The sequence below is a fragment of the Brugia malayi genome, assembly GCF_000002995.4.
Source record: "Brugia malayi strain FR3 genome assembly, contig: Bm_v4_ChrX_scaffold_001, whole genome shotgun sequence".
Lineage (NCBI taxonomy): Eukaryota > Metazoa > Nematoda > Chromadorea > Rhabditida > Onchocercidae > Brugia > Brugia malayi.
The window spans coordinates 17,258,384-17,376,260 of NW_025062479.1; the positions used below are offsets into that span (position 1 = coordinate 17,258,384).

At 32.1% G+C, this 117,877-nt stretch overlaps 16 protein-coding genes across 25 annotated transcripts; 6 read left to right on the plus strand and 10 right to left on the minus strand.

Annotated features, from left to right (window-relative positions):
• Window positions 1-9,518: 9,518 nt before the first annotated feature.
• Window positions 9,519-22,615, plus strand: Bma-mig-15 (Uncharacterized protein; the record flags this gene model as incomplete). Of its 3 annotated transcripts, none has more annotated exons than XM_043075166.1 (25): window positions 9,519-9,563; window positions 11,902-11,967; window positions 12,123-12,179; window positions 12,400-12,444; window positions 12,751-12,948; window positions 13,039-13,202; window positions 13,651-13,845; window positions 14,591-14,766; window positions 14,880-14,960; window positions 15,273-15,497; window positions 15,608-15,750; window positions 15,880-16,182; window positions 16,303-16,473; window positions 16,597-16,713; window positions 16,850-16,942; window positions 17,147-17,398; window positions 19,083-19,229; window positions 19,454-19,558; window positions 19,709-19,796; window positions 20,075-20,235; window positions 20,581-20,745; window positions 21,096-21,245; window positions 21,661-21,820; window positions 22,117-22,256; window positions 22,532-22,615. In XM_043075166.1, 25 exons carry the CDS (start codon window positions 9,519-9,521, stop codon window positions 22,613-22,615), a joined length of 3,531 nt encoding a protein of 1,176 aa, XP_042931100.1. The 3 variants fall into 3 exon arrangements, with proteins under 3 accessions (XP_042931100.1, XP_042931099.1, XP_042931101.1); XM_043075165.1 differs by having other exon boundaries at window positions 15,886-16,182; XM_043075167.1 differs by lacking the exons at window positions 9,519-9,563; window positions 11,902-11,967; window positions 12,123-12,179; ... (14 more) ...; window positions 19,454-19,558; window positions 19,709-19,796 and having other exon boundaries at window positions 20,110-20,235.
• A 1,364-nt stretch (window positions 22,616-23,979) lies between these two features.
• On the plus strand, window positions 23,980-24,858 carry Bm388 (Uncharacterized protein; the record flags this gene model as incomplete). 4 transcript variants are annotated; one of them, XM_043075168.1, is made up of 3 exons in its annotated part: window positions 23,980-24,039; window positions 24,410-24,541; window positions 24,853-24,858. In XM_043075168.1, 3 exons carry the CDS (start codon window positions 23,980-23,982, stop codon window positions 24,856-24,858), a joined length of 198 nt encoding a protein of 65 aa, XP_042931102.1. The 4 variants fall into 4 exon arrangements, with proteins under 4 accessions (XP_042931102.1, XP_042931103.1, XP_042931104.1 ...); XM_043075169.1 differs by lacking the exon at window positions 24,853-24,858 and adding an exon at window positions 24,814-24,819; XM_043075170.1 differs by lacking the exon at window positions 23,980-24,039 and having other exon boundaries at window positions 24,425-24,541.
• Window positions 24,859-26,470: 1,612 nt separating this feature from the next.
• Bm9530 (Uncharacterized protein) lies at window positions 26,471-32,164 on the plus strand (the record flags this gene model as incomplete). 2 transcript variants are annotated; one of them, XM_001897919.2, is made up of 14 exons in its annotated part: window positions 26,471-26,488; window positions 27,242-27,372; window positions 27,606-27,718; window positions 28,098-28,238; window positions 28,450-28,655; window positions 28,954-29,131; window positions 29,444-29,555; window positions 29,893-29,972; window positions 30,112-30,270; window positions 30,529-30,604; window positions 30,846-30,987; window positions 31,429-31,540; window positions 31,625-31,777; window positions 31,986-32,164. In XM_001897919.2, the coding sequence occupies 14 exons, from the start codon at window positions 26,471-26,473 to the stop codon at window positions 32,162-32,164; spliced, it is 1,800 nt and encodes a 599-aa protein (XP_001897954.2). The 2 variants fall into 2 exon arrangements, with proteins under 2 accessions (XP_001897954.2, XP_042931106.1); XM_043075172.1 differs by lacking the exons at window positions 26,471-26,488; window positions 27,242-27,372 and having other exon boundaries at window positions 27,610-27,718.
• An 815-nt stretch (window positions 32,165-32,979) lies between these two features.
• Window positions 32,980-34,452, minus strand: Bma-memb-1 (Uncharacterized protein; the record flags this gene model as incomplete). 2 transcript variants are annotated; one of them, XM_001897920.2, is made up of 4 exons in its annotated part: window positions 32,980-33,108; window positions 33,425-33,614; window positions 33,780-33,977; window positions 34,325-34,452. In XM_001897920.2, the coding sequence occupies 4 exons, from the start codon at window positions 34,450-34,452 to the stop codon at window positions 32,980-32,982; spliced, it is 645 nt and encodes a 214-aa protein (XP_001897955.2). The 2 variants fall into 2 exon arrangements, with proteins under 2 accessions (XP_001897955.2, XP_042931107.1); XM_043075173.1 differs by lacking the exon at window positions 34,325-34,452 and having other exon boundaries at window positions 33,780-33,844.
• A 2,659-nt stretch (window positions 34,453-37,111) lies between these two features.
• Window positions 37,112-40,055, plus strand: Bma-ddi-1 (Uncharacterized protein; the record flags this gene model as incomplete). 3 transcript variants are annotated; one of them, XM_001897921.2, is made up of 8 exons in its annotated part: window positions 37,112-37,315; window positions 37,708-37,881; window positions 38,168-38,270; window positions 38,620-38,859; window positions 39,084-39,215; window positions 39,319-39,454; window positions 39,709-39,806; window positions 39,916-40,055. In XM_001897921.2, the coding sequence occupies 8 exons, from the start codon at window positions 37,112-37,114 to the stop codon at window positions 40,053-40,055; spliced, it is 1,227 nt and encodes a 408-aa protein (XP_001897956.1). The 3 variants fall into 3 exon arrangements, with proteins under 3 accessions (XP_001897956.1, XP_042931108.1, XP_042931109.1); XM_043075174.1 differs by having other exon boundaries at window positions 37,241-37,315; XM_043075175.1 differs by lacking the exon at window positions 37,112-37,315 and having other exon boundaries at window positions 37,753-37,881.
• A 1,517-nt stretch (window positions 40,056-41,572) lies between these two features.
• On the minus strand, window positions 41,573-43,096 carry Bm6558 (Uncharacterized protein; the record flags this gene model as incomplete). Its single annotated transcript, XM_001897922.2, has 4 exons — window positions 41,573-41,869; window positions 42,100-42,329; window positions 42,456-42,678; window positions 42,953-43,096. The coding sequence occupies 4 exons, from the start codon at window positions 43,094-43,096 to the stop codon at window positions 41,573-41,575; spliced, it is 894 nt and encodes a 297-aa protein (XP_001897957.2).
• A 1,404-nt stretch (window positions 43,097-44,500) lies between these two features.
• On the plus strand, window positions 44,501-50,307 carry Bma-let-355 (Uncharacterized protein; the record flags this gene model as incomplete). The annotated part of the gene is made up of 14 exons (XM_043075176.1): window positions 44,501-44,560; window positions 45,014-45,142; window positions 45,552-45,674; window positions 46,051-46,200; window positions 46,394-46,492; window positions 46,849-46,943; window positions 47,101-47,266; window positions 47,741-47,838; window positions 48,163-48,352; window positions 48,648-48,853; window positions 48,955-49,168; window positions 49,488-49,621; window positions 49,829-50,011; window positions 50,199-50,307. The coding sequence occupies 14 exons, from the start codon at window positions 44,501-44,503 to the stop codon at window positions 50,305-50,307; spliced, it is 1,956 nt and encodes a 651-aa protein (XP_042931110.1).
• A 1,099-nt stretch (window positions 50,308-51,406) lies between these two features.
• Window positions 51,407-55,311, plus strand: Bm9531 (Uncharacterized protein; the record flags this gene model as incomplete). Its single annotated transcript, XM_001897925.2, has 9 exons — window positions 51,407-51,490; window positions 51,568-51,855; window positions 52,174-52,365; window positions 52,827-53,039; window positions 53,166-53,266; window positions 53,404-53,494; window positions 54,017-54,095; window positions 54,444-54,706; window positions 55,186-55,311. The coding sequence occupies 9 exons, from the start codon at window positions 51,407-51,409 to the stop codon at window positions 55,309-55,311; spliced, it is 1,437 nt and encodes a 478-aa protein (XP_001897960.2).
• Window positions 55,312-56,248: 937 nt separating this feature from the next.
• Window positions 56,249-56,785, minus strand: Bm18030 (Uncharacterized protein; the record flags this gene model as incomplete). The annotated part of the gene is made up of 2 exons (XM_043075177.1): window positions 56,249-56,417; window positions 56,673-56,785. 2 exons carry the CDS (start codon window positions 56,783-56,785, stop codon window positions 56,249-56,251), a joined length of 282 nt encoding a protein of 93 aa, XP_042931111.1.
• A 6,010-nt stretch (window positions 56,786-62,795) lies between these two features.
• Bm2590 (Uncharacterized protein) lies at window positions 62,796-63,937 on the minus strand (the record flags this gene model as incomplete). The annotated part of the gene is made up of 3 exons (XM_043075178.1): window positions 62,796-62,845; window positions 63,119-63,347; window positions 63,878-63,937. The coding sequence occupies 3 exons, from the start codon at window positions 63,935-63,937 to the stop codon at window positions 62,796-62,798; spliced, it is 339 nt and encodes a 112-aa protein (XP_042931112.1).
• Window positions 63,938-68,833: 4,896 nt separating this feature from the next.
• Bm9532 (Uncharacterized protein) lies at window positions 68,834-73,725 on the minus strand (the record flags this gene model as incomplete). The annotated part of the gene is made up of 7 exons (XM_043075179.1): window positions 68,834-68,938; window positions 69,171-70,205; window positions 71,208-71,394; window positions 71,623-71,645; window positions 72,521-72,673; window positions 72,992-73,104; window positions 73,605-73,725. 7 exons carry the CDS (start codon window positions 73,723-73,725, stop codon window positions 68,834-68,836), a joined length of 1,737 nt encoding a protein of 578 aa, XP_042931113.1.
• A 2,803-nt stretch (window positions 73,726-76,528) lies between these two features.
• On the minus strand, window positions 76,529-80,835 carry Bma-smg-4 (Smg-4/UPF3 family protein; the record flags this gene model as incomplete). The annotated part of the gene is made up of 11 exons (XM_043075180.1): window positions 76,529-76,648; window positions 76,737-76,887; window positions 77,402-77,567; window positions 77,646-77,776; window positions 78,036-78,199; window positions 78,499-78,563; window positions 79,389-79,499; window positions 79,576-79,683; window positions 79,912-80,015; window positions 80,386-80,492; window positions 80,695-80,835. The coding sequence occupies 11 exons, from the start codon at window positions 80,833-80,835 to the stop codon at window positions 76,529-76,531; spliced, it is 1,368 nt and encodes a 455-aa protein (XP_042931114.1).
• A 2,038-nt stretch (window positions 80,836-82,873) lies between these two features.
• Window positions 82,874-85,231, minus strand: Bma-pcyt-1 (Uncharacterized protein; the record flags this gene model as incomplete). Its single annotated transcript, XM_001897929.1, has 7 exons — window positions 82,874-83,026; window positions 83,417-83,560; window positions 83,669-83,890; window positions 84,188-84,339; window positions 84,437-84,553; window positions 84,782-84,923; window positions 85,118-85,231. The coding sequence occupies 7 exons, from the start codon at window positions 85,229-85,231 to the stop codon at window positions 82,874-82,876; spliced, it is 1,044 nt and encodes a 347-aa protein (XP_001897964.1).
• Window positions 85,232-88,663: 3,432 nt separating this feature from the next.
• On the minus strand, window positions 88,664-98,495 carry Bm2732 (Uncharacterized protein; the record flags this gene model as incomplete). Its single annotated transcript, XM_043075181.1, has 25 exons — window positions 88,664-88,726; window positions 89,067-89,177; window positions 89,355-89,506; window positions 89,777-89,925; window positions 90,147-90,363; window positions 90,793-91,000; window positions 91,385-91,561; window positions 91,670-91,789; window positions 91,956-92,161; window positions 92,583-92,738; window positions 92,872-93,034; window positions 93,318-93,384; window positions 93,566-93,720; window positions 94,048-94,266; window positions 94,713-94,857; window positions 95,084-95,236; window positions 95,391-95,548; window positions 95,751-95,915; window positions 96,026-96,170; window positions 96,344-96,438; window positions 96,650-96,762; window positions 96,865-96,976; window positions 97,323-97,577; window positions 97,957-98,057; window positions 98,420-98,495. 25 exons carry the CDS (start codon window positions 98,493-98,495, stop codon window positions 88,664-88,666), a joined length of 3,681 nt encoding a protein of 1,226 aa, XP_042931115.1.
• A 2,797-nt stretch (window positions 98,496-101,292) lies between these two features.
• On the minus strand, window positions 101,293-103,335 carry Bma-rho-1.2 (Uncharacterized protein; the record flags this gene model as incomplete). Its single annotated transcript, XM_001897931.1, has 5 exons — window positions 101,293-101,376; window positions 101,934-102,122; window positions 102,366-102,515; window positions 102,973-103,079; window positions 103,287-103,335. 5 exons carry the CDS (start codon window positions 103,333-103,335, stop codon window positions 101,293-101,295), a joined length of 579 nt encoding a protein of 192 aa, XP_001897966.1.
• A 2,992-nt stretch (window positions 103,336-106,327) lies between these two features.
• Bma-aman-1 (Uncharacterized protein) lies at window positions 106,328-113,569 on the minus strand (the record flags this gene model as incomplete). Its single annotated transcript, XM_043075182.1, has 21 exons — window positions 106,328-106,416; window positions 106,775-106,910; window positions 107,212-107,361; window positions 107,521-107,757; window positions 107,889-108,057; window positions 108,251-108,352; window positions 108,532-108,656; window positions 108,734-108,979; window positions 109,269-109,365; window positions 109,476-109,597; window positions 110,038-110,078; window positions 110,749-110,801; window positions 111,065-111,159; window positions 111,388-111,588; window positions 111,679-111,798; window positions 111,923-112,089; window positions 112,169-112,274; window positions 112,608-112,801; window positions 112,892-113,059; window positions 113,167-113,275; window positions 113,510-113,569. 21 exons carry the CDS (start codon window positions 113,567-113,569, stop codon window positions 106,328-106,330), a joined length of 2,787 nt encoding a protein of 928 aa, XP_042931116.1.
• Between the last annotated feature and the right edge of the window lie 4,308 nt (window positions 113,570-117,877).

Here is a 117,877-nt window from a genome sequence, read left to right on the forward strand (position 1 = left end):
AAGCCCATGCTATCCAATAAAATTACTGCCTGTTAAGTTGATGCTGTCGGGAAATTGAAGAAAATCATAATGTGTCAAGGCAGTGAAGGTTCTTGTATAAACCATTTCCTACATAAAGGATTCATCACATCATGCAAATTACAATGTTTTCCAATATTTAGTGATAAACCTGTTAATGTAAATCCAATATAATGTAAAAAAAATGTATAACATGTAAATTTTAGTTAAGCATTTCAATTCATTAATAATCTAAATCAGATACCTGGTCGCTAATCATGCAAAGAAACCTTTATATTTTGTACCAGTCTTGTCTACTGTTTTATAAAATAATCCAATATGCCATGCAATTCGATTCAACGCACATAAGTTTTCTTTTTCGTATTATACCAAGTTTATTTACTAAGTTAAATCCAACCATTTCACGATTGATGCGGAAGATATGCTTTTGGAGTTACACAATTTTCATTTAATTACAGCCAAGGTTAAAAGCATTTTTGTTAGCCAAAATAGGAAGCATAACAATCGAGCTATTTTGTTTCAGTTTATTTTTGCGGTGTAGAAAGCCGCGTTTCAGGATTTGATGGACACTTGAAAAGATCATTCCCACTAATGTAGAATTATTTCCCCTTCGAGAAGTCATTAATATGGTTTAGGAGAAGACAATGATCGGTGGGAAGTCCGATTGTGACAAATATTGCGAATGAGACGAAACTTCACTGCACAATTCGTCCAACTTCTGGAATGCTGGTTATCTAATATAGAGTCCTGTTTTGAGGAATTGAACTCTTTGTTGTTGATTGACACTGGTCACACTTTTAGGTACATTTCATCGACGTGTTCAGTATACTTTTCGAGTAAAATTATCCCCAGGACTTAGTAAGCTTAGTTTTTTGGGCACAATTTGGGTCCTGTGAACTGCTTTACTGCTTTTTCCTTTTCGTTCCACAGTACAATCCGATTGAGAAATGCTTCATTGTGATTTCTCGGAATAAAAGAGACAATTCAAAGCAACGATTTTTTTCTAATTAGCAGTCACTTCATGAAATGAACCACCAGTCCTGCTTCTGCGTTAAAGTACCAAGTGACGGATTGTAGAGTGGTGACATTGAGCTTTTCAGCAATCTTACGTGTACATAAGAGGATCAGCTCCATGATTGCTCCTAATTGGTCATTCATTGTTCACCCCAGACGACCAGTCACAACTTCTTTTATTTTCAAATTCCTCGGTTCCTTCGCAAAACTTTATGACCACAGGTCTCATTGTTATTACGAGTTCTTTCAGCTTATAAACAAAAATTCACTACAATTTGCTTTCATTCCTAAAATTAATCCAACAGTAAACAGCAGAAGTTATTAACAAGAAAACATGATACAAATAAATGAGCATTAAAATTATAGTCATATTTTGTATCAAATAACAAAATTCAAAACTGCAGTTGCCTTTCTTGCAATCAAATCAGTAAATTATCGTTATTATCGGGAAATGTGGCCATGGCCACAAAAGCTACTAATTTTTGCAATAGAAAATAGAGGTAATTTTTGCTGAAGATTGTACTGAACACATAGGAATCTAAAAATCAAAGAATTGGGATCACAACGACTTGACCAGTACCTTGAAAAACTAGCTTATAACTGATGAAATTGTTAAACTTACAGGTTTGAAATTAGAAATGGTTGGCCAGAACCTTTCAGAAATGTATCATGTAGTTCACGAAGTGATCTAAGATATTGAAACTCGAAAATATCCTGACCAAGGATAATTGAAGTACTGTTAGTCCTATCTTTTGTTTGATACATTCTTACACAAACATTGTGTGTTAAGATATGTCAAGAAAAAGCAAATATGATAAAATGGTGCCAGTGTCTAATATTTTCCTGTGATTTTCAAAGACGTTAATGCATCGTTTTAACCGATCTACAGAAAATCGTTCTTTCGATACTTGACATAGCAGCTCATATTCACATATTTTTATTTGGTCATTTTCCGTCAATATGCTTCAATATATCCAAATGCCTGCACAACTGAAACTAAGGAAGGTTAACAATTTTCCTTGGACAGGTTTTGTTTCTTTCCTGATCTCAGTGAGATTCGTTTGATGTTGATAGTGTGGGGTAACGTAATAATAATAATTCCTTTGTCAATAGAAACAATAGTATAATAAATTTCATAAAGAAGAATCGAAGTACAAGTTAGTGAAAATCCCTTTCATAAGTTAAACTGTCTCGTGTGTTTCCATGACATGTATATATAATGTTAAAGTGGGAGTGGTCGTGGTGAATTCTTTGTTAGGCTTCAAAGGTCGTTATAAAATAATAATATCAATTTAATGTCAGATATAAACATCACATTGGGAACAATGTGCAAAAGGGTCATCCGACACTTTTTTTTAAATAATATTTTAGAGTTTCGCAATATTAGGAATTTGCAGCATTAAAAATTGGCAACTTTTGTTCTGAGAAGCTATTTGAACAGAAATTCATCTCTGTGCGTTATTTGCTTTCAGTTCTCAACGAATCAAAGTCTTCAATATTGGAATATCAGAACTGCATGAAATGATTGAAAATCATTGCCGTTCACTATTATTCATACTTCATACTTCAATTACAAAAAATGTTTTAAAGTTGTTACAATGTGCATATTGAATTGAGTCAGCGTCCTTCTGGATCAGATGAAGTTTTTTCAACTTATTTTTGGATGCATGTGATAATGTCCTGCTGGGAGTTTCTATTAGTGTTCTATATAATGTCCTGTTAGATGTGTACATCCAGAAGCTGAGATAAAACTTGAAATGGAATGGAATGTGACATCAAAACAGTACCAGGAAATCAGAAAGAAATTGTTCGGAAAGTTAGACCATCGTTTTTTGCTGCAAGAAGTGGTACTTGTACAAATGGTTAATACCAATATTTCTTTTTTGGATTAATAATTTCTAGTTGTTATTATTTCTTTTATTTTCTTTTACTTTTGTTCTATCAATACTTTTATTTACTATTCATTTTCAGTTTCTTTTACTTTTTATCATTTTTTAGGTCTTTTAGACATATATTTATTTTTCTAATTTCTCTTAAGACCCTTTTATTGGTAACATAAAAGTTCAGTTCTTGTGGGTGTAGAGGTTTGATATTGCTATAAAAATGCGTATTAGCCTTATGTTATTATTTTTTTGAAGTCTGTGTGATAAGAGGATCTGCAGTTGTGACATTGCAAATTTTCTTAGCAGTGCGCAGCTTAAATTAACTTTATCATGTTCATGCAGAATGTAAGCTAATTAAAGTGACAAAATTGCACAAATATAATTTGAATCCGTGTAGCTTAACCTTTATGTAGTGGCATTGATTAAATGTTGAACGTATTTACTATCGATTTAAAGTAGCAAAAAAAAAAAAAAAACCGCGAAATGTACCGGGATCTGGAAATACTAACCGATTTTTGATGGGTGATTTTACAATTTTCAATTACCTTCATTTCATATTACCGCTGAACAATAAAATTATGATACTTTTCGCTCTCCGTTGATACAAAATGTAAAAAATATAACTTGTTCTACACTTGCAGAATAAATCTTCAGTGTTACAAGGATGCTGAAATGAGACACTGATTCCTGCTGATGTTGAATTAAATGAAATTTTTAAAGTCACTTGTTGAATGAAATGAAACTTTGACTACTTAAAATCTAACTGAGAAATCGGTTAGACAGCAATTCTATTTGATGAAATAATAAAATATTCGTTTATACTTATCAGCACGTAAGCTTTTAAATTATCAATTGAAACTTCAATACGATTGACCGTGCAATAAAATCGTGCTGAATTCACGGTTAAATTTCAAGCAAATGAATTTTAATTAATTTCATATGAAATAACATTCAATGAAATTCATCTCGAAATAATTCTCCAAATGTTATTCATTCTGCATATAATTTGATAATGAACCAGCTGTTTATTTCCAAAATGAATAATTAGGATATTCATGCAATATGAAGAAAAAGGCAGTATCGCGGTTTCCAATAAAAATTGAACAAAGAAACTGTGAGTGATAAATAAGGTCATTGTGGTGCTACGTTAATCTTCCTTCTTCCCCGCTGTGATTTTAGCTCATTTTAACTTTTAAAATTTTGAATTTTCGAAAAATTGGAGTTACATAATCTATTATAAATGTAAATATCAATAAAAATACAGTCATTTGGGACTTTTTTCTTGTACCATCGAGGAATACTGTACAAAAGGCATCATTCAGTTGATGATAATAATCATTATTTCAGATCAACTCAGTGTCTTTCATATCAATTTAATACAATAGAGACATTCGCACTATCATCAAAACGAATGATATCTATTCAGTAGCTTTTTTTATGACATTTAAAGTTAAGTAAATGAGAAGACATTGTCATTTTTCCTGTTATCCGTTCCACTCAAGGTTTAGTTTACATTATTATATTTACTTTGGAAAGCTTTAAACTGAATTGTTTTTTGCCATGCTAAGCTTTACAGATACAAACATACATTTACTTCTTGCAAGAATAGCATTTGCTAATAACATTTTGCCTAGAACAACCTTTGCTTGCTAAATCCCACTGCTTTCTCAGAAACATATAGAAAATAGAGTACAATCATCTTTGATCTTATTTTTTCTAAGAAATGTGCTAATATTTATCCCACTGAGAAATCTAGAAAAAGTTTCTCCTACTGAATAAAAATCCCTTTCTCCCTATTTATAATTTTAATTTCCATCCCCAAATCTGACATGAACACTTCATTTGAATGCAAAAATTACAAACGATTGAGCGATATGAAAGTTTATGGGAGATATTATTATTAGGAGAGTCGAACAAAAGTAGAACTCTTTTTCACCATCATCATCGACTAGTAGTAGTACCTCTGGGGAAACTCATAAAATGGTCATTGATTGTTGAACGGCCGACAAACAGCCAACAAACCAAGAAAAAATGAATAATAAAAAGGAATATTTATGGGAGTTTATTTCCTGATTCCGAATGCCGCTTACTCCATCTTCATATGGAGGGGTTATTATTTAGCAGCTCTTTTTATAATTTTACACTTTTCACTACTACCATGATCGTCAATCGTTAAAATTATTACATCTATCTCCATCGTTGACATTTGTACTATTCCAATTTCTAGCTACTAGTACTGCTGGGTATAGTTACTGTGTCTTCCATTCTTAATGTCATTTTATTTTATATCAGTATGAGATGAACATTGATGTATTTCTTTCAATGACAAAAGAATTTGTCTTCCTTCCTTCCTTTTTTGCTTTTCCCGCAAGGGCGTTCTTCCACTCAAATTTGAAAAAAGGGCTGATATCCGTTCTCTTTTCCCAAAAATATAAACTTCCTCTCACTTCTATCGTCATTACTGTTATGATGTATTTTTTTTGCTTCTCTTTTATTCTTTTAAAAGGATTTTCTCTTTTATTCTTGAAATTTCTTCCGAGGATTTCCTCTTTTTTCCGGTTTTTTCTTATACGCATCGTCACCAATTTTATGTCCTTGAAAAGACTCATTTGATGATGAGCAAACGCACAAATATCACCATAATTGTTGATGGTCATAATTTTTTCAGGATTTATTGTTCCTAATTGCTTTAGTTATCATTCATCCGAAGTTAAACAATTTTGCCTTACTTGATTACCAGTTCTTTTGACGACAAATTTACTAAAGCCTTGCTTGAGCAGTGCTAGTGTGAAGCATATAATGTGATGTAACCTTGTTTGCAAAATAAAGCTTAGGAAAACAAAACAAAGACTTTCGAAAGAAGTTTTGAATCCCAATGTTCAGAATAATTAAAACAATTACGGAAAGTTATTACTAGCTAAAAAATAGTGTGCAATATAGTGAATATACAGAAGTGTGTCACTGAAACTCTTTAATATTTGGCAATCTTTTTAAAATGGATAATTTCGATTGCAGAGAAGATTGATATCGAAAATGTAGTGATAATTACTACAACATAATGGTTAATGTGTTAAATTGTGTTTGGTCTGACATAAATCATATAAGTGTTTTGACTTTTCCATCAGAAAGTGTCATTTTTCTTTATTGTTTTACGGATAAATTTATGTCAGCGTGGGGTTTAAATTTTTTGTACATGCTATGTTACGTCCAATAAGTGCAACTGTTTATGTATCATTTCGTGATATCGATGCTCGGAAGTGGTGGATTTGACGTTATTGCTCTAACTAAGGTAGTAATATCAAAAGCACTGGTTTAAAAACAGGAAAAGGTTTGAATAGTGTGGTGAGTAACATGTTGATATGAAATAATTACAATTGATCAATAAATTACTGCATGCTGCAGCATGCATTGCGTAAATTGTAAATGGCAAACAATGAAAAAAGAATGTATTCCTTGCAGACAGCATTCCAAAATCCTTTTCATAAAGTGAAATTCGGTGTTTATAGTAACTGAATTGCGAAGTTTTGTAGAGCATGAACAGTCGCTGTTTTCTTTGCTCTATTCAAATTAATAACTTCGCTTTTGCCGAAACTTAACGCGGAACATCGCAGTATATCAACTTTACCAGTTATCATCAGGAAGTAGTTATCCGGAATGCTGGTGATATATTTTGTCATGAAGGGCAGAAAATTAGTACTTTCTCCAACATCTATGCGAGTCTAATCTGTCATCAGAATTAATTTCATTTGTATTCACTGGAATATTAATAATTGATAAATAATCAGTAAGATATACAGGTTGCTGTAGAACACTTTTACATACAGTGCTTTTATTGTTCCTTTTTTCTTTTGTTGCATTTTGTATATTGAAATATTACATCATTTTACATATTAGATGAACTGAGCTAAAGTTATGCATCCGCTAAAGATTTCATTGAAAAGATGTCCGACACAGATGCCTAATATTTATTATTTTGATAGAAATGTCGCAGAAATTATTATTTACAGCAAAGGCAACTGCAGTTTTGAATTTTGTTATTTGATACAAAATATGACTATAATTTTAATGCTCATTTATTTGTATCATGTTTTCTTGTTAATAACTTCTGCTGTTTACTGTTGGATTAATTTTAGGAATGAAAGCAAATTGTAGTGAATTTTTGTTTATAAGCTGAAAGAACTCGTAATAACAATGAGACCTGTGGTCATAAAGTTTTGCGAAGGAACCGAGGAATTTGAAAATAAAAGAAGTTGTGACTGGTCGTCTGGGGTGAACAATGAATGACCAATTAGGAGCAATCATGGAGCTGATCCTCTTATGTACACGTAAGATTGCTGAAAAGCTCAATGTCACCACTCTACAATCCGTCACTTGGTACTTTAACGCAGAAGCAGGACTGGTGGTTCATTTCATGAAGTGACTGCTAATTAGAAAAAAATCGTTGCTTTGAATTGTCTCTTTTATTCCGAGAAATCACAATGAAGCATTTCTCAATCGGATTGTACTGTGGAACGAAAAGGAAAAAGCAGTAAAGCAGTTCACAGGACCCAAATTGTGCCCAAAAAACTAAGCTTACTAAGTCCTGGGGATAATTTTACTCGAAAAGTATACTGAACACGTCGATGAAATGTACCTAAAAGTGTGACCAGTGTCAATCAACAACAAAGAGTTCAATTCCTCAAAACAGGACTCTATATTAGATAACCAGCATTCCAGAAGTTGGACGAATTGTGCAGTGAAGTTTCGTCTCATTCGCAATATTTGTCACAATCGGACTTCCCACCGATCATTGTCTTCTCCTAAACCATATTAATGACTTCTCGAAGGGGAAATAATTCTACATTAGTGGGAATGATCTTTTCAAGTGTCCATCAAATCCTGAAACGCGGCTTTCTACACCGCAAAAATAAACTGAAACAAAATAGCTCGATTGTTATGCTTCCTATTTTGGCTAACAAAAATGCTTTTAACCTTGGCTGTAATTAAATGAAAATTGTGTAACTCCAAAAGCAAATCTCTTACAACAATTTAATATATTGTGACTTTTTCCAAATAACTGAATTCATTTCAACCAAATTGTCGTTGTATGTTTTCAACTTATGCTTATTATTAGAAATGGTTGCTTCGTTTAATTTTTGTTATAATGTCACGGATTGTTAATGAGTGAGTGAGTGAATGTTGTATTCATTCTGCTTTACAATTACATGAAATAGACGAAGAGGAGGAGAGGTAAACACACTGAACTAATGGTCATATCGAACCAAATTAATCAGAACACAACGACCTGACTGGGACGTGTTCATATCATATTAGCCTTACACCATGATAAGTGTTACTTTAGACAACTTCCAAACAACTTCCAGCCGTGTCATCTCTATTCGGATGACACGGCTGACCCGTCGACACGCAAACCGACACTGTCCACTAATCACGCCTACAGAATCTATCGATCGATTTCTCTTCATCAGTCCATTCATTTTCACTTCACGACCTATTCCTCTCTCTGTTCACTCCTTTCCCGAGTCATACCTTCTTCCACCACCGCCGCTAACCAATCATATATAGCTGTCATATTCCCGATCAAATTTCGAACTGTGAGAGAGGTATGTGTGTCGATGTATACACAGATATATATATATATATATGTGTGTGCGTATGTGTCTAAACTCGCAACCATAGAACACATTTCGTTTGTGTGCGGAGGGAGCAGCACTTACTGCTATCTGTTTATCGTGTTGATGGTGGTATCCTGAGGAGAACCTTCCACCCTTACTGCTGTTGTCGCCGATACATACAGCCCTCCCCTACCTCTCTTCGCCTTTTCCCTCTACTTCATTCTGTTATTTTTTTAAATTGTATTTATAATTTTGGAAAGGTTTTCATAGATTCGGCAACCTTCGACCTTTTATCCTTCCCTATTACTTCGTCAAAGTGATCATACTCAGAACATATTGCTATCACTTATACAGTTGATGCCATTGCGTGACATCCAACGTAACTGTTACCTTTTTATACCTTCCATATGACGTCGCAAACATCGAAGCTTTTACCTGAAACTGTAAGATTTTTATGACATTTTTATTATTTATTATTATTATATTAATAATAACTACTATTATTACTATTACTATTATTATTATTGTTGTTATTATTATCACCTAATGGCTAAGCATATCAGTTAAGACTAAAGAGTAAAGATTAAAGAATTAAGTAAGGATTTCTGAGGAAAGTAAAGTTTTGCGATAATTTTAGCTGACTTTCTGTCTATCATTTTCAGCAGTAACGGGTCGGTCTAATTGAGTATTACGACAATGTAATATTACAGATCCTCTTTCATTGCTTAGAAAGTCTTGGAAGGCATCATATATATCCCATAAATTTTGAGTCAGTTTGCTGTGATAAAACTCTTCAATTACCGTGCACGTAACAAAGGTAAACACTGTTGGAAGAAATGAGCACGGAAGAATGCTATTTCTAGTATTACTAAATGCTATACCATCGATCTGTAATTGTAGGGTGTTGCTAGTTTGTGTGCGTAGAAGAAGTGGAGAATAGAAATATATCGTTCGGAAAAGAGCCGTTGTTGCAGTGGCAGTCTGGATGATGTCTGCAAGCTCGCTTGATGATATTGACTTGAATTCTCTCAGGGTAAGTGAAATTTTGCTGCAGGAAGGAGGTCGATGACCATTTTGCTATCTGCGATTTTTATATTGTAAATATGACATTGTACTTAATACAACTGTACTGTCCACTAGCCAGTTTCGAGCTCATTGATAAGATAATTGAAGGTTGCAACTCATTAAAAAGAAATTTAAAAAATGTGATTTGAAGAAAAAGAATACTGTATCATATGTGGCTGGTGAAAGAGCGGGCAAGGAGTGCAAAACAGCTCAGTAGCTAACTACTAAGCAGTATCAAAACACATCTGTAATCATTTTAAAAGCATTATTTAACTTCATTTAGATTTTTTGATGCATTAAAATATATTTTTGCATTCACTTTTATCGGCTTAGTTTATCTGTTAATTTAATGTGCTGCTTTGATACTGCTTAGTTAACTACTTCAATAGGTTATTGTTCGAGGTCATTTATATCATTAAACTTTCAGTTTAAGCGATAATTTTAGTTATTTTCTCCTAGATTAAGCATTTAATAACGCATAATTGATAAAATTTTATTTATTGCTTTCTTTGTCCATCCTGTGTTCAAATCTTATTTATTGCTTCCTTTGTCCATTCTGTATCCAAAAAGCTTGATCCAGATGACGATATTGCAAACTTAGTTGTCGTCAGAGTTAAGTGTAGTATGCATTTGGTATTTAATAAATTTTTACATTGATTGACTAGATTTACTTGTTAATTGAAAATTAGGGCATTTAATTTTGATTGAAATATCGTTGAATTTTTGGTATGATGTCGCCTATTGATGTGAGATTAATCGATGGGATGGATAAAGAAACCCGAGGGAATTTTTTGCTGATTTTTTCAAGCGCGTTTTTTGGTTGGTAGGTCAGAAGTTGTGTATATATAAATACATGTTTCCTGAGTCATTGTCAATTTATTATTCAACCAGTTGATGGAATTTTCTACTTTTACTGGAGCAATAAAAGTGGGCGTTTAACGGTCGCGTTTTTTCCCTGCAGGAGTAGTAGTGTCTCCTGTGATTCATAGGATCATAATTTCCTAGTGAATGAAGTTTGCAAAGTAGGTTTTTCAAGGTTATGTTAGCAATACAGAAATAGCTTATTCAACCTAATATTCAACTTTGACCTTTTTTATTCTTGCGAACAGTTTGGGACAAGCAAATATTTCACAAATTTAATTTAGAAGATATCAGGAAAATCAGTTATTGAATTGTAGAAAGATTTGTCATACTGTTTCATTAAGCTTGGAATATTCACAGTTTTTAGTGATGGTCATATGTATCTCGTTAGGGTCCCCTATATATAAGTTATGACTAGATACCAAGTTTATGGATAAGAAAACAGTCCACTCTCCTTGCATTTAGAAGAGATATTTTCTCTCTTAATGCAGATACTAGCTGTTCCAGTTAAGGCTTGCTCCCTTTCATTATTTATAAAAAGTTGTTTAAAAAACGAAAAATTGGAAATGTGATGCGCGCACTTGGGATGGTGTTGTATTTCGCTTTATGTTGGGAATTTTCTTATATCAAATTAATGGTTAATCTTTTTGTACACTCGAAAATAATTTTACAGATGAAATTGATTGGTTCTGTATAAAAAGGAACAAAGGACTGATCTATTGCATGCTATGTACACTTCATCTGTCTCTTTGTCTTCCCTTTCTTTATACACGGGTGAGGTTCGACGACCTTCTATAGTGTGAATCACGCACAGCTTTTGTTGTTGAAATTTGACCGAGAGAGAACAAGGTTTTTCGCATCTAACAACAAGCGAATTACACGAAGTGACACCGTGTTAATAGACAGGCAGGGACTGAGCCTGGTGGACGGGAAAACATTGGAGCTTTTCACAAATTCGTCTGTGTGACTTTTCACTTCCAACTTTGCAAAATTGTTATATATATATATATATATATTATATTCTTTAAAAAGATGAAAAACAAACACACTCACCTAAATGTGGTGGTTCCAAAATGTTCGTGAAAATTTAGCTTTGAAGTGAGCCAGTTGATATTGATGTCAGCTAAAACATTTGGTATGCAAGAGATAGTCGAAGATAAGTGGCAATCACTTATCCTTCTGTATATGCGTTCATTTGTTATGTGTGATCAGGTTTGTGTAGAAATGCACGCTGTATTGGATAAAAAAGTAAATAACTGTTTTTAATGGATTTATAAATTTATGGTAACACGATTAACTGACTCGCTTTGCATATACTGTTGTAAATTATCTGCTCTTTATATCCGCTTAAAGAGTGACTTTTGATGCTTTTCAATTCTATGAAAATAACTTAAAACTGATTTGTAAGTGGGAAATTTTTCAAAATTCTCGTTAAGGTTTTGCAGGATCCGGCTGGAATCTTCGAATTAATCGAAGTGGTCGGTAATGGCACATACGGCCAAGTTTACAAGGTAATATTGTGTCTTCTGATTAGGTGTGCTTGTGAAGAAAAATTTCTTCTACAAAATTATTGTGAAGAGTGGCTTTGAATTTATTGGCCAGTATTGGGTTATTTTGGTAAAAAAAGAACTGGAACCTCTATTCATTAAAATTGCTTCACTTTCAGGGAAGGCATGTTAAAACTTCACAATTGGCCGCCATAAAAATAATGAACATCAATGAGGTTTGCATAAACTTTTATATGAGATCAAAAATTGAGAACACCTATATGGTACTTATTCTAAAATTCCTGCTCACCATAGTAATTCAGTTTCAGAAAAGCAAAAAAAAAAAAATTCTTTCCATTGGTTACATGCGAATTTTATTTATTGGGTATTCCTTTTAATTGACTGACTGCATTTTGTCATTCCAGTTAAAGGATTCTTAAAAGGAGAACTTTTCAGGATGAAGAAGAAGAAATCAAAATGGAGATCAACATGCTCAAAAAGGTAATCTGTTGCTCATTTTTTTAGTCGATGTCTAAATATACAATATTTGTGAAGCAGTACCTTTGAAACACTTTATTTCTACAATGACCATTGTAAGAATTTGTGTGTCAACTGCATTGTCTCCTCCGCTAGTAAGGCAACTGACATATCGGATATTATTGTACTTTATGAACTCTCTGGAAGATCGTCACGACCCCAACTCTCGAATATTTTGACCTTTCACACTATATTAAGTGTGAAAGGTCAAAATATTAAGGGATGTGAGATGTGTTTTAATTTTTATGAAAATTTTTCCTTTTATTTCAGTATTCTCACCATCGTAATATTGCTACTTATTATGGAGCTTTTATCAAAAAACTGCCTTCGTCTACGGGAAAACTAGATCAGCTATGGTTAGTGATGGAATTCTGTGGTAGTGGTTCGGTGACGGATCTTGTCAAAAGCACCAAAGGCAATTCACTTAAAGAAGACTGGATAGCTTACATATGCCGTGAAATCCTCAGGGTTAGTATTGCTCGTTTTAGTTAATAGAGTTTCACTACTACCTTTCTTTTCAATCATTTTTCTCATTTCAGTTTATTTTGCTTCTTACAGGGTCTATATCATTTGCACCAAAATAAGGTGATTCATCGTGATATCAAAGGGCAAAATGTTTTGCTTACTGACAGTGGTGAAGTTAAACTGGTTGATTTTGGTGTAAGTGCTCAACTCGATAGGACGGTTGGGCGCAGAAATACTTTTATAGGAACCCCTTACTGGTACGTAACTTTCTTTTGCAATATTTTTAGAACTAAATTGTACTAGATTATTGCCGATGACGTCCGTAATTCTTGTTTGATACATTTGAATTTATTATTTTGTTTGAACTATCATTATAAATGAATCTTTGATGAGGATAGCTTGAGAAGCTAATAACTGTATGAAATTTGAAATTTGCGAAATCTTATGTGTTAATCTTGACCAGTGGCAGTGTTATTTTGTGAAAACACGTTCATTTTTATTATTCACAACCTTCTATTTCAATATTCTGTGTTTTATATTGTAAAGATTGGATAGTTTATTTGTGTCGATAATACTTATTAATAGAATACTTAGGCGAGAAATTATTTTGGATGTCGTTTCAAAGCGAATCAATAAAATTGAATAAAGTGATTAACATATACGTTTATCTTTTTTGTTCATGTGTTCTGTCTCAACTTCTTCCAGGATGGCACCGGAAGTGATAGCTTGCGATGATAACCCAGATGCAACATATGATTCTCGAAGTGATCTATGGTCATTAGGAATTACAGCACTGGAAATGGCAGAAGGCCATCCACCACTAGTCGATATGCATCCCATGAGAGCACTTTTTCTTATTCCTCGGAACGCACCACCACGATTGAAACGAGGCAAAAAATGGTTCAACAATTTGTTTATTTCAAAATTTCTAAGCTTTCTATCGTCATCATTCTTTAAGTATACTTTAAGTGTATTATTCTTCGTATGGACATACTAAGGGGAAGATTATATTGCTGTTTAGATTTTACAGCTTGAATAGACGGCGTTTTTAGTGTGTCATTTTTTTAAAATATGTACAGATCTATAGTAAATGAATCTGGCAGAGTCTTTCATAGTTGTTGAAGTCAGAAATTTGAAGGAGTAATTATGGTGGCAGAGTTTTTCATAGTTGTTGAAATCAGAAATTTGAAGGAGTAATTAAAGAACCGCAGCAAGGTACAGACCTCTATTATGGTTTCAACTGTAACAAATTAATATGTATGCGATGTTGATGATAGTACTCAATTTAAATGATGCAACTAGCTCCCATCTTCAAGCTAAAGTCATTTGTAGTCTAATGAACCTTTAGTAAGTTCAATAAAAAAATTAATAAACAATTAAAATATGGAGGTGAGAATTTTTTTTTATTTCGGAATTGCAAATATAGAGTGATTTACATCTAATGCATTTCCAAACGACATAATTTTCTTACTGGGTAAAAGATATTTGGCAATAACAGATTCTTTTTTTAAAGGTTTTTTTCTTCGTAACATAGCAAAACTGGAAAATAAACAACCTGGGAAATATAAGACAATATTATTTGATGGTTCTGTTTCACTTAATTGCTTACACTGTTTTATACTGAATCTTGTTTTCTTTTAAACAGGTCGAAAAAATTCGATTCTTTCATTGAAACAGTTCTAGTAAAAGATTATCATCAGCGTCCATACACCGATCAACTTTTGAGGCATCCATTTATTCGAGAACAACCACCTGAAAGACAGACACGTATAGCAATAAAGGATCATCAGGATAGACATCGCAGAATCACCACTAAGAAAGGTATATGAGAAAATATTTTAAATCTGAATAATTTCTTATTGTATCTGTTTTCGGAATTGTTTTGTAAAAGTTTCCTTTTTTTTAAAAAAGAAAAAGTTTTTTTTTTTTTAAAGATGAAACAGAATATGAGTATTCGGGAAGTGATGATGATGAAAGTCATGGACAAGCAAGTAAACCTCTTGATGTAGCTGCAGGTGAGTTTTCCTTATTAGTCAAACATTACATTACATTTGGATTGCTATTTCTATACCGTAAGTTTAAAACACTACACACATACAATAAGTTCAAGCAGTTGAGTTTAAAGTGCAGTCTTGTTGATAATGCATTCTTTAGTTCTTTTATTGGTAAAGTTGCAGAACGTAGAACTGCTTCATTTCAAAATACCAGCATTTGGGTGAATTGGTTAGGACGTAGTTGTACTATAGGTTATTCAGATTTAAAAGAAAAACATAGCATGGCATGTTAGCCTACGCATTATTTTAATTATTCAGTTTTTATTATTGCAGAATTAGCTGGCGTAGTACAGTCAACACAGGACAACACTCTGCGGAAAGGTTTTCAACGCTTGCAAGAAAATAACAAGAATATGTTCGAACATTCACCATCGCAGCCGATTCGACAACGTTCTGCTCTTGCTGGGCCTATCGTTTTACCATCGGGGCAACATCATCACATTTCACAGCATCAGCAAAAGCACCCATCCACTTCGCAAGCATTGCAACGCAATCCTAGTAATTTTAAAATTTTTGCGTAAGAAATAGTCACACGTATAGATATGTTAACAGAAGTGTTTCCACCAGCTTTATTCGAAGGAAAGAAAAAACTTACCGAAAATTCTCAGGATTTGGTGCCGATGATTCTCGAGAACATGTCAAATTACGGCAGCAACAAGTAGATCCACGCATGGCTTTGAATGGTTTGGGCCATCAACGTCACGGTGATCATAACCGACGATCACAACGACCTCTTTCTCACCATCAAGCGGTAGGTCAATTTAGGAAATTAATCTTATTTTAATTGAACACTTTTGCTCTCTTTCCATTCTGTTGGATGCTTTTAATTTTGAGAATTTCTGTTAGGTTGAAGAGTTTTTTCTAGTACAAAGAATTTCAGTTTCAGCGTGGTATATCACCACATCATGCGAATGCTCTTATGCCTCAACCGAACCATCCCGCTGCCCCACACCTTGCTGATCTTGCCAATTACGACCGGAAACGTCGCAGCGAAAAAGAAAAAGAAGCAGTTCGGATGGCAGGTGAACAGAGGCGTGATAGAAGTGCTGCGTCACGTGATCAGGTTCGTGATATGTCTCGAGAGCTAAAGACCCCTCCACGTACTGCCCGCGTAAATACCTCAGTAGCCGCTACAACACCTGTACGAAAGATGAGCGAACCTGTTCTGAATGGTAAAGTTGAAGTAAGTCATCGATTTATTCAGTTTGATTTTGAAACCACCAATAAGTAACAATTGTTTGTTTTATTATATATATATATATATATATATATATATATATATATTAGTTTTTAATTTTTTTAGAATCAAGATTTGGATGTATTAGCGAATGAGCTAACGCGGATGGGAAGACATCAACAAAATGGTAGTTACAGTCCACCACCACCAGCGCCACCACCGCGCGATACATCGATAATGAGTACAGTGGATGAAGCTAGTGGTTCTCATGATAGTACTCTTCTTGTGAATGAATCAGTACGTGGGCATCATGGAAATTTAAGCTTTCTTTTTTTGTCTCAACCTTTTTGTTATTCTCCAATATAATATTTTCATCTAAAAGTAGGTTTTGGAATTGCCTATTTCAAATATTAATTTCAGGCATTGGAAGAAGGGACACTTCGTGGTCCGAACAAGCCATTACCACCAACACCAACGGATCAGTCACCGCTGTCTGACATTCCAGGCGACGATGGAACTTTGCTCGCTTCTCATAAGGTTGTTTCTATTTGTAACTTGTATTTATTCATTCCGATAAAAATAAAGGTAGTGATAAAGACATTTTGTAGTTTTTTATCTTGTTAGAGAGAATATTTAAAATTTTGAATTTTATGGAAAATGTTTTCAATTTAAGGTAAATGGCAGTGTAGATCATCGTCGTAGTAATAGTGATTCGTTGAGCAGAAATCGACAGTCTCAGATGGTGAAAGCAGCTTCAATGCCCGATGTATTTTCACATTTTGGATAGATTTATGTTCTGGAATAGCAGCGAGTAGCGCATTAGATGAAAGTGGAATATTACTGATTATTGAGATAATTTTTTAGTTTATTGCTTATTTTTTCCCGCTACCCTGTTAAAGCTTTTAGCCGAGGTCAGGTTCAAAAAATAGGAATGGAAAGTTTCTGCAAAAGTACTGGATAAAATATTTAGCAGACACCAACAGCAGCCGAGATAATTATTGGTTCCGGCTCGAGTGGTAGTGATGGTTCTGGATCACCTGACGAATCACCATTTGATGCTCGCAAGAGCAACAATCGAATTTCCGGTGCAACAGCAAGTGGACAACGGTGTGGTGTCATGCCCGATTTGTTACCGAGAACGCCTGTTGAACGTTCCACAGCATTCCTCGCTTTTACGAAAGATGGTAGCTCTCCAAGTATTGATTCACAAAGCGCTGAAGAGGTAATTCTTGCTGAAAATTGTATTTCGACATAACTATAGAAAATTGAAACAGGCTTATGAGTTATTACTAAAAAGTTGATCAATTATTAATTGGTTCATCTTTTTACTACTGAAAAAGGCTGGTCAGTGAATAAATTATTCCGCGACCGATAAGTCTGTTCCGATTTTGTATTCTTTTGTGCTTTATTAGTCTTGAACTAGGATGTTGCAATATTTCGATGGCTAATGCACTAACATAAGAATTGAAACAAACTTGTGTTGCATTTTCTTGCTTTTTTATTTATTCGTCAATCTAAATAATTAGCTGTAGCGTGGATTTCCATTTGCCATTCATTTTTTATTATTTATTTATCCACTTTATTTTCTGCTTACATTTTGACAGATTACTTCGCTGTTTGGAAGCTTTTACGTGAGTTCATTTCGTCTTTTTGTCGTGTTAGAATGATTCTTTTTGATTTGATTTTGTTCCTTATTTGGTTGCAGTGTGGGCACGTGTAGTCCTTTCGTGTCACATATAGATTTTTGGTTCAATTTCCAAATTTTCTAATGAGTGTCGTGTCTTCCTGCACTTATTGAATTTTTTATTTGTTTGCAGTACAAATCATGTGATTAACAAATGTCACCTTTCATTGGTAGGATATTTTTTTTTTTTTTTTTTATTAGGTGCTGTTACAAGTTCCAAAACAGCGATTTTCATCCAGTAATTTTTAAAACCTTTTCTTTCATTGTAAAAGCAATCTGATAACTCATGTATAACCAACTGAGCTATACTAACAAGTACTTTTCCAATTTTCCTTTAATAACGCTGTTATGAGGATTGATATTATCCGGATTGAAATTGGTATTACAGATTCGCGATATAGTGGTAGGGTCAAGTGAAACACGGCAATGGGTACATATCATAGTTTATTTAATGACTTTATAACCGTGGCTGGAGCGAAATTTATTGAAAAAATTTCTCAAACTTTCTATTTCTTTGCGAAGAATTTTTCGATTTCTGCTAATCCGTTAGTTCCATGATAGCGGTATTGAAGATGTTTTTTGCAATTAGATTTAATTCAGATAAAATATTCCAAAACCCATTTTAACACATAAAGATTAAAGTTTATTCCCGTGTACTAAACATCTACTAGATCTGCCGAAGTTTTGTACATTTTCATGAATATCGGATGAACTTTTCGGGCAAAATGCCACCCTTTTCACTTCCTGATTTTTGATAATTTTTTTCAATCACTGATATCGGATTTGAATAATTGCATGAAGGAAGAAAAGCACGCAGTTGAAAGCACGATTCATAGTTATATCTAAAATATAGTTGAGCTATCAATATGGAGAATATTGTACTGATTGACCGCAACTGAAGTTTTGTATCGCTAAATTACCAAACAAATGCGGTCCGAAAAATATGAACAGCGTTGGCCTTCGCAATTTCTTATTCAGTTTTATGACATGAGCATTAAAGAGTCATTATACATATTAAAGATTTCACAGGATAGGCTGAATTTTTTCTGGACTAGACTTTACAAATTTTCACTTCTTAAATTCACAACTATATATGTGTGTTCTCATTTTTCATAGCAAATTTCAATTTTTTGACTGTTGTTTCTCTCTTTCTCCCCCTCTCTCTTTCCCTCCCTTCTTCTCTCTCTATATATTAGTGTAAATCTACATGTTAGCTTTTCAGTTTCCTTCTGGCGTGAATAGCTTGCCGAGAATTCAAGCACCGTTGGCAGCGCGCGATCGTGAAAAATCCTTCGTTGCTTATTTCGGTGCTGGTATGAGCGGATCTGGTACAGTGAATCGACCAGGAAGAGCGCAAGATACTAATCAAGTCTATCTTTTATATATGATTGAGGTTTTTCAGGATTTGTAGTTTTGAAAATAACTTGCTGAGTATATTTTTGTTCTTTTCCGAGGTTGTTTTCCGACTGATTTTTTTTTTTATCATTAGCAGAACCTTTCGTATTTTGAATTATTCAGTTTGTCGAAAGATTTCGTGTCAGTTTTGACATAAAATAGCCTTTTTTATTTGGATAATGTTCTAAAAATTTTTAGGTGCAAGTAAATGTTAATCCAAATCCAGCAGCAGCAAGCAATGGTTTGCATTCTGATGGTGATGCCCCTGAAATCCGCAAATACAAAAAAAAGTTTAGCGGTGATGTACGTTGTTTAAGAAAAACCTTCAGATCATTCTATTCCAGAGAATTATATTAGAATATAATTTGATGATACCGTTAGCAAAGATGGTACCAATATAATGATATGAATCTTTTGAGTAAAGTCGCATATGAAAAATTTTTTCCGTTTTAGATTCTGTGTGCAGCACTTTGGGGAGTGAATTTATTGATAGGGACTGATTCAGGTCTTATGTTACTTGATCGGAGTGGTCAAGGCAAAGGTAATTATGTTATATACATAAATCTTATCAGAAATGTGATGTTGCATGTTTTCTCCAAATCAGAATTTGTAATTTACACAAAATTTGATCGAAAATAAATATTATGGAGTGTTGTCAATATATCTCATTGCACTTTTGCTAGATTATTTCTTATATCAATATCTCATTACTTAATTGCGATAATTTGATGAAGGGACGTAGACATAGAATTGCTGAAATTGGATTGCTTGCTTCCATGTGATAACAGTGATAAGCATCCATATTTATTTCATTTGTAGTGTATCAGTTGATAACACGTCGACGCTTTGAGCAAATGACGGTGCTTGAAGGTCAAAATATACTCGTAACGATAAGTGGACGAAAGCGGCGAATACGTGTATATTATTTATCATGGCTCAAACAAAAAATTCTTCGAACTGAAGGTGTAAGTGGTGTTGAGGTAAGTATGTAAAACAATTCTGAGAGAATGAGTTATGATTCTGGTTCTTTTGCAGAAGATGAGGTAGAACTTTCTTCTATGAAGTCGATACTTCTCCACAAACCCTTATATTTCAAAATTTAAAAACACAGAGAAACCGTCAATCCATCATAAGTTGTGGTTGTGATAGTGAACCTAACAATCGGTATCATATACATATGCATTATAACTATGGAATTATCCTAACTAATGTTCTTAGCAGTGTTTAAGTGATTGGATCAACGACCTCTTCTGAAAGTCAGTATGACTGTTAGCGATGCTCCCTTTAATTGCAATCTTGACGAAAAATCACTTTAAAAACTTCAGTTAGAAAAAAGAAATGGCTGGGTGAATGTTGGTGATCTGCAAGGTGCCGTACATTTTAAAATTGTCCGTTATGAAAGGATCAAATTTCTCGTGGTGGGTTTGGAAAGTACGGTTGAGATTTACGCGTGGGCCCCGAAGCCTTACCACAAATTCATGGCATTTAAGGTTTATTTTCTTGTGTTCTTTTATATTCATTATATTTTTAAGATTTTCTTTGATGTGGAGCCCAATTTAGCAAATGGAGCTACTGTATCAATTAATTCACTTTAAAAGTAAATAGAGTTCAAGCTTCACTTCAGACTTCACATTTCCATAACTTCATATGCATATGTATACATATTACTTACCACAGAATCATCCGACGTTCTTAGTAATGATTAAATAGTTGCATTATGAAGTGTTATGAAAGTCTAGAAAAAAAAAAAAAAAAATATGAGCTGTTTTATTGCTTTCTTTTAATCTTTCTTTGAAAATCTTTTCTGATGGTGATTGTGAGGTCAATTTTTTGTTTCTAGGCATTCAGCCAACTTACTCATTTACCGCTTATTGTTGATTTGACAGTGGAGAAAAATTCCCGTTTAAAGGTACTTTATGGTTCTCGTGAAGGATTTCATGCCATCGATTTGGATTCCGGTTCTATTGACGACATTTATACACCTGCTAATGTATGTTGTTATAGCTCATACTGATTCCTGCTGGAACTGCAGAGGATAGTTTTAATAAGATTATTGTATTGCTGTATAAAGGCTGCTCTCAGCACTCATAATTTTTTAATTTTTACTTAATATTTTGACTGATTTTGATCATTTTTTGTTACTGCAAATACATTGGCATAGTATTTGGTAATTAATCCCCAAGCATCTTATTTATGACTATCGGACAACAAATTGTAAATTCACTTCATAACTGATGGAATACTGATTTTGAGGAAAAAAAATATCAGCTTAACCAAAGGTGTTTTGTTCTTTGCTGTGAAATGAAATAAACCGAGAATAAGCAGATACTTTAAGCGGGATACTGTAATATTGATAGTTTCGAAATAATTTGCTTCTTAGAACGATGTTTATTCCTCATTTTTAGACGGAAACCGTAGTTACACCGCACTGCATAGTGATAATGCCGAACAGTAACGGGATGCAGCTGCTGCTCTGCTACAATAACGAGGGCGTCTATGTTAGCACATATGGTAAAGCAACAAAGAGCGTCTTTCTGCAATGGGGAGAAACTCCCTCTTCTGTAGGTGAGTTGAGTTAAATTTAAAAACTACATTTCTTTATTCACAGTAAAGTTCTGACCAATTTTGAGTAGAATTGAGTATATAGAAGTTTTTTGATGCAAACTGTTAATCTAAAGCAAATTCATCAGTTGAAATATACATACATTAACGTTACACTCGTAACTCGTCCGTAAATTCTATTATCATTTCAAATCATTTACTCAACGAACAACTTATTGCATCTGTCGTAATCACAGGTTAATCGCAATTGATGTTTGATCCTTAGAATTTTTTTAAAGTCAGCTGTTTATTCTTTTCAGCTTATATTTCAACGGGTCAGATAATGGGATGGGGCAATAAAGCAATAGAAATCAGATCTGTTGATACTGGCCATTTGGATGGTGTTTTCATGCATAAAAAAGCGCAGAAATTGAAGTTTTTATGTGAACGCAATGATAAAGTAAGCATTTGTTCTTTATACTTTAAAGTGCCAGTTATTGAAAATGCTAGTACTGGCTGCTTATCTTTTAATTTTTGCTCCGTAATTTGAGTTTGCAAGTCTTAGCCTTTCTGCTGATATTAATGACGCATAGGTACTTTTGTTTACTGCGTTGCACATATCTGACGTCTTGGCCCCCATCGTATTCTGGTTGTATCTCAACTCTAAGTGATATATTCCATTATGAAAGTACATTAAGTTTCTGTCTATACTCGTAGACCGTCCACTTTATTCAGGTTTTCTTTTCGAGTGCAAAAGGAGGTGGAGCATGCCAGATCTACTTTATGACGTTGAATAAACCCGGGTTATCAAATTGGTAAATGTTTGGAGGTTAACAAGTTTGCTGCAGCTCTTATTTAAGAAGTTTTTAGAATAAGCAAGTTTTTTTTTTTTTTTTCTTAAAATTTATTTTTGAAATGCCTTGTGTATTTGTTGCTGTTATTTTGTTTTATGTTTTATCTACATTATAATTGATATCATCATCAGTTCTAACTTTTGCATTGTGGACGGACGAGAAGTGGGAGAAGAATCTGGAAGGTAGTGGATTTTTCTAGCAAAAGTGAGATTCTTAAGGAATTTTCAATTTGTTGAAAGATGATATATATTATGAGAGCAGAGCTCTGTATTTTAGTGCTTTATGATGAAAATTATAAGATATAGGAAAGTTTTTTTTTTGTATTCGAAAAGATTTATAGTATATTTGATAGAGTTGTTGCTGCAAAAGTGAAACTGAAGCACTTTCTCACTTTAATAAAATGCAGACGTATGGTGAGTGATTTCTGCCTTATCTGACAAAATTTAATTGATGTATGTATTGATGACAGATATGCATTTATTCTCCTTTTCTCTTTAATGCTTCTTTACTTATGTATATCTTAATTGGAATCTTAAGGAAGCAATCTTTTATTTTTGAGACCTTTTTGGCAATGAAAGTTACTTTGTCGAATTTTTTCAATTGAAGTTCTCATAACTTTTAACCAGTAAAATAACTTTTCAGCGTTTGTTTTTCAAGCTTTTTGCTCAACAGGTACTTGGGTAAGTATCAAGATGTTGTCTTTCTTCTGCTGTCTGTCGGTTCCTCCCCTGTAAACATTTTTTGAGACTCATAATCTGCAGTTGAACTGGACCTTCTTTATTATGAAATTTCGGATTTACATTTATTCCTGTGTTTCAGCAATCAGTTTATCAAGAACCATTTCCTTTGATAAATATCATATGTCCTCCTAGTTGTATTGACACCTACTGTGAACCTACAACTTACAGAACAGTTAAATTGTATTTCAATTTTATGGAACAGAATGTAGGTTTTCTTTCAGTCCTTGTATATCTCTGACTGAAAGTTGAGTTCACTATAAATATAAGTAAACTACTGAAAACTGAGTAGGTTAACTTTGGTTTTTATTGTTTTGTTTCTGAATTCAGTTTTCCATAATGCTGCTTAATTTGCTAATTCACTGTTTTGTTCATTTTCAAGAATTTTATTTGTCTTTTAATATGCTTCAGAATTGATGGTGTGCTATAATGTTATAGTGATTGGTTTGATCCATGGTTATTAGGTTTATACTGTACGATGTGTTGTTTTTATTATTTGTGTACCAGTATAAACATTATCATTTCGAATGAAAACAGTTTATTCTATTAAATGAATAAAAAATTCCATATTTAAGAAATAAAATGCTTCCAAATGGCAGTATCGGTCATTGTTCTTCATACAATCGTAAGAGCCGGCTTAATGACGACTGATGTTGGTGGTTAGCCCAAATCCATCATTCCCTCTTCCTGTCTATATCCTCTCTTCTTTCCTCATAAGTTACTGTTTTCAAAGAAACATGACAGTCAGTTTAATAAATGATGGGACTAGGTTCATTCTTTGCCTTTGATTGGTGAAAAAGTTTATACCCATCATAAACCTCTGATTGGATTTGATTTATTGTAATAAATGGTGGGAGGTTAAATTGTAGTTAAGAGAGGTTAAAAGTATTCTGTGAAGTCCAGAAAACAATCTGTCAATTCAAGTTATTTTCCTGTAATTCTAAATACATTGTTAACAAACCAGAACTGTTTCATTAATAGAATATGCAGCCGATGTCAAGATTTCTGATGAAATATTCTAGAAAAGCGCAAAACATATGTGTACGGCAATGCTAGCTGTAACTGCAGCAGCTGTTATCGCAACCTTCGCTTATTGCTATTATAAGGGAGGCAAGTGGCCATTCGAGAAAGTCTCTCGCAGTGCACCTGATCATGTAAATATATCTTTGAAATAACTGTTTCCAAATGACGATAAACATTTTAGTTTAAAAAGTTGAAATAATGAGTAATTTTCAAATTTTGATGAAGAAACTGATCGGAAAAAGCTACTATATTTTCCTTTTCTCGCTTTATTGTGTAAAGAAATTGATCAGAATTAAAAAATTTTAAATTAAGTAAAAAAAAGGTAAATGAAGAAGTATAACATAAACTGTTACACTTGTATTTGTGGGTTAGATTTCTCGAAACATAAGTGACGTAGTTTCAGGAATAGAAAATCCTTCCAGAAATTTGGATAGCATTTCAGAACTGACAATGTTTGTACACTGAAAATCGGATTATCATTTAAAAACAATTTGTGCTGTGCCCGTTCTCAACTGTAACTTCAATTATCGATCGATAAATTCATATCTTTAAACAGTCCTTTCCTAATGCATATTCAGCTTACATAACTTAAGCTTCATCAAATGTATCTTCGAAAAATGGAAAACCTAAAAAATTGTAGTTGGAATCATTATGTACAATAAAAAATTATGCATTATTAGAAAGAGGCAACGAATAATCACAGAAAGAATAAATTTTTCATGGCGATTCCAGTTGTTTAAGCATGCTCATTATTTGAAATTTATAGCAATTACTTGTAAGCCCTATCAAAGGTTAAAGTTGCCGTTCATCAGCTTGTCCTTTTTTTTATTTATGGTGTCGAAAAACTTACTATCCAGTATTTAAATCTCGAAACAAAAGTATAATTCCATGGAATAATCGACCCCAGTTGTAACTATAGTGTCGGTCCTAAGGTGACTGTCAATCTTTGAACTTTGCAGACAGTCTGGATTTAACATTTATTCTTGTTGTCATATGTTTGCCTATATTGAATGACAAACAAATGTGGTCAAACATTTCCCTTTGAAAAAATGACAACGAAAAACATGCATATATAGCAGTGGCATGCATCATCTGCAGGTAATACAATCTTCGCCATGAATTATTTATAATTAATTAATATTATTATTAATTAATTATTATTATAAGCTGTGTTAGTACTAGCTGTGTTAAATTTTTCACTGACATTTAAATAAATAACATTTTTACAGATTATTCGACTCTACATTTCTAATAAAGCATTATATTTCCATGTCACAAATTAAAAAATTTTTTAAATATGTTGTACAATGATATCCAGCAGGCTGCAAAATTTTCAACATAATTATTTGGAATATTTCTCCAAATATTTTTTCTTACTTTTTCCTACAAAATTTGAAAAATTTACCAGCCTTTATTAATTGTAACATTATGAGGCATTTGTAAAAAATATAAATTATAGCGAAATAAATTACAATATAAACCAAAGTTTTATAAATTGTGTCATATAAATTATGGATCCACTAATTTCTGAATATTCATTTTCATTAAATGACCTTTCTTCATATTTTAACCCATCGGACAATGTTTTTTTTCATTCCTAACTGAAAAATGATCTATGCTGTAATAAAAAAAAAAAAAAAAAACGCTACTATGAAATTATATTCTGCAACAGATCGCCAATATCTTCAATTGATCTTTAGACTCGACATTGGATACTTGATTCAATGGATCTATTTCTGAGGACAGATGAATCGCTCTATTCAAATATTTTCGTAAAATTTATTAAAATGTCGATGTCATTCTCTTTAAATTCTGTTTCTATTATGTACTTTATGGAATGTTGTGAAAGTTGTTCTTTTCTTACTTCATTCTACGGCAATGCGAAATCATTCCATGCTGCCAGTCCATTTCGGCATTGTAATTCAAAAATTTTTTCCTTCTATTTGATCGTTTTTTGAATACTTTCTGTTACGTGCCTTATTAAATTTATTTGAGCTTCTCTGACCGAATATTATTCAACTTCTGTTTTCAGGAATCCTCCGAGTGAACAGAAATTTCTGATGGTTTATATCGGAATTGTAAGTTCTCTTATTTATGTAAAAGTAACTTAAACATAATCAAAACCCTAAAAAGTTACACCTATGTCTTCTGATAATTTTCAGTTTTTTTAATGGGGAGGTTTTGAAGTTTTGATAATCAAATTTATATTTAGACTCATCTTGATTTTGTATAAAATCTTAAGTTTTTTCGGCATGTTTTAGTATGGAAATAGTTTAAAATAGCTCTTAACTTTTCGCGTTCGATTTACCATTCTATTCAAATACTCTACTTACTCAACTAATAGCAAGTTTAGAAACAATAATATTGCTAAAAGCATAATGTGTGTCGAAGAATGAAATCTTTCAAGCATATTTGAAATTACATTGAATAGATCCTACTTGGTCGAGCTCTTATAGGTCTAAAATGTTGATTTCAAGTGGTCTAAAGAAAGCAAGTTAATACGTCACTGATCATTCTAAAAATTTTTGTCGAAGCTTTTGTGGAAATATTTCTTACTAAGTCAAAAATGAAACAAAAAAAGATGATACAATACCCCGAAGACCAGCATTTGACCGTTCTTTCCCAAATCTTTGCCTGGCTTGTCTGACTTGTCCGAGGCAAAATTGTTTTAGTGATACTTGAAGACTCCACACTCGAAGGAGTTTAAGGATGAAAATACAATCAGATGACAAAAAAGATTAAAAGAGACCAATTTTCAACGAAGGTAGAGAACACGTTTGGCTAAAAAAAAGATACCATTAGTCCAGTAACTGCCGTCGGCTACTTTCTAGGCCAACAGTGACCACCAGGGACACCAAGACCCAAAGAAACAAATAAGAGCAAATGCATATGTTTACCTTTTAACGTTGATGGCCGCAATGGGTGGATTACTATTTGGTTATGATACTGGCATTGTCTCCGGGTAAGTGATAGTATCTTAGCTGGATTTTGTTCTCTTCAATTTCTTTTTTCACTTTATTGTCTTTTCCGCTTTAGTTGTGCTAAAAGTTAGATTTCATTGCAATGATTTTCAATTACACATTTGTTTTTTAGATGCAAATTGTTATCGCATCTCTTCATTAAGTCGCATAAGAATTACAATTAAGAAAAGTTTGTTTTCTTTTTTACTTTAAAATAAGCAGAACTAATTTTCAGCATAATGCTATACTTGCCTCATAATAAATATATGGATGGTTTATCAACTGTTTGGCAGGAAATTATAATCAGTATAACATCCGGAATGGCAGGTATTGCTGCTCTAACCGCAGGTTATTGAAGTTCCTTTTGAATTTTAGTTTTTAAGCCATTCTAATATTTTACCTTCAAAAATATTTCGAAGGAGAAAATGCATCATCACGATTAATCGATAAAGATGTTAGCACTTTTGATGAGTATCCTATTTGGTATGTTATCCTCTATTTAGTATTCTTTTTTGGCAAAGATTCGAAAGTTTCTTTACATTCCAGCCATTTGTCTTTGGACTTCTTCTCCCAGTCCACCACATTGCTAGCAGATGCAATCTTATGGGAAGCAAATTGTATTTGCTGTAAAAATTATTTGGAATCAGTTTTTTGAAGTAGTTTAAAATTCACCTAAATTTTATGAAATAACAAACCTGTAAAAGTTACTTAAAATTATCAAACATAGGAAAAAGCAGCGATAAATTCGGTCGTCGAAAAGTGATCATATCGGCCACTGTGTTCTTTATCGCTGGCGCTATTATTTGCGGTGTTGCTTTCGGTCGGTGGACATTGCTTATTGGACGCATATTGTTGGGGATTGCCATTGGTATCAGTTGAATATTTTATGTCTCATATTAATTTACAGGAAATTTTGATAATAATGTTATTTGTAATAAAGGATCTAATACTTTTAACAATTAAAATTAGAAGTAATGGAATTAAAGATGAAGTTCTCCTATTAACAGGAAAATGCTAAGATACCGAAGTAAACCAATGTGAATCACTTGCAATTACTTTACTGTTATACAGAATTACAGGATTTGCGTCCATGGTTGTACCCGTATACATAAGCGAAGCGGCCCCCGCGAGAATACGGGGGAAATTGGTAACAATTTATCAGTTCATGGTGGCATTTGGATTTACGGTCGCCAATGCTGTGGCGGCGTGGTTCGCTCATTATGATCCAGTGAATATTGGTTGGCGCTTGATGTTCGCATTTGCTGCTGTGCCGGCTTTAGTTCAGGTACTATAATCTTTACTTTCTTTCAAAGATTTCGACTTGTTTAAAATTGTAATTTCGTAAAACAAATTGACTTTACTATGTAAAAAGTTTCTATAACGTTAACATCACTGTAAAAGGAGTTTCTATGACTTCACATAGGTTCATAATTCTCATTTTTCAGAAATTGAAAAACTTTCGGGAAAAATTATTTGAAGGAATGGCTTTTAAAAATTCAGATGTAAATTCGAAATTGAAGCAACACCGAAAAATGTATTTTCAATATATCCCTTTCACTGTGGAACTAACGAAATCAATTTAGCTAGTCGGCTTCCTTTTCCTACCAGAAACACCACGTTACCTAATCAATCACGGGCGTGAAAAAGAAGCACAAGAGGTTTTGCACCGGTTATATGATAACGATAAGGAATGGATTGCTTATGAGATGGGTGAAGTAGCGCGTGAAATGAGACGTGAGGCAATACTTCGTCAAGAAAGCGGTAGGTTAACTTAAATAAATAAAAAAGACCTAAATAAATTAATTAAGATTTTCATGCCAACATCATACCACATTTCTTTTCACAATATATCATTAGTTAGCATTTCTTCTATGTAACTTAATCTTGTTTCGAACTTTAGATGGAAATTGAGTAAAATATGTTACATTTGCTTAGTATGAGCTCATATTTCCCTTCAGCATTTCCTCTCATCGTTACAAAGTACATTTATTAATACTCCTTAAGTATCAGGAACTGTGTGAAATAGTTTGCATACAAATTTGAATGGATATGAAAATGATATGTTATTGATAGGAGATGAATTCGTCCTTCGCAGAGTGTTGAGAACGGCGCATGTACGAAAAGCTCTGGCACTCGGCTGTGCTTTGCAGATGTTTCAGCAGCTTGCTGGAATAAATACTATTTTGTAATCCTTTTCTTTCAAAGTTATAACTTTTAGAAATTTGATAATTATTTTCTCAAACTAGTTTATTGTTTTAGTGCTGTATGCATGGAAAAACAAACCTTTTAAAATTAACGATATTACTACCTCTGTTTCTTGTTTCGTTTTGTTTTGCTTTTTTTTCTTTTTCTTTTTTTAGATGTTTATAAGGAATAGTGCATCCATGCTTATCGATCTTTCTTATGAGAATATGAATGTTATCCTATCATTTTGATTTAAGTAACCTCTTTCGAAAATTTTTGAAGTATGAAATGAACTTGAGTTTATAAAGACTAAATGGAAAATTATTTATCAATTTAAGATATTATACCAGCAGCATTATTCGTTCTGCTGGCGTACACGATAAAATTACAACAATTTGGATTTCATGTGGTATTTCAAGTAAATACTTTTTTTGTTTCAAGTAGTTTTTTAACTGACCAATCTCTGTTGACCTTGTTTTAGCACGCAAGACTCTAATAATTACTAGGATCTATAAACTACATATTTTTTTTGCAATTTTCTTTTAAAAATTTTGTAGCTGTGCAAGCGGTAGGGACAATACTACCACTGAACTTGATCGAAAGACTTGGGAGGCGTACTCTTGTGTTGTCGTCTCTAATCGGTGTTGTTATTACATTGTGTATGATGGGTGGTGCGTTCATTCTTATCAATTATGATTCCTCAAAAATTAATCCTGGTAAGTGATAACTGCTGATGATGGTCAGGAATTGTCGGCATCGGTAATTAAGTTGCTACAATTATTATATGTAAATGTGTAATAGATAATTTGCGTTAGTGTTGTTAGCACAAGGCAAGCTTTTCAGGAAAATTCTTTAAAAGAATGAAGTAAGAAAACTTGGTATTGAATCATGAAATACTTTCCTAAAAGTGTTGCTATCTCGACAAGATTTAGTTATGAAATACTCTCTTTTACAAGAACCGATCCTTTTTTAAGCGCAGGCTTATATTGGTATAGATATGAATTCTACCAACACGAACAAGGAATTACTAGACTTATGCTTCGGATTCAGGTGAATCAAAAGATTTACTAATTTTTCAACTAGACATGAAAAGCAATAATTTTGTCAAAATAGCCTTCTACATACTCGAAAAAACAATGCAGTTTTTCGAATAATAAAGATTTTAATTCTGATGTGCACTTCATGTTCAGAATTGATATTATTTTAGTGAACTTTTTATCAATCTGATCATTTGAAAATAACAGGTGAAATATGCAGCATCCGAGATTTCGAAATTTGTTCGATGTTACAGGAATTGCGATGAATGTGTAACATCAGAATATTGTGGATATTGTAGTCTGAAGGAAGAATCTTCATCATTACCAACAACTTTTGGGCAGTGCCTACCTGTTAATTCAGAAAATATTCAACACTCACTTTATGGATACTGTAAGGTACGTCTTCAATAGACGTATCTTATACTTAAGATCAGTTGATCGCTGCACAAACCTAAATCAAAAAAAAAAAACCAGTTTAGGATAAAATGATAATTAGTGACTCCTTTTCTAGAATGATTAATAAATGAGATTTTAATTTGTGGGATCGATTAAAATTTATATATCTTGTTAGCTGTACCTTATGATAAGGGATCTCCAGGAAAATTATTGCTGAACATGATGGGACATATTCCGAAAAGCCTTTAGAGGAACTAAAGACAACCTAGAACGGAACTGTTTGAGCTGTTGATAGCTCATTGGTAATAGATTAATTGAAATGCACTATCACCAGAAACACTGACCCATCAAAAAATCGTTACAAATTTGTTCGGAATAATTGCAATTATTTCATGTTCACTTTATTTTCTACTTCATTTTGAATTTAATGCTATTTTTCAGGATAGCATGAACAATGCGACTGCTTATTCATTTACTGATACATCTTGTAAAACCCGATTTACAGCATTACCAATAGTAATTATGATACTCTACATTTCTGTTTATTCCCTTGGTAAGTTTCTATAGTTCAAAACAAGTTACTGAAAGACTATTAAAAAATTTTCTTAATTATCCCCCAAAGTCATCAGTATTTCAGGTATGGGTCCAATCCCATGGGTTTTCAATGCCGAGGTTTATCCGATTTGGGCGAGAGGCACATGTGTTGCTTTATCTACATTTACAAATTGGACCTTCAATCTTTTGATGTCGTTAACATACCTCAGCTTAAGTCAAGCTATCACCAAACATGGTTCTGGCGATCTTCGCACTTTTTTCAAAACTTTTTTTTTCAAATGAAACTGGTGATTTATACATTACTTAACAAAAAGGAAAGGATTAAGAACAAAAATAATAACGTGGCTCTACTGCATGAGACTATTGTAAGAATAGAAGTTAAGAGTATTCAAGAAAGGGCAGAAAACTGAAAAGTTCAAGACGCTTTGATGTCATAATTTTAGGTGCGTTCTTCTTATATGCTGGTATTTCATTCATTGGCTTCATCATATTTTATTTCTTTGCGCCGGAAACACGTGGAAGACGTATTGAAGAGATTGAACGATTATTCATGAGTGAAAAAGAAATAACACCTGAAAGAAATCAACGACACGAAAAAACCGTGTCTGCTTCTGTTATCTAATCTTTTTTCTGTAATGTGAACTATATTGTGCTATGAAATAAGTGGATTTTGTGGTTACTGCTACCAAAGTAATAGATTTGTGATTAGTGGCATAAAAAAGAAACTGAGATCAAATAAATTTTCAACATTCATTCAGAGGTTAAATGAATAGGGCAACAATGTGACTTGCTATAGAAATAATTCAATAAAGCAATAGAGATACCATGTACTGTTGAAAAGCATTTACTAATACATTTTGTCAAAACAATTTTACAAATTGTTTACAAAATAAGAAACAAAAATTATGAAGAATATGAAGGGAAACAAGTCTGGGTAAGCAACTCTTTAGAAATAATATTAAGGGCTACCGTATTGATAGGTCGGGAAAACAAATTTTGTTAATTCAGTCTTTTCAAAATTAGTAAAAAACATAGCAATCATATAATCAAACTATAAAAAAAAAAACAATATTTTGAATATTGAAAATCGATTTGCTTTAACTCGCACAGCAGTTTGCAACTGAAAAAAGGAAAAAGAAAGACGATAGCAAGTTCCGTTTTATGAATAAGTTGGAAGCAGTCAGAAGACCTTTGCAGGAAATTCTTGCTATTGATTGCACTATTGAAGCCATAAAACTTAGCTGTAAATCGTGGTGAAACATATCAAATTGAATTTTTCAAAAACGATAAAAGAAAAGGACAATTATGCATCCGAAATCGAAACAAAATTTGGCATCAGTTGTATCATATTTCACAAAATTATTCACTGACAGTGGTCAAAATAAAAATTGTTTTCTTGCAAGACTGCTAAAAAAGGGACGCTATCTTAAAAAGCACTTAACTTTTCCAAAAACGATAAAAGAAAAACATAGAAACAATGAAAGTCATGCAACCCACACAAAAAATAATCCAGTCTTCATTCAATCGCCTTTCAATCATTTGTAATGTTGTCGATGATAAGCCAAGCTAAAATGGGCAATAATTATGTACCTAAACCTTCATTCGATAACAATGACAAAAATCGCATGTTCAGCTAAATTTAATGCTCATTAGAAGCATTTATTTCCTCACTAATGCATTTCTTTAAGTGTAAAACTTTACAAAATACTTCCATATGCTATGGTATACCTACTAAGAGGAAGATTTTCTCTCATTGCAAGGGACAAAACATAAAAAAAAATTTAAGTGAACATAATTAATCTGCAGCTTCTCCAGCTGATCTTTGTGTCATTTAATTTTTCTCTTTGAAAGATTACAAATTTGCATATTAAGAACTATTTACCGTATGCCCTATACTCAGAACTTTATGCTTGATCCCTCTCAACCCTACTCCCTGTGAGCGAATCTGCTCAAGTATCGCGCTTCCGTGGCTAATAAGTTCATCAATAGCATTGTGAGAGGAATGTAAATGATCATGGAGAACTAGTTCGCAGTCTTCGATTGAGACATGTGTTGTGTCATTTGGGCGAAATCTGAAATTGCATTAATGAATAATATAAACTGGACTCTGGAATTATAAATCAAAAAATTGAATTAATAGAACCAAGCTGAAAAAAACTAAGAGCCCAGTTACGTCCCCAAACTCCTTTCAAAAAAAAAAAAAAAACTTTTCCCACCTCTCCACAAACATAAAATACCTTTGAGTAAGAAGTTCTTCTCTTTCAGCAATGGCCCTCCATTTACTTGTCATACGCATGTGCATATTGTCAACTGTCGAGTGCAGTGAATGACAATCGAATTTCAACTGATCCACTTTATATTTGACAGTACGTCGACGATGTGGTGGTTCCTTGCTGACAAATATATCTAGACGTCCACAATTTCCATCAATCTGCCTGCATGTTAGAACTAAATTCGAAGAGTTTAAATTTAAAATTAAGAGAGAGATTTTCAAAAGTCTATCGACCAATCACAGTGTGTTTGATCAAGAATCGAAGTATCAAAAATAATTGCTAATAATCCTTCCTTCATTTTTTCTGCCAGCGTCAAATCCCTACTCATGCATAAGACCTAACTGTTAAGCATGACTAATTGAACTTGGTGTTCTGTAAGATTCTTACATAGCGTTCTTCAGTTTTTCTACATTAATACTCAATTAATGAAATCATAAGATGTGAAATATCACACTAAAATACAATTTCGCAAACTTTATGAAAAGACCAGATGTGGAACCAAAACTTACTTCAACCGCTGGTAAATATTTTGGATAATTTTCTGAGCATCGCTTTCATTTCGCATGCTTTCCAAGGTACCTAAGTCAAAGTGTACTTGTTGCAGCAGACTATTTGTTTCGTGATACAAACTTTCCATAATAGACTTACTTCCCTGCTGAAAAAGAAAGAATTTTATTTATCATAAATCATGCAATAATTTCTGACAATGGAGGATGCATGAAATGTATAAGGCAAAGTGTGGAATGTATGTATAGCTCCGCTCTAGCACAAGTAATCATCAGAAGCATGTCTAAAAACAATACAATGATGACAACATGTGCCGAAAGAATTTCATCCGTGGTTTCCTTTATGGTCAACCATAACCACTTGGCGATAACGGGGCATAGCCAAGGACAATACGAAAATAACGGTCGCAGAGCAGTGGATGGGGTGAAGCGCACTGTTGAGCAGGGGGGGGGGGCTGTATCATGATTCATTTCTCTTCTTTCGGTTAATTTTTGTGCATCTCACTGTTGAGTTTTCAAATAATCCTGTTAGCTACTTTGAAAAGTATAAAGTACTGTGAGATCCATTATTTCATAATTCTTGTTACCTTTTGAAGATATTAATTTAATCTTCATTTATCGATCGATAAATTGTGTTCAGAGTGTCATTTGTCATCAATTGTTAAATACTACAAAATAACTTTTTTGACTAATGACTTAATGACCCTTCATTGTGTTTCTTTTACCGTTTGTGAAATTTTATTAGTTTTAAAACCCTTCTTTTTTGAATTTTTTCCTGACGACTTTGTACAGACGCCTCCCACTAGGTAACTGAACAATCGTAGTAGCTCATAAACAGTTCCATGTGCTCCTGATGGCTTAACTTCTATGCTATCATTGCTGTACTGTTATACTTCCTTGATCATTATAAGCATGAAAAAGGATCTCAAAATTGAAGAATCGTTGGAGGAGATTTTTAAGATGAATTGTGTGGATGCACTACTTTTTAATGCTGATATTACTAAAACATCGAAAAAGTTGTTCTTTAATAGTATAGTCGAAAGTATGAGCAAATGATGTTGTTTGAGGACAAGAGAGAAGGATGATTTGCTTATTCCATTTAGTTAGGTTTACAGGGAACTTTTGTATGTTCCCAATGTAATTAGCTCTCATTATCTCAGTTAATCCCATAAGCTTAGAGAATTAATTACTAACAGTGTAGTCACATAAGTAGTGATAATTTTATTAAGATCTCTCAGTAAGCTTATTATCACCGTAAATTCACTATTTTGTTTCAGTAAAGAGCATGGAAGATTCCATTTTCTCCTATCTGTACATTAATCCATGCTGTAAATTAATTGTCGAAAATTATTGAGAACATTTCTACGATTACTCAGTATTACCATAGGGGTATTATTAAGAGACATCTCATCATTATGGAAAGAGATATTTATATAATGGATGGAATAAATTAGAATAATTTCCAAGTGAAGATTTCAGATTGAGAATCAAAATCTGTTTCAGAGAACTCGAATACTCATTTTTGCCATCTGTAAGGAGTTCCCAGATATTTTTTTTTTTTTGTTTTTGTTTTAACTGTGCAAATGGTGGTGAATTACATAGCTTTTGTCTGAACTGAATGAATATTATGCAGGCCGTCGATCAGGAAGTATGCCAATCGATGTATATTGTTACGCCTTATTTAGAGCACCTGTTGCTGAGCTTGGTAGCAAGCGGAACTATTGAATTAAATTTTATTATGCGTAATATATGTTTGAAAGTTTTTTGATTCAAATTGGCCTTATATTGCTTCATTCAATATGTCTAGGTATATTCAAATCAAGCGCTGGTAATTATTGGTGGAGTTATTAATTGGTCTTAGTTTGATACGAGTCATCTGCTAAGTACAATCAGTTCCTATCGTGCAGTTGAAAAGTGAATTTGGCTTCTTAATTATTTACTAAGTATTTAGCCCTATTAATCCGAGGATAAGTCTGCGATATATACCTCCTTGTTTCTCTATACAGTTAAATTGACCTTATCGTTTTTATAATCAGTTATCTTTCTACGTTTATAGTCATTAAAGTTTACGGTTTACTGTTATTATGATTATCAAAATGAGACACGAGCAATTTGAGCGCCTTCAACGAAAAATAAGAAGTTTGCAGTTGTAACTTTTTATGATCAAATAATAATAACAATAAACCGATATAATTTATATCACATAGGATTTTCTCGGTGAACTACATTTTGCAATGCACTTAACAAAACTGGAGGATAACTCAACTCTGGTGAAACCCGGATGAAAATTGTAGAATTTTTTATAGTAATCTCTCTTAATTCAACTTTGAGGTTTTTTGCGCGTGCTTAGCAGATATATTTTATTGTCTTCTAATAATACAAGTTTTGATGAACGTATTTGACTTTATCACTTAAGTTTGATAAATTTTGTTAGTAGTTTCTGGAGCGGTTATCTGATTAGGATAGGTATTTAAGCCTAGGAGTGAAATTTCATTTCTGGAGTGAAATTTCTACTTCAAGCTTAAAGGAAAGTTTCTATGCTTCTTTTAATTTATTGAACTCCATTTCACTTTCGAGTTGTATTTTTAATAAATCTATTTTTTAGAAATCATCATTATCGATCAATTACACAAGTGCATATGTGCCAGTTTAATAATAAAGAAATATAATTTCTTGCTAGCTTTTTGTCGGAAAATTCTGAGAAACTTCAACCAGTCAATCAATCGAAATTTCAGTCTTATAAACCAAGTATATTCAAAAGTGGAAAATATATCGGCCTGAGTTACTGCAATGAAGATTACAGTCACATGCGACTTGACTGGTGCAAATGTGTTTCCACTCGAAGTAAACAGCGACATGGAAATGGAAAATTTTTTGGCACTTTGCAGATTCGAAATTCCTGTCCTGAATGGTGTACCGATGTCGCAGTTAAAAATTATTCATAATGGTCATACAATAAATGTGAATGCAAATAATTTGAAAACAACTTTGAATGTTGGTTTTAACTAAATCTTAATAGGTTGACAAAATGACAACTACGTCAAGTTAAAGAGACTGTTGGAAACTATTTATGAATTAATTTGTAGTTTATAAAAAAAAAAAGATTTTTGATTCTAATATTCTAATAAACAAGAACTCTCCAACATAAAATTTACTCCGAAAAATACTACATTTTGGAAATATATGGTCTCATTACCTGTGTTTATGATCAGCTAGTCTTGTTGAAAAAGAAATTTAATTCTTAAGGGAGCTTCAGGTAATGCGAAAAAATTTAATTTAATTTTACATTCACACTGTGCTTCTGTTGCGGATTACCATTTTTGAATAAATGTAACGTATGGAAATGATAAATTTCTGGAAAATTCACTGATAATATCTTTTTGCAGGACTGGAAAATATACGACAATGATGTAATTGTTCTGGTAGCAGACATGCCGACAACATCATCCGTACAACCTCAATTTTCGAGTGCTGTGATTACTGATTTAGTAAAGTCAATTAGAGTGCCACAAGACAGCATGCGTCGCGACAAGAATCTGAAAGACAGTGAACTTGCTGAAGTTATTTTTATTATAGCTATACTTTATATACTGTCTAAAAGTGTCATTTTAGTATGAAAGTATGAAAGAAAGTAGTTTCTTAAAACTTTCTTCAATGTAAATAGTAAGTGAGCCTTGCATTTTAATCTAAGCTTTATTTCGTCCAGTTCCTACCAGCAATTATTTGAGGAGAGAAGGAGGAAAGAGTAATAGTTTCATCTCTAGTTGAAAAATCTTATAATAGTTTATTGTGCTGAAAACAGAAATATTCAGTGCTGTTAATCAAATTTACACATTTGTTTTTTAGCTTCGTACGTTGTTCGATGGACTCCGGAATAGCGCAGAACGTCGTAACCGTTTGCGTAATGTTGTGCCGAATTTAATTGCTGCAGTTGATCAAAATAATTTTGGTAAGAAATCTAGCATAATACTTGAAATATGCTTAAAGTTTTGTTGACAGTTGTCTGAAGAAAAGAGTTTAATGGTGCATTAGCTTCCTGATCTTTCTCATTTTTTATACAGCGGATGAAATTTAGCAGAAATAAAAAGTGCAGAAGGAATATGTTGAAAGAGTATTTTATTTTATTTTTTTTTAATTTGTACTTAAAAAAAACTCTTTTTTGGCTGGTAGATCAGTATAGCAGCTATCATCATGACTTTACATATGATTTGCTTAACTTCGTTTTCAGTTTTCATTTATATCTTGCGAAAACATAATTTTGTTCATATGTTCAAGTACTGATGACGATTCTGTTGCAGATATGTTTAAAATGAAATATATCGCCGAACGACAAAGTGCGTTTGCCCGAGAACGAGCAATGCTTGATCCAACAAGTGCCGAAGGACAGCGACTGATTGCGGAACAAATCCAACGTGAAAACATCGATTTTTCACATCAGTTCGCAATGGAACATATGCCAGAAGCTTATATACCTGTATCGATGTTGTACATCAAGATGAAAATAAATGGGGTTGAAGTAAAAGCATTCGTGGATTCAGGTTTGTTTGACCAACAGGTATTTCTGTTGAATACTTTAATAACAGATATATTAAAGTGACGATAACTTTTGCAATGAAATTTTCTTTTATAATAAGTTTTCTTGTTAGTATTTTATGAAAATCTTTCTTCATTATGGCGTTCTGTTATAGATTTCTTTATTTGAGAAGTCTACTGGTTCACCAGACCAACTTTTAAACTCGAAGTCAAAAGTTCCCATTGCCAGGAGCACAAGTGTCGATATTGTCCGATTCCGTTGCGCAACGTTGTAATTTGATGCGCTTAGTGGATCAAAGGTTTCAAGCAACGGTGCACGGAGTTGGTGGTGCCCAACAATTATTAGGAAAAATACATGCCTGTAAGTGGTAATTTTTCTTGTACTACAGTATTGATCGGTGATTGCAACTACAAATAACGGGCAGTCATATGCATGTTTTTATATCAGTGTTGTAATGTTTTAGGCCAAGTTCAAATTGAAGAACAATTTTTCTCATGTAATTTTGATGTTCTGGCAAATCGTGATATTGACGTTTTGCTTGGCCTCGACATTCTTAAACGACACCGTTGTGTCATTGATTTACAAATCAATTGTTTACGGTGAGATAATTCTTTATATTTGATGTTAAATGTTCTTGACATTGTCGGTTGGGCTAGTACAAAACTATGCAATACGCAAGTGTTTAAATGAAAAACGAAAAATGAAATTAAGTGGTGATTTAAAGCTGTACCATTCATCCCGAGATGTATTCAACGCCTTATTTTTAATTATGCCGAAGTTTGATTTATTAAAAAGAAGGCATTGAATATCTACCGGGATGAAATGGTACAGGTTTTATAAAAACGTTTCACAGATTCGGTGAATCAGCAGTTACACATTTTCTACCAGACTCAGAAGTTCCGCAAAGAAATCTTGAGCGATTTGGGACTACAAATGCGACCACTGCGAATGGTATATCTTAGTAAAATTTTTCTAGATAAGTTTAAGATTAAAAAGCAGTCGCTAGTTTCAGTTTACTTCAGCTTTTTTTTTTGTTATGGATTGGAATTACGTTTTGCAGTGGAAGTGGATAGCGCAAAACTGGCTTCACTGATGGCACTTGGTTTTGAAGAAGCAGCAGCTCGTGCAATGCTTATACAGTGCGGAAATGATGTTGAAGCGGCGGCCGCAAATTTATTGGCTAAGAAGTCACCATTATGAACGAGCTTGGGTGTATCAAGAGAAAAGATAGACATATAAGCAATTGTTAGATTGCTTATGATTCAATGTGAAACAAGTTTGAAGTTGGTTATTATTCATAATAAACCATTTACACCTTTGACTAAAATTCTGCCTCTGTGGGTTGCGCAGTTTGACATGATTCTTTGAAATACCTAAATAAATGACTATGGGAGAGCACTAGGTTTCCGAAGATATTACAAAAAAGTTATTCACCATAAATATTATGAAATCATGTCTTACTGTTATTTTAAATTACATATGCATTGAAGATAACAGTAAATGATAAAGATCCATAGCATGTGAGTACTTCATATCCTGTATTTAATAATCTTTTGCAGACAAAAATAAGATATAGTTCATACTCTTCGTCCTGTAATTGAACCCCACCTGAATTCCTGCGAACTATCAAAAACCTCGATCCTCCACTACTTTCAAATATTCCTTTTCTTTTCACATTTCCCTTCTATTGTTGTCCCTCCCATCCCAAGAATTTTGCATCAATTTCATACTCTAGAATAAAAATGCGCCGGAGTATTACAGAAGCACCTGTCTGGAGTATTCCATTATTTATTCTCTAAAAGTGGTAGAAATCACAGGGAAGCGGACAATTATATCCGCGGTTTTCAACGATGTTGATAGCCGGATAAGCCAACTGGCTAATGTTAATTGAAGCACGTTACGGTCTGCAAAAACCCTTTTAAGGTCCTCACTACCTACTCGGTCTTGCATCGAAAAATTTTGTTGGAAGACCGACAAAAAGAATGAGCACGACTCAAACCCTAAATACACTGTCAATTTTTCAAAACTTCATTCAATTACCGGTTTGTAAATTTTATCAAAATACAAGAACTAAAGCCGTATTGATATATCTCAACCGGCAGAAAAATGCATGTCTTCACATGAAACAATATATGCTACTGAATATTAAAAAATGGCAAAGTTGCCGTAAAGAAAAAGTTAACATCAATATTCCAACAATTTTACCGGCAACAACAACCCGAACTTATCGAATTAAATGAAGACTACAACCGGAAATTTAAAAAGAAAACTCAAGAAAGAAAAAAAAACAAATCATTATTTGGCTTGCCGCAATGACGGAGCTGTACCACTCTATAACCTGATAGAAGATAAGCCATGAAAATCTGTTTTGTGAACAAAAACACGCATAAATCTCCGTGCCAACTGGAACAAAAACACGCTTTGCAAATTTCTCGAGATGAACATAAGAAAAATCTAGCAATAAAGCATTAATTAACTCAGTAAAAGATAACAATGCTGAAATAGGAGATTATGATCATGACTGGGAGTGAAATAATCATTGATACGTGATCTTTTGGTGATTTAAGACATTTCAATACTATTTTTCGTACGGATATTTTACAAATAAAAAATTCAGTACTTCTACATGAATCAAAATTAGGAAACCACAAAAATGAATGATCTCTAGTTAAATGAAGAAAAGAACCTATATTTATTTCCAGTCAGCAAGCGTCACATTAAACAGTACGAGCAGAATACCGCTTTTTTGCTTGATATAATTCACTCTTCAGTCGCATATTTTCGACACGTAAATGCCGATTTTCTTCTCTCACTTCACAAATCGCATTTTCAAGATGAACGATTTGCTCATCCTTGATATTTACTGCTTTACCAAAATCAGTAATTTGACGCTGAAGTTGCTTGATTTGCTCATCCTTCATTTTTTGTTGCTGCTTTGCTTTAGTACGTGATCGTCTTACGGCATCATTGTTTTTTTCACGTTTCAGCCGATACAATGGATTTTTTTTTTCCGCCTGTAAGAGAAAAAATTTATTTATGCATTTATTAGTTTATAAAAAAATGAAACATCAAGTAACTATATCTTCAACAAATTAGGATGGAAATATATAAATAATCAACTATATTGTCATATCAGAAATTGTTATGTTAGAAAAATAACTCATCCGCCCAATATTTTCAACTCCATTTTAAGTTTCAAATTCAAAGCTGCTAAAGACTGCTAAATGAATGTGTCCAAGCATACTTCTGGCTTCAGTGAATACTTTCTAGGCTTGATAGTTGGTGTAAAAGAGATTCCGATCTGTTCTGGCATATCCTTCTTCACAGATATTGTCGGCCGAGTTTCTCGCTCTCCTTTCCTGTCCTCATTAGTTATTTCCATTTTTACGGGCTGGAAATTTGCTGCAAAACCCGATGTTTCCGGAACTGCAACCGATACATCATCCAGACTTGCGCCCGATTTTATAGCTTCTGCTGAAAAATTTACCTTAAGAATCTATTTTAACCCCGAATTCAGCTCCACTGTAACAAAATAAATTAGCAGAGCATGAATATGCCCCATAAAATGACCTAATACATCGAAAAGAAGTAGCATATTACCAATGCTTCTCAAATCTTCATACTGAGTAGTAGATTCACAAACACCATGTTGCATTTGTATGTCACATTCCAATACCCTTTGTTTATCAACCATGGGCTCCAGATCTTCACCGCCGTCATCTATCCCTCGAAGATCTCTTAAATACGGAGTTAGGTCCATGCTCTGATCCATAAAGTCAAAACCATCTTGTTCTTGCAACTGCTGACAGAGCATTAGCGAATCCTAAAATTCCATCATACTGCAAAAAGGTTCCTTTTCATGATCAACTGATTCTTAACTTTACCATATAATCCGGTAAATAAGCGCTTTCGCGTAACCCTAACCCTAAACGAAAGGTATCAATAACACCCTAGCCCAAGAAGAAGAAAACAATGTAAGAATAAGAATAATAAAAATAAATTTCTTCAAATCTGTCAAAGCATGAAAAAATAGGTACAGTAACGAGAGGGAGACTGAAAAAGCAAACGATTAAGTAGAGAAAAGCTCAATGCATTACTTGTCGATCAACTGATTGCGCAATACTATCAGTAACAGTTTTCAGACGATTTCGTCCATCGAAAGTTTTCATATTCATAGAATACCTGCCGTCACAGGTGCCGTTATTTAACATACTTTCCACACTTTCGATATTTCTTGACATGTCTGGCAATTTGATTTCACACAGTCGATCAAATGATAAACAAACATATATCACAACCTTGAAGGCTAAAAAATTGAGTATAATTCTAATGACTAGGACACACTACTAAAAATATGACGAACAAACAGGAATTAAAGTTCAAGCCTAAGTTAACTTATAAAGAAACACAGTTAATCTTTCGTTCACATGTTTCACCACTTGATAACTTCTTGACTAAATGCTTTTTACGTCCATGTAAAGTGAGCCCTACTTCCATTTTACAAGAATACCACATAACACTAACGAAAATATGTAAATCTCTTTACAGCAAAAAGCAAGAAGATGAAGATCAGCGTAAAACTGAGCATAAAACCGACCAGGGGAAACTCCAAATTTAAACGATCAGTTTAATCAAACAGACAGAGAAATACTTAAATAACACCGAACCTACGACAAACCAACGACTCAACAAAGCGATGTAAACGAGATATTTCTAATCAACACATTACTACTGTTCCTTCGACTACCATTATTCACTTTTCACTTTGTCCTCAATTAGTTACATTAAATTAAAAAGCAAAACAATTATTAAAAAATATTGAGAAAAGAAATAGTTAGAAATTCAAATTTCTGTAATCAACAAACAATACAAACTAAACAATAGTAATTTAAATGTTAGAATATAACAGTTCTGCTGCCAAAGCCTTTCCTCGAAATTCGATGAATGCAATTGATAAGTCATCACTCGTGCCCTTAACACATTTGTGAGAGTGAAAAGGGAGACCGGGGAAGACTTCTGATGAGCCAGCGACCAAGAAGCCTGTGTCCCTAACACGACCCAGCAGAACTGCATCTACACCCCTCGGCGTATACGAAACGCCTACTACGACAGACACAACCACACACACACACAGGCTCCGCCTCTCCTCCACAAAAAGACTCATTTCTCAACCAACCTGCATGAGTCATCTCCGTCACAATGTAGTTGTTTTATGGCAAGTCAGCTGACTAGACCGCTGCTATCTTCCCAACGATTCTTAAAGTGATTACATGCATAAGAAACTCTCTCAAAATACAAGAAATCATTTCAGGACCTGATAATGCTTATGCAGCTCTCTTCGATGGCAGTTTGAGCTCTACTTCAATAGTTGTTGAATATTTATATCATAAATGGATATCTCCCGTGCATGCTTCTCATCTCATTATATCATGCGGAATATATTTCTAGCCTACCATGAGTTTATGTTTTTCTCTGTTGCTCGTCGTCTCATAACTAGTCCTGTGTTATCGCTGTGGTCCCGTCATAGGTAATCACTTATTTAGCTGTAATTGTCCCGTCGTTGTAATTCTTACTTTTTCCTCAGAATTACGGTCGGCAGTCACTATTGAAGTACTTGGACGAAGTAATTGGATATAAACGAGATTATGAGCGGGAAGCGGTATAAACAAAATGCATGTAACATCGATCAGTGTCCTGTAGCTAAGGTTAACTTATGACTCTTCATTTCGTTAGGGTTATAAATAATTCATTTTCTTACGGCGTTTTTTAAATACTACCAAGTACAAATTTAAAAGTAATAGAGGAACTGATTAATAAGTAAGTTAGTTTTGACAAAGTATCACAAATGATTTGTAAGATTACATATCAGCATTTGTAGTGTCTGTTGGTTTCTAACTCAGAAGACGTGTTTAATGTCTGGATTATCGTATTAAGTATAGAATTGTAGAGTTTGGTACTTTAGCAATGAAGTTTTAGGAACAGAATTTTTTGGAAAGATTTTGCGTTTTTATTTAAACGGGATGCATGTCTGGTTAAAATCCTTCTTTCTGTGTCACCCATATGTCATCAGCTTATCTGTTGCTGATAATTTCATCTTGCTAAATAGTTCCAAACTGTCATTCGTAACTCTAATCTGAGAAAGAATTTTTGTTCTTCAGAAAAAATTTCGTCGCAAGGAATTACCAGTCGATGGTGTTCATTTACAGTTGGCGGAAGTGATAAGGCAAAATGGCATATCAGTCATTGTTGGTGAAACTGGAAGTGGTAAAAGTACACAGATTCCTCAGGTACGCACGATGTCTTTCTCTTTTGAATCTTTGTCTAAACCTGATTTGTTTTCAAAATCTTGCTGCTTGTCTTATTGTCCATGAAACTTGAATTTATTTTTTAGAAAGATATATTAAAATGTTGATAAATCTTTCAAAGAGAGAATTCCAAACCTATTTTACCTTTTTGTCTTGCAAATTATGCAAAGCAGTAAGAGGAGAATCCATAATTCCAAGTTGCAAGTTTCCCGCTACAAAATATGACATGTGACTACCTCATTTATTGCTTCATTTCATTACATTAAAGTGAATTTTGTCGAAAAACGATGACATTTCTTAGCTAATTTGTTGACCTTCTTCGTAAAGCTTATGCTCTCAGACTTGCAATATTTAAAATACACTACATTTTTTGCTAATCATAATTGTTCAGATTTGTTATAATGAAGGTTTGATCGGTAGTGGTCTTTTGGCTGTTACACAGCCACGCCGTGTTGCTGCAATAACACTTGCGAAACGTGTAGCTTTGGAAATGAATGCAAATCTTGGTGAAGTGGTAAAATTATTTTATACAAGTAATATTTATATTTGCAGAAATACAGTGGGTGTTGTTTGTTTAACAGCACAAAGCTAAAACATAAGCAAATGATTTAAAATATTTTTCAACAAATAGCAAAAAGTGAAAGAAACACTGGGATTGTAAAAGAAATATCGATCTGAACTATTATTAACTATCCTATACCATAGCTTTATTGAATACAATGTATTTGTATTACAAGTCGTGTGTTGGCGATACCAATATTATGTTTTAGAACACAATACAGATTTGCTAAAAGCGGAAGATTTGTTTAACTAAAATTAGTGAAAAATTAGTATTAACTGGTTAAAATTATGAAGTAACCAACGGGAACTTAGCAAAAGGTAAATTTCAGGTTGCCTATAAGGTGAGGTTTGAAAATACCACAAGTGATGAAACAAAGATTGTTTACGGTACCGATGGTATCTTTTTACGTGAAACATTTTATGATTCGTTACTCACACCTTATTCTATTGTAATTGTCGATGAAGCTCATGAACGTTCCGTTCATACAGATATCTTGTTATATTTGCTGAAGCTCTGTTATAAGCAGCGGTTAGGTACATCCAATCCATTAAAGTTGCGTTTTTTATTAGTTTATTTGATTACTGTTTCTTAATATATTCAGTTATTTGTAACTTAAAATAGTTTATCTCTAAGTTCTGAGGAATTGCGCAAATATCAATGTCTAATTTTAGGTTGTTATCATGTCAGCTACATTGGAAACTAATGTTTTTTCGGAATATTTTGACAATGCACCGGTATACATAGTACAAGGAAGAACCTATCCAGTCGAGGTAAGAGGCTAATTTATTATACTAAACTGTGAAAAGCTTTCGTTATTAAACATGTAGCAATCTCTCTTCACTATTTGAGAAGGAAAATGCAACCTGTAGAATATATATATATATGCAATTAAACTTACCAACTTCTGTACATATTAGCGTTGATTGAACACTAGTTGTTGCATGTAGGAAAATATAAGACATTATAATATAGAAAATTATTGTATGTTATGCATATAAAACATAGACATTAGATATATTAAGTAAAAGAAATGGCACCAGTTTTAGTTATGAATGAAATAAATTCATTGTTTAAGAAGAAAGTCTTCATTATTTTGCGCATATGAAATGCGATTTTTACTTTACAGATTTTTTATGCAAATTCATTGGATAAAAAAGATGATGATTATGTGTTCAATGTTTTGACAACGGTTTTGCAAATCCATCGTACTGAACCACTAAGGTGAATTCTTTCCGCAAGTGATTTCTTTAAAATCTAGTTGTGTCAGTTAATTTTTATACCAGATTAAAGTTTGGTAGTACTTTATGTTGTAATCTTTTATCTTTCTTTTCCACTTCTATCTGCTGCTTAATTTTAAGCTCTGAATTTTACTGTTCAGCTCCGATGTATTGGCATTTTTAACTGGACAGGAAGAAATTGAAACAGCATGTAAGAAAGTGCAGGAAGCTTCAAGACTTCTACCGGGTGATTTGGTAGCTCTCCCACTCTATGCGGGTCTCCCACCATCGGCACAAATGCGGGTTTTTGAACCAGCAGGCATACCAGTATGATTTTCAAGTCATTAAAATTTATTGTTTAATTAAGGTTGATTAGGGAGAGGGAAACAACAGTGTTTTAAATCATTATTGTAAATTTTATAGTTAGCTGTAGTTTTATTGTCTTGTAGTAAATCTTTTATATAATCGAATCAATCTACTTGATGCAAAAGGATGAGAATAACAAATAACACCAGCCGATGAACAAATGTATTAGATTTGGAGGAATCGATTTTGATGTTAATAATTTGTGTTTATGTCGAATAATGGTTGAAATAAATCCAATATTTAATGCTTTTGATTTCACAATGATATATATATATATATATATATATATATATATATACCATCCTTTGAGTAGCATACGCCAAATGTTATATCAAGCTTTTAAATAATTCACATCGTTAATGGATAAAATGAAAAAGAATTAAATAAGTTTTCAAAAACAAATTGAATTTGTTAAAATTCATTTTCTGCTTCCAGCACACACGCAAAGTTATTTTCGCTACAAATATAGCGGAAACATCCATTACTATACCAGGTGTGCGGATTATTGTTGACAGTGGAAAAATAAAAGTGAAGTAAGCCTCAATTGAAGCCCTTTATTTCTCTCTTTATTATTTTTTGTCTGCTTTAGAAGGATGTTATTTTTTTTATTCAAGCTAATATTGCATCACTATTTGTTTTTAAAGAACCATGCATGCAGATAGAGAAAAAGTGGGACTTCCACTGACCATAACTTATGGACATATCTATTTCAATTAGAGATGAATTCAAGTGCCGAAGGGTTCATATCAGTTTTCTTCTGGTTCATGAATTTTGTGATTCAAACTGAAATGAGTTTTTGTTTGTTTTCAAAATGTATTCATGGTAAAATTTTTTAAAGATTTGTCATGTCTGTTTAGAACCTTTCTTCCGGATCGTCATATCGATATTCTTCGTGTGGAAAATATTTCACAATGCTCAGCAACGCAGAGAGCTGGTCGTGCTGGACGTGAAGCACCGGGCAAATGTTATCGGCTTTATTCGGAAAAACATTTTCATTCATTATCCAAAATAACAGTTCCAGAAATTTTACGATCCAATTTATCTGTGGTAAAATTTAGCAAAAAAGTTCTTTTCAGAGACTGTGGAATAATTCGTGTGATGTATTTTTGCAGTTGAATCAAATGATTTGTTATAACTAAATGTTCTAAATTATTGGAGAATAATTCGGTATGATTGAAAGACAAAAGCCTTAAAATAACTTGTTATTTTTAAAGAAATTTTAATCCTTTGCGTAGGAACTATTCCTTGATGTCTGATAAAATTTAGTAATTAGAACAGTGGATTGAAGCTTTGCTTGAATTAAGATTTAGGTATATAGTTTTCTCTATTTTGTCCATTGCAGGTGCTACTCGAACTGTTACGTATTGGTTTACGACGAATAAAATCATTAGCTTTAATTTCAAATCCCAAAAAAGAAGGACTGGAAGCTGCTGAAAAACATCTTCGTCTGTTGGATGCAGTAAAGCAACCTGATGAAAAAGGGAGACTGAAACTTACTGAAATGGGTACAAGATTATCATCATTTCCGGTTGATCCAGCTTTTGCACGGTAAGTTACTGGTAACTGTTTCGAATTTTAATTTATTAATCCTCGAAATTTGCTGTCTTACTTTTTCCAATTTTTCAAAACTTATTTTTGTTGAATTTTAGTGCTCTGATAGCAGCTTCGCAGAATGGATGTTTGGAAGAAGTTCTGACAATTGTGGCATTTATGTCCATTGATTCCGTTTTCGTTAGTTCAGCTGTAGGTCATGAACGAACAAATTTATCAAAGCGTAAATTTGAAGCACCCGAAGGTGATCACTGCACCTTGCTGAACGTTTACCGAGGATATCGTTTAGCTCGGAAAGAGAAGAAGTTAGAGGTAATTCATGTATTCTTAAAGTTTCTCTTTTTTAATTTATTTCGATTCTCTATGTTTGTATGTTTTTTGATCTACTCGTGTGAACTTGGTCGAGTTATAATTCTTATGCCATTTAAGTCCATTCTTTAACTGTGTTAGTTTTCGTGATTGTCGGACATGGCATTTAATTTTTTAATCACATTCTCTGATGTTTGGACTGAGGTTTTAGTAACATGTGTATAGACGTTTAATGAAAACAAGTTTATTTTATTTGTATATGTCTTTCAAGTTATGTTTGATATTGTTTTACTGCTTTCTACTTATCCGGAATTTCGTTAAGGAATGGTGCGAAGCAAATCATGTCCATCAGCGATTACTTAATACTGTTTTCAAAATTCGAAGACAACTGCGCGATATTTGCCTAAAAAATTCACTGATTTTTCGTTCGTGCGGTACTGATACTGACAGACTCAGGTGATAACTGGTTTCAAATAACTGTAATACAGGAAAAAGATAAATATATTAGTTAATTGGATGGCCGAAAAAACTTGTTTTCAAAAAAAAGGAAAGAGAAGATAACTGAAGTTCTCAGAATATAAATAACATCAAGTTTAAAAAATTTGAGAGGAAAGAAGGAAGGAAAGGTCGAAAGCTTAAGCATGAATAATACTGTTATTTCAGGAAAACACTTTGTCAGGGTCTTTTCATGAATGCATGTGTTTATGAGAGATCACAGGACCGTTATAGTTTATTAATATCACCTGGAACCTCACTAAAAATTCATCCTTCCTCTTGTTTGTCTCGTTCTCGACCAACGGCCTTTATCTTTACTGATCTCGTTCGAACAAATGAGTTGTACGCTCGGTATGTTTTCTGTTTGCTCCTTGGTCTAATGGAAGTTATTTCTTGAAAGTGTTTCAAGGTTCCTCCTCTCTGAGAATAAGAATTGAATGGTTTGGTACATGCTTGGTTCCTCAAATTTTTTCATTTTCTTTTTTCATATTTTTCCTGTTTTTCAATATTCTTTACATTTGCATTTCCTTTCTTTTAGTGATATCACAGTGATTGATCTCGAGTGGGCCAAAGAGTTACTTGATTCAAAGAAGACGGTACTGAACATGTTTCGCGATGAAAGATTACATTCGGTGATTCATTCATAGAAAATGGAATGGCAACATTTGGTTATTTCTCTTACGGTCCCATTTAAAGCTAGAGCTATATACATTTTGAATTTCTTTAGTAAGCGTTTAGAAAATATAATTCCTGATTTCTGGCTTTTAAATTTATTCTTTGATATTATTTTATAAAATACCTCGATGACGAGATTTTTTTACGCCTGTGTTATTTGAAGTACTTTATTATATATATTTAAAAAAAGGACTCATTCGTATGCTGTTTGAATCACAAAAATTCCACAAAATTTTTAAGAAATAATTTGCTATTGAGTCAAGTTCGAAATATAGCCCAAGTTTTTAGTTTTTTTTAGAGAAATAATTTACTGTAGCCTGTTACAAATATGTAGATTATTTTTCTGTTGATGTCTTTTTATAATTTGTTCTTTGTTATTAATTTGTTTTGCTGTGTATCTTGTTGATGATGCTGGAATTCAACAAAAAAATTTTATACTGCCTCTGGCTGTAAAAATTCCTTAGAGAATTGTTTTTATAGTTTTGGTTGTTGTACGTTGCACTTGGTTTTCGTTAGGGGTAATCCTGTTTAATGATATATGCCTCTCAAACAGTCTATTTTGCTAATAACTTGGTTACGTATATTCGTGATACCATGCATATACAGTTCCATATAATTAGAACATAAAGGGGTTTTAATGCCGATGCGTATATTTTGTGAGCTTCGTAAGTTCTAATCTGCTTGAGTTGTAGAGATTTCGATTATACAAGACTTTCGTACTTTGTTATATTTTTTGGTTCTTGAAGCTGTTGTTTAATTTCATTTGGGGAAATTGGTCAAGTCTTTGATAAAAAACTTTCCACATATTTTTTCATTCGAAAAAGTTGATGAGAAAGAAAAAAGGGTAAAGGAAGTTTTTAATAGAAGAAAGTTGGCAGGGCAGCACGGCGATTCCCATGCAGTTATTCATACTGGTAGTGTAAATGCTGCAGTCTATGGTTTAACGTATTCAATGACATCACACACGATTATCTTTCATCTCTTTGGAACTACTATACTTTCGTCGAGAATTTGGTGTTATTCTTCACTTTGCTTAGAGTCTATTAAAACAACTTCCATTTGAGGTAGAAAATGAATCAGTGCTGGAGCAATGAAGCTCAAAAATTATCCCGAAATGTTGGCGAACAGTTCAAACAGGCTTTTGTTAACAATGAAGTACGTTGTTTACACTTCTTTCAACTCATATTGAATTGTGACTTGCTTTGCGAAAATTTCCATATTTTTATTTACAGCGTACCCAGTTCGATGCAGAAGTATTTCTATCCTTGTTTGACCAATATCTTAGAGAACCCAGTACTATTGATTGGACTAGAATGAAGCCATTAAGTTCGAAATTTCAAAGAAATTATGAATCACTACCGCACTGTTCTGGAAATGAGCTAGACAAGGTTGTGAAACATCTGTCAGTTATTAAGCTGAATGGTGGCTTGGGAACAACAATGGGTTGTGATGGCCCCAAGTCACTAATCGAAGTGCGTAAAGGGCTTACATTTCTCGATTTTGCCATTGGTCATGTACAGGTATTATTTCAACTGCATAGAAGCACCAGTGAGAATTTTCTCACAGAATGCTTTGAAGAATGTCCAGCTTAGTTATATAATTTTTTCCATGATAGTTCAAAGAAAAATTTAATGGAAATTGAAAATCTTGGATGCACAATTCATTGCAGTGGCAATTAAAGAATTTAATGAAAATTTGTCGATTTCTAAAAAAAAATTATTACTATCCATTTAGATTTGTATCCAAATAAAGTCTGTTGTTTTCGATTATTGACTTTGATTCTCTCATTTCCTCAAAACTTACTGATGGAAAGGAAACATTCAGTTCATCTTTTGCAGTACTTTAATAAAAGGAACAACAGTTCAGTGCCATTAGTTTTAATGAATAGTTTCAATACTGAAAAAGCAGTCTGTGAATATTTGGCTGATCGCAAGGTAAATCTGAAAACATTCCTACAGAGCAAATGTCCAAGGATTTTTGTGGAAAATTCAATGCCTGTCCCTTTCAAATATGGAAGTGAAAACGTTGAAGGGTAAGAGATTGTTTTCGTATTTGTTGTTCATTTTTTCGTGCTTCTCACTACTGATGATGAAAGATAACTATTAAAGCATTAAGTCTCATTTTATATTTAATACGATCAAATTATAATTTATTATCAAGATCATCATATGCGGCTGCCATGAAAAAAATCTGAACTACATCTGTCAGTAAATGATTTCTGCACGTTTAATGTTTCACTTGTGAATTATTAGTTATCAGGTGATAATATGTAAATAGGACATTGGACTAGAACTATTTTAATAAAAAGACAAACAAATTACTTTTGATGAATCAGTTTGATTTTTTTACCACTTATTAAATTTTCCGAATTATCTCTTATTCAGTTGGTGATGAGGGTTCATTATAGATCTAAAATTTTAAGCCAGAAATCATTTGCCTACTATATTTTGTGAAGTACAGTTAATTAATTCCTCTATAATTCGGTGTTTTCGGGTGGTATCCACCGGGTCACGGAAATATTTTCAAATCGATGCAATTTACGGGTGTTTTGGATGAGTTGCTCGCTCAGGGACGTGATATATGTTTCATCTCAAATATTGATAATACTGGTGCAACAATTGATTTGCGAATTGCTAAGCTAATGGTAGAGAGTGATTTGGAATATATTATGGAATGCACCGAAAAAACCAAAGTTGATAGGAAGGTTCACTTTTTGTTGGTCTTTGAGAGTTTCTCTTTTTGAAACGAAAATGTTGAATAGCGATTAACCCAAGCGCTATTATCATTTTTGTGATTGTAGATTAATATCTTCGTCAAACTTTCCCTTCAGGGAGGCACTTTGATTGAGATAAATGGATATATCATGCATTTGGAAATGCCACAAGTACCCAAAGATCATATCAATGACTTCTGCTCAACGGATATCTTCAAGTATATGATTATATATACATATAAAAGTTTCTACTAATCTATGCACTGTAGCACTGATTTTTATTGGTTTCCATTCTGTTATGTAAAATTAGATGTATTCCCTCCATCCTTAAGTCATAACTTTAAAAAAGTTTCAGAATCTTCAACACCAACAATATTTGGGTCAATTTACGGGCTGTAAAAAAAAAACTTGCTGAAATGAAAATGGAAATTATTGTCAACAGAAAGGTTTGAGGGTTTTTTTTTACTATTCTATCTTAATATTCAGTAAGTGTTTTGAAATTCTAATGGTTTCATGATTTCTTTTTTGTTATTTTTTAAGGGATCATTCATTTCGCGTTTTTATCATTTGTCCTTATAATAGTTGGACATTATTTGGATTCGGGAAGCTTAGGCATATCTATTTGCAAATATGGTCATGAAGTGAAGCCTAAACCTCCTATGTGGGCGGAATTGTCAGTGATTAGATATAGTTGAACACTAAACTAACTGTACATTCAATGAAAGATCGAAAAGCTGAAAAGTTGTCACTTGCTGATAATTAGAGTTGAAATGGTTTAGCAACCAACATCTTGCCTAGTTTGTTATCTATATATACGGCATGTATTGCTGATATGTATACTCTTTAAGTCGGTATTGTTGCTTACGTACCACTAGGAAGGGTACGCAATGACCAAGTTGTCCTCATTATCAATGTTGAAGTAAGCTGCTTCCCAATGCCATCAGCGATAAAGTGTATGGTTTTTGAAGATTCTCAGTACGGGCGAATTCGTCATTCAATTGGAAACGTCAGTAGGTGGTACCATTCGAAATTTCGACAAGGTGTTGAGTATGTGCTTTTTTGTTTTTGTTTTTTTTTTTTTTTTTTACTGTAACTAAAATTATCTGCAGTGGTGGTTTCCAATATAATACTAAGCCATTGGCTCTTTTTGATCCCAAATTCCTTATTATACCGCTCTTGGTTCTAGGCTCATTTGTATACTGAAAAGAAATGACAGGCTATTCTTACGCAAATTTATGTAATCTCTTAGTATTCATATTTGATCCATATTATCTCTCACCCTAAATCATGTATGTTTGATAATATTCCCTGAAACACTTTGTGTGGCTTATTATATCTTAGAACGATAATGGAGTGAAATTTCGCTTTCACATAATAAATTAACAACTTTTCCAGGTATTCAAGTGCCCCGTTCTCGCTTCCTTCCTGTCAAGAATACCCAGGACCTACTTGCTATCATGAGTGATTTATATGAAGTCAGAGAAGATTTTTCGCTGCAGTTTGTCAGAAAAGGCAAAGTTCCAGTCATCGAGCTGTCGAAATACTTCAGCAAGGTTTCCGAATTTCAAAAACGGTTTCGTGAAATTCCGCAATTACGACAATTAAAACGACTAAAAGTTGAGGGTGACGTGTATTTCGGACATCGTGTGGTGCTGAAAGTAAGTCTTCAGTTGTTTGCTGGGCGGTTGTTCTAAAGTGTGAGAAGCAACAGTAGATTAGAATAGCTTCTTTTGAAAAAAATCATGGCAAATCTTATTTGGGTAACCTATCGAGACGCAGGAGTAGTAGAATTGCATCATGCAACTGGAACTGTTATCTGGAATGGTTAGCTGGTGAGAGTTGTCGATGGCTGAAATAATTGTGAGTCTATTTCAGGAGGTCCTAGTTCCTAGACAGTTTCATTCTTAATGTTTTTAAACAGTGATATTGATGTCTTTGGTTTTTCGTTAATTTTGAACATTTATGTTTTTAAATTTCTGCTTGGATTCTTTTTTTTTTTTGAAAAGAACAACGAATTAGAATAATCACGATTTTATTTGTCTTTATTTTTCTTTTTATAATTTTTACACAGCTGATAATCAGTTATGACTTCTTTTGCGATTAGAGAAAATGGTCAACCCCTAGATCATTTTTTCAGGACAACGTAGAAATCGCTGCTGATCAAGGACAACAACTGGAAGTAGCCGAAGGCGAATGTTTGGAAAATATTAAATTGATACAGAAAGCACATTATGAGGTGCAGAGAATACCACTGGACCATTAGACCATTAAAAGTTAGTTGCTCCACCAAAAAAAAGTCTTCTTTTAGGTTTTCCTCACTTTTGAATATATCTAAAAAATAGGCAGAGGGGCAGGATGGTATCTAATTTTTGGCATTGTACAGTTGAATTGAGTTCATAAATCGGTGAGTTTCAGCCTTCACAATTGATGAGCTAAGGATTCAAGTTTATGATAAAGGATTAAATCTGAACAGTTAAAATCAGGAAGTTTGGCTGCCGAAACTTTGAAGCAAACAAATTATTAATTTGGAACTCATATTTAATTATAAATTGTAATACTTCTAACCGTGTAATTCAACTTCTTACTAATAATTATCCTCTTAATTATATTAATACCACTTTGTACTGTTGCTATTATTAGTGCTATTAATACCATTTTGTACTGTTGCTGTTATTAGTACTAATTATGTAATGTTTTACTATTAGAGTAATGCTTGGTGATTACGACTATAGAACTAGTTGTTGTTCGCTCCTCCAATTTTATCCATTAGCATTTTTTTTTCACTTGACTAATTTTTAATATCTCAAGTATTAATGAGTAACTATTTCGTGTCCTTTGCTTTTTGCTTTCAAAATCATAACCCTATAGTAATTGAGACAATTTTTATTGGGATACGTAATATTCATACTTACTGCTTGTAGCAAAAGCGAAATAGCTTTCAGTGGACATCAATGGCCGAATGATATAATGAATGCAAATGTTACTATTATATATACACTCTGATGGAAACAATTTTTAAAGAGCTTAAAGGGAAATTTTAGCATTCTTCCACTTTCCAAAATAAAAGACTAATAATTTATCAGAATACATGAAGATTTTTTCTTTTTTAATGGAAGTTGAAGATAAATTGAAAGTTAGTTCTGAGCTTCCAAGAAGGGCCAAAAACTTATAGAGCAAAAAAGACGAAATCAGTCGGGAAATTAACTGCGTCTTTTGGCTTCACTTTCCACTGAACGACCATCATCGAATGGTAGAAGGCATTGAACTGGTGAAAAAAAACAGTTCCGTAAATTGTTGCTTCGTTGTTTCTTTAAATGGATCAGTTTCAATTCTCTTGCAAATAGTGAAGATGGATCAATGTCAAATAATCTGTAAGACGTATAATTTGTTTCAAACAATGAATTTGCATGATAATTTAGGGAACTTTTATTTAGAGTCCTAAGAATTTTCAACTGAAGTGAAATTAGTCATAACTCGTATGAGTGGCGATATTCTCGTGAGCTCCCGCTTACCCTTCTTTTGAGTCTGGAATGTTCAAGTTTAATTTCGTTGGTGTTAATTTAAAAGGAGACAATTTTTCATTTTTTCTTGAATAAGGGACTTGATGGAATTAAAACAGCAGACCTGCCATGAATAATATGTGTTAAGAGTGTTGCATGATTGCAGATAGGAAAGCATAGCAGGAATACTGCTGATAGGAAAATTGGCGAAGTTTGTTTCCGTAAAGCAAGTACCATGCGAAAATGAATATATCATAGCTTGAGTAACAACCGCTCGCAGAAATCATATGAAAACTCTCGCCCACGTAACGTAAATAAGCACAAATGCACGTGAGTGCTTGTGAAATATACACAAATATGCTTCATTTAATGCGCTTATTCAATTGAAAAGATTACTGAAGCATCCCAGAAAAAGATTCGTTTACAGATTAATCTAAACTTCTGACTTCTTTTGGGAACTAGGATAGAATTATTTTCCATGGTTGATATGTACTATCTTTAAAAAACGCATAACGATTTTTTGAATTTTTAAATATCAAAGAGGCATAATTTCTAGCCCCAGCAAAACGAGCTCAACAATAAATTCAACAGTTTGAAATGACTGATTATCTATCAGCTCTTAACCATCAAAGTTTTATTTTATATGGAATAATCATAAGGTCTCCTCACTATCTAATTTAATCAAATTTTTAAAGTTCTCATTGTTCATAGTTTCACTCAAAGGTAAAAGTCTATATTTTAACGTTCTATGCGATCCTAAAAGAATGACGTATTTAGGTAACGCATTAACAAACTGTAGACTTTAGTAATGTTAAAAAAAACCATTTGGTATCCTTGGACGTGATTATTACAGTGTTTTTTAAGGGATAACGTTACTCCTTCGTACCATAGTCAACCGATTAGCTAGGTATTGTCTAAACGGTGCATTTATCGACTACCATTATATTATGATTTCGACTTATTTCCATCATGTTATTGCTACATGGAAGAAATCAATGTAAATTTTATGCTGAATATTTAAATTATTGTCCAAACAGGAAACAATATAGTAATCTTTTGCAGTGTTGTATTTATGAAGTGAAAATTATTTACAAATCATGAGCGCTATTATCAAATAATAATACTCTTTAAATACGAATAACTTTTCAAGGAAAGTTCATCTACAATTCTTTCACAAAGTTTTAAAGAAAACCTAAAAATAGACTATATTTGAAACTACTGATAAAAATGGAATTACTAATTAGAAAAGTAACATGAAGCGTAAAAGATTAGCAGCTGAAACTTGGCATTACAATAATTAATTACGGATGGATTACTTAACAACAGATGATAAATTGATTTGATTATCCACTACTTACGCTCAAATGGATCGATGTGTTAATTTACCGCTCTGCTTATATTTCTAAATAGTATCTCATCACTACTAATAAACCAAACTAAGAATAATTGCTTATACATCCATACCGTGCTTTAATTTCAGTGTGTTTACTGTGAAATAGGGTAAAATTAGCATTCGATCGAATTAACATTTAGCACCGATCTGAGTTGTAAACAAATTAACTGCAAAACATGGGTCATAAAAGCGCTCTTGAAGAGATATATAATATATAAACTGAAATTAATAAAACTGTAGTACGGAAAGACCCGAATTCGGTTCAGGAAATTACATGATTCGTTATTCGTAGATACTTTTATTTGTAGATAGATAGTGTTGCTAAGCTGTCAAATCGTCAGGTTAATTATTTGGAGAAGAGTGTGAGTCCACTTCAATGATTTGTTTTTTTTTTTTCACAGTTTCATGCTTCCGGAATTTTAAACATGACGTCATCCGCTATGCTACTCTAAATTCACTTTAACGGTATATCCAATTACTACCTCAATGCAAAAATATATCACAGATTTGTTGCTTTTGATAACTTTTAATATATCTGTTAATGTTTCACATGAAATATAAAGCTTAATTGGCAAAAACATAGAAATTTGATGCGGACGAATGTAACCTAAAATATTCATTTGAGATGAATTCTTCTTTACCTTGGTAGTTCGTTTTCTGTATTTAAGATGCTTAATTAAGAAGGAATAACCCTACTCCTTCTTCGAGAAGAAAAGAGAAAATGAGGAGTTAAGTCGTTCTGCAGACTTATTTCGTTTGGATAAAAAGCATGCATTTAAGCAGGCTGAGAAAAGATATCTGAACAGTTTTCAAGGTCATTTTGAATTAGAAAACATAATGTATCACAGGAAAAATCAGTCGATAAAGTACATTTCCGTTTTCCTTACTGTACAATTCTCTCTTAGTCTTTCTTAGATAAAAAAATATAATTCTGTCACCGCTTGTTTAGATACAAACTGAAGTTGTAAAGACCAAAAAGTTGGGTACCTTAGTCTTCTCACCACTCGTCTACGGACAGGATTTCCCTTCCTTCTCATTGGTATCTGATAAAACGAGTGCTTAGTCATATGAGGATATTTTGAGAGACCAATCTTGTAGTTGCATTTAATTTTAAAAATAGCAAACCTTACTTAAATGTTTTTGCAATGCAATAAATGTCACTGGAAAGGACTTCCACCTAACCTAACCTAAGTTGTTTAAAAGGACTCACTGAAACAAACAGAACAGAGTTCTGCAAACTTAGATCCATTAGGAATCGCCTGTTCGAAAATTCTAAGATTTTTCAACTCCGCTCTAAATAAGTCTACAACAGCAAAAAAAAGGAGGCGTGGGGCAGAATTTAAATCTGCATGACCAGTAAGCGAAGGAAAACTCAACGCAAAAGTCACCTTGAGAGATAATTTCACCGTCACTTTATGAAGATTTTTCGACCGCCTTATTTATGTAACAGTTAAAGCATAGCTCATATTTCCGGTGTTTAACAGAAACTGAGCAATGCTCATTGCAGCAAACCCCACCTTATTTTATATTTGTTAAAAGTGATGTCGCTCAACAGTGACAGGATGATGAAAGAGGTGAAAACAAAGAGCATCATTTTATTTTATACTGTTTATCCTGAAATGCACAATTTCACTGCAATTTTGTTTAGAATAACTACACTAATCGATGATACAACTAAAAATTCATTAAAGTTAAATATATGTTTGACAGGAACATGTTATTTTCCTACAGAATTTAAGACAATTATACAGTAATGTAAACTGATGAAAGTTCTATTTCTAGGCTCCAAATCACAACAGAAAACTAAAAATACAAACGACGAATCGCTCTGAAATTGAGAGCAAAGTTCAGACTGAATAGCTAACTCTGTCTAACCACCAAACCATGTCTTACTTAGAAATAGCTATCAGAGTTCCCTTGCAAATAAAATCCAATGAAAAAAAAAAAATCTGGAAGTGATTTCTTGGTGATCCTATTCAAGTTAAAAATTTTCTGGAAATCTATTCATTAAAATGAAGACCCAACATTCAATAATAAGATTCCATATCTCTGAAATTCTGCATTCCGGTAAACTATGGATTTGACAAATTTTTAGAAAAGATGTAGTAATTGAAAATTTGAATTTTTGTTGGAGAAACTTATATTCTATGCAAAATCTGATGCCTAAAATTAGTTCTTTAATCCAAACTCTTTTCTTCACTCGAATTATAGAAAGTTTGTGAAGCAAGAATGTACTGAAATATTTTTATAGTTTTGCGCAAAAATTTGTATAAATGCATGAGAAAATATAATGCACAACGCACAGAAATTTTACTAGAAAAGTGTGCTTTTTTTTTTTTTTCGGAAATGATATAAAAATAAACAAATTTTTACCGTCAAATTCTTCCAGTTTTTTAATGCAGGTAAGTATGTGAGTATACGATAAATTACTTGTTGTCATAGGTAGGTTGTCCGACTAACTCTTAAATTTACTAAAAAATTGAAACGTTAAAATTTTGCATATTTGAAAATTTTGATTGGATTTATAAAATGGCTGTATACTTTTGTTCAGTGGTAACGGTTCATTTTTATTAGGAGCATAAAAATGTAAGGCTGTTTTTCTATTATTAGGAGTATGACAATGTAATGCTGAATTTATACCTTGGTAAAATTAGGCTTTAAGCAAAATTTGCACTGTTTGCTATGCGTCGCGGATAATACTATTTCACTTACTGCAAAGTATGTGATTTTTTTTTTTCTAAATGTTAAAGTGTGTAGTAGAAGTAAACTGGTCTTTCTCCTTGATCTTGAGCAAATTCTAAATATTGAAGAAAGAACATTTTTGAAGTTGAGTGATTTAAATAAAAAATGATTTAAAGCAATTTTTTGAAATAACTTAAAAGTGGTTCATAGCAGTTCAGGAGTAATAAAAGAAGTAATCTTTCAGGTCGATAATTATAGTGGCATCTATATTTTTCGTCATAACTATTACTGTTATTATAATATGTTATTGTATACGACGAAAGTATTTTTTTATTTCAATTTTGCTTGTAAAATACCTAATATTTTAACAGAAACAAATTTTAATTGCTTTGTGTCTATGTTAATATTTTGGTAAATCAATTCAATTAATTCACACAAAATATTATACCAGTCAAACATCTTCCGATCTCAAACATCTCATTTACAGTATCCGTTCAATTTCAATTTTTCAATCAGCATCTTTTACAGTATTCTTTCGGCTACCGTATCATCTCCATAAGATATTTTCAAGTGCTAGTACAATCATGTTAAATTAGGTTTCCTTCGTGATCTCTGCTAGTTTCAGTCGAATTACAGCATAAAATTGCTTCATTAAGATTGCTATTCAAAAAAACACAAATTTTAATCGTAAATACATAGATATGATTACGATAACAATCCATCTACAATCTTTAAAAAAAAATTTCACACTTAAATAAGTAGTCGTAATCCCAAAACGTTCGTTTGCTCTCTGGTAATTTTTCATATCATTTCAAATTAAAATTTCTCATTTTTTTTTTTGATTTCAAATTTTTTCTATTTTTGTTTCAATTTATCTCTTAAATATTTTCAATTTTAATTAAGTCTTCAGCTATTCGCTACTATCATTTGACACATCTAATACACTATCAGCTCCTTCCATACCACAACAATCTGCACCACGGACAATTTCTTCAGTTATAACAAAGAAAACAACCGGAGAACAACTATGTCAGGTTTGTCTTGCTGTTGCCTCAAACGGATCGCATTATGGAGCAAAAACATGCGCTGCATGTGCTGTATTTTTCAGATTAACTTTTTTTTTTTTGCTAATAATAATTTAGCAAAATATAATTATTATTTTGTCCAATTTTTCTAAACAATTCAATTTTTTTTATTCGCCATATTTCATAATATCAATTTTTTGATTTCATATTCAATTTTCCTTTCTTTGTTCAAAATATTTGATTGTATCAGTTATAAATACTTAATGTTTTTAAATTTTAGCTTAATATTTTATTTTTCTTATACTTTGTCTTATTCATTTTTCTAAATTAACATCGCATACAGTAAGATGAAGTTACTATGCCTAGTGCTAGACTTTTGTATCATTTCAATTTCAATGACATATTGTCAAGTTTTAAATTGCTGTCTAATTTTAGAATTTCATTTTCGAAAATAATACTAATTTATTATTTGATCTTCATTATACTGAAGAAATTCAGAGCATTAATGTTTATTTCAGACGAACAGTTCGCGACGAAAAAAACTACATTTGCGAGCGATCACAGTGTTGCGATGTAAAGTTAAACTACGGTATGTACGATGAGAATGACGGTGATGATGATGATAATGTTTAATCACTATGACATATTTTTGAAATAATATTGTTAAAATAATTTTTTAATCAAATCTTAATTTTCCAAGTAATTTTTTTTTGAAGGGAGCACTGGCTATCGAAAGATATGCCGTAGCTGTCGCATGAAACGATGTCTTCATATTGGCATGCTTCCAGAAAGTAAGCAACTTTGTAAATAATTCAAATTTTTATATAATTTTTCAATTTTTCAATAATCCAAAAGTCATTACATTATTACCGTAGTTTTCGTGATAAAGGCAAAAAAAAGTAAACAAATGGATATCAAAAACCGGTAAAAAATTTTTGTTGTTAACAAACTAAAAAAGTAAACAAATGTCTAAATAATAATCAAAAAAAAAAGGTAGTTAAGAAAGGTAGTTATCTAGTAGCGAAAATCTCTAACTATTCGTTTGAATATTTAAATCAACATAAATTAAAGATTAAATGAATTTTTGAAAAGAAAATTTTTATACTTTTTATGTCACTCCCTTTTTCATATCTTTATTCCTCCTTCTTCATCGTTCTCTTCCTCCGCTCATACTAAAGTATATTTCGATCTGATTACCTAAATTATTTCAAGCTAAGTTTAGTTGTAATTTAAGAACAATTACGTTCGCTTAATTTTATTTATTTATTTATTTTATTTATTTATTAATTTTTTTTTGCTTTCAGATGTACAAAATAAAGGGCAGAGGAAAGAATATAATAGAATCAAATAATGTTATCATCAATAAAATCGAATAATGTTATCATTGATTGATTAATATGAATAAATACTAATTTATATCTCTCACGCATTTTTCATTTCAAATAAATGAAAAAAAGAAAGGAACCGTACCATTTAATACTGCTAAGATAGCAAGAGCTATGTCAATCCATGAAAAAGTTGATGCCCATTGATCAATTGGCTTCCAAGCTACGTGATACCAACGTAGCGAAGCCAAAATACTGTCAGTAATAGTTGCAAGATTCATAATTAGCATAATGCATAAGCCCAGACAATATATGAAAGCTGGCCAATACAAATGAAGTGTACGAAGCATAAATAAGCCAGATATTGAAACTATCTGAATAATGGAATAAATTGTATTAAGATTTTATTGTACTATTTCTTAATGATTAAATTTATCTTGAAAAAATACATAAATTTGTTATTTCAACTACAATATTAAACCATTTTTTTAAATTTCAGTTCTAGTATAACAAAAATTTTAAAAAGACAAAATTTTAACAACTTAAGGAAATTGTAAATTACACATAGTAGTTTTAACTGAAGAAAAAAGCTCTGTTTCATCAGTTTAATCTGAAATGTTACAAATTACCAAACGATATATTACTTTGATAACTGTAATTGCCCTGTTCTTAAATTTTCAAAATTATTTAAATTATAATTTATTTTATAAAATTCCAAAAGAAATTTTATTTTGAAAAATCGTTCAGAATTCTTTGTTAAAAAAATTTATTTCTCCCTATTTACAAGGCAATTAACAATTATAACAAAAGGGTATTTAACAAAATTCAAAAAAATTTTTCTAAGAAATTTTTTTTGTAAAACAAGAAAAAATTTAACACAAAAAGACGTAAAAAATTTGCTAACCAAATTGAGTAATGGAATCCATATATTAGTACCATCAGTACAGTTTACTTCATCATACATTATGCTATATTGTAATCCAAGGCAAAAGCAGAATATTCCGACGATAAATAATGTTGTAGCCAAGAAAAAATGGCCATAAATTAATCGGGTAAATATTGCCCATGGCTTTGTGGGAATATTTAGCAGTGAGCATGCATTAATTTTCTAATAAATAATGATAAATATTATTTATTTTGTAACAAACGTTAATAATAATTAATTTTCAAAAATTGCTTTATAGACAGAAAAAAGGGTAACAAAACATTTTTTCATTTTTACTATTTCATAAATGAAGAAAAAATGGAAGAAAACTTATGTGTTTTACACTTCATTTTAACATAATACTAGTTGCATCACTTAAATATAATAAAGAAAATGTTAATCAAATGAAATCAGTTGATTTTGATATATTTTTATATCAAAAAGAAATCAAAAAAAAAAAAAAAAAGTTAACGAAATTATTTACCTCATCAAGGCTAAGAGCAACATGCGTAAATTTATTATTCAAATTTTCAAACATTTTTCAATAAAATCGAATAATGTTATCATCAATTTGTTCTACATTTATCATAATTTTAACAAAAAATGTTACAAATTATCAAATGATATATTACTCTGATAACTGAAATAAATAAAATACTATTTTTTTTTTGAAATAAATATAATATTTTTAGGTTTTTATGTCAATTATAATTTGTTGTCTAAATTTTGAATTTTATTCCCTTTTTATGATATAATAATTAAGATAAAGCAATTTCATTTAAAGTTTTTCAAATGTGTTAAATGTCAATAAAATTACTCTAATCGTTAATTTTTTTGATAAATAATTTTTGTTGCAATTTCAATGAAAAAAAAAAAAACAAAAACAAAAGGAGATTCACAATAGAAGTTTCAATAAATTTCTTAACTTTATCTATTTCTGGTAAATTTTTTCCATTTTTACTTGAAAACTTTCGAATAAACTTATATGGTTGTTTAGACTGGATATTTTAATTATACAGTTAAAGCTTTAATTATACAATCAAAAATTAACTACAAAATTACCTGTGTTAATTTTATTTAATTTACTACGAATGATTGCATAAATTTATCAGTTTTAATATTTACAAACTAATTAATTAATCAGCTCTATTATCTCTAACATTATTAATGCCCTTATATTCATAAGCTTATTAGTTTTATCCACAAACTCATTTCAAAATATATTTAAAAAAAAATCGAAACCAAAAATTGCTTTAATGTTTTTTTGCGTTTGATAGAAAAGGAAAAAAAAATTGAAACTGAGATAGAAAGCATTGCAAAAATGCAATAATTGATAAGAAAAGAGAAATCAATTTAACTGTTTAATTTAATAATAACTGAGAATGATTCAGATGTTTTTGTTGTTGATAAAAATTTTGATACAAATATAATTAATCACAAAAATCAATTATTCCCCTATATTTTTACTCTTAAAAATATGCTTCTAATTATTATATCATCAAATTAATTAGCATTCCAAACTTATCAAATATATCAAAAAAATAACTAATCACTTTTAAGTGAACAAAGCAACAAAAACTACGTTGCATTATTCACCGGTTTTATTCTCTCACCTGAATTGCAACCTGAAAAATTCATCAGAAATATCAGCTGGAGTGCAGTCTGGAAATTTTACTGGAATATATGATTGCTCATTTTAGAACTATTCATGTTACCATTTAATCGGAATCAACACTTTAATCCATCTTAAATACGAAAACAATATTTTTAATAAGTAAACAGTTTGCAACAAATAAATGAAATGAATATTTTACAGTTTAAATTTTCAAATCGAACAATTTTCCTAGTTAATAAATTATCGTGGATTTTTATGTATAATAATAATAATAATTACCGCACAAACAATTTTATTTCTTATGAAAATAATTTTGTTTTTATTATTTTCCTCTTTTCTTTTCTAAGAAAACGCTAACTTTTTGTTAAAAATGAATAAATATTAGTGTTTTCTACTAGTAAATATTGCAAATAATATTCAAAAAATCAAAAAATGAAATTAAAATTAAAAAATTCTTTTTTCGTGACAAAGTATGGAACAAAAATTTTAACAAATATAAATGGAAGGATCGTGAAAATTAAGAAGTGAAAAAAAAAAAGAAGAATGAAAGCATTTTTAAATGCAAATGTAACTTTATTTTACTTTTGAGCACAATAAATAACAAAGTTAAAAAAGAATTCAAAAACAAATTGGGAAAAGTTGAAGAGAAAAGTGCAAAATAAATTTTTTCGAATTGCAAACGATTATAATATTTATATTCAATTTATTGATGAAAAAAAAAAAAATGTCAAACTGAAGAATTTTTTGAATGCAGGAATGAAATGAAATAAAAGAAACTATCAACATGCATACCCAATTACATTACTCTGACAATTGAATAAGCTTTTATAAAAAATAAAAAAAAAAAAAAAAAGGAAATAACTTCTCAGTTATTCAGTGATAATTTCTTCAACGATAATTTGTGTTCTATAAGTAATTTCTGTTTTCTTTGCTAGGAAGCATGATTAATATAAAAAATAAATGTAACAAAATTCTAACCTAAAAAGTAATTTCAGTGTTGTTTGAATATTAAAATACTATTTCCTACAACGAAAAAAAAGGTCCGCTAGTGTTTTTATTTAATGAAACATCAGAATATTTTAGAGAAAAGATAGAGGAAGATAATATGATACCTTTTTCAAATCAATAAGAAGTAATGAAAAATTGGTTCTTTTGATTAAAAATTTAAAAGTTGAAAAAAAGGCAAATAACTGTTCTTTACTATTATGCTACAAAAGTCTTAGAAAAATTGTGAAGGTTCAATTTATATGCTATTGTCAAATTTTACATTTTTTGAGTGCTGAAATTATCTGATAAATTTTAAAAGTGCAAAAGCGTCAATAGCTGCAACTATCTGTGCACACATTCAAAACTAAATTTTTTAACCTTTTTTCTTCTCGTTGAATTGTAACAAAACAAAAAAATGGAAAAAATTTCAAACTAAAAATCTGGCAATAATCTTTTTCCACATTTTCTTGAAAACATTTAGAAACTAACTAATATTTTCCTTCTTATCATTATTAACTCTTTGTTTATTATAATCGTTACCATTACTATTGTTACTATCACCATTGCAATAACTAAAGATTGAATAAGGGAAAAAAGCAAAGAGAATGTTAAAAGAAAATATTGAAATTACCATTAATTATTATATATCAATAAAATAGACGCAGCGCTTATAGTAGTGATGGTGAATGAATAATGATAATAACTTAACTAAAAAAAAATTGTAAGAATTTTTAATTTCAGAATTTTTCATTTTTACTAACTTAAATTTAATATATATAGCACAAATTAAGCATCCGTTTCATTAATTGGGTAATTTGAAGCTTAATTAGATAAGTTTAAAATTAACAGTCATGCTAATAAATTTCATAAGCAAAATTTTGTTTCGGTTTTATTTAACAGGGTTTTTTCAACAAATTTTCCCATAATTTTGCTTGATAAAATTAATTGGCTAGGAAATTTATTCATATTGATTGGTTAGTAAAGGAAAGAGAGAAAACAAATAAAATCCAACATGGAATTTGTTGAAATAATTTTCTTAATTCTTATGAAAATGGAATTTTGAAATATTGAATGTGAATTCAAGAAATTTCAATAATGACATATTATTTGTCATAAAATATAAAAGAAAAAACAAATTGGAAGAAAAATTGCATTTGAAAAACGAGCAAGCAAAATGGAATGTTGTTGCTCAGAAAATTTTTGAAAGAAATTCATTTGCTTTCATGTTTTTAGATAAAATGAAATTGAGATGAAAATAAAGGTAGAAATAAAAGTGAAATAAAAGAGAATGATGGATGAAATGAAATGGAAATGAGACAAAATGGAGAGCAAAAAAATGAAATAACTGTAAAATAGTTTTTAGCAAACTATTAAATCAAATAATGGCAAATTGGCAGTGTGTTATTTCAGATTTATTGTTTAGCACACAAATAATTTTACTCAAATTGAATGAATAAGGAAGTTTTTTAAGTAAAAGTTAATTTTTACAACTTGGTCATTAGGAAAAATTTTGCAACGATATAAGTGTTAATTGGTTAAATAGTTGATATTTGATGAATAGTTAACATTCTGTATTTAATTAATCCTCAATTGCTTGATAGGTAGCGAACGCCATGGTCAACTTTAACGCTTCTTAATTAGCTAATTAAGTTTAATCAATTCAATCAATGGACCAACTGGTCGATTGCTGCTGTTGGCTAACCTAACTGATAGTAGCTGATAAAAACTGATTAGCTGATAGTTACCGATTGATTGCTTAATATTTATTTACTTCATAATTATTGCTTGCTGATTATTGAAACTTATTAATCAATTTGATATTGATTGATTTATTGATATTGCATTATTTCAGTATTGGTTAGTTGGGGCTCATCACTTATTTAATAGGTTATAAACAGCAAATTCATTCAATTTAACTAGCAAAATTAACTTAAATAATAGAAAATTTAAATCTAACTAACTTAAGAACTAAAACGTAAAAATTTTTAGTTAGCTACGTTTAGATGCTGTCTCTTATTCAATTCATATAATAGTAGATACAGTTCAATAATAATACATACGGATTCAATACCGTATATGAATTTTTGTTGATTCAAGCATATTTTATTTCAGAAGTTAAAGTATTTTAATTGAGAAAGAATGCTTACTTATGCTTTATGTTTGCAGTTACTATATAAACTATAAATGACAGTAACTTTATTTTATGAATTGTTTAATTTTTATATAATAATTGCATAAAATGAATTTTATCTTCGAAATGTAGTTTTGAGCAAAGCTTATTTAATCCTTTTTACGATATATTATTGTCCATTCATTGCAGGCTTGTTTTATCTTTACCTTTTTCTATTGCTTGGCTCATAATTCGATGTTTTACTCTGTGTTGTTAACAAGGATGGTATTTGAGTCGGTTTCAGTGCTGGATTTTGTGTTGACTTCGACTGTAAAGTTTGAGTCAACTTTAATTACCGATTTAGTAACCGAGTTAAGTAACTGGGATATAATAACTACGATTTCATTACCAAATTATTCAAATGATAAGTAATCAATGGTTCCAGGTTGTTTTCTGCAGATGTGTAAATAATTAATGGTTGGTTTGTTATTTTTTAATTATTGGTCACATGCAATTAAAGCAATCAAACAAAATTGTTTTGGGGGCAATTTTTAAACCACCTTTGCGATTACTGGTAGTTGTTTCTGCGGTTGCCGAGTTGAAACAGCAGGAGTTGTTGGTTGAATTTGTTTCTGAGATTGCTCAGTTGGGACAGATTGGGTTGGCTTCTGCGGTTGCAGTGTTGGAACAGTAGGAGTAGGAGCTGTTTGTACCGGTTGAACTTGTTTCTGTGGTTGCTGAGTTGGAACAACAGGAGCTGTTGGTACCGGTTGAATTTGTTTCTGAGATTGCTCAGTTGAGACAACGAGAACTCTCGGTGCCGAGTGGACTGGCTTCTGCGGTTGCAGTATTGGAACAGTAGGAGTAGGAGCTGTTTGTACTGGTTGGATTTGTTTCTGTGGTTGCTGAATTGGGACAGCAGGAGTTGTTGATACCGGTTGAATTTGTTTGTGCGGTTGCTGAATCCGGACAACAGGACCTTTTGGTACCGGTTGAATTTGCTTCTGCGTTTGCTGAGTTAGGACAGCAGCAGCTATTGGTATCTGTTGAAGTTGCTTCTGTGGTTGCTGAACGGGAGCAGCAGGAGTTATTGATACCGGTTGGATTTGTTTGTGCGGTTGCTGAATCGGGACAACAGGACCTTTTGGTACCGGTTGAATTTGCTTCTGTGATTGATGAGTTGGGACAGCAGGAGCAGTTGGTATTAGCTGGACTTGTTTCAACTGTCCTTGAACTATATCAGCAAGAGGTGCTGGTATCGGTTGAGTTGATTTCTCGATCTGTTGAACCGGAACAGCAGAAGGCGCTTGTTCAACTTTCGATGATTGCTTCTCATTCGCAAATATCTGCAACGGTTGTGGCTGCTTTTGTTCAATTTTTGGTGGTTCTAATCTTAACACTGCTGCACGTTCTATAACTTCCTGTACTGATTGTTTTGATTTTTGTGATGGTTCTTCTTTCTTCTCTTCTACTTTCATTATTGCTGCCTGATCATCAGTTCGTTCAGTTTCCGGTTGTGCTGTAATTTTCTGTTCTCTTGCAGCTTTTTTAGCTGCTAGCATAGCAGTATATTCATCGGAGAATTTTTCAGCTTTCTAGACAAAAAGTGAAGGATTAAATTAATTAATGGTTAATGTTAATATAATCATTTTGTAACAATTTTAAATTAAGTTCCACTTCTCAAACAAATTCGTTTAGTTCTACTTCAAATTTTAGTGTGTTTACTATTTCTACGTCAATTTTCTATGCTAACTATCACTAAAATGTTGCAATAAAAAAGAACGGAATGCCTCTTGTAATTCAGGTTTCGAATTGAATAATCCACATGCATCTGCATATGCAACCAAACATCGTACCACATATACAAGTTGTTCATCAGTTTGAATAGCACTCATAGCATAATTATATAAAATTATATAAAAATAAAGATTTATATAAAAATAAAGATTATTTAATAATTATATAAAAATAAAGATTATTTAATAAATAATTCATGTTTTAGCTTTAAAATTAACAATAATCCGCTGATAAAAAATTGCAATTCTTTAATTTTATTTTCATCCTAATAATTTTTAAAATTCTTATTTAAAATTAAAAAAAAAAGACAAAAGTAGGCAAAACAATTTATCGATTTAAACAATTTTCTTGTTATCAATTACATGTATGCTATAATTGATAATTCTTTTTTTCTTTCTTATGGAATATAAAAACATAAGTTTTTTGATATATAAAATGAAATATAAGTTAAAAAATAAAAATTTTTACTTTAGTATGGTTTCCTTTTTTTTTTAAAAAAAAATTTCATCATCATTTTCAAGTGCTTTGATAAGTGAAGTTTCTTTGAAAAAATGAGTTTTTTTAAATATTAAAGTATATGCAATAAAACATAATAAAAATTTGAGCTTAGAAAGATTAAGGTTGAATTTTCTATTTTGATACTAATTAATGTCACCACATACTAGATGTCTTTGGCATACTAAATGTACTTATTTCATTTGTAAAATTATTTTTGAAATTCTTGACAAAATCGTTGTGTAATTTTGTAAAATGTTAAATTTCAAAGAAAAAAGGAAGGACATACATCTTAATTTTTTAACCATATCAATAAGAAACAACGGTTTTCCGGATAGAATTTGTTGTAAACCCATTTCGATAGCAACTATGCAGCCGGTACGACCAATACCTGCTGAGCAATGAACAACCGTAGTACGATGCAGCGACTGTCGTACAATTCTTAATATCCGAAATGGAGCCAATACACTTGTTGGTACACCTTTATCAGGCCTTTAAGAATTTTTGAACTTAAGAACAAAAATCACCGTAAGTTGTAATAAAAAATTAAAAAAAAAAAGAACAATCATTCAATAATATATCATTTGATTTTTCTCTTTTTTTTGAAACTAATTTTTTCAAAAAAAAAAAGAGTAATATGTGTTTGATAGTTAATCGAATATTTTTATTTTCAGCTTGTAAAGTTGATATTATAAAGGTTGTATCCTTATTATCATTAACCTCAGAACATGATACTTGTATATCTGTAAATCTATTACGATAGCTTATCTATTGTGTCAATTACGGCAATAAAATCAATTAAATAATGTACCATAACAGCTCGTTTATTACCTAATTAATCATTTCCACTTTTAATATATTTATTTATTATTTATTTACACTATTGAAAAAAATAAATGGTAAATTAAAAATATATATAAAATAATATTATTGTATGTATTATATGATTTCATATACACAAAAATGAAACTAAATAAATCAATTAATCCACTTTCCTAAAAGAATTACTTTTTTTTTTCTGCATATGCTTTCTTCTAAAAAAAATCACTCTCATACGCTCTTCTAAAGAAATTATTTGTTAAAATATCTTTAAAAAATATGAATTTAATAAGAATAGGAGTGTTGCGCAATGGAAAAGTAATGACCATAAGTGGACACAATACGAAATAACTTTTGACCTTAGCTGTATTAACTGACTGTAGTAAAATAGCATTAATGGGCTATAAGATAGATCACAACCCAGAATTCATTGAAAAAATAGGTTGTAATAACCATATTTTGTTCAAGAATGTTCACTATTATCTTGTCTACTACTGTCCACCACATCTTATTCACGATTATCATATCTTGTCCGAAAACGTTTTACTTATAAATACTTATAAATGTCCACTATGTGCTATTCTGAAGATCTTTCTCTTTTTCATCTTTGAAGAAAAAAAGATGCAAAAAAAAATTTTTCTATCGAAATAAATAAGACGAAGAAAGGAAGATGAACTGTTCATATTTTTATCTTTTAATCTGAATAATATGCGATTAGTGCTTTTGTTCAAATTGATTTGAATGAATGAAAACGGAATTATGGTCAAAAGAAATCTATGATAATTATATATTAATTAACCTCCAAATGTAAGCGATGAGCCAACATCTTGTGGCCAGTATTGAAAGCATTTGTTTTTGCCACTTCAAGAATATTGCAGAGCATAATAATATTGCTTACTTTTTCTTGCATTATCATAATCCAGAAATCGTTTACTGTTATTTTCATTGGTCCCTTAATTAATTATTCGTCAATTACAAATGATGCTTATTTATTCTTCAACAATAAACTTACTTTGTAATTGCACTCTGAATAAATCAGCATATATTTTGATTGAAAAAATTTATTAATTAAAGAAATTCACTTTGCGAAAGTTAGGAGTAAAAATTTTCAAACATTTACCTTTTTTTTTTTTTAATGCAAAAATATGTGTTTTATTAATCCAAGAAAATATTTAAAATCGATTATTAAAGAAAATTATTAATGATAAATATAAAAAAGAAAATGTTCTTTTAAATTTCGGGAAATCAATTGAAATAGCTATTGCTTTACCTGAGTACAAATGAATGAGTTCAGGAATGGATCACCTTTAACGTGGTTTGCGTGAATATAGTCAGATTCTCCCTCCTGCAATACAACACGTGTCTTATCAATGCATATCACATCTGCAAATATATTTCGTTTTGTCAATATTTTATGGTCATTTTTTCTACTACCATAATCATCAGATTATATGATAACAGTACTTTGTTTACGGCTATCATATCAATATATATTAAATTGAACTGCTCAAGGAAATTTAGAAGTACACCTATTTTATTATCACTCTAATTACAATATAAGGAAACACAATCGAATCAAATCACTTCATCTCAAACATTTAAATCAATTACCTGCATCATTTATTAATAATTATTACAACAGCTAACAATTTACAAATACATTAAGCAAAAGTGCTACTTTTAAGTGTAAATGTATGCGTGAATTAATAACTGAATGCAAATTAGCATTACAGTTAATAGTTTACTAATAGTTTTTAATAATTATTATGGTGTAGCATTCATTAATTTTTATTAATGGCATTCAGCTAATAATTTTTTCATATACAGTTTTTTTTGTAATAATTTTTAAATTTAAAAAATCAAAAAAAAAAAATGCAATAAACCCTTATAACGATTTTTTTTCATATTTTTATCGAATGCTGTATGTGACATATCTGGTGGAATGTACGTTTTTAGATCAGCTTGATATTGCTTCACAATTCCATCCACACCAAGCTCAAACATTTCCTGATAAAATTAATGTAATCATAGTTTTAAAAATTTATATAAGATTTTTGTTAAAGAATATTTACTTATCAGCATTTAGTTATATGTAATTAACAATCATCATTAGTACATATTATATTATTCGTATTGCCCTAACTATCACAAATTATCATTCGCTATTTTTCATTGGTGGTATAAATTAGGCAATTTGAATATCATCTTTAAAATTAGAACACTGATTACAGCATTTTTTTTAAATCATTTTAATGATTTAGGAATTGAAAAGTTTAAATCTGTGTCATTTCATTTAAACTTCTGTAATTACCACTTGCTATAAAATTCATTAAAAGTTTGCTTATTAAAAAAAAATTAATTGTTGATATCGATTACCAATAAAAAATTTGAATAATTCTCTTTTTGTTCATCAGTAACCGGAAATTGCCTTAATTTTTTTTTCCTAGCTCTTATCGATTTTTCTTCCTGCAAATAAAAATCTCAAAATGGTTTCACAAAAAAAAAAAAGAATAACAACACAGATCATAGTTATTTATAATGCTACCCGAAAGTTACTCATATATAGAAATTACCTTGATAAATTTAAATAATTAGATGTATAACACACATTAACAGTAATATGTTAAAGAAAATAATAGAGAAAATATAATAGAAAAAAAATTCAATAATATGTCAAAGAAAATTCTGAGATACTGAACTCATCTATTTAATATAAAAGCAATTGTAATAAAGAAAATAAAATTGAAATGGAAAAAGAATGAAATGATTCGATACAATAAATTATTTTTTGCTATAAGTCTTAGTGATTTTTTTTTTTGAAAGCATATGCTAATGTTATTTAACGTATAAAAAAAAAGGAAAATATTTTAAAACAAACCGTATTTTTCTTTTTTTCTCGTTTACTTTTACTTTCGTTTAATTTTTCTTTTTTCTTCCTCTTTCGTTCTCGTTTACTTTTCAACGAAAATGTGTTAAAAAAATCATTTTTCTCAGCTCTACTTGACTTCTCATCATTACCTTTTGCTTTTCGCCTTTCTCGTTTACTTTTTGTCTCTAGAAGAGAAACAAAAAGTTTTTGTTTTGTTTTTTTTGAAATAAAATAAAGTATTTGAGAAAATTTTTTTTTTTTTCTTCCCATTTCATTAGTTAAAAACAAAAACTAATGCATTTAATTACAAACTGTAAAATTATTTGAATCATTCTTGTCATCGTTTTTATTTTGCAATTTAACAATAACTGAAAAAATTAAATAAAAGTTATGAAATTGCGAGGTTTTTTTTTTTTTAATAATTAAATTGACGAACTATCTGGTGCAGGTTCCTTTTTATTCACTGCTTCACTGCGTATCTCTTTTTGATGTAATCTCTGAAATTTCGTAGTAAAATTCTAGAAATCCCTTTTGATACACCATTTATATATATTCTCCTTGTCATTTAAAACACAAATTCCCTCTGGAAAAAAAAAACTCGAAAACTTTAATTATATTCCTTGTTTTTTATATCAAATTAGCCCAACACCAATATAATATTATAATCAAATTTGAGATTCAAATTAACTGATTATGTGTAATTTTAAGGAACACATTCCTACTTAGCATCAATAATTCAATTAATGGACTGTGTTGTAATATGAACCATATTTTGGAATTTTTCCATCATCGTTTTTCGGTAATCCATTTTTGATTAATTGATGCTGATTAGCAAATATGAAATCACTGAACAAGCCTCTTTGATATTGTAAAAATGAACAAATTACATCTGGTTTTTTATTAGGGAATTTTAATAAACCAATATATTTGTAATAATCTAAAGCAAATTTTGCATATAAATGTAAATATGTGTGCTGTAAAGTAGATACACTTATCACACGCAGTACAACAGAACATTGCTCAGTGTGAGCACTTCAAAAAGAGTTAATTTCGTTAAAAATCATTGCTAATGAAAAACGTATGTTTATTCTTACATCATATATATCACAATGGTATCGCTTGTTTGGTATAAAAAACCATAAATGGATTTCCACTGAAACTCATCAGCAACCAACTAAATAATTGAAATTGATAAAGAAAAAAAAATGTTTTTCAGTTTCACTGATACCAATCTCCATAAAATTGATCAAATTCACATCTTTTGGTCAAAACAGTTGTTGAACCAACTGTTAAGAACCACTGAGCTGCTGTTGCTGCCACTGCTACATACAAAGAATTAGCCATTATTCAGATATGTGATTCTTCCATTATTCCTTGCCAGTACAATCACCTCAAAATTTAACCAGTAAATCTGGACATTAGGATGACCAAATTAAAATAACCATGCTGGATGCTTATAATAATCACCAAAGTACAATCTACACTTTTTTGAATGGAAGATTAGGAAATACCTGTAATACTATTTCTGCAGCGCTATTCTAACAAGCAGGAAAAGATAGATAACCGATAGTGATAATGGAATTCGATAGTGATACCAAAAGAAAGTAGGAGGAACTGCGCAGATGGTGAATATGTAAGAAAAACCCTGATAAGCACAGTCAAGCTAGGTGATATCAAACCTTCAAACCAAACAAGCCCCAAATCTGTAAAACAAATGAATCCTATACAGTTCCTGCACACAACCATTTTCATGTTCAGATCAATCACTCGCTCAAGCAAAGTCTTTCTTCCCAACTTCTCAAGAATACCCACAATTTATACTATTTTATAACAAATTCGTAAAAAATTCCAATATGCTATCTTGTCTGTGTAGTTTTTTAACTTGTTGAATGTTCAAATAAAACTTTCTCTGATTTAAAACTTACCTAACATACACAGTTAAGGTTTATCCTTAGAAGCTGATGCAACTCTTTCCATAGCATTTAAACTATTCGCAGCTAAAGCTGCAGCTCGACGCCGAGCGGCAGAAGGTTGATATATTGCACGTTCTGGACGGTCCTAAAGTTAAGTTTGTATCGCAGAAACATTTTCAAAAAATAGTAAAAGTAAGAAAAATTAAAAGCCAGCTATTTGTTAAATTGCTCACCTTATTACGACGAGGCTTAGTAAAACTAATTTCAGTCTTTTCTTCCTTTTTCCCCTTGTCTGAGTTTCTTTCATCATTCTCGGCAGCTGTAGTTTTGTGCACTATTATTCGACTTGTTGCTCTCGAAACTCCACTATCTAGTTTGTCCGGTCTGGAAGTGTCCATTGTATTCAGTTGAAAGCAATTGTGCACAGAAAACTGGGAAAAAGTTGACATTGCACTAAATGTATCTCGAGCGTACATGCTTGGAATCATTCCGTTATTGCACCTTCATAATAAGATTTAAAAACAAAAGTGCAGAGTTTTGCAAATTTAAGATGCGCTTTTGCAAGATCATTAACGACTCCTTTTATTTTAAAAAACATGAATTGAGTAGTAGCTGCTATTCAGTGCATCAGTATTTCATGCATCGTTTATGACCACTTTTTTTCAATTTTTGAGTGACCTAGCTCACTTATGACTGCTTCCAGGCTGTTTCCTTTCATGATAACCATGGAGCATTCAGTGTTAATTTCTACCTAAGTTGAAATGCATCGATCGCGTTGTCAGTTCCATGAAAGAGTTGCAGCAATTTGCTTCTATGATTTACCCTACATTATAAAACCCTGTGCAAGTACAAGCACTAAACAAAAAAGATTGCAAATTAGAACATCAAAAAGACGTACGATGCTGCCTCAACAGTATCATTCGATGATACAGTCTTCTTGAAAATAGTCCTCCCCTCGTCTTTTTTTATCCTCTTCTCTCTTTCTAGTTCTTCAACTTTTTCGGCTTTAAAGCATTGATTTTCATCATTCTGCTTCGTTTTCTTCGAAAAAGGATCACTGCCAGCTGCAAATTTAAATTATGTCCCATATTTTGCACCTATTTACGATGCAAGTGCTGATATTCACACTATAAATTAATTACCTGACGCATCACGTCCTTTCTTCGACGACTGAATACATTTGTCACGGTCACTAATATCACACCATTTATTACTTTTTTCTATCGCACCATTATAGCTACAATCGCCGGTACGGTATGTTCGAATTTTTGTTCTGTGAAAATTTCCATCTTAATGATCTCCTAACCAATTATAATTCAGATGATATACATATGAACTCTTTTTAATATTCTCAATCCCAAACTTAAGAGAACATATGAAATAAAACCTGGAGTGTCGTATAGCTACTCTAATAAAACTATCACCATCAGATGCAAATATCAAGTCCACTCAAACCAAAAAATAATTAAACATATGTCAATGAATGTATTGCAAATTTACACTTTCTGTGTAAGTGTTAATGTGTTAACAACCTTTCTTTTTCTTTCACTGAACTTTCGTTGCTTCGTTCCAGCCTAGAGTTACGAAATTCAATCACTTTCTTTATGTCTTGCCATTCCTGTTTATCTTTCAATTCGTTTTCATTACGACGTTCCATCCGCTCACGCTTCTCCTCTTCACGAGCCCGTCGCTTTTCCTACAAGAAGCTTTTTAAAACTAATCATTCATGCTATAAAATTAGGATAGATGAATTATTCGAGCTTACGGAATATTATCATGAAAGGGAAAAATAAAAAATTTTTTGATGCTGAAAAATCAAAAATGTAAAAATTATTTGACAGATTTCCCAAGATGAAGGTCTTCGGCTACAAACACACTTGTGATCTAATTACAGGCCATGTATTTTCTTCATAGTTGAGAAAATGCCAAATTCTGTCATCAATTTAATGCCTCTGAATAAGGAAAAAACCATCGTAAGAGATAGAGAGGGACAACCTCAATGCGTCTGATACTTTTCCTGATTATGTACTGCGTTAGTGGTGTTTCCTGCACAGCATTCTCTGAAACATGCAATACATCGACGAAAATATATCAATATTCTCCACTTCAGTACTTTCTTGCTTATTTGCCAAGATTTCATACAATCTATGAAGGTTATTGAGCTGATTCAGATGTATATATAATTACTGAGGCAGTGGTTTTGCTGTATTTAGTAATGCACAAAAATTCATCATTTTATCGTCCCCTACTACAAACTCACTTGTAATCTAACTTGTGATATATTTGATTTCTTGAAAATTTGGTTAAATCTTGTCACTTTCAAATATATTTATTCACTTAAATATTTTCTAAAATGTATCTCATAAAATGATGAATTTTTGTGCATTACTAACTACAGCAAAACCACTGCCTCAGTAATTATATATACATCTGAATCAGCTCAATAACCTTCATAGATTGTATGAAATACAGTCAGAATATGCATTTAGGTACCTTACAAAATCTATGGCTTCTAGAGAGTCTCCTTTAAAGTACTAGGAACTCTTTCCCATCTCCCAGACATTTTTAACCCGAAAGATACTGCTAGAAACAGGTTGTAACCTAAAATTAACATTTTTAAATTTCAAACTAGAGATTTAAGGCTCACGATAATGTGACCCTACCAAAAATTTTTAAACAGATTTAGAAAAAAACTGTATTTGTTATTATTTCCTTCTACTTACCTTAATTATTCGATGTTTTTTCTACCTCTCTAGTTTTCATTTGCTGTTTACCCTCCTCTAATATGTAAAAATAAAAATAATTCCTAATGCTCTACCTGTTTTTCACTGAACTTTAAATTGCAATTAATAAGAAAATCAACAACATGAAATCGAAAACATCACTTTCGAGCATTTTTTCCTTTTCATCGATTTCTTTGATCAGTTGCTCCATTGGTATCGGATCTGGTTTTTGCAGATTTTCTCTTTCGCTCAAGAATTTTTTGTACTCATGATCTAAATTAATTTAGACCAATTATACTATGAAGACACTGAAACGAATGATGAAAACTGAAAAAAAAAAAAAAAAAACCTGCTTCTATAGTACCACATTTGAAATCACGTTCCTTGGCATCTTCCAATTTATCGTGTGGCACCTTTGGGTTTGGCGCAAGTTCGACAATACCAATAGACTCGCCTCCTAATATAGGGTGCAAGTAAGAGCAAAGTTTATGTTGAATACTTGATTTATTTCATAAGAGTTCCGCCAACTTTGAAGCATAAATGCTCACTACTTGTTACCAGCAATAATAAAAAACACTTCAATATAAGCAGGATAACTAGAGTGGGTAAAATTAACTCCTAAAACCCAGTTACTAATCATCAATTCGAAATTTCAATTTTGAAAATATAAGGAAGAATTTATCACCCTTATCATCAACAAAAACATATCCATGAAAACGTTCCTTGAATGCGATAGCATCATCATCCTTCTTGAAAACGAAATAGACTCTCGAAAATGATATTCCTTCGCTGGAAAATCAATCACATGAAACGGACAGTTCAGAAGCAATGAAACCAAACAAAAGATATTGTATTTCTCAAAAAAAAAAAAAAAAAAAAAAGCTGAAAAATTAGAAAAAATTACACAAAACAAAATTGGACAAAAAAAAAAAATTACAGAACACTAAAACCACTCTTCCATATCTGACGAAACGTTAATACAATTTCATGCTAGACAGAATAAAGCAATTTATAAGATTTTATCAGTAACAGCGCTGTTCCAATGAATAAATCCACAGGTGCACATCAAATTATTAAATCGTCACTAGCCATACAAAACCGAGCAAAAAATTAAGGGAAAATTACAAACAGCAGAGAATTTACGTAAAGACGAGAGGACCTTGATTTTGCAGCGACAAATTCAGAAAATTCGAATTCCGGAATTGGGCTCAGTTGAGTTTTTAACTGCTCCCATGTCATAGCTGCCGGCAGTCGACGTAAAACGATCTGAAAATTAACACTCAATAACGAAACGGTACAAAGATGAATCGAACAGAAGACTTCAATTAAGAAATTGGCCTAGGTTAACCTAATATTTTTCACCGCAGAAATTGCCTAGCCTTCTTACTTTGCACTTGGGAATTTTTTAAAACTCTCGAATTTGTTCAAAAAAATTGTTTCATGGAATTAGAATAAAAAAAATGCTTACCTTGAGCGGCATTTTCCGCCTGGCTTTTTCTTTTCCGGACGATATCGCGTATGACGTCGGCTTCGAAGAGTCATTTTTCATACTATAGTAACAACCAACTTCCTTTAAAGATCTCAAATTTCGAAATATTATACAATTCATGAAGATCGACTGGAAAAACATTCAACAAATCAACCATGAATCAATGACCTCAACCCAACTCAACTCACCTCAAAAAAATCTTCGAAAAATGCAAACACCACACCATAGAATAAGTTTTAAAACGGAATAACCCTGCCTCGCTTCAGAAAACTTAGAAACAATTTAAAGAAACTTTGATCTACACGCCCAACGATTGAAGTAATGTCAGTGCAGTGATCCCGATCACCGCTGCCCGTTTCACGGTTTATCAATAATGAAATCCAAATTCCACAACTACTGGGATTTGGTAAGCGAAAATCCGTTTAGAGAAAACAATCATTGCATATTCGCGACCAGATGATTAGGAAGCAGTCACGCACTGCATGAAATAACAACAGTAAAATCTGAATTACTAGAATTGAAATTCAGAGAGATAATGAGAACATATTTCGGGAAATATATGTGCAGTAATGGTAAAAACCATTTATGGCTAGAGGACTGAAAGTTATCTCTAGAAAATGTGAATAGCACTAAGTGTATGAAAGTTTTATCAATTTAATTCTCATAGAACAAATCAAGAAAAATAAGATTTGCACAAACTGTATATGTAAAGCATAGATATACAAAAAGTGACCTGGTACAACAAATCGAAGGTTAGTGTTTGAGCAAATCACCTCCAAGGAAATTGGAGGTGATTTGCTCAAACATCTTATTCATATTATACTTCACACATCATATACTCCTTTAAAAAATCAACTCCACACCTAAAAATAATTTCAACTCCCTTACATTAGCATTCTACTTTAAATTACTATAAATAACTGTTAACAAAAGTCACTCCCAACCAAGTAAATCATAACTGGAATCAAGACAAAATTATATTAACAACAAACAAATCTTACGGAAAGACCAATGAATAAGATATGAAGAATTATATGGAGTGTTAATAAATTATGATGTAATGATAAAGCAATGTTCAAATTTAACACTTGGATTTTCTCTCAAAATTTAATTTTTACCAACAGCTGATTTCGTTGCAGCAAGCTCTCGTAATAATTCATCTTCAGTGAAACTTTAACCTAGAAATTCGGAACCGTAAGATATCGTTTCAAATTTATGAAGATATTCTAACTTTTTCACTAATGAGTTTTCAACTCAAAATAACAAAGATTAATATAACAACAAATCCCATAAATTGTAAAATTTTAATGCCATGAGGCTATTAGAAAATAAAGTGAAGCATTAAAACATCTGTAGACAGAATCCAGAAAGAATCTCTGTCACATTGTAACATCAGTCGGTTACGAAAGGAATCAGTATTGAAAGAGAATCGATCAAGACAAACACAGTTATACTTATTTGGTTATAACTTACTCATACCTATAAAGTTTCATTCAAAGACTGCTGTGAATTAAGCTCGAAGAGATAATATCCAGCATAATATAAAATGTAGAGAGCATAACATTATGCTTTTCCTAAACATAATTGGCAATTTATAAAGTCCGGTAGGCAGAATTAGTTCTATACTGCTCCAGCGACTAATTTAAAATTTCTAAAGTAACAAAAGCAAACAATTTAGTATCTTGAAACGTTAGAGTCTCGAATTACAAAGCAATGATGAAGTTTCAATCTCATCTCTAATGTGAACAAAGCAAGGTGGAAATCTTTTGGAACAGAAAAAAGTAAATATGAAGAACTTTTAAAATAATTCACATTTTAAGCTCAGTAATAGATAAGAACTATGAAATATTAATAAAATGTTTTCAATGTAAGTTTCTCTTTTTTCGTTTTTTTTTTTTAAGAATCAAGACGTTCAATTTTGCAAAGATTGGTAAGTGCTGACTATTTTCACGTTTGTTTAAACAATAATTTTTAAACTCCCATGTAAAATAAATAATGTATGGTAACATATATAAAAAATACTGCATTAATGTCTTTATGAAAGAGGCAAGAACAAATAGAATAATTAATAAGGCAATAACCTGGAAATAAGATGTGGGGATTTAAATAAAAAAAATGGCACTTCATAGACAACTAAGTATTCAGATTGCGCATTTCATTAGTACGCTTCGTTCTTGGCACTTGCAAAACTAGTTGTTGAAGACGTTTCACAGCATGAAGCTGCATCCACAGTGTCCTCTTCCGCTTGCTCTTCATACTCTAATGGAGACGGGCTACGTGAAACAAGCGTTCTCAACCTACTACCAACAATCTGCAATTTATTAAAAAGCATATGAAATGAATCAACTTTATAGTAATTAAAAATTTTTTCCAGTGCAAAAAATCATTTTTGCCAATCTTGCCAAGTTTATGCAGTCATTGTCTGAGAAATTTTTTTTTTAGAAATTTATCTAGGAAGAAAAATATTTTATGCAAACAGTTCTCATAATGCATGAAATTATTCTTTACTACTTGGTGTTTCTACCTACCTCAAAACAATTTTGTGTTTCCAGAACTGTCAGAAATACCTATCTTTAGAAACGAAGTATGAGACTTCGCTCATTTCATTTTTCACAAAAACCTGATGTCGCCACTTTTTTTTTTTTAATATCGTTCTCACCTAAACGGTTACCATTTACCAAAAAAAAAGAAGCAAACACACATTAAAACCGATTCCGCCATCTTTTTGTAATGTTTCCAAGAAACCACGAATAAAGTCATCTTTTCTGTTACGCCATGTCTTTATAACTTCCAAACTTTTTTGTTTCAGTTGGTCAACCTGATTCTGCAGCTGATAACGTCTAGCCTGCAACACCCTATTAAATGACTGAAAGAAGTCAGAAATAAGTCAAAAAAGATATTAGCACAGAGTTATAGAATAATTATTTAAAGTGATATAGTTAACACAACTTACAGCAAGAAATCCAACATTGAGATCCTTAGCTGAATAACCACGTTGCAAATTACGGCGCACATAATTGTCGTAATCACGAATTATTCGACATACAACATCACTAGTTGAAACGCCTTCCGTCCGTTGCGTCTCAATAAACATACCTTCTCGCCGAAATTTCTCGTAAAGATCTGCATCACCAGGCGCAACATATGGTATCGCGTCGTGCGCTATAAAGTCAACCTAAAATATAAAAAGTTATTCAACGAAATAGAGTGAGTGAGATGTGATTAAAGGCGTGAGAAAAAGCAACCAGTAATACAACTTATGGTAGAAAATGATAGTCAAGTAAGCAAAATAGATAGGTTATTAACTACTATACCTTTAAGTGTTAAGTACAACTTTGAAAGTTACAAGGTCAAGTTACAAACTGCGAGAATGTAGTAGAAAGGGTCAATAAGTTTAAAAGTCTAAAAGTTAAAAAAGATTCACGGAGCAGTTGAAGTAGTCAAATTACCAAAAATACTACAAGACGAATACCTTCAGGTTTTTTAGAAACTCTACAGTGCAAAACCATGGAGCATTTCTGTAGACTTCATCAACGTAACGACAATGGCGTACACCTTCATATCTCTCATTTTCAGATGTTACTGTACGGCCCTTATATTTAAGAGTTTCCGCATCACCACATACTAAATATCAGCAATAAATTAAAGAAACATATAGGTGAAAAGGAAGATTACAAAAAAGAAAAGCTAGAAAGCCTAAAAAACCACAACAGCATCATACCTCCAACAATAAGATATACATTTGGAAAAGCACATTTTGCTTGAAGTAGTTGATTGGCATGACCATAATGAAAGAGATCATAGACACCGTCAGCAAAAACACGCACGGGGCGCCCAGCTGAAAAATTCTACCGCAATTTCCACGAACTTCAAGAAAAAAGAAGATGAAATTTTGATAAACTCATAATGAAAGCATAGAATAAATTAGGCAATTTCAGCGCAATGATTTCGAATAGGTAATTTGAAGTTCTGCATACTTTTTATTTTTTCTTCCGCTTCTAAAAATTGACACAGTGAATGGAATTAAATCAGTTGTAACTTAATTTCTATTCTGCTGTTCATTTACCTTTGCCGCTCCTCGCCATTTCAAGGGTAATTTTTTGCGAATAATCAATACATGCTCGTTGCGCAATGACTTCTGGATCGTCACTATACGGTGCTGGTTTTATTAACGCCAATCTGTTTGGTGACTCAACCGTGCCGTTCCTCTAAATATTCCAGTCCACTTCAGAGAGCTTCTTAATTCACTGAGATAACTAATCTCAGTTACTTCAATATTGAAATATCAACCACAAATAGTGCAATCATCGCCTGCATAAGATGTTTCACCTCGAAGGTTACTCTCAATTATTTCTCAAAGCATCTAGATATCATAGCAATTTTTTATAAAATAATAGCTCACCTCTGCTTTTGAGCATCTGGAAGAGTTGATATTATCAATATTCCGAGTTTTGCGAAATACTTCATTGTCAGGGTCAGAAGTTTTGATAATTCGTTTTCGATATTCCGTGGACATCTAAATCCTAGAGTTTTCTACTCGATGCTAAAATATATGTTATTAATATTTCATTTATAGTGGTAATCTTGACTTTTAATAAATCATTTCGTGTATCACGAATCCAAGTAAGAGACAAAGATTAAAAAGAAATCATATTTGCACATCGACCGAACAACCTCAACTGCAGTCAGGGAACCATCAACGTAGAAAATTTTCATCTAACCTTTAATTGGGAACCATCAGCGTAGAAAATTTTCATCTAACCTTTAATTGGGAACCATCAGCGTAGAAAATTTTCATCTAACCTTTAATTCAATGGTTCTTAGTTCACTGGACAAAATCTAACCCACACGGAACATCAATACAGTATGCGAATATTCTCTACAAGACACATCCTTGTTGTTGCACCTTTATTGAAAGGAAGGAAAATACGAAATTCTGTTTTGATGTTGGGTGAGGTGATGAAGTGGAAACAAATTGAACAAAAAAGTTCGGACTTTTTTGACTGAGATTTGGTCGATGCCGCGCGAAGCAACTTTTACGCGTTTCCCTTCTAAGCGACTATGTAGTCACTCTAAAATGATGAGAAAGAAATGAAAGTTTCGATACTAAAGGAAATAATGAGGTAAAAGTTTGTTAGGAAGGAACACGGGAATTGTAAGGTGTTCAACATTTCCAAAATCGCACACAACGCCACCTTCCACATGTGAACAACAAAGCAACTGCAACGCGAAAGAGAATTGCATAGGATCGAGTGACCGACTTTCCCTCCCATATGACATTCGAATATCCGAATGTGGCACCGTAAGAAGGAAAGGTCACTGCACTGCACTTCGTATTCCTATGGTCGTGTTGTTTTATAATGGTCGCTTCATTCTCGATCGATCCGTGCACTCAAGGCATGACAGTTCTTTGTTTGTAGTTGAACCATCATTGCAGAGTTATTTGATGATTTCATAAGAATTGAAATTACTTCTCCGTTTAAAAGAAAAAAAAAGTTCTTCAAGCAATAAACTCTTCGAAATTGTTATAAACACTCCCTTCAAATACTTCCAAACAATTTACAATAAGTCCGTTGTACAATGAAGATACGGAGTTTTGGAAATCTAATGGAAGACAATGAGGTTCAAATCACTTGTCATACTTGATAAAAAGTTCTATACATTGCCACTCACTCCTGAATAAATGGGTTATTTTAAATGGCTTAATTACAAAGCAAAATATACTATCTTCAGCACTGTAGATGAGCGATGATAAAAGAAATATAAGCAGAGAATTCTATCTTTGACAAATTCCTATTATCTCATTTAAAGCAAAATTGAAAAATCTTTTTCTATATATTTCAAAACTAAAACATTTCTTTATCTACGCTTGATTCAGTGATACCCGACAATTACTAGTTCTGGCATTTCAAACAGTGACTGTCAAGGAAATCTGTGGATATGAATCTGAGTTTCCTTTTTTTCCATTACACCCCTCCAACACAGTCTATACGTACACCTGCATCATCTGACTTCGGGAACCTGACTGGTAAAAATACACATATGCGTATGATATGATAAACAAGGAATCAGATAGCAGAATCGTAAAAAATATCAAATTACTAATTTTGAAGTTAATGAAACCCTTGTGTTACTCACATATTTTATACGTTGCATGCGTGATCTCTACAAAAACAGGAACTGAATCGAATGTAACATTTAATCTTCCATTAAACTGAACAATCTCGATCTACATTCCATCGCTCGTCTCACTGACAAGACAAGTTACATGAAAAAATCCCAACTACGTTTTCTGCTGATACTGATAATTTGCAAACTGTTTCGAGTTTCGAGGACCTTTGGTCACATAATTTGTCACTTTTTCAAAATGACCTTTTTTAAAGTGAGGATTCTAGAATTAGTTTGCAAAACTTTTTACATATACATATAACACAGCTCTTTAATTCCAAAACAGAAAGTTATCAATCACACGTTTAGTCGCAGTTTGCAAGCAGGCAATGCATAAACTTTCAAACTGTTAAACCCGATACTATATATAAAGCGATTAATCGTGAGCAAGGAAGTACTGAAGAGGACAGGACAGAAGCATAAAGCAGACAACAGGAATATTACATTAGCTATCAGCTTTTACAGTTGAGAACACGGCTAAAATTGAATAGAATGTAAGCAGCAAACAAACAACGGGAAGAAAAGAAGGAAATATCACAAAAATACAGGATTGATAAAACTTTTTGACCAAAAATTATACTGTATGAGTCACTTTTCTACACATTGAAATACCAAAACCACAAAAATTTTAATTTCCTAAAATAAATGCAAAACATAATTCAAAAATTCTTTTGAAATGTTTGGAAAAAAAAAAATCAGGCAGTTTTGCTGATCTGACGTATAATCAAAATATCATATTAGCACTTTAACTGTAACGATAGAACACCTAAGCTCAGCTGATTAATACAACATATGATAAAAAATAGCACGAAATTGAAAAAAAAATATAAATTAACCGGAAATGAAAGCGTGTGAACAAATGATGCTTACTCTCATACTGTACACTGTATTATTATATTAAAATATAAAAACTACGGCGAAGCAAAAGCAATAATTTAGCCGGGAGGAACCATTCTTACATTATCGTAAAGTGAACTCCTAGAAATACATTTACCAAATCCACCAATTCTGCTCAACTTACAATAATTCATTCACTACCAAATTACATTACTTTGAAGATAATGTGATCTAACTGACACAGTCTTATTAGACTAAGACATCACAAAGACTAAATGAAGCATAATAAAAAAATGAGACGGTTAATGAATAACCATAAATTTTTTTTCTGACAAGATCAGTTTTATCTTCATATCTGTTAATAAAAGAAAAAGAATATAAAATTTCGAAAATCAAACATAAATGTTGAACCTATTTTTACATGAGTTCCACACATTCTTAAAACAAATTTGAAAAAAATTTCTCAATCTCAAGGAAGTTAAAAATTTTTTTCAGCAGATTCCACACACACACACACACAAAAAAAAAAAAAAAATAGAGACTTTTTTTTTTTTAATTTGAGAAATTGTTCGGAACTAAACGTAATGTTTTCTGATTACATAAAACGAGTTTCAACTTTTTAACTTCGGCAAAACAGTAGTATAACGCGCTAATAGGTAATGAATTCGTTCATAACAGCTGAAAAAATACTGGATTTTTGTTCTTCGAAAAGATTTCCGCATCCTTTTATCAAGTAACCAAATCTGTGATGTTGCTATGCTTGAAAAGTACCTATTTAACCATTTTTTTAAACAACCATAGAAATGCTTCAAACTTTGGGAAGCAATACTATCACTTTGGATACTTGTTTTTGCACACCAGATTTGAATTTTTTTTGGAGTGAAAATCAGTTCCATAAAGAAGCAACTAAAAGTAATTAAAGTGAAGAAAAATGGGACAACCATTAAAAATCAGGCCTCAAATCGTCGTTAACTATTCGATAAACAATCACATATTCTGGATAGGCCTGCAAAAAATGTCCCCTTTTCCAAAAAGTGATAACGGATCTCATTTTTACAGTTTATCAAATTCGTCAGAGCACTATATTAAAATGGTTATTTAGATATTGATCAGTTTCCACTGGTAAGTAATATTTTTGAAAACCATTCAAAAAATTCAATAGTAGCTTTTCAACTTCAAAAAAAAAAAAATTACAATTTTGATCACATTCTCATTCCCAAATTCCCAAAATTCAAAGTCTATTCTCATAAACCATTCTTTTTAAATGCTCGATATCTAAATTAAGACATCTCCTGAGAATACTAAGTAGTAAAATTTAACTTACAAATTATAAAAGCATTACTCACTTGCTCTCCTCTATATATGACATATTCCGGATAATTTAAACCACCTGAGCGCGGTTGCCCCATCACTGAATGATGACCAGGTGGTGAATGTGCCATTTTGTTACAGGAACTCTATAAAGAGAGATATTTCAAATTATCTGGATGAAGGACATAAAAATACTGTTAAGCAATAAGCTAGGACAAAAGAAAATAACTACTAACTAATTCAATGTATACTAGAACAATGTATGCTTATTGTTGAGTGAGTTTATTTCGGTCAAAAATTAACAAAATAAAGAACAAACCAACCTGCATAAAACATCTTCCTAACGTCACTCGACAAAGTAATAAATGTCGTACACAGATATAACAAGAACGATCACGGTGAAGACTGCATCCACTGCCTGCCATACCAAATACATACTGATTACTTTTGCTCGAATGTTCCGCAAAATAAATACCTATAGAAGTTTTTGTGTAGTATACAAACATCAAAAGGACGACCATGGTGAAGACTGCATCCAATGCCTGTTATATCAAAACAAATACAAAACATAATGCATCCGATTAGCTTTATATATATATATATATATATATATATATATATATATATATTTATTTATTTATTTATTTAAATTAGATAAAACTTGCTTTTATAATCATTAACTCTTTAAGTTAAAAATCTTTCATTTATTAGCTCTTCAAATTTAGATAAATCCTAATTAACTCACCAGCACCAAACATACCACCCATATATGAATACCTTTCATCGAAACCTTTCTGTACAATGGAATGCACAAACGGTGATCCATGATACAAAAGTTTTTCATTATGCTCACCATAATTTTCTTCCGCTATATCTCCACGACGTCTTATATACCTTTGTAAAGAACATTACTTTGAAGATTACAGCTAACTCGAGAAAACGACTACTTTAAAAAACTGGGCCTTAAGAATTTGCATTCAATAATTTTTAATTATTTATTTAGATAGTCCGACTTTATAAATCGCTACTACCGGACATCTCCAAGTATCACTTAATCTTCATTAATTTATTCTGAAAGTCCTTTAATGTCTTCCATAATGATAAAGATTTATCACCTTTCATAAATTTTTTTGTTAATAATCTTCTGTACTTCAAGCACTTCAAACTTGGTGTACATTCCACCCAAGCCAAGATCTCGGTGTGAAACAATTGTAGAATTCAATGCTTTTTCAATTTGTTGGAATACTTCATTTGAAGGCTCAATCTGTACCAACACTGTACCTATTGATACTGGTACTTGAACATTACTCGGCGAATTCCTACTTTCGTTACCTAAATAAATATTTTAGGAATTATGTAACGAATGAAATTCCTATTAGATGAAATAATTGACGTAGATTAACGTAAAGCTGAAATGAAATAAATGGTTAATAAGTAACGATCGGGATATTTCAAATCACTACGACTACGGCTATCTCAATCTCTGCTTCAGTTCTCCAAATACTCTATTAAAAAATCTGACATAATAACATAGCTGGTAGATAATCATGCTGATAATGAGCTCTGAAGAAAACAAGAAAATATATCAGTTTTTAAATAATACCGTGAGCTATCGATTACATCTTGAACCATTTTCACATATATAATAATAATATCCAAAAAAACTCATAAGGTGAATTAAAAGTTATCAAGTTGGAGAAAAAAGATTATTATTTGATTTATATTTGACCATTCATTCTAATCCACATGCATTACCCTCACTTTTCCTTATACATTTCCCAATGTTCTTAAGCAATCGAAATCGAGTCCCGAAAGCATCAATTCCGATCGCTTTCAAATCATCATGTGTCATACTGGCCAAAACATCTAATGTAATTTTTTCCTTAGCAAATAAATTCGAAAGTGAACTAAGACCAATCGATCGTAAATAGTCTTCCATAGAAAACTTTGTCTCATTTTCATTATCTTCCTAAAAGTAGAATATTATATTAAACCTTAAGAAAATCTAAAAAACAATGTTGTAAAAACGAACGCAGCGAAATTTTTTCGTATGCATTAATTAGTGTCACAATGCTTGTCAAATTCAAAATTTCCAAGCCTATTATCACACTGTTGTGTATGCTTTCCATGCTCCATCGTTTAACTGAACTCAAATATAAACTATGCGATCTAACCAAACAACTGAATTGTTTAGTCAAAAAGAAGAAATGAAACATTTTTGAATGTTTGAACCTAAACTATGAATACTAAAATACAGCATATTAAAAATACTTTTTTTACATCAAACCATGAAACGAAACCTTTAACAAAAAACTTTGAAGCTGTTACTTTTTTTTTGTTTAGAAAACATCACTTTTTCACTCCCTAAATTTGTTTCTTGTCTCGAACAATTGACCGATTGCATGTCAACAACAGCATTATCCATAATCTCCCACACAAAAGATGAAATTGGTACATCAACCGCTGATCCACTTGTTTTACGCACAACATGAACAGCTGGTAATTCTCTCAGATCAACCGGGACTGCATTCTGAACAAAACAGCTCTTCAGATAATATGGAAAGTTAATAATAACACCAATTTTCCAACAAGCTGCTACTGAACCGAATATAGGTTTTAAAAATATAAGAATGACTACCATTAATAATTCCTTTGTGTCTTCCGTAACAGTAATATCCAGTGCAGTAAAACCTTCGCTATTTTTCAGCGTAACATCTGCGCCATTATTTAGAAGTAATGAACAAATTTGGGTGCGACCCTAAAATGACTGAATCTTCTAGCACATATTACCATTGATTCGCTTCTGTCCAATGATTTCTCATGCACGATAATTTCAGTGGATCATAAAAAGCAGATCAATAATTCCATAATATTCTGAAAAAAGCCAATATAGAAATATTGGAAAATCTTTCCAACAGCATTACTTTCTGAGCTGCTTCATGCAGAGGAGTATAACCCCATTTATCTGGATGATTCACTTCGGCTCCACATTCAATTAACAAAGCGGCAATTTCCAGATGTCCAAAACTGCTCGCATTGTGCAACGGTATCAGACCACCCTTATCTTTCAAATTAACTTCTGCACCATTTTCAAGCAAAAATCGCGCAACTTCCAGATTATTATAGCCAGCTGAAGCAAACCAATGTTTGGGAAGCTATAATTTTTACAAAACAAAATTATTTGCAAAAGACGGATTTTAGGATTTAGAAAACGTATGAAAACAGTATGAAATATCTTAGGCATTACAGCTAACAAAGAAATCCAAAAAATATATATATATACCATAAAAAACATGCTTTTTCTTTTAAGTTTCCGTCTTTTGCAAATAATTTGGCCAGTGCATTTTTCATAAAAGTTTTAAAATTCACTTTGCGAAAATAATACGAGAAAGTTGCCGCAACCTCACACCTTTTTTAAGACTTAAGGATATGTATAGTTTTTTTTTTTTTTGTGTGTGTGTTGTATTATAAATTTGATCCAATCATAGTCAATTTAAAATATACAAAAAGCTAACCGGACAAAATCTAAAAACTTTTATGAAAAAATTCACCGGCCAAATGCAGCGGCGTTGAAAAACGTCCCCCAACATCGCGACAATTCACTGTTGCTGGGATAACGATTTTCCGAATTTTTTCAATATCACCATGTTTGGCTGCCTCAAGCACCGCTGCGTCACCACGCAACAAATTATATACATCTTCTGCTCCTAAATATGCAAATAAGCTGCAAATTGACATCAGAGATGAGGATATTTGAAGGTTTTCATATATCTGCAAAAACTGCTTCCTACTTTAAATTAAAAGTTCGGAAAATTACTTATGAGAATTTCGAGATAATACCTTCTCTGACAACATCCAATGGAGTTTTTCCATCACGTCCTTTGCGCTTCGGGTCAGCACCATTAATAATAAGAAGTTTACAGACGTCAAATTTCCCCTTCAAAGCAGCTTCGTGTAAAGGAGTATATCCCCATTTATCGGTGGCATTTAGATTAGCACCATGCTAAAATTCTAATAGCTTAAAAAAAAACATACGCAATCCTTGCACATCAACTCTAGTATGGAAATAAGTTCAAATTGATATGCTCATTATGCTCTTAAAATCATGCATATATAAAAACAGTGATTATCACTTCATGAAATACGATTATCAAAAGTAAAGGTCATTTTGCTATCACTGTTTTAACGACAGCTATTTGGACAATGACAAGAACTCCAAACAAAAATAAAACAACTTTAATATAAAATGCGACTTTCAAAAAAGTTAATCAATACCAGAAATTCACCTTTACAAGTAATTCTGCAACAATCAAGTGACCGTATGCGCATGCATTATGCAACGGAACCAACCAACTGGAACGCAGAATAATGAAAAGCAAGAAACTTTAAAAATCTTTTCTTTTAGCTGTTTTGGTTTACAAAAATAATTGATACTGGATGGTAACCAATATTTAGTAGTTCAATTAAATAGCTAATAAATTAACAAATCTAATAACTAATAAATTAACAAAGAAACCAAATCAGAATCCCAAACCCTGTGTCTCTTGCTTCAACATTAGCACCCTTTCTCAACAAATACTTCAGTACTTCTACTCGATTATATCCAGCAGCAAAGTGTAAGGGTGTTGATTCACGACCATTAAAATCTTTACAGTTGATAATTCTCGTTCCACAGCTTCCAATTATGTGCTGTAAAATTTCTGTGAGACTAACATATTCAAAGTTAACACAAATCCTAAAATATAACGAACTGAAACATTTCTAGAAATTTAAAAAGTGTAACATCCACATGAAATCTAAAATGAGATCCATCATCTTAAAATGTACAATTCTTATGAAAACAATGATGCAAAACAAATAACCATTTCAATTATTAGTTGAAAAAAGAGGACAAATTTATATAATTTTGATCTCGTCTCACCAAACAGAAAAAACAAAACAAATAACAACCAGCCACATAAAAAGGTATAATAGAGCACATTAACCACTTACGACAAATCAGAAAATATATCTTACCTTTATCGTGCAAAGATCACCACATCTTGCAGCATCCAATAGTACTTCTTCTGAATATCTCGCTTGTGTTTCTCGTTGTAAGACATTGTGGCATACTTTCGGTGTTTCAATTTTATTTGATACCGTATTACCTCCAGAATCACTACCACGATTTCGGCTTTCGTGACAATATTTGTAGCCTTCTCTTTGCTTATGACAATGTTTTACACTTTTGTTCCCCTTTTAAAAAAATATTTGGAAATAATTAAAACATCCTCCTAATTTGGTTTGTCGATGACGGATTATACCATCTAGAGCTGAATTATATTGACCACATATGCATAACAATCCTAATATTATCGTAGTTTTAAGAAAAAACAAAGAATCTGAACCAGCAACATAAAAGTACGATGCAATTATGATTAATTGTATAATTAACCATCTACGACTAGAAACAACTAAAACAAGTATCAGGAACAGGAAAAACGATAAAGCTAACTCCTTTTCCAATATATTCCTACAAAAAAAAAAAAAAAAAAATAAACCAGTGAACGAAGCCAAACTAGAAAATAACTCGATTAATCAATTAAGGTGAAAACAAAAAGACAACAAAAAAGTGGAAATCAGGCCTTTCAGTATAGATTTTCTTCCCTGAAATATAGATATAAAATTAGATGCTTCATTACTCTGCAGCGTTTTTGTATGACGTTTATTTTTTCTTGGCTCCAACAATTGATAAGGTCTCTAATTTCAATATTTCTTGCAACATCAGCTGCCGTTTTTTGTTCATTATCTTTCAGATCAGTTAATATGCCATAGTTTAACAGCTGTCTGAAACAAATGTCCATCACTTCACTAAAAATTTCCATTACAGCAATCACTTATTCGGATGCAAAAAACCTGCTGGATTCCTGGGAAATAGGAAAAAGTAAATATGAATATGTTTTTTTTCCCTTACTGTTTCAAATTAATAGCTTCAGAAATCTGATATAAGAAAATAGACTTATATATAAAAGAAGTTCTTATGGAAAAATAAAAAATGTAACAACTGTCTCACTTGCACAAATCAAAATCCCCTTTTTCGGCTGCAATATGGAGTGCTGTCTTACCACAGCTACTTGGTTTACTAATATTAACACCATGACTTATCAGTACTTCCAATACATCGTATGAACATAGTTTTGTTGCAATATGCAGCGCAGAAAAACCGCTGAATGTTAAACACTCAATTATTTATATCTTGATAATAGTTACATGACCTTATTTCACCAATGTGTGTTTGAAAGAAAAATCCAAAACAATTTAAAAGGTTGGCTAATACACAGTATACTACCAACAAAAAAAATTCTTTATCTAAAACTTACTCTTTGTTTAAGACATCCGTAGGACAACCGTTTTTCAAAAGTATTTCAGCAATTACTTTTCTTCTCTGATGAGCTGAGCCTGCAACTGCATGTAGTGGAGTCTCTTTCAGACAAGGATGCACATAATTAGGATCTCGTTCGGCTAGTAGGCTCTTTAACTAAAATAAACCAACTTGTGTGCAAATCAAAAAACCAATTTTAATAAACCATATATTATCCGGAACTACAAAGCCCAATGATTATGACTGAAAAAATCTTTCTTACAGCAGGACTTCAACATCTAAATTTTTTTTATCTCTACAATTCGTCACGATGTTAATTTCAAGAAGCATTTTTTCACATGATTAAAAATTTACAAACCATACGAATATCACCAATTTGTGCTGCTGCATAAATTTTATAACCAGCATATTCATGAAGTATATCTTTCTTAACATCTTCATCAGTTATATATTCGATGGGTGCCTTTGCATTGCCAGTTTTACGTGTTGGATCAGCTCCACTAGCTGCTAGTAATCTCACCACCTTGGAATAATCGAAATTTGAATTTTTAACACTCAGACAATTTGAAAAACCAAAATTCGAAGGGTAACTATACAATATTTGCTATGTCTAGGATTTAAGCATAAACAAACCTCTAGACGTCCTTTGCTTGCAGATTCATGAAGCGGTGTGAAATTCCACAAATCTTCAGCCTGTGAATCAGCACCTGCTTCCAGCAATAAATTGACCACTTCCAAATGTCCAAATGAAGACGCATTATGGAGTGGTACTAAGCCTCTAAAATAAATATAAACTTTATTCAAAGATACGAATTTCTGAAGAAGAAATGGAGTACTATTTAATAATGATTAAATTATAATATCAAATCAAAATCTTAAAAAACTTCATAAGCAGCGTATTGTTAAGACGCACAAACAAGGAATTTTATATACTTCTTAAACATAGCTTACCCAATATCTACAGCCTGAACATCAGCACCTTTTTCTAGCAAGATTTTAACTGTTCTTACTCGATTATAACCGCAAGCCAAATGCAACGGTGTTGACTGTAAGAAATGCAATACCTCGGTAAATGTGAAATTAAATTTGACTTTGCAATAAAAAAACACCAATTTTAAACTAAAATTTCGCACAGATTTTTTTTTCGAGCAGATTCTATCAAATTTCAAAAAAACTTAGACTCTAAATTGTATTTTTTCAAGAAAATACCAAAGAAGTTTCTTCGCAGTTATTTCTTCATTAATAATCAGCTCTAACCTTTCTACCAGTAACTGCATGACAGTTAATACTAAAGGGCGTTAAACAACAGAGTAAGCTTTCCTCATCTCCATTCTTTGCTGCTTCTAATAACTCGTCTTTTCTATAGTCACCTGCAAGTAGTAGAAACAAGCCTGTTTCCAAATCTTTCCATCTTCATATTTCTTAAATTTACAAGTTTCTTCAACACAACTGCACAAATTACAACATCTAACCTGTAAAAACTGCTTTAGCATCGCCATCTGCTAAATCTTGCGGTGTCTTACCATCTGAATTTTCGCTCCGCGCTGAAGCACCATGCTGCAGCAAAAGGACGCAAACATCAGCCTGATAATGAATTTCGAAGTTGTTTATTTTCGTTATACCTTATCACAAAAAAAAAAAAAAAAAAACTGCACAATGTCCCAATTTTTTCCAGAAATAAAAAAAAAAGGGACTGGAGTGTAAAACTGATGAAATGTTGTATTATATTTAAAGCTTATTAATAAGAAAAAACATTGAACTTTAATAGAACACTACCTCATATATATGCAACATTAACTGATATTATACTTCAATATACTACCTGATATTAAACATCAATATATAACATTATATAAAATTACCTAATATCAGCTTCAATACATAATACTATCTGAATAGTTCTATTCCACAATTTATTAAGGAAACATACTTTTCCCCATATAGCTGCTTCATGAAGTGGTGTAAAGCCCCAATGATCGCTAACATTTGTGTCAGCACCACTTTCTAGCAAAATTTTCACCACTTCAATATGGCCAAATGAGGATGCATTATGTAATGGAACCAAACCACTATCATCAGCCTGGCTTATGTTTGCACCAGCTGCAAGTAACGCTCGAACACAGTCTACCTTCCCAAAACCGGCTGCATAATGTAACGGCGATGAGTTGCGGTTGTTCAGATCAGGCTGAGAAAATCAGGTTACAGAAAAGATGGAATATTCCAAAAGTTACATTATATTTAAAAATGTTTTTTATTATATTTAAATAGCGGAAAACAAAACAATAACTATCTTGCTATAAAAGATTTATTTTCCACTTGTTTGATTTTCATGCTGAGTTTACCAAACAAAATTGAAATGACCTGCTACCGCTAGCTAAGGAATAATGCATCTCTGGTAATTTTATGATTGCTTTTCCAGGCGCTCTATTATTTCATCCAAAAAAAAACCATATTTGATAAAACTACTTCATACATGCATCACTTTAAGCGCCGAACTATTTCTATTACTCCTATTACTGTAAGCATTTTAGGATCACTAGTACAAACAAGAACAACTAATGTACCTGATTTACTGTTTCAGGTTTAAGCAATTGTAGTAAGATTGACAAGTCACCTTGTTTGCATGATTCAAACAGTTTTAAGCATTTTTCTTCATGATGTCGATCTGGAACAGCTAAAGATCATAACGCGGAAAATATAGAAGGAAGTATTAGCAGAACTTCCAGCTTTAGATGCGTTTATTATTGATACGAACGGCTACTACTTATTCATGAATTTCTCAATCTGCCACGATCCAAACTTTTGGCGACCAGACACTTGGGTACCAATTTACCATATTCTAGCGATTTTTTTTTTGAAATTCTACACTAGAAAAACTTCTAAAATTTCACATTAGAAGAATGGTCTAGTCTGATATTCCATGCTTCACATTTCTTGATTAGTTAATTCCAAAAGAACTTGAACATATGATATTTAAGCTGCGCAATGTATATTTAATAACAAACAATGTTGTGGAAACAATGTTACCCAGGTAGTTATTGTTCTTCGTGACTGTCGGAACTTGTGTGTACTGACGCTGTTGCTCTGCTCGTTTGGGTGTCATACAATAAACTTTAATAATCCCTTTAAATCCATGATAAATCAAAATGCCTCAAAATGCTTGACGGGAAAACCAGGAAGCAGCCAAATGCTATTCACGACTCCTAGTCTTAAAAACGTGGCTGCGTTAAAAACAGCCGACTTCAAATGTATGTTTTCTTGGCAGAAGGTGTGGGTTGGGATTCAGTTTTTGATTGAAGTCAATTTCGGGACTGTATAATACTTGCACGCGAACTCAGAAGTCATAAGTGGCCAGTGAGAATTACTTTTCCGGATATATCAGGTTTCGGATCTACTAGTTTTATACAACTTATGCATTGCCACAATTAAGACTGGATTCGAATATATGTTTCGTATTTTGCCTACCATTTTATTCATTTTATATAAAGGTAATCATAATAAACACAATTAGAGATAAATTGAAGATCCCCACGTGGTAGTTCTCTCCTTCTAGTTTTAGCAGTATTAAACAAAAAAAGGTGTAAAAAAGAAATTTGAGTTTTGGAGTTAAACTCCAATTTCCGAAATCCCAGTAGAAAAGGAATACAGATGTGGGTATTCCCACCAGACTGGAATTTATCTGTGAAAATGTCCACTTTTTAAAACCCTCGACAATAATGCCACTCCTCGACGCTTCCTACCTCGCTTGCTTCCTTTTTGCTCCAATCTAGTTTTGTATCAATTCAGGTTTAATGCTACAGTTCCGTTCCCTAGGTTTCTATACGTAGATTTATTAATCGACCGAATGGCAGTGATTATAAGCTGGTTCATTTATTTTCAATACAATAATCTGTCATTGGATACTACTTTTATGAAGTGGAGATTTTTTATGTAGTTGAATTCAAATATAGTTGCAAATACATCTAAAGTAGATGAATCATTCCATTGTGAAAGTTTTCATTGTAGAAGTATCATTTATGCAAATTATGGACAATGAAAATCAATTATGCATTCAGTACAGTGCGATTTAATGTGCTTCTCAACCAATTAAAATGGTATAAAAAAATCATAGAAATCATCTGAAGATTTCAAGCAAACCGAGAAACTTACATCACATTTAATGATGAAACTTAAGTGGTCTAAAAATGATTGGGGCTCTCAATTTGATGCTGCCTCCGCTGTTGTGAAGTATTAGTATAAAGAGACTTTGTAGGAATGTCCATTATAGATCATGTAAAGTAGACTGTTTCCGTCTCCATTCACAATTGAATAAAGCATCATGCAAAATGACATAGCGAGAAACAGGGATTCGCTTAGAGAGATTTTAAAATCACTTTTTTCTAATTTTTTATGAGTTTGAATCATCAAACCAGTATTGTCAGTGGAATGAACAACGTTTCGTCTATTGACTGATCTGGTTAATTTTAAGGCCATTTCAGAAATATCGTATCTGCAACTGTCTGATAAATATTGGGGATCTGACCGAAGTCGAATCTAATCATTTCTGTTCTTTTCGAATGATATTACTAAAGGTCTATCAATTTTCCTTCAAAGAATACTCAAGTTGTTTCTTGCATGGGTCTTACGAATCAGTTCGTAAGACCTGTATCGTTTTATGATCCTTTCGTCAACGAATTCCTTATCAACCTAATCAACATGAAGACTGTAATTCCAAGAGAAATTGACTGAATCCAGATTAATAACCCTTAATTTCAATGACAAATCAGCCGTCCTTTCTGTCAGGTTAGAGACTCTTCACACAAGTTCCAAGCGTCTTTTTTAAGCCACTTCACAGCTGGCACATTTTAAATAACTTTAAAAGTGCAGCAAATTTCGACGCAAACACTCCCTGTGTCATTGTGAATACATCATAAAGGCTGTTGTAAAATCTGCAATCGTTCATTTGACGTATCATTTATATAAGAAAAATAGAATTATATGAAATAAAATGTTTATGAAACTACAGCAATATTGATGCATAAATAAATGTGAAGGGAAGGAAACGCGTGTAAGAAAATAACGGAATTAATGCAATGTGCATTCTTTTAAATTTAATCATACACTGAAATCCAAGTAAGTAAAATAACCTACAATAAAAAGTTAAAAATATAATTTATACGAGAAAACACCCAACCACAATAACTTTTATGCATAACAATCTGTCTCTACGAGCATGTTACTACAATAAACCCCATCTTATTAGTGTTTATATCTATTTTTCAACATATTGAAACCATCCTAAACAAAGAAAAACAATACATCATTACTTCTACGAGGTCTTATCACTGCCAAAGGTATGATTGAAAATTACTGATCAAAACTGTACACACTTTCTCGTGATTCTGCGACTATGCAAACCATATCCAATACTGTTATCAACACTAGCTGCGCGCATCAAAAAAACAAAAACATGTTACATTTCGTGACTTTTCTTTTTTATCGTTTCCTAAGCAACTGAATGTGAAACTTTCTTCTGTGTTAAACAGGAACAATTAACCTTCACAGTGAAAAATTCAAAACACTTCAGTTCAACTCCCTTATTCTTTTTTTAATAATGCTAGATGAACAATTTAAAAATTGAATTACTTAAGGGCATCGACTGTAGTTAAGCATCAACACCTCGGTTTCCCATTAAACACTAAATTTCAGGATTATCCTGAACATTCTCGCCCACTTCCGATTTTTGCAAATTCAGAAGTAAATAACTAAATGGATAAAATGCATATCTTAAATCTAAACAGGAAATTTATAAACAACTATAATGATAATATTTGGTGTTCGATTATCAGATAAATCATCAGATAAAATGTTACATGTGAAGAAAAAAACTGAAATTCTGCAGCTTGAGATTTGCTATGAAATCACAGAATATCACATTTGCTCTTTTTCTTCTTCTTTTGCTGTAGCGCTGCTTGCGTGGCTTTCTCAAATACTTCGCGGATACCCTAAACAAAAGCCTCCAAAAAAAATATTTTAAAATAAAAGTGTTCCATTTTCTTGATTAGCATTTCATTTTCATGATCAGCATTTCTACATCCGAGTTTGATTGCAAATTTATATATCTTAATAAATCTACTTCCAATTCTATCATTCCTGTTACTTTAACACAGTTTTCGCACGCATTCCTAATTGTTCGTTCTTCTAAAATTGGAACAAGTATCTTTCTGGTGAATACGTTTTTCAAAAGCTTCTAGACAATTTACAAACAAATGAATAACTAACAAATGCTTAACTGTTTGGTACAACAGAAAATTATTCCTTTGGAATAATAAATGTACAATAATTGTACACTTATTTTCCAAATTTTCCTTACTGCTGTTCTAATCATTAAAGAAAAATTAACCCACTCTAAGACTTTACTTATTGTATAGTGTGACCCAACTTTTTGATACCTTATTTTTAAATTGTTCAAAATTTGTAACTATTAAACAAATCCCCAATGTTATGTCATTATCCCCTTCTTCGAAGATGGCAAAAACTTCTTGAGTCCAACTAAACTTACATCCTTTGCTTTGGCAGAGCATTCCAAATATGCGAAAGCCCCTATCTGCTCAGCGATAGCACGTCCTTGCTCCGGTCTTACCGGTTCCTGTTTCATTTTTGCCAATTCACGAATAGTCTGCTGATCGTTTCGAAGGTCTTTCTTGTTACCAACCAAAATTATTGGAACATTTGGACAAAAATGTCGCACCTGAATTTATTAGTCAGAAAAAGAACAAAGCATAGCATTCTTATTTCTCGTTCCTATTACGAGTTGCATTATCAAAGAATAAAAAGCAATGAACTTAACCAGCAAAGTCCTAAAGTTCAGAAGAAACAAAATACTAGAAAATTAGGGAAGGGTTCATAGAAAACCAACTTATATTTATATTATAATGTGAAAGCTCGTGTTCCATGCAAGTGAAACGGATATTTATGAAAACCTGGAGCTGACCTCAGGAGTCCACTTTTCGGGAATATTTTCAAGCGAATCAGGCGAATCGATACTAAAGCACATTAGAATAACATCAGTATCCGGATAACTGAGTGGGCGTAATCGATCATAATCCTCTTGACCAGCCGTATCCCACAAAGCTAGTTCTACCTACAAGAAAAATAAATAGAAATAAGAAATATTGCACTTTCTTTTCCGCATCCATTATTTTTAAAGTCTTTTTATTAACAATTTAAGTGATGCCAAATATTTTTACTTACTGGTAAGTCTCCCAATAATAATTCAGCCGTGAAGTGAATATACAGCTTAAAATCATAACTTTATTCCGTTTAGAATAACAAAATTATAATAAGCTTATTTGACAAACACCTCAATATCAACACTGAAAAATTAAGAAAAAAAACGTCTTAATGGTTCGTTTTTTTCTCTCTAAGCAAAGCTGCCACACTGAGTTTAAAAAATCCACAAAATCAAGATGGGACTTTAGATTAGATACTAATAAGTTCCTATAGAAAATATTTATAATTAAGGATATAAGTTAATGATCATTTACAATCTATTATTACATTATGATGAAAACCTGAAGGAAAAACACCGAACAGATTACCTGCTTGCCATCAACTTCTATATCCGCAACATAATTTTCAAAAACCGTTGGCACATAGACATCAGGAAATTGATCTTTACTAAATACAATCAACAAGCATGTTTTGCCTGGAAAAAAATGCTTTTTCATAAAATCTTTAACTTTAAATGAAATGTCCTTCTCTTTATCAAAACCAAAATAATTAATAGTTTGAAGCAGGAAAGACAATATATGAAGGATTCGTCACTTTATCTTGCAGCTTTTTCATTGATAAAACGATTTCGTTATATATATATGTAGTATGGAAGAAAAAAATGAAGCAACAAATCACTAACCACAAGCACCATCACCAACAATAACCAATTTCTTCCGGATAGCTGCCATATGCGTAATGCCAGTGAGAGGCAAATAATATTCTTTCAAGAAATCCTATGAATCTTTGCTAGTATTCATTTCTAACATAAAAATCCAGAAATCGCAACAGTAGTACAGATACTTTTAACTCATTTCTTTCTTTTACTGAATTACCAAATATGATCTCTTTTACCCTAGACGAACACCAGATTTCTTTTTTCTTATAGAGCTATCTTTTCATTAAAGAGGAATAAAATGTCCAAGTGGGTTATTTTTAAGAAAACAGGATGCTGTTTCATTTACAATCCGTTGGCTAATTTTTAGGAGGATAGGATGTCACTGCTTCACGATCTGTCGCTGGCTAACTATTGAAAGCAGCATTATTTCAGGCACTTCGACTGCTCACATGCACGAAGACTTTGAAAACACAAATATAGTGATATACTAACCAAACTTTGTTCTGGGTTTGGTCATTGAGGAGGCAGATATGTTTATGCAGAAAGGAACTATGGAAAGTGTGTTCAAAAGATGTGTAAAGTGTTGATTCTAGGATATACCTCTCTGAAGTTATTGTTAATTTTTGAATATATTTCTATTACGGAAATAAAAAATATGGCTCGTGGGTAACACAGACCTACAAAACAAGAAAATACTCACATAAAATGTTCAATTTGGCCTTTACGTCATAAATGCAAAGGTCTGCTTGTGAGTGTTAAACAAACAGAAATGGTAGAATTTAGAAGTGACGGGGTACAACCGTCAGAAAAGATGAAAACTTCGCTGAGAAGTGAAAGGAGCTATTGCCGCTGTGGTATTGCCGGCGATAAAAATTAATGCTATTTGAAAAAGAATTGTTAAGGAAATATCCGATGTAAACATATAACCAAAAGCTTCAGCCTAAGGTAAGAAAACAATCCCATTTGTGAGGAAATTTAATGATAACTGATAATGATGACAGTTCTGAACAATCGAACAAGATTTTTGATATTGTTTCGAGAATAATTGTTAATGATTCTTTCTCGACAGCTCCATCCCGCTCACCCACTTCTAATCTTCATTTGATTAGTCGTGAATAAGCGCTTTTTAGGTGTCTAAGGCTGAAAGACCCTTCATTAAACAATTATTGAAAATTTCCTGTGAACAGAAAACTACTTAAAGAATTGACTACGGTTTTTAGCTTTTCTACTACTATCTGATAATGCCTTCGACTAATAGCTGGAAAGAATCGATTCACATTTGGAAGAAATCTATTGGACATGGTTTCAATCTTATCAATGGTAATTTTTTTATCAAGCGTTCCACGATTCGCTCTACCAACGGAGCAGAGTAATAACTTGTTAAATTTCAAAGTAATAGAGCATTCCGTGGTGAAATAGTAAAAAAGAAAAAGAGTAGAGTAACTAAGTCCAAGTTCACCAACGTAGATGACAACATCGTTGTTTAGATATTATACACACCAGTTTTACGTCGATCGAAGTGAATTTTTAAAGTGCGAGAAGTTGCAAACGGTCAAACTGAGAGTCCAATATTTCGGTACAGAATACTGCCGGAAAATTCTTTCATGAAAACGCAACAGTATGAATGAAATTGAGGAGAGGAGGAATGATGGGAATACTGACAGGTTCCAAAAAGATTTTTGATTAAAGACTGTACAACGCCTATGTCCTTATTTTATAAAATTGTAGAAAAAAAAAAAACCTTAAAATTTTGACAAGAAGACAGCCAAGGGCTGGAAACAAGGAATCAATTATCTGTTGAAAAGTTCTGAAGCTTTCAGTTGAACTTGGAGAGTATTTCATTGGATTTTTCAGAAAATGCTCTAGGAATGAGAAATTATGGATGACTAGAAACACAATGCATCAGGCGCTAAAAAGGTACCCCATGTGGAAGTGCAGGTGAATGTTGGTGTACTTTGAGCGCTTCAGTGAGACCAGCAAAGATCTGCATTCATTACAACGATCGGAGCAATTTCTCATGACGGGTGGCTGAATTTGAAAATGCTATTGCGCTGAATCTATCGATTCAATTCCTACTGCAAAATAGAAGCATAAAAGACAATACGTTTCCCACAAGAAACAAATAGAGCGTTTAAAGGAAGGTCATAATTTGCAAAAAGTGCATTTAAGTTTACTCTATAGCCTTTGCAAAGCTAAGACAATACTTTGGTCTTTATATGACTCGAGAACTGGAGCAGCAATATTGGCCGGATCATTGGGAAGAAACGACTACACAGAGGAATCAATCTAGATTTTTAGCATTGTCTTCCTTTCCGATTTTGCTTAGTTATACATGATGTACATACAATATTTAAAACGTTTAAGAAGAAACATCCTCTACCCACTTCATATAAAATAGGGAATTATAAAGCAGTGTAATGTCTCAGATATTTATCTATACCATCTTGAAACAAGATAGTTACCACGCATCGGAATCAGAGAGGTACTCCCGATTTGAATCACAGAAGGAAAGAATACTATAAAACTGGAATAAAGGGAAATATGGTGCCATTAACATAGATAATAATGTCCTAGCTCAACAAAATTGAGCTACTCTCTGTCTTCGCTTTACCAATATGTTCCATTCCAGGTTCCTACTCTCAAAGACAATTTAAATAAATTATAAGACGTACTACACTAATATTCTTCAAGCATTAACTGCTGCACGCAGAATATTACAAATCTCAGAACAGAACCCCGAGACCACTCACTATACACACCCCCCCCAGCAGACAACACCAACTCCACTTCCACATTTCGCTTAATCATTATCTAACGTTAACGCGCTCCGCGTCGAGTCATGATGTGCAACAATAACATCTCATTTAACCAATCTGGCATTTTTTCTCGAAGTAAATGAAATGCTTCACCCTGGTAGGCTTATCATGATCCCTCGATTATAATCATGTCATAGCTATAGCTGAGATAACATTCTGTTCTGAGATGTGTTTAGAAATACGATGCTCATTTTATTCTATTTTTTGTAGTTTTTACGGATATGTCGGACAATGTTTTTTTCTTTCTTCTTATTGAGGATGCAACTGCGACTTCTCGGTAGGTCGTATTTCGGCTTCGAGTGTCAGAATTTCCATGGGTAGTAAATTTACTGACAACTCTGAAACATATTTCATTCCTTCTCCTAATTTTTTTTTTCCAATGACCAGAATTCTGATTTCATAAAAATGAAAGCTTTTCGCAAGGCTCACTTCGTTTCTACTATGTTAGTTTGATCCCTGGGACGATTAATTGATTAATCTATAATCACTAATGACTCCCATCCGCTGATTGCCTCCCTAATATATTGTCGCTTCACCTAATACAATCAAGGTGTCTCTACGGATGTAAGTGAAAAAGTGAAAAACGAAGTTGGTTGATATGTTGAAGGACGAAAATATCCTTTGCGGAAGAAAAAACGAAGTCAGCCGGCAGAATCTGTTTCTTTTCAGAAATTTGTATATCGAATAAGAAAAAACCTTTCTGGAAGACTCTTGAAGAAGTCTGATTCAGTCTAAATCGATTATTTCGTTCAAACTTTGTAAAAGTTCTTTTTTTCATCGTTGCAAGATTGAGTTCCTCCATCGAGATAATATCGAATGCGGTAAATAAGCCCTGTGATGATAGCAAGTTGACATTATTCAATTAAAATGAAAAAGAAACGCGAACATATTAATAGAATTTTCGGACAAATCGATAAAAAAGACAACTGAATGGAAAACTGTGATAGCTGGAGCAGGATTGAAGAGTTCCGTTTTTCCGTACTCTATGTGCAGTCATGCATCTATTAAACGGATTCCGTTGAAAACATAATTCATTATGGAGGCATTAAAATTTCATGAATTATAGACAGAAGCAATAGATTTTGATTACATTACTTTTATTTTTTCATTTGTAACAGAGGAAAAATATTTACTTTCAAGTTAAATTCGATGGGTTGTGCTAAATTTTTATCGTCATCACCTTGAAAAATGTGCTCAAAACGAATGATTATACGTTTTGGAGCTAGCATTTCCATGGTCAAAACATTGATAGCCAGTGGAAGCGGCCGATTTAGAGCAGAATACTAGAAATTAAAAAAAGCTGTTGTGGTCTGGAATGGATTTACTTTGTCTGTTTCATTTCAGCGTTTGTTAATATCCTAACTTCATAAGTCAAAAATTAGTAGAAGTTGAAGAAAAAGATAATTTCGTCCTAACTTAGTATTAGCTCTTTATCAAACAACCTCAGCAATAAATGCTCGACCGTAATCCCACGGTGCCATTTTGCGCTCTGCAAACGTAATTAATGGCGAATTATAAAGTTCAAAGGCAAGTGGCCTGTGGAGTTTTGACGAATTTTCCGGACTTTCCATTATGATCCAATGTCGTCCTCGAACAACCAATCCTTGTCCAGTGTCACCTAACTCATCCAATGCTTCACCGACACCGAAATTGTCATCATAAAATAGTCTACGATGGAGCTGAAAACAAATTTTCGACTCGTCTTGATATTTTGTTGCTGAAAATTTTCATTTAGTCATATGTAATTAAAATTCAATAGATGAACATAAGATAAATTTGTACAAGGAAAATCTATATATATATATATTACCATTAATTCAATTTGACCATCATTTAGACTGGTACCACCATGAGAGCGGTCCGTAAGTACGGTTAATTGATTTAGCGAATCTCGAATATAAATACGACTGTTTACAGGATAATAGTTTCCCGCTATTGGTTCCGTATTGATGTACGAGAATGATGGATAATGGTTTCTGCTAAAAGTGATTCAGACATTTTTGCTATCCATAAAAGTACGGAAATTGTGGAACGATGATAAGGTAAGTTGTGAGAACACTCTAGGCCACAATTGCGTATCATCTCTTTTTTTGATCAAATTAAAAAAGTAAAAATAGGAACTATAAGCATGCAAATTATCTAAATGAATCCTCATTATAAAAGTATACTCACGTCCTTGTCATCATTTGCCTTCCATTTGAATCGGTATAAAATACTCCAGCCGAATTTATGTCTGCTGTGTATCGTGTAATTATTTCCTTTGTTATTGGATTTCTAAATTAGTAATAGAAGGCGGACAAGTTTTAAATTTTCAGTAAAAATTTAAAAATCTAAGTCGAAGTTAATTAAATCATAATCTTTGTGTTCCTTCGAAATTGCCTTTTTGTATATCTTCTTCTTTAAAGGTGAAAAAATATTCACATTTGTTTTTAATAAAAATCGAATATGCAGACTTGATCTCTTTTGGAATCGGTCCAATAGTCCATTCAAATTCCACTAAATTTTTGCCGCGATACAAGCGAATCACTTGACTGATCCATGGAGCAATGATCTGCCTTGCCTCATTCACCAATGAACCCTATAAATTAAGCGTATCCTCTATCGCCAATCTTTTGTTAACTTTTGTTATTCTCAGATTTAAATCCCCAGACAAACAACAAAGCCAGATATAAAAAAAGTAAAACGTATCTCAATATATTGCGCTGTTGTAACATTTGATATCTTCTCGGCCTGTGTACCGTTCGGTCGGAAAATGTAAGCGCCTGATGACTGATTCTTATAGTTTGAGAAACCCATTCCTTTATAGACAAGAAATTCCTGCTTGAATGCAATGGTTTTCTCAGTTTTTCGGTTTTTCAGTGATGTCAACTGTCCACTGCCATCAAATGTCAGCTCAATGTACTAAAATTTATATTTGGACCATGATGCTATTCACATATTTTAACTTGGGCCTAATTCACAGCTGGAAATTAAACAGTAACGTTATAATTTATGCAGAAAAAACTCATGAGATTCTTTTTATATCTGAAAAGATTTTAGAATTTAGCTTTTATTTCTTAATCGCCAGAGACTGTAAAAAACAAATTTGTAATCAGTTGATTTTTAGGTTTGTTCTATGCTACTTATTCATTTTATTTTTCGCTAATCTCCTAATTAATTATATAGAATTTAGCATATGTGAAAGCATTGCCTCATTTCTCATTATGGTTGTTTTGACTTCTTCAAGTTCTTTTTTGTTTTCTGTTTGTACTGAGCGATGCCTCGCATATTCCACCATTTTTATCGCTCTAAAATATATAATCCGCAAAAATGAAAGTCAAATAATATTGCAGTTTTTAGAGCTATCTCATTTCCAAATTATTTTCAGTTCTAATCAGATAAGAGAAACGACACAAACGTTTGATTAGAAAGAAAAAACGTTGTGAAACCAAGCGCTGGTATGTTTGCAGGAATAAGCAGTTCATAAGGAGCGCTAAATGATTTCTTGAGTTGTGCGCCATTGTAGAATGCTTTATTTATCTGGAAATTGACGGAGTAAATCTTTTTATGAATTATGTTTTCAAAATTCGAACTTTTTCCTCCTTTAGTCATCGCCTGGAAGACTTTTATATGAAATTCTTCAGAGAAACAATCAATGATTGAACTACTATGCTAAACAAAACTAAAATTATGGTAAGTTTATTTTAGAAGAACACAACTGTTTTAGACATGCATCTGAACAGTCTCTGGAAGAATTAACACCGGAAAAGTTACGCGGACCTTCAGCAATACTCCGCATTTTGCATTTTGTACATTTATTTTCTAAATTTCGATTGCTTAACCAATCTTGCGGATGTTCGCTATCTACAAAAACTTAGACATTTATCCATAATGGGTTCGAATACAAAATTTTGTACTTTGTACTTGAGTGCAAAAATCTTGCTTATAGTGATTTGCATTTCACATTCATAAGAACAAACCTGAGTATTAATTGGTTTTCCGTCGAACGACCAGACAGTAGCTGATAGAGAATAGAACGGAATCCGTAACACTGTGTTCAGCGGATGAGAATTTGAATTATATACAGTAATAGTTTCATTAGCGTACAGTCGGAAAAATTAAGAGGTCAAAGAAACAGAAGTTAAAATATTCTTCTCAACATTATGATGAGTAATATGAATCTATTGCTAATAGAAGTTTTTGAGCCTCTCGAGACCATGCCTTAATGATATTTTGAACAATAATTGGTTGTTTTCTCTGTTAGCCTATATTCCAATACCCAATAATCAGTACTTTTTTACGTACAAAGCGGTGGATAAGTTGTAAAGCAAAAGATCTAAAAGTAATATCGAAGAAGAAACCTAGTTGAATTGCATATGGTTACGTTGATATCACGGCAAATAATTTGTTTTTCGGGAAGTATTCCGTGCAGTTTTGGGATTAATTTCATAGACACATTATTAATAATTGCCTAAAAGTGAAGAAAGTGTGGTATATTATTAGCCATGTTCTTTCTCTCGAAAATACGAATATGCAAATTGGTATTGGATGTCTTTCATATTATTCTTGCTATTAATAACTTTTTCAGCGGAATTGTTTTTGTTAATCATTGCTTCGAATTTCTTTTAATTTTTATGATAATGACAAGAAGATATTGAAATAAACAACTAATACTTCAGCTTCGTCCCAACCTCGAGAAAGGCGAAGTTTGTAATCCCTCGTGACATTTTCCCGTGCTGTGCCACTGAAATGAAAAATAATAATAAAATGAAAACAATAACCTTTTCATGAAGCTGAATTTACTTTCTGTAAGCACAAACTGATGTGAAAGGAATTCAGATTAGCTGCGTAAAACTTCAAGATAAAAGCTCAGTTAAAAATATTGAAGATTTGCAGCTGCAAGAGATAAGGTTTGAAATTCTTTTTATTTCCTAATCATTCATTACATCCTCAAAATGTAAAAAGATCTAATCGAATCACGAAAATAAAAAGAAGCGAAAATATTACGTAACGGCATCGTGATGTTGCGCAAGTGCTACGGCATTTCTCAGTACGGTGGTGTTTGCCATTTGCATTGCAGCTGACTTAAGTTGCTTAACGAGCTGTAATAATGTGATTCTCTAATGTATTTGTATTGTAAAGTAAATAATAAGTACATTTTAATCTTTTGCAAGTACATAAACGAATTACTTCTCCATCTCTTGCTAAGTAAAAAGTAAGCAAATGTTCGGAAATTAAGAAAATTTTTCTTTTTTTTTTTTCAGTAACGAGAATCCGTATACACCTTATGCACACCTGTTAACTTGAAAACTGAACAAGCAAATTCATACCTGCAAGAGTGCACTACTTTGTCGAATGAAGGCTTTAAATGTGGGCCTGCTGGTGAAGAAACCAGTCCAGTAGCTATGATCAGCGGATGCGTAAGGAAAAAAATCATCTAGTTTTTTTGGTAATTTTGGATGCGATTCTTTCAGTGCCTTCAGATAACAGGAAGGTGTCGAATAAAAGATATTAATTTTTGCACTCAAAGTCTAAAAAGATGTTATTATAGTAAAATTCTTTATGATTCAAATATGACTGCTCGAATAAATCAAATGATTTTACAAGACATGTACATATACTTTGTTTTGCTGAATAAGTGAGATGAGTTTGTCGAGATTGATATACCACTGATTTGCCGCTGTATATTGAAAATCGCCTCCCATAAGGAGCATTAAATGATTGGTTCGTTGATGAAATGCCTAAGATCGAAATGATCAAGAAAGTTTTTTGATATAAAACACACGCATTAATATTATAATGAAAGGAAACTGAAATAACTGAAACCAATTTTTTATTTTGAAATGTATGCGACAGCAAAGAAACCTGTCTTTTAACGTATTTGACGAATTCATCTATACGTTGGGCAGCATTGTATTCTTCCAAATAAGCATCATCCATGATTGGTTCATCTAGACATTCACGATCAAAACAGAATCCTTGTGGTGGTCCATAACTGTCTCCGTAAAATGCACCTGTTAAGATGCTCGTTTCTGAAATATCCTTGAAATCGTTTAGACATCGCTGGTATGTTATATTCACCTGTTATATGTAATACAATATAATTCATACTGAGATCATCGGAACTATCCCAAACAAATTCTAGGCTGGAATTTCGTACACGGATTTCTTTTTCTAAGAAATGAAGACGGGAAAAGAAAAGAGCTTCGAAATCCATCTGCAAAAAATCGATAAAAATTAATTATCATTTTGTTTTACCTAATCATTTTCTGTTCTTCCATATTTCTATTTTGCCTTCATCTTTCTTCCATTTCTCCAATCCCATTTTTTTTTTGTGGCGTTGTTTTAGATGTTCTTCAAGCTTTTATACTTTTGTACTAAACATCTGTGTTTGTGGGTTCAAAAAAATATTCTATTGTTAAGAATTCTTAAGAAAATTTATTGTTAAGGATTCTAAAAAATACGTCAAAGAAGATTAGTTATTACCAAGTTGAAATTCAAATTTGCAAAATTAATGAAAATTTTGATTTTCAACAAAAAAAGAACTAGCCAGTGCCAGCAAATTAGCCATTTCTCGACTGTGACCAAACGGGTCAATCTGCCATGCAACATGTGAAACTCCACAGCTACCGAAATATTTTTTTAAAGTTCTTAGACCGAGTGTCATTTGATCAATAATATCAACATAATAAGCTGTGGCTTCATCGTTTTGCACCCAACCACCACCAATAAATTCGATTTGCCCTAAAATTTGTAATTTATTGTAGGAAGCTCCGTCTGAGCTTTCCTGGCTCTTAACCTTTCACTCTCATTTATTTTACTGAACGCACTTACCTTGCTGGACTAGTTTCTGCAATCGCTTCCTTTCTTTGGAATCAACAAGCCAACGCCATAGAAATGACGTCTCACACCAGGAAAAACGCTTATTTTTGTCCTTTTCCAACTCGTCCATTACAGTACTAAGAATATATCGCACGCCAACTGCTGTCTTTTCTTTCTGAGCTGCAAAATGGCTTTTCATCTCTCCAGTTTATTTGTTTTTAATTTCAGGTCAATTTTCAGATGTTTGAAAATAATTTCGAATTCGGCCCAATCAATCAGTAACCCACATCCATAGTAATACTGGTCAATAGTTTTGATCCAGCCTGGATCGTCATGCGTATGACATATTAAATGGATATTCAATACATCCTTCTCTCTACTCCAGCCATTACATTTCTGCAATTCTAGCTTATTTTAGAATTTTCATTTAAAGTTTTAATCAATTTAACTAATAATTTTAATAGTTATCGAAAATTTGCCGATGAAACTTACCATAATTCGCGAATGATAACAATGCCCTAAAGTCTTTAAAGTCAATTGCATACATTTTATTGAGTAATGTGCTTCTGATAAAAAATTCTTGCAACACTTATTGCTTTCCGCAAATTTTAAATATAAAATTTCACATACATCCCAACTGCATGAATCGACTTGGATATTTTGAGCATGAAAATATCTCAATAAATTCATTCGAAAAATCAACATAATAAACAGCATAAGCAACGATATCTCTTTCATAATTCTTCAACTATCGGATTATGAAAACAATTGGCAATAAAATTACTGATCTAAACAGTATACAGTACAATTATTTACTTTCCTTTCATTTATAGAACGAAACAACGTGTGCACTATATCAGGTCTGTTTATTTTTCACTTCAAATAAGGTGCTTATAGTGAATTAACGATAAGTAACGCAACGCCTAAAATTTGACAATTAGACTTTTTAAGATAATTCTATATTATTAAGAAAATGTTAAAAATTCCATAAAAATGAAAAACGCGTGTAATTGGTAATAAATAAATAGAGTGAAGAAAAAATTTGTTGAAGGATAAGTAAGTAATATGAGAACATAGTAACTAGCAGGATGACTTAGTCTCACTCTTCGATTGCAAGTGGCACTTTGCTTATTTTTAGTTAAGAAATTAACAAATTCCTATTAAATGACATTAGCATTTTCAATTGCTGTCGATATTTTAAGTTCACTTCGAGAATGGAAATAAATCGAATTTCTAATGGATTGTTTAGATTGAAAAGTGAAATGTTTTACGTGCGTCATATCACGAAGGAAGTGATAATTTACGAACTGGCACTCCTACTGTTACACAAACTACCTGCCATTTCCAACTGAATCTCACTTTCCATTTGCAAATGCTAATTGTGTGAATGCTCAACTAATATATCGATTGAGGAAGGAAGATGGGAGTGAAGGTCAGCCGCTGAAAGGTTGTACTCTTGATCCCCAACTTAATCTCGTTAAAACATTCGTTCATCATTGTAGATCATAGAATTCATGTCTCGATACTTGTTTACTTGCCGGAAATTCTAATAGTAATATAGTAGATTCTAACAGTAATATTTGACAGTAATAGAATAAAAGAGGTTACTTCCACTAAATTCGATCATGTCTCTACGACAGGTTTACCAAATTTTAAGGGCTGTTGGCAAATTACCGGGTGTAGTCACTTCTCTAATCTTCTGAATCTGAACATCATTAAATCTAGAGTTAACAACGAATAGAGGAGCATTTCGAATTCTTTCCCTTATCATTGTTCTTATCATTGTTATCATTAATACAAGTACCAATTTTCAAGGGAAAATGGCTGAATGAAACTTATCGTTTCTTCAATCCCACCACATTACGAGACCAACTACACATAATAGAAAAGTCTAATTTAAAGCGATGAAAATTTCACGGACCTGTTTAACTATATGATGACCTGTTAACTTGAGTCTCATAACCGTGGTGATAATGTCCTGTAATAATGGCATTAAAATTATTTCTATCATCTCAGTTATACTTCTTGCTCTGTTTACGAATGGTATATAGTTATGAGAAGTCATTATTTTCAACAACTACACATCTCCCTCCTCCTTCTCCCTCCTCTCCTTCTTCCTTACTTCCTTCCCTGCCTCTTCCTTCTCCTCCCTTCCTCCCCCTCCACTTTCCTCTCCCATTCCTCCTCCTCCGATCAAAATATTTCCTTCCTGTATTGCTGTTTCCTTCCTGTGCTGCTGTCAGATAGCAATATAAGGCCACCGCTTTGTATCTGAGGTTATTTTCTACTTCACTACCAATGAGCGACTATTGAAAGTTGCTGCATGAACTTCAAATTTCTGATTGTATCAGCAGTTAACTCTTCATAGATTTTATTTTAAAATTTGTTTCAATTTTGTCATGTTTGAAGGAAACAATTAATTTTGCATATTTTCCATCGCTTTTTCTAGTATCCGGTACTGCCTGATGACGTAACTAATAACTAATAACGATGTGAATAACAAACAACCGTAATAGCAATCGGTACGGGAATCACTAAGCATATGCGTAGCTGATAAAATTCAACGTGAAGTAGTCGATTTCGGTGCTATTTCACATTTGAAAATGTCATTGTATATGACACATTACAGTTTTTTCGCAGAAAAGGAGTTTTTTTTTAAATTGATGACTCATGATGGTAGAGTATCATTTTAAGCGGTGATTCAACTTTTTTCTGATTTAACCTTCAGCAATAATACTTTCGATTTTGAGATTGTTTTACGCACATATACCGTACAGTTTACCTGAAAAATAACTGGACAATCCTAGAAGAAATAAAAAATACATAAATATTCGTTAGTAAACAACATTTGTGTCAGTCTATGTCTCCGAGAAGATTTGCTTAAAATCGGTAACAATTTTTCCTAAGTATTGCATCTAGTAAAATTTATGTCACATCAAATAGCAGATTTCAGGATTAATTTGAATAGTAGTCACACACATATATATCGGAAAGTGAAATTATATGATACCAGAAAAATCAAGGGAAGAGTGGGTGGATAATATCTCGTAAAGGATCTCTCTAATTTCTGAAGAAATCGAATTCCTTCCACACTAAGATTATAGCAATTTTTTTTTTAGATAAGATTCGAGTTTGTTATACTAAGTGATTAAGTGAATGAATCATAACGCTTTCATTTTTATTTCTTGCTAAAGTACTTTTACAGACAATTTTTTGGAATTTAAACTTTTGAAGAGGTTTAGAAGCTTAGGAAAATGAAATTCTTATTTTGCATCCCGAAAAGAACGGACGAAATTGTCATAAATAATGTGTTCATCAAAAGCATAATTCGATATTCTTTTAGAATCATTGATTGCATAAACAGATGCAGTACATAGTTTTCTTGATTTGTTTTTCTAGTTCATTCTTCCCAGTAGTCAATACCACGAAGAAATTAAATCACAAAGGATGATTAGTGAGACCAAAAAGTGATTAAGTGATAATGGCAATTATGAGTGATAGTGATAAGCATAAATATACTAGTGTAGAGATGATATTATTCTTCCAATGATCAAACTTCCCAACTAGAAGCAAAAATCGCTCTCAAAATATAATACTAAATAAATCATTTTAGCATTTGATAGTTTCGAATCGTATTCTTTAATCTTAAATCTAGAATGCTTTGAAACATTCTTATGCTTAGAACAATTGGCTGAAGCATTAACTAAACTTAGAATAGGATGATCTTTGTATGAATATCGCGAAAGTCTATAATTAAGCCTGAAAATAGTAACCAGCAATGGGAGACTACATTTTCAATATGAATAAGTACTTGTTTTTGTTTTATTCTTCCAAATAATAACGTCAACGTAAAATACATGGAAAAAAAAAGTTGTTTAGAGTGTAAATGAGTAATTGCAATTAATCGATATGCCATCAGTAGTTTTCATGTTCAATGATACTAGTTTACTATAATTATTAGTAACTGCCTGAAATAGTTGTCTGCGTATGTTATTATCTTTTTAAACATCATTCCTCAACTTTGTTCACTACTGTTACACTCCATTTTCTATAGTCGAATTAGGCATGCAACGTCTGCAACTTTCCTTTTCTTTTATATCAGAATTTAAGCATAAATCCGTTGCAGTTTAGGGAAAGTTAGTGAGAAATTCTGGAAGTTTACTCTTCTGTCTTAAAGTGTATCCTCGAACTCAGATAGAAAAATTGAGGGTTAAAAGGTAATCGAAAGAAAGAAGTGATATGATAGATTTAATATCGATCGAATCTTTGTCATGGAACTTATTTCTTTCAACCGTTTTTTAATGCTACTCCTAGATTACTACCTATTTCTAGTAAATATCTTAAGTCTTACTGAGTTTGCTTTTAAACTAGATTTAAAAAAAAAACATTTGGCCAAATGAACTTTTACCGAAATATGATGAAATTTTGCTGATCTTTAGAAAATAAGCTTGCATTAAATTAAAAAAAAAAAATGATATCTTTTGAAACTTTATAGTGCAATCGTAAAAAATTTTGAAAGTCTTAGCACTTAGTGATGAAAGTGATGAAATAGTTGCCTTACAACTTAATTAATGATAAAAATATTACCATGTGATAATTTAATCACAAAAACATTAGCATTCAATGATAACATCATAATTATCAACTGAAGTCTTTATTTGAGATTTTTTTCTTTCTTAATTCATTTAAATAAAAAAAGAATATTCCTCAAACTGACAAAAAGAGAAGCCAAGATACTTGGCAGTACATGTAGGCTATTACGTTTAATCTACGCAACTTATATTGATGATGACTGACAATATCGATAAATTTTTCGTTGTTTACTCATCTGAAGAATCAGTGATATTTAATTTAATACTGTTAATGACTTAATGTACTCGACACAAGAATCATTCTCTTCAGAGTATTAGGGCTTATAGTCTTCTCAAGAGTCATCGTAGTGAAAGGGTATTTGAAGATGCCATGCGATAGGCGGAGAGGGAGATGCATAGGTGGGTG